At 39.6% G+C, this 144,179-nt stretch overlaps 4 protein-coding genes and 1 long non-coding RNA gene across 6 annotated transcripts in view; 3 read left to right on the top strand and 2 right to left on the bottom strand.

The window, feature by feature from the left end:
• The first annotated feature begins 40,330 nt into the window (after positions 1–40,330).
• PDE5A (phosphodiesterase 5A) lies at positions 40,331–90,733 on the top strand. Of its 2 annotated transcripts, none has more exons than XM_066549497.1 (21): positions 40,331–40,434; positions 52,816–53,398; positions 54,096–54,185; positions 60,436–60,507; positions 61,588–61,677; positions 62,868–63,005; positions 63,460–63,527; positions 65,625–65,733; positions 67,424–67,508; positions 70,293–70,468; positions 71,873–71,923; positions 75,069–75,215; positions 76,719–76,844; positions 78,026–78,120; positions 81,370–81,457; positions 82,562–82,662; positions 82,757–82,834; positions 83,195–83,258; positions 83,471–83,545; positions 84,023–84,106; positions 85,443–90,733. In XM_066549497.1, the coding sequence occupies exons 1-21, from the start codon at positions 40,331–40,333 to the stop codon at positions 85,575–85,577; spliced, it is 2,559 nt and encodes an 852-aa protein (XP_066405594.1). In that variant the 3' UTR covers positions 85,578–90,733. The 2 variants fall into 2 exon arrangements, with proteins under 2 accessions (XP_066405594.1, XP_066405593.1); XM_066549496.1 differs by having other exon boundaries at positions 71,873–71,932.
• Positions 90,734–95,478: 4,745 nt separating this feature from the next.
• Positions 95,479–97,372, top strand: FABP2 (fatty acid binding protein 2). The gene is made up of 4 exons (XM_066549042.1): positions 95,479–95,545; positions 96,218–96,390; positions 96,988–97,095; positions 97,322–97,372. The coding sequence occupies exons 1-4, from the start codon at positions 95,479–95,481 to the stop codon at positions 97,370–97,372; spliced, it is 399 nt and encodes a 132-aa protein (XP_066405139.1).
• Positions 97,373–99,175: 1,803 nt separating this feature from the next.
• On the top strand, positions 99,176–100,394 carry LOC136556342 (uncharacterized). The gene is made up of 2 exons (XR_010783654.1): positions 99,176–99,491; positions 99,817–100,394. It is a non-coding gene; the product is annotated as an uncharacterized lncRNA (long non-coding RNA).
• A 1,469-nt stretch (positions 100,395–101,863) lies between these two features.
• On the bottom strand, positions 101,864–123,393 carry USP53 (ubiquitin specific peptidase 53). The gene is made up of 15 exons (XM_066549495.1): positions 123,081–123,393; positions 121,233–121,325; positions 119,229–119,363; positions 118,061–118,174; positions 117,868–117,950; positions 117,457–117,562; positions 116,886–117,032; positions 116,204–116,353; positions 115,824–115,995; positions 115,054–115,203; positions 114,302–114,445; positions 113,100–113,826; positions 111,108–111,181; positions 106,219–106,330; positions 101,864–105,446 (listed from the first exon to the last, which is right to left on the bottom strand). Exons 1-15 carry the CDS (start codon positions 123,222–123,224, stop codon positions 104,444–104,446), a joined length of 3,354 nt encoding a protein of 1,117 aa, XP_066405592.1. The 5' UTR covers positions 123,225–123,393; the 3' UTR covers positions 101,864–104,443.
• Positions 123,394–143,323: 19,930 nt separating this feature from the next.
• Positions 143,324–144,179, bottom strand: part of MYOZ2 (myozenin 2) — a 15,195-nt gene continuing 14,339 nt past the window's right edge. Inside the window, exon 5 of the mRNA XM_066549064.1 lies at positions 143,324–143,555. Within this exon, the coding sequence (XP_066405161.1) occupies positions 143,324–143,555 (232 nt within the window). The remainder of the gene's footprint in view (positions 143,556–144,179) is intronic.

Raw genomic sequence — 144,179 nt, 5'->3', positions numbered from 1 at the left:
GCATTAGTGGCTGCAACACCACTGCCTCGTGTCTGTGGTGTTTGGCTTTGCTGCAGCAACTTCCTTCCCAGTATCATTTTTGTAGGAAGCATTTGCAGTACACACTACCAACCACTAGATTCCTGCAGAACATTTGTCAGTTCTGCTGGCTCAGACTGCCCTGCTAGGATCTCAAAGTGAAGAACATGACATGGGGCTCCTTCAGAAGCAGTTTCTTCTAAGATATTAAGGACATGCCTGTGAAACCCTGAGTGCTGTTGAAGAAATATTCCACTACTAATGAAAGCACTCAGTTGAAGTGTGACACCTACAGAGGAATGTCTTCCTGCAAATGGATAAAGGGTTGCCAGAGCATCCCATAAAAAGAGGAATTCCTAATGCTGACCTTACTGCAACTTGGGAGAAGGGCTGCTGAGCTCTGCTGGTGTTCTTGAATGTTATTTTCTTGCCTCAATAGAAAAAAAATAACTTTACCCCTTTTCTCTGAAAAACTTACAACCTCAGCATAGGCCAGAAGCAAACATGTCTCAGAACTCATTCTTAAATTATCAGCATCTCTCTTCTAGGTGAGCACAGTGCTCCACATGCTCTTACTTCTTATTGCTGGTAACAGATACACTGGCTCCAGGAGATTTCAAGCTCAGCATAACTGCACATGATAATTGCCATTTTCTTTAAAACATCCACCACCACTTCAGTAGATTATCAGGCTCACAGCTGAAATAACAGAATGCAGTTGCTTCCCAAAGGACATGGAGAGTGTTAAAACATGACATCGCTAAGTGGCAAATGACAAAAGACAACCAGGAGAATGGAAACTGATTCACACCACCGGAATGAAAAAACTGCAGTCACTGCCAGCGTGCTGAGATCCTTCAGAGGCCCTGAGACATGTGCTCCATAGGAATATGGCTTCTCCCATGCAATTCCCGGGAGCAGTGGATGGTCACAAAAGGAGCTGAAAAAGGTCTGAAAAGGTCTGAAAAGGTCCCCAGGCGCAGCGCCACGGCTCATTGCCACCTGGTGGCTGAGAATGTTTAATACAGCCCACCTCGACTCTTGGGCTTTGCATCGTTTCAGGAGGGTATTTCTAAGTTTACTCCCTCTTACAGATGATGGCCTTCCCGTGGTATTGCATGGGAATGCATTAAACACCCAGAGCAGCTGAATTTCTGTTTACTAGAAATGTCTAAGGTAGCATGCTGCTAAAGTGATTCCCTGCTTCCAAAGCAATGTGAAATCACAGCAGAAGTTTCCAGCTAAGGATGCCATGCAGCTAAGCACAACCACCTGAACTGGGACCTGCACCTCAGCAGTTGCCTGATGCTTGCATTTTATCACAATGAAAAATGTTATAGATTGTTCAAAATAAGGTCACAGGCATGTACTAAGAGACTTTCATCTCTGCTCTGCATATGGCTCACTAACTTTAAATTAAAGTGAAAGAATAAAATTGATGCAGGCAAAAAATGAGCTCCTTTTTTATCATAGCCCGAATCTTGACCCTTAGAATACAGTACAGTTTTTTTACAGCATCCTAAAAATTACTACATACCCTTTTGCATCTGTATTTCTCAAGCTGGCCTACCCCTAACCCACTCCATCCAAAACTGGGCAGCTGGATAGTTGTGGCCAGACAATTGCCAGTTCAGATGCCAAAAAAATGCCCTTCAAAAGACAAAGCCAGATGTGAATACCAAATTGTGCAAGTGCCCAAGTGAAAATAATAAAATCATAGGCTTGACCTTGCTCCACCCATTCATTTTGGGCAGAACTTGCCTAGAAAAGTTAATGGGTTTGACCTCAGTTTCAAGGAATGAAGCTAGATGATGTGGAGCAGAGCCTCTGATGTCAGTAAAGTTTTGCCTGATTTACCCCAGCCTAGCCAAAGTTAGAATCTAGCCTGGGGTAAAAACATCTTTTAAATTACCCAGGCTAGTCCTCCCTTGTGCAGGCTTGTAGCTGCACCACCACAGTGGCTGTTCTCCTTTTTCTGTGACTTGGAGTATTTCATTGTTTCCTTCTGATCACAGTGCAGGAGAGATGCTCAGGGTCACAGTTATCATGGGACAGTGAAGGGAGCTTTTCTTACAGATTTCTCATATGATCCCCTTTTCCTGCATTCTCTTCCAAATGTTTACGTCTTCAGCTGAGCAGAACCAGGGAAACCCACTGGGTGGGATAACCTACATTTTCTCCAAGTCTGGAAAGTCAGCAAGTAGTTCTGAAGTAAAAAAATATGAGAGATGAAGATACAGGTTGTATTTACTTTGGTGATCTAGAAAATCAGGATTCTCCTGCCAGCCAGAGGAATTAATGCAAGCCTAACTATTCAGGGAAGGAATATATTAGTGACAGAAGGGGTGATGAAGTAGGAGTAGAAAAACCCTCTAGATCAAGTGAATAGAAAGCAAGTTCATTATTGGTTTTGACTGCCAAAATATCTTCCTTTACCTGCCCCTGCTGCTAATTTAGTAAATTACATCCCACAGTGTTTTTTCTCCCAGTGGAACCACACAGAGCATTTACTTTCCTTTGCCTTGAAGCCCCAGCTCAGTGCAGGAAAGCTGAGTGTGCTGAAAAAGGCTTTCAGGCACACAGTGGCAGATGCACAATTGTTGGTCACAGCACCTGGGGCCCAGCTCTGGTCCCAAAGCCTTTTGAAGGCTGCCTGGGAGCTGAACTGAATGGCTGCACTGAGCACATTTCCCTGGGGCTCAACAGAGAGACACTGGACAGGCTGGGAAACCTTGAGTCAGACACCAAGAATATGCCTGCAAAAGGCCACGAGCATCCTGTTCTAATGTCGACATTAGCCCTGCCTGGAGAAGAGAAATGGGACTAAATCACTTCCTGAAATCCCTTCCAACATAAATATTCAGAGATATTACCAACATCTTAAAATTTCACATTTTTTTTAAACATTAGTTAAACACAAATAGCAGAACGGAACCTCTCCAGAAATAAGCTGTGCACTAATAATAAGCATACTGTAATAAAAACTTTAAGTGAGCCTTAAGTGACCATTAAACACATAATAATGCACTTTCCTACAGACAGCAATGAAATTGAGCACCAAACACTACAGGCAGAACAAAATCATTTAGCATAGATGCCTTGAAATTTCCTTATTAAAATAGAAACAAAGGACATTTGTTCTCTCTACATGGGGTGCCATATGAAGACCTCATTCCCACATTTCTGCTAGACACTGTTTAGCTGAAATTACCTGTGTTTAGGAGAGCAGAGTTACATATAAAGTTTCTCAGAAGTTGCAGGAGAGATCTTTGCCTAATAGAGAATATTGTAGTATGCTCACATGCTTTGTTTGCAGCTTTTCCAGTTAGCAACACCAAACACTGGCTAGACAATGAGGAAGTAATACTGTAAAGAATATTGTTTTCTGGCCAGGTAGACAAAGTTCCTTTTGTGATACCATAACCTTGATTTGTTTGCTTTATCACTGCTTGTGTGCTCTGCAGCTCTGTGTTATCAGACTTTTCCAATGACTGGTGTGACTTACAGCGTTCCTGCTGCAAGCACAGATTCGTGGATGAAGCCTGCTATAGGAAGTGGAAAAATCTATCATCAGTTTTCTCAATTAATGTTGCTTTGCTTCACACACAACACAAGCCAGTCAGTAAACAACTGCTCCCCAAGATGGGCGGATACCTGAGGGTGGGAATGGACTATACTATTTATCTTAATCAGACAAAACTCATCTGTCTCAGCCAGAAAGGGCAGTATTTCTGTGACAGAGGTTTCAGACATACACCCCACCCCAAACAACCAAAAGTTCCTGCTGACACTGAGCTACATAAAATCTAAGAACAAGTTCTCTCCATTTTCAATTTGATCAGCAGATGCATCAACCTTTTTTCCCCCATGTGGTGTCTACCCTATAGATGTACACCAAAAGTGAGGTGATGTACCTTGCACTTCCAGCCTCTTGGTGTTCTTTCTATAGTATAAGTCCAACTAGCCTTAAGCCAATAAATAAATATTTCCAGCCTTGCTGCCTTCTCTGTGTCCTGCCCAAGTGCAATGACATCACAGCGACAGCTCCCGGCACTCTGAGAGGATGGGAAAGTATAAACAGCGCTCCATCTGCAGTTCATTTGCTCTCCCTGTGAAAAAGGGACCAAAACAAGCTCTTGACTGATGGTTGGTTTCCACAGTTTGGTGGCAACAGCTCTGCAAATGAACTATTTCAGGCAGGAGCTGGTGGCAGTTATTTGATAAAACACAGCAGTGCTGATAATACATGAGGGGTTTTTTAATGTGGACTTTGTAAATGATAGGATTCAAGGACAAACTTGTCAGGTCAAATCTGCCCCAGGTGCTGAATGTGTAAAAGCTGAGAGGTAGAGATTACTGCAGGGAAGATTAATGGCACTATTAACATGACTCTGTGGAGCTACATAGCTGTGCTCAGAGGAAAAGTTTGGGTTGCAGGCATAGTAAATGAAGTCTGGGTATGCTCTAGGCATATTTTTGTTCCCTTCTGTGTACAGAGATGTTTTATTTCAGAGTTATTCAAATATACTCAAGCTGTGTATGTGAACTTTAAAAATTACCACATTTTAAAAATTCTTTTAGCTAATGAATCAGTGACAAGGTAAAATCAGCAGAGGTTTACATCAAAATATCTTCTATTTAACATTATCCAGCTAACCTGTACTGAAAGTGCAAAATACAGCAATATGCACAGCTCCTCCCTGCAACAGAACATGTCTTCCGTGCTGCTGCAATGCAATCAGTGTATGATATTTTCAATTATTATAATTTCATCTGTGTAAAAATGAGCTCTGATTCTCTTCAGGAAAACCATTCTGTAGCTCATCAGGTGTGAAGTACTCCTGTATAGAGAACACACTTTTTGTGTCAAACAATAAGAAGACTTGAAGCCATTGTGGACAATATTCTTTCTTTCTGAAATCAGCCAAGGCTCTTCTCATTTCATTACTTGCCTCATTTACATTGGCTGAAGGGATGGCACCCAGGGGAGGCAGGGCCACCCAGAGAGAAGGGCAAAAAATTTTTTGTTCCCCGACTTCAATTCATCCTTCATTTACAGCTGGCCCTGTTGCTGTCACTGTCAAGAAAAATTTTGAGATCTGCTAAGAGGTTTTAGCTCATCTTTCTGTCATTCAACAACTTCAGTTTCAGGGACAAGAAGCAGTTTTGGGGGAAAGGGGATTGTGAGAACACGACCCAAACGTTCCTGAGTTTAATGGAAAGTTCACCCAATGCAGTTCACTGAGCTATTTTTCAGTCATCCCTGAGTTTCCAGAGATGGATAAATGATTCAGTCAAACATAAACATAATAAATTTTGTAATCTGTTGAATAAAGGAGCCTTTTTTTTTTCCTGATCATGGCCTGAGGTTCGTTTGGGGTTAGTGGAAATGCACTGTGGTTAAAGCACTGCATATCACCAGAGCAACATCCTGTTCCCAGGTCAGCCCATGAGGATTGCTCCTTGCAATCGGTTTGCAAAGTTCCTGAATATTCATGAGCTTTATTCTCTTCAGATTAGGCTGAACTCTTGCACTAACTCTGGAGACCAGGTTGTGAATATGCAGTACTCAGATTTCCCATCTGCAAAATGGCTTTCTTTACATCACAGAGACATGAGAAGCATGAATTAAAACACTTCCCAGGTAGGGAGGGCTTTTGAAGAAAAGGAATATGTGAAGAAAGGGGCTGTGCAAATTCACCCAGTGTGTGCAGGGGTTCTTGTGCCTTTTGCCTCCACTAGAAGCTACTGGCATGTGATGTGTCCATAATTGCATGGCAGGACTTTAGTTTTGATTGAAGCTGCTTCTATTTTGGAATATTATAGGAAGGTGAAGAAAGAGCCTGTTGGTCATTAAAGTTCAGTTCTCCATTTATCTCTCAAGTACCTTGCAGAGCTCCTAATTGAAAGCATGAAGTTCTGTACTAATTCATTGAAATGTTTATTTTAGAGCCTTTTATTCATTCTTTTGCCAGTGAGCAATGGGAATTGCATCTTTTGTTTTTACTAAACATGTATTCATAATGGCAACTTGGATATAATCTCTCCTTTCCAGCTGGTAATTGCTTGTTGCAATCCCCTTGGACACACCAGAAATGCAGGATGAATGAAGGCAGTGACAATATTAAGCCCTGTGTCATGTTTTATCTGGGTATGAAATTTCAGGATATCTGCTAAACCCAAAATGGCTGAGTAACTCCATCCACCTCTCCTTTCCTCATAATTATTTACATGGAACCATCAGGAGACAGCATGTCATAATATCCATTCATTCTTGCAAACCCCAAACAAGGAGAGAGCTGAGCCAGGACTAAGTCAAACATACAGAGAAAGAGACAAGTACATCTGGCTGGGAATAAACAGCCAGCTTTTTGCTTCCTCTCCTGGAAACCTTCTTGACTTTTGTTCTATCTCAGTTTATCCTCTCAGAGATGGAATGGCCTGCTTTGGCATTTGTGTAGCAGCTCAAAGCATCCTCAGATTTGGGTGTCATTAAAAACTTAAATGTTCAAAAGCAAAAGCAGAACCAATTCTCAGAGCTGACAACCCATTGCTGTATAGATGAGCACAGGCCGAAGGAAAGAATCCTGATTGTATAATCAGTTCCCCATCTACAAAGCCAACACCCACAGGGGTGAGAATGGTGAGTATTCCTCACTGCTCTTCTCATGTTTGAAGCACCCTGCATTGTAATGAAAGAGAGCTTGGGGAAATATACACAACAAATTGAATCAAACTGGAAATGCTGTTTGCCTCCAGAACAGACTTGGGAAATTAATGTTAGAAACCTTAATTTATTTTATCTGTCTCCATGCCATGGTAACTTGCTGTGTATTTTTAAATACAATAAAAAAGTTCAGTTTATTCTCCTCTGAAGTTATTCTAATGGAGTCAGTCATCCTCTTTTAACAAAATTGCAACAGAACATCACAAAAACATTTACTGGGAAGGCTGAAGAATGGTAAACAGAGAGAGGCTTAGGATTTAATAGTAATATTTGTCATATTTGTCATAGATGAGTAGGTACATTCAGTTATTTCTACTGACTCTTCTAATCCTAAACTTATGTTACAGACAGAGTTCTCAAAGATATTTTTACCAAAAGGAATGAATTTTCTCAAAGTTCACTCAGTCACGTTTAAAAACTTCATATAGAAAAAACTGTTACAGAAAGGTAAAAAGAAAACCAAATTTTATCTAATGTTTTAAAGAAAAGGTTTCTCTGATTGTAATTGGCTATTTTACAATTAAATCATATACAGCAGAAACAGGAGGGGTATTTACAAAGTAAATGATACTAGAAAGATAAAATCTAAGTATCAGTGGTAGCTTTCAGTGTCGGTATATGGCCTTTATTTTGTTAATTACAGTCAGTCAATTAGCATTAACTCATAGAAATTAATTTTGTAATTTTGTAATTTTTTGTAATTTTATGTTTCATAGTTATAGCTCTCAGCTTTCTCCTGGCTGTGGGAACTGAGCCTTCTTACAGAAAGGATTTCCAAAGGTTTCCATAGTTCACAAATCCTGCAGCAGCAGCTCCATGTCTGCTCAATTACTCTACAGTTTAACTAAAGCAGCATTTCAAGAGAAGGTGAGAGTTTGCTTTTGCAGATTTCCTCTGCACATCTGCCCAGACTAAATCGAGAGTTCTTTTGCTTTTAGCACACAGGCTTGGAAATAAAAAGCTTGGTAGTCAAAAGGTCACAAATATGAGTTATTTTCTAGAACCAGACCTGTGTGGATAGGCATTCATACATACATAATTCTTCCAAATTTGAAAGAGCTCCCAAATGTGTAAAATTAGGAACCTTTTTTGTCTGGTGGCCTTGAATGAACTGGGCTTGCCCATAAACAGGGACCAAAGATAGAAGTTAACCATATTGGGAGGTTTTATATTTTTTGTGTAAGAAAACTTATCTTTCAGCTACATTTACCCACCTCAAACAATGAGATCACCACAAACGTATCTGCCTGCTTTGGGAGTAAATCAGACACTATTTATATCCAGAGCTTTGAATTTTTACAGCCTAGTAACACAGGACAAGACAAAGGAGATAAAAGAAGGAGAAAACAGTTCATAGCTTTCTGATAGTTGGTGCCTTTTCCCCATCCTGGAAAGTTTCACAAACAACTGCTGCTTTTTGCTTCATTGGTTTGAGATCTCATTCTGAAATCAGTGATTTGAAATTTGGCTTGAAGACACTTCCCAAATCCGGTACTTAAGCTTTAATGATGCAAGAGTAATGAAAGGGAAGGATATGCATAGATTATGGTAAATAAATAGTATGATGTGCCAGGAAAAATGTGGAAGAGCAGTAATGAAAGACAAGTGTTCTACCAGGATTTAGTGATTCCATCTCAGACTGGCACTAGCACAGTGAAGTTCTCCCATTACAAATTCGAGCAAAGCTGCAAGAAGCAAAGCTGTGAGCTTTTCTTTTGTACTGAAAAAGTTTTGAGAAGTTACTTTTCAGGAATTTATCATAATGAAGAAAAACTACATTTCCCTGCTTGCACTTTCTGATTGTGCTTTAATAAATTAAGGTAAATTATTCCAATTAGATATTTTTCTTAGGATTTTTTTTTCTATTTAGGGGGAAAGAGATGACTGTTCTGAGAAGGATTTAGTGCAGGCACTCAAGCTGTGCTGCTGGAAAGGGTTAGGAGCAAGTGAAACAGATCTCGAATGTCAACTCGTTCTCTTTATGTTTCATTGTAGTCAGGCTTGGGTAAACCTGAGCAAATTGAAGTGTGTGCATACACACATCCTTCTGCTTATGGAATGTAAAACTCCAGGAGAGCTGAAATATTGTGACAGAGAACAAATACAGAATTGTATAAACAGATTTCATTGCACTTGGTAGTCCTCAGCTAAAGCTTTCGTGTATCCACATAGTGCCAGCCCCAATAAAGACAGCATTTAACAAAACTGAATGCAAAGTCCAAACCTAGGATCCAGTTACATTTGAATGTATAAATAAACTCTGGATGCAAATATTTCATTGCTAATCTGGACACAAAACACTCAAGATCTGACCCTCTTGCTCAGTTTTCTGCAGATCAAAGTACGCCCTAAACTTTGTCATTATTATTTTAAAATTCTCTTAATTAAACTCAGAACAAGCTGTAGCTAAAAGGCCATAATTTAAGTGCTTTAGACCACGGAGATGCAGCTCTGAGGAAAAGTGTGTTTTTATGTTGCTAGGGGAACCCTTAATGTGCTATGGCACCAGGAACGTTTGGAAAAACAAGAAATGAAGCAGAAGTAAGTATTCGGTAATGAAAAACACAAGAAGATTAAATCAAGGTCTAGAACTCCAAAAGAGGGAGAGCCTCAGCATTTTAAAGACTCTTTTAGAAGAGTGGCATCATGTCTGTTTAAAATACTTATTTAGTAAAGTTATATTTAGTTATTTCAGGGGGAAAAGTTTAGACCTGAATTATTGCCAGAGATTGCTTAAATTAAAGGATTAATGGTGCTCTGAAGAGTCTCAGATGTCTGATGTCCAATCCATGGAAAGGTGTCGACTGGGATGTTCCAGAACATTTTCTCAGAAATCCAGGAATCCAGAAAAAGCTTTCTGAGAAAACATTTTTCTCAGAAATTCAGAAACCTGAAGTTTTTAAACTTCAGAATTTGTTATAAATCAGATCTCAAGAAATCTGTCCGTCTTATATGCATGGTTGTGCCGTTTTGTACAGTAATCTTCTCCCAGGGCAATACAAAAATCCTTTTCAACTTAAGCCTAAACAAAGACTTTCTCCATTTCTGATGGATTGAAACCACTGCCCTGGACCAGAACCAATAGTTATGGGGTCAGGGGCTCAGCTGAGCAATGCCCATTTATACCCACAGAGTAGATAATCCATAAAAGATGGAGAAATTAATGTCAAGGAAGCGAGTTTTTGTATAGCTTGAGTAGGACTGTGTGAATAATTAAATTTTTGGCCAACTGATCACACTGTGTCACTTAGTGTCACTGAAGTATTAAGTGAATATAGCTAAACCTAATCTCAAGCATAGTTTGGTATTCAAAATTACACTATCTAAATTTTGAAACAAAACATTTTGACCAGTCTCAGAGAAATCTACTTGCTTGGGTCAAAATTATTTGAATAAACAGCCTGAGGCTACCACATCTTTTCATTGCCCTGACATTATTTTGCTGCATATATTTGAAAATATTACCAAACGGATTGGCAGGAAAGCAATCCTGATTCAGAAGTATTTTATACCCAAATGATTGACATAATATATGTTTAATCATACAGGGACTGAGCACTGCTTGATAGAAATCTTCCTGTCTCTCACAGCATCCACAGAGCAATGCTAATTTACACCAGATGCACATCTGGCCTGGCCTGTGTAAAGAAGCTGTTGAGGTGGAAATTTAATATTTAAACTAGTACAAACCTACAGAGTTCTGCACTAAAATTAAATTTGGGTAAAGGATTAGTTACTCCTTTCATTATCTACTAACAGAGGCTTATTTTTACAGCAGACAGAAATTGCAAATAATTGGAATAGATATTTTTGCTGCTAATGCGGTGTCAATGTCATTACACCCTGCAAGAATTTAGCTCTGAAGTGGGTGAGTGACATGGCTAAACATGGTGACAGAATGACCCAGCACGCCAGGTTTCCTCCCTTCTTTTCTACAAAAGCTGCACACAGCCACATACATGAACTCTTTATAGAGAGATGAACTTCGATATAGCACAATGCCCTGAAGAAGTCATAAAGCCTGAAAATCAGGGAAGGTGAGAATAGAAATATTTACCACATCAGGCCTTTTATGAAACAAGGGTTGCTGAAGATACTTTTGGGATCAAGGCTTGAGCTCAGCAAGTTTTTAACGAAAAATAGCTTTTGCATCAGTCCCTTTTCCTCCCTAACTCCCCCAGTCCGGCTGATTTTTCTTCCTCCTTCTGCTTCCTTCCTTCTTTTTATCAGGATATAAGAGGGAAAGGATAAGACGGGACTCAAGTTTATGACTTTTCTTCTGTATTTGTTTCTGTTTTCAAAAAGTGGGACTAGTCCTGAGGGCAGGTGACTGGTGCCCCCTCAGTGACTAAAGAGGATGTAGAAGAGCAGCATGGTTGGCTCCCTATTGTCCTGCCTTTCCTAAGCAAATTTTATCCTCCCCACCCTTAATGGGGTTTGTCTGGCCTTGCTATTGATGGGGCTGAGTGATCAAAAGTTTTAACGTAAGACCTGAAAAAGATAAACAGAGTAATACAAATATTAAGCAGCCATGTGGTTTTCCTTAGCTTCCACCTGATATTCCAGAGATTTAATTAAATTTCTCCAGTTTTGGCCACTGCTGGGAAGCGTGATGGAACAGAGAGGGATCACTGGAGTTTGTGCAGTCCTTCCCTGACCTGAGGCAGAGCAGTGTGAGAATGTGCTGGAAAGTCCTGTAGAGAGCCAGAGGATCCAAAGAAGAGTCTAGTGCATCTTCACCCCCACAGCACTGAACACCTACAGTATTCTCCTCACATTATTTTCCTTGGATTAGTCTGACCTTTTTTCCAATGTGATGCCTGTTGGGTAATGGGGGCATTTAGATAACAGCTCTAATCAGCCTTACAGCTCCTACTTTTCTCTGTAATGGTCTCTGAATGGCACTGCTTCTACATCCACCTTCAGTGTACTCTGAAAAAAATACGTTGTGGACGGATGGTGGTGGGAGAAACAAAAGGCGTTCACCATCAGCAGGAAAGGAATAATTCTGTAGATATTTATTTGTTAATCTATCTCAGTCTCTATGTGCTGTGCCATTGCCTGCCCAATGAGTGAACCCATGCAGAATTAGCAACAGACTTCCCAAAGCTTAGGGATGAGGTAATGGTGCACTGGAAGTGTGACCAGCACGACCCTGAGTGCTGCAGGACACTGCACATGCTACACAACAAATTGTTTATGCACTTTCAGCAACAACAGCAGCTGGAATTTTTACAGGGATGGTGAAATGCTGGAATATGAGTGGTTTGATGTCCTTTCTTAAGAATGGATTTGAGTAAAAGACATCAAAGCACGGACAAGGACTTCATTCTGTATTAATACCCCTTTGTAACCAGGTTTGAAATATCAGCAGTTACTATTCTTTTTGGTTTAATAACTTTCCTTACATTGTAGGCCAGCAACTAACTAATTAGCCCTAGATTTGATAAGAGATCTTCTAGCACATATCCCTATCAGTTTGTCCCTCATGACCAACTATCAGGGAACATTCAGCAGAACCTGACTTGACAATTACAGAAACCTATTTGGGATATTAAAAAGCAGTCTATGCCCTTATTTCATTAAGATGTATTATTTTCATGGAGGTTTGAAAAAACCATTGAAATATTCATGGAAAAATGTCTTTCCTTTTGGATGTTTTGAGCAGTTATTATTCTGTTAGGAATATCTATTGAGCGTGATCAGCATTCAAAGTTCCTTTTTAAACAAATCCAAAATAGTTCACCATAATACTAAAAACTCTGTAACTCAAACCTGATAATCCTCTATCAAAAAATTATGGAATGATCCTGATCATGGAAGATTTCTGCCAAACAAATAGAATAGAATACAAAACATCTACCAAAATCATAAAGCAGAATTGACCTTGTGGACCATTTGGTTAATTTTTCATGCTATTTTCCCATGTTTTTATGCTTCATTAGTCCCCACGACTATGGCTTTAAATCTGTGCCCAAGGCCATAACAGTGAGTATGAAATAATGAATCTAGGTCATGTCAGTGGACAGGACCAGACAGGAAATCCATGTGAAATGCACCCAATTTAGTAGAGTTTTCAGCACCTTCTACTATTGAAAGCCATGAAAAAAGCACTAAGTTACAATTAAGTGACATTCTGGCAGATTAAATATGCAAACTGGATGCTCAGTACTCTCACTCTCAGCAGATGGCTAAAGCATTGCCAGACAAGCCATATAATATTCCTTTTTATTTGGTATTTCCAGATCCTCTGAAGGAGATGTCTTTGCTACTTAGTAGAAATATGCTCTGTGGAATATTTTCCCCTAAATGGTTAAGAAAGAGAACTGTCTCCTCTGAAAAAACAAGCATTTCCTAGAGGTACTGAGAAAATGGCCCTCTAGTTAACTGAACATAATTCCAAGAACCAGCACCAAAGTTTGGGTAGTGGACCTTGTGCACTACCTAACAGCTTGGTTCATTCATCTATTTCAAAGCATATATTCCTTAGAGAAGACAATATTTTGTCCTAGTTTATTATAATATTGCCTTAAATCACAAGAGATTACTTTAAAGAAAAAAGGCACAAACACAAACAAGGCATCAGGCCTAAGCAGTATTTTGCTCTGTATTCTATATTTACATGGCAGCTATACTATAAACACAAAGTATGCAATTCCACAATCCTCAAAAGAAAAGGCAAGTGATCTGGTTTTAATTTTAGGTTTTCTACATTTATATCTGGGAACTGTATACTTCCAGGAATTATGGGTTAAGTTGGAGGAGAAACAGGAGCAACTTGCTTTGCCAGTTAAAATAGAGTTCACTGATTTCAGGAATAGTTTCTTTTTCACATGCTGAGACTTCTCCTGAGGGAATAGCTCACTGATACCATAAGGACAATAGGAGCAAGATGTCTTCGTACAGTGTAAAGTCAGAACAGTAATGACTAGATATAAAAAATTGTAATTTAATGCTTTGAAAGGACAAACTTGTTGAAACCATGTTTCTAAAATACATCTGCAAAATAACTTGTCCTTTTCTTTTATTCACTGTTCCATGAGACTCATGACACTATGTTTTATGGTTGCTCAACTCCATGCACAAACATTTTCCTGCTGAAAAACTGGCAATTTTTTTTTGCAAAAAGCATAAGCCAAAGCCAGTGTGGAAAGGACCTCCAGCATGGATCCACTAAAACAGTGCACTGCATCTCTGCAAGTGACAGCAGCAGTGAAACCTTATAAACATCCTTCCTCCTGATCCAACGTTGCTCCAAATGAATTGAGATTGTACATGAAGGAACATGATATTCATGGTCAAAGATCGGAATCGTTATTGTATGTTTTTCAAAACCTATGAATAACTTATCAGCTGCTAAACTGATGGCTTCTGTGCCTAAATTACACTCTATACTTCTTTTGGTACAATTAATACCAGTGGTCATGGTAGTTCCAGAGGAATGGAAAAGCTGTGGAACAGCAGCTCTGGCAGAAACAGACACAGCAATAAGGTCACGATGTATGCAGGGAGTAGCCAGCACTGGGCTTGCTGCACAGTAAAAAGCAGAAAGAGTTTCCATAGGAAATGGAAAAACTCCCAAAGAAATATCTGTTAGGAGAGAGCAAAGAAGGTCAGCCAGGGCCTCTAAGATCCCTATTTATAAGAGCCTACCCCTGAGTTCTCGTTTGTGAAGGTGGCTGTTTTTAACAGGAATGACAGACAAAAGTCTAGTCATATCACACAAGGAGATTTGTGTACACAAAAGCATCTTCTGTGCTTCCTTTGCTTTTTCCCAGAAAGTTTGGAGTTTTGAGCTCTGCAAGATGGATGAATGAGGACGTGGTCTTGTCTTTGGAGTTTACACTGTTCAGATTAAACTGAGGATATTTTCCAAAAGCATGTGTTATGTATTTAAGAAGAGAAGTTCACTGTGGGGTGATAGAGATCAACATTTTTTTTTCCTGGAAGAAGCTTTGTTTAGTTTCCATTAAGTAATGAGCTGCTAAAGGATTTGCTGCTACAAGAATCTGAAAAAAAGACACCTTAAACACACTACAGCAAAGTATTGTCCTGTGGGACAATTCCACGGTACAAATTGGTGCCAGTAGGCATTCCATCACCGAAATATCAACTAGAAATAGCTAAACACTGAAAATTTGTTCCAGAAACATTCTTGAGAAAATTGTTTTCCTGAAATACATAATCATGCTTATTTTTTTACATTCCAGTGTTTTTACTGGTTTGGTAGTCTTGACAGAAGGCATGAATCACAAACTCACAAGCAGACAGTGTTTAGCATTCTTTTTTGTGGAAAATTTGGCCCTAATGGTTTTTGCAAGATAGACCAAGGGAAGATGCAACACGAAGATTATTTATTTGAGCTTCATTTACATAAAAATGAGAAAATTGGGTACTTCTGTTGTTAAAGTTGTAATGAAAGTTGTGTCAAAAATGTTCTTTATTCTTTACTTAGCAATGTAGTAATTTATTCTATAGAAACAATTATTTTGACTGGAATACTCTATGAAGTGTTCATGACTGAGAAGAGAGGGGCGGTGGAGTCAGCTGAATTTCATTCTGAGGAATTGTTGGTCAATATGACACCCAGCCTTTATATTACAGAATGTTTCTCTTTGTTGCAAAAAGATAACCACTGTCAGCCCATATGAAATTTTTCTGACTGCTCGATATTCACAATTCAGTATCTGAGTTGTTTGCTCAACTTAGTTCCTTGATATTGTTTCCTCTTCCTGACCGGATAGCCTTCCGGACTAAATTTATTTCAAATATACTCCATCTCATCATGAAACTAATCTCAATTTTAAGTCCTACAGTCACTTTCTGCAAACATATTGTCACAACAAGCAAATAAAAATGAGTGCAAGCATTTGCTGGGAAAAGGATGAATATTTTCCTGTAATGCTGTTGCATTGCTCCAATCATCCGGTCTCCCATAAAATATACCAGCAGTAAAAAAGTGATAAACAATTGGCCAACACTTATCCACTTATTTAGAAACAGTTTCTTGGTGAAGATTTGTGATTAAGACTGTGCATGTGTCCTCAGCTGTAAGGCAGGATATGTATTTTATCCAGCCACACAAGAAGGTCTCATCTTTAGTTCCTATTTGTGGAAGTAAATTGGGCATGATGCCAAGCCATAGCTCCTTGCACACACACTGCTCTCTGAAACCAGCTCCGTGAGGAGCTCACAGCACTGGGCTGGGGCTTACAGGCTCCTGTAGGGCCATAACAGCAAGCACAAGAACCAGTCCCAAACACCAAAACTCCACATGGGCTTACCTACAATTCTGTTTGCTCCAGCCTTGCTGAAATCCTCAGATTTCAGCTCAAACTGCAGTGAGCTGCAAGCTGACAAAATAAATCTGGCTGGCTTCAGGTTTGTGTTTCACTGGCATAGCTTGGCCCCCAAGAAACTCACAGGGAAGACATCAGGTTTCAGGGCTCCATGCTGACAGCCTAGCCTTCCACACTGGAACAGTTTTCAAGCAGTTTGAACAAATAACTTTGCAAAAAGAATCTAGATGAAAAGAGCTCTTCCTTGCCAGGGTGTCACAAGAAGTGTGGTAACAGACCCAGTTCACTTGTGCTGGAAGGGCAGAGCTCACCCGCTCAGCTTGTGACACCTGTGGAATGGGAACAGTGCTGCTAATTTACCCATTCGCACAAGGCTTTTCCTGGGTGAGCACCAATAGATCAAGTTCCACACAAATTTAGTTCAGGTCACTCAGTATCACTCCAAAATCTCTCTGCAGGACAGAAACACAAGTATTACTTGTAAAAGGGCCATGAGTATTTGTACAAAGTCTGGGACTCCTTCACCTCTTGGCTGTTCTAAGGGCATGCCAACTTGTAGGACTAAACCTGATATTCATATAGGAGACAACCTGGAGCTGAGATCTCGGTTTCTGCTTTGAACTGGGGTATACAATTCTGTCCTCCAGAGACAAAGTTTCAACATCTGTCAAAAAAGGTCTGAAAGTACTGTTTTTCCCTAAAGGGAGAATTACAAAGTGAATTAGTTAACACTTGGAAAGGGTTTAAGGTTTCAGGAAAATAAGTACCATGGAAATGCAGGGTGCTGTGATCCCTTTCTAATGGAATATTTTATCATCCAAAAGTGGCAATTTCCTTACAAGTCAAACTTTGTTCCAGTGTTATTCCACGATATCCTTAAAAACAGACACCATCAGTTTTTCCTTGCATTTTTTACTTCTGCCAGACAATCCTCCACTCCTTCTGCTTTGAAAAGAATTGAGTACAGCAATGGTTCTGCTTCCACCCTACAGAACACTTGGAGTTTTGCACTTCACACTTGGGCTCCTGCTGTATAGGAAGTGCTAATGGGGACAGCAAAGAAAGGAAACAGCCCTTCCGAGTTGTGAACTCCTAGGTGAGTTGCCTTTGTTTTCCAGAGTCAAAGCATGGTATAAATGTTCTAAATTAAGAATCAAAGCATTCCATATCTCTGAGTACATGAATAAATTAAAAGTAGGAGTTTATAAAATACTTCAAGACCTTAAACAACAGGCGGACACCACAGCCCATTCCACCGTTTTGGACTGGTCCATAACCATTTTATATACACTTGTAAATTTTCAAACTTTGAGATCTTAATTAAAAGAATTTGCATTCTGGATCCAAGCATTCTCATGCTGACCTTGAATTTACTGGATGGCTGGAGACTTCAGAGTGGATGAAATCCAGTCAGCAAATGTTCCAAGTTTCTAAAACTCAAATACTTACCTGAATTTGAAGTATGTAATGAACTTGTCTTCATACAGTAGAGACAATTTAAGTTGCATTTGGTACCCAACCATTAAATTATGCAGACTTTTAAAATGCACAAACTTATAATAAGTACCTCCAGAGCATTCAGAACAGAAGAACATTTCTTGGTATCTCAATTCTATATGTTTAAGAAGAAACTAACCAATATAAATTATATTATTTTAAATGTGTGCTTTCAAAGGTTCCCGTTTACTGCATATTAAGAAATTTTTTTTCAACATTGTATTATTGAGAAATAAAGCAGAAAGTAAAACTATGAATCTTAGATATTTAGCATTCATTAGTGTTATGTCTGTAATACTGTCTCATATCATAGCAAGTTAGGGATAAAGGATGTCCAGTGGGAGTGCAGAGCTGAACAGTTATGCTCCTTATCAAATGGGAGCATGTATCAAATGGATGTTCTACTGGGGTCTGTCCCAGTGCTGGTCAGTGCCTTCACTCCCTACCCAAAGGTCACATCACACAAAAGGCTTGTTTGACCTAGAGACAAATGAAGTCTGGTACATTGCCAGTACTTTGCAGGTCAAGAATAGGATTCCACGTAATTGTGACAAACTGGAGATACAAATGGAAAACTTTGTACCTTTTTTGACTTCTGCCAGTGTTATCACCACGCTCAGGAATAATAACCAGCACAGAGAGAAAATGTGGAATAGCTGAGGAGGGAGAAATTCGGATAGAAAAGAGCATAGAAATGACAGCTGAGCAGACAGGATGGGAGTTAACAGCGTCATGCTGCTGCCAACACAGAGTGTCACTCTGGAATGTGGATAGCAGACAAGTTTGCAGAGGAACCCTTTTGCTAGAGCAGCACTGATAAGGCTTTAGCTGGATTGCTGTGGTTATGTCAGGGACCACACTTCAGGGAGTCCATGGACTGGTCAGACGCAGTCCCAAACATAGCAATAAAAATGATGAAGTGATCTATAAATTATGAATTAGGGTAAAATATTGGGAAAGTGGGATATTTAGCCAAACAGACTGAGGAGAGCCTTGATAACAGTCTCTCAGATATATAGAAGGCTATTTTATGTGTCTGCAGAAGTAACATGACAAAATTCAAGAAACACTCAGGTCACATCATCAGAAACATTTTGTAACGAAAGGGCCATGAACAGCAGGAAAATTTGACTGAGGTTTTGTGCATCTCTACTGAAGACTTCAAGGCAGGCTGACAAATGTCTGCCAGGAAGCACCCAAAAGTTTCTGCTTTTGCCTTGTTTCAGGTGATTTCTTATTCTTTCCAGCCCTTCAACCCTGTGGTTCTGTTTGCTCCTTATCCTGTTTAATTCAAAGCACTAAAAGCTCTGACACACATCACACTGAGAAATACATTTGATTTCAATGAGCCCAGAATACGTTTCTGCTTATCCACCTTCTACTTTTACTTTCTGCTGAAGGCAAAAGACAAATTATTATTGTTCTCATTCACCCAATGGTTTTAGTGAAATGTCAGTTTCTCAGTGATGATCTAGAAACTGAAAGGCTCTAGCCTGTGGGATGTCCTGTGGGACTGTGGTCCTAACTCAGATAGAAAATGAAGGTTAAGAAGAAGCAAACACATACTTGCTGTTTCAGGAAATGTGTCAGTGTCTGGCAGCTTGCTCAGAAGGCTCATTATCTTGTATGGAGAGACTGAGCTGTACGTGTTTCATTCAGGCAGAAAGACAACAGAAAATTAAATCTTGAACACTGCCATAAATATCTCCAAAACATTGTTTGTTGTTTAATTTACAATTTCAGATGACTGGTACAGCTCAGACTGAAAGGACAGAAATGATGCAAATAACCACAAGAACTAAGAAATGCCAACAATGGAATTAATCTTTCTGTGGAGATTTTCTGAAAGCTTCGTAGAAAAGTTGGATTGTAGGGAAATGTGTACTTTTTTTTTTTAAACCAGGCTGAGTTTTATATCAAATGTTGATCCACAGCTCATTTGGAGCTATTATAGGGATTAGGTGAAAGGCATAAGCTGCAATTACAAGAAAAACCATGCCAAGCCAACATGGGCATTGTTCAGGAAGTCATGCCAAATGACATCCCAAGCACACAATGTGGAGAGAGGATTTGCCAACAATTTTAATTTGTGAGAAATTGTCTCAGTATTTTGTTTCACTTTGATAGTAACATGTTTTTTAAAAATGTCAGCCAGTTACACAGGGGCTGGCTGCAGTCCAGGGGTGCAACTGTGATGAAGAGGGCCATTAGTGAAAAATGCCAAGCTCTGACTTTCATGTCATTAATATTTATGACACAGTGTGAAGAATCTTATTTAAATGCCACTCTGTGTGTGGGTTGGGGTGAAGGAAAAGAGGGATGTTAGGGAAGGAGAGTTACAGTATTTATGCTAAAGTGTACAGGCATCTTGACAAGGAACAAAGCCCTTGACAGACACTGGGTAGCAATAATTAGTCTAATGTTTGGATAGTTACACTTTAACTGACCTCTGATTTTAATGGCATAAAATTCTAAAAATGACTGTTCTGTCAAGCTGCCAAGTAAAATGCATTTAGATGGGTATTTGGAAACCAAATATAATTTTTAACCATCACCTATTATTTTGGGCAAATCGCCTGAAGTGGACTGAACTTCAAATATTTATTTCATGCCAGCCTGCTCGTCCTGAAATTCTGTTGTGATTTCAGGCAGACAATATGTTTTGTTCAGTACAGCACTATAACTCCTGCCAGTGCCTGTTGAAGTCCTGGCTCCAAAGAAGACAAGTTCCAAAGTGACAAATTCCTCCCTTTGCAGAGAGTGGGATAGAAACTGTGCTGCCAGGGAGTGCTGCCCTAGACCCTTCCTGGGTCACAGGAGGTCATGAGGCACTTTCACACCCAGAACTTCCATAAGCAATGGGGTTTGTGCACTTACTAGATTCAGATTCAGAATTTGGGTTTCTCCACAGTGAAACTGTCCTGTTTGTGTGACTGTCCTGGGGTGGCAATGCTCTGTGCTTTGTCACATAGCTGCAGTGAGCCCCTCTCATGTTTTTATAAAGCTCACATAAGATTTGCATGAACTATGTAGCGAGTCCTTGTCTCCCCGTTTTTAAAGCAAATTGTCTCCTCCTCTTGACATAAATAGTCTGTTTTATATCCTAACTTAATTCCTACAAACTGCTGTGTTTTTTCAACTTATGTTGTTATGTCAAGAAATAAATGAAGTGCACTGTACACATCATATTTTTCACACAAGTGTCTGGCATGTGTATTGCTTACATAAAAATACAGCATGGTTTAAGAAAGAGAAAATTTAGAGGGAACTGGTATAAGAGATCCATTTTTTTAAAGCAGAAAATTCCTTGGTGATTAATTTTTTTTTCAAATTACAGTATTTCATAGACTAAAAAGAAAACCATCAAGTGAAATAAAAGTTACAATTTTATACAAAGGAACACTGCTATTTGTAGCACTAAAATATAAAATGAAATAGTATTCGAATTAACTGCTGAAAATTTATTTTAATATGTGCTAACAGAAACCTGGTTGTGCACTCTGTTACCCAGGAAATGTAGCAGCTTTGAAGTCACTATCTCCTGTTTCTATTCAGAGAAGGTCAAAGCCAAGGTTTAGCAGGAATCCAGGAACTTCTAAGGCAAGGATGAATTAACTCATGTGGCATGCTGTCCTAAATTACTGCTTTGTAACTATATCCATCTAGAGTATGCAGTAACATCCAGAAGTTACAGATAGGTGATTGTACTTTGTATCTACACAATCAGCCCTGAAATAAGAAAGAGCTTGGTTTCTCATTGACTTTTAACTGGTAAATAATGACTGTGGAGAAATTCCTCCTAATGAATTTCAATAGAATTCTTATTAGTGGGATATCCCCTTTTGCACTCCTCAGGCCGCTCTTTAATATATGAAAGTCAATATGACTGACTTTCATACATTTGCCAGCCTCATCTCAGGGTCCATTTTGATAAATATAAAAATGCTTCTGGTCATTCCAAAGAAACCTCAGTGGAAGGAGAAGGAGCCCTATTTGATAATCCTGGGAGGGCCATGTTCAAGGGGCAGTGAGGATCAGGGCTGACTGGAGGGCTCACCCGACGCTGCTACACTGCAGCAGTGTAAAGCTAAAGGGGAGGCTGCCCAGCATCTGGAACTGTTTAGCTTTCAGTGAGCATTTTCTACTGAGCACAGAGATTATCTTATCTCCTTTCTACCTCAGTGCAACATAGAGACGTGTGTTTCAACACGGTCATTGTCAGTGGCATTGCTACATTCACACAATTGCATCAACCGAGCTCCTTGGCAGTTGATCCATTTCCTGCAAAGAGGGAAGGTCTTTGACTTCAAGCCTAGCCAGGGTGACTACAAGCTGATCCCAAAGGTGCTGAACACTTATGATCAGGACATCGCCAAATCAAGAGCTGAGGTGAAGAGTTCAGCTAAGAAGGCCCCTGACTCCCAAGAGCTGTGCACCTCCTGGGAGGCACCGGGCCCCTCCAGCTGCCCCGGCCATTAAGGCGAGCTGAGGGTGCTCAGTATTTTGCATAACCCAGCTATAAATGCATTACACTTAACTGCATAATCTCAGGGATAAGGGAACATCTGTCATCCAATAGCAGCAAACACCATCTGCTTTTGTATCACCATATTCCTACTTACTTGAACAAATGGAGCTCAAGGCACACTGGGCACTGCTTAAGAAAAAGCAAAATGTATTTAGACTTGTTACTTTGCCCTTTTGCACATTTGGAATAGCTATAATAAAAGGCATTGCTCACAAAAGCTTTCATTAGAGTAATTTGCTCTTTGTGCTTTCTATGCTATAATTTCAGAATTATATCATTTTTCTCTAACGAGCTCATGGAAACTATCCAAAGTAGTTATGAAATAACTCACCTCCATTACTCCCAACCTTAGCCAGTAGCCTACATCCTTTTCCAAGATAATATCAGGAGTCTTTCTTGATCTCTTCATCTCCTGCCCAGAAGAATGGCTGGTCCAGCTTTCTGCTTCTCTTTGCTGGTACTAAAAGAAAAGAAATGCAAAGGCAGCAAAGTATCAGGAAAATAATCTTCCCCTGGAAGACCTCTGGAATTTTGCCAAAAGAAATTTACAACTGAGTCAGTTTGAACACTTTGTACTGTTCATAATTTATAGTGACTTCTTATTATTATTAATAATTTTAATGTCTGGAGGAAAATGAAATTATACTCTACTGCATTGTGGAGTCAAATTTTAAAGATGTTCAAATTATCTGACTAGATAATTGTTCCTCTTCTGGCTTTTGACTATGACTGTTCCTTCTGTTACTTGATTAAACAGATAGCAGAGCATGTGTCCTGGTCTGAAGTAGGAAATGGTTCTTTGGGAAGCTTTGGGAAATCTATCACTTCTCCCACTACTCCAATGTACTCTAAAGGCAGTTAATGATAACAATTGATGCTGTGCTTTCCAAATTTAGCCCTCAAGGGATTGATGTGCTGAGTGTCCCCAGAAGAGTACTTGACTGGAAAATCAAACTTAAGGACAGGCATAGAAAAGGATGCTTGAGTAGGCCAAATGAACCAAATATAAACACAGCTCCAAGAACTAAGAGGAAATTAGTGGAGAACTGGAACGGCTCATAAATCTAGAGAAACAAAAATACGTTTGTCTGGAATCTTGGAAATCAAATTCAATTTGTATCTAGTGCTTGGCTGAACTTTTCAGACAACATTTTACAATGTTTGTCATTTGCTATACAATTTGTACATTTTATTATAATTTATAGAAACAGTCTCTGTTTGCCTAAATGTGCACAGAGGCAAGGCCTGTAGACAGGTTTTGTACATATTTAACCAATTAAATCCATGCAAAAACCCCCTGAAAGAATAAAGAATTTTATTTGAAATGCCTTTAAGTTCACAGATGAAGCTTTAAATGAACAGCATTTCTAAAGCCCCAAAGTCTGCATCAGAGTTCCACATTCACATCTCTGTTCTCACCACAAAAATGAAAAGTGATGTCTCAAGGTAATGTTTAATATTATTTGTGTCTCACAACAGCACTTGAGAACCTGAATAACTGTTCCCGCTGTATTTAGGAGCTGTGCAATATCTGTAATATGAGGCTATCTTAGAGGTTTAGGTTATTAGCTCCTAACAGACTGGGGGTAGGAGGAGAAATAAGCTCTGAGAGATGAAATGTTTCAGCTCTATTGAATTCCAATCCAGCAAATGCACAACAGAACATGTTAACTCCTAAATGATCACGGAAACTGGAGCAGCCTCTGAAGTGAGACTCGTACTTGTGCGTCATTGTTTAAAACTATCTGCTAAGTCTGGAGACTGAAAGAAAGCTTTGCATCTCCTTGCAAGTTGAAAGAAAGTAAGAATTTGTTCAAATTCCCAATGAGCACATCTGGAATAGTCTCCAGTATTTTGCTGCCAAATTTCAGAGCCAGACACTGTGAGGTTTCTCTGGTTTTATCTGCACCACGAGCCGTGGTACAGCACGGCCATAATTGAGCTGTTCCTGACCACTCTGCCTCAGCTGCTGAAAACAGGATCCTTATTAGTGCTGACATTGGTGCAAGCTTATTTATCTCACTCTCCCTCCGCTGGATTACTACCATGCTTCTCAGAATGTCTTCTCAGCCTCAAATTAAATTGCAAATTATAATCTAAATTAAATTGCTCTTCTTTCCTGGCTATCTTTGGTTTCAAGAAGGCTGTACTTCCCAAACAAACAGTACCATACAGCCTTGAAAAAAAAGACACGGGGAGAAGCCACTGGTCTTCTTTTGGCTGAAAATCAACTGGATAAAAAGGTTTCTGCATGATCACATTTTTAGATTACCATCTTCTAATATTTTTTTAGATAAATCAAAGGTAGCTAAACCTTTAGAACCGGTACTTCAAAATAATCCAGGTTACTTTAAATATTACTGGAAGTATTTGTTAGTTTTGGGGGTTTTTTTCTCTAAATGAATGCTCTTTAGCACAAATTTCATTAATACCTTTGTCATCAAATTATAGGGATCAGTAACCTCTGCTGAAGAAAAGTCAAGTCCGGATGAGAAACTAATGAATCTGCACTGGGGGGCATTAACCTCATTGCTGTAGTTTGCTGGAGCCTGAGTAGGGCCCAGCTCAGCAGCCTCGCTAAGGATTGGCTGACTAAAACAAGCCCTGCAATATGGGATGTGAAACAAGTCAGGAAAACATCCTTTACAAGGCTGCATGGAATACAGGCTATTCCCCTGGATGATTTGCCATCATTAACCATTTCATTAGTATGGCACCCTGCAGGGCCTGTGAGTGCCCACGAGCCCTCTCCACTGCTGCACAGCCACCAGGGAATGTTCTACATGAAATGTGTGCTGAGGCTGTGCCATGTGCGGCTTTTCAGCGTTTTCTCCTCAATAGAACATTTTCTCTGAAAACCTTTTTTGCTTAAGTTCCTGGAAAGAATTAGAGGGTGTTTTGTTTTTTCCTTTTCATAGAAGACAAGTTCCAAAGTGACAATTTCATTCTTGCAGTGGGTAAAAGGAATTTGAACTTGCCCTCATAACTGAGTACTTTAGGGCAGTGTTCAAAAACTTTTGAGATAAAGATATAGATACAGATGATAGAGATAAGAGCTTTTCCAGACGTTTCAAAAGACTTAAGGAGGTTTTCAGAGATCACATGCAGTAGATATCTACTCACTGGCAATGAAATAACAGCCTCTCTTCTGCTGTTTGCAACTGATACAGACTAAACCCCTTTCCCTCTTTCTCTAATGTCCCTTATATTCTTTTATACCTATATTACAAAAGAAAGCAAAATTCTTTCCAGTACAAGCCATAGGTGGATGATACACTTTTAACTGTCCTTGCTGGGAATGTCAAAGCAGGCAGTGCAATCCTTCTTACTTGAGCAATAGGAATAAACCCTTGTTAGATAGTTTGCTGATTCCTAGATGATCTCCTAGAAAAGATAAATTGCCAACTTTCTCCACTTCCAGTCACTGACATATTTGCCTATGAGAATATGAGAATGAGAATGAGAATAAATGGAAAAATAATGATTCAAAATCAGACATCAGTGTTCTAGCATAGAAGGCAAGCAAAATATAACCTATGACAAAGTAGATCCCACATGTTTATAGTGCAACTTCTGGCCAAATTCCACTGGATGACACTGACAGCCTGGTGTTTCAAATCCATGTTCAGTACATGTGTGATTCATTTGTTTCATCTATATGGGGTTCTGAATTTTTATTATGAATTAACAACATATTTCCAGTAAGAAATAAATAACTAGCTATAACAAAAGTAATCCTAATTTGTGACAGGGTAGAAATGGAGGTGAGGAATTCTGACTCTTTGTCTATCAAGTCAGTAAAATTAGCCAATTAGACAAAAATGACAGGAAATCAGAAGGAACTAAATCCCTACTTGTGTCCAGGAAGGAATTGCACTGCTAGAAGCCCTGCTCATGTAACTGAGACCCTGAGCCACTAGAGAACTCAGCGTCTTTCTCTGGTTCACAGCTCCAGCTTTCCCCCCCTCTTTCCATGACTGTTTTATTTCTGGTCTGTGCACAGCAGCCGTGTTAACCAATTTGTAAGGTGGAAACTGCTCTTTTCCATGAAGAAGCCAATTCAAAGAGCAAAGAGCTGGGTAAGACTGGAGTTCTGGCCCACACTAAGCCACTCACCCTGCATTCCTCCTGCTGTCCTGGTGTTATGAATTCGAGAGTTATGGAGAATAAGGTTCTTGAAGCATCAGAACAAATATTCTCGATTCCAGAGGGTATCTATCTACTTCATTAGATCACATGGATAACACACATCTGTACTGAGCTCTCACTGACATCACTGTACTTCCTGTGTGGTAGCAAAGTTCTCAGGGCTGCTCTTGGGCTCATACACTGTATTAGTCGCTCAGAGGTATTCAGACTGATGGACACCTCTAAGTATTCCCAAGACAGCACTGGAGACAGAGACAAGACCATTTCTGTAAACCATTGTGGGACAGAAGCAGAAAATATGTTATTTTAGAAAAAGCTGAATCTGGTGGTTCAAGAAAAACAGTAACAGCTTTTAAAGCAAAATTGCCAAAGTGAAATAACACATTACCATCATTCAGATTTGGTGCTTCCTCACAATTTTGATGGAAATACCACTTCAGGTGCAAATCTCCCAATGAGGGCAAAACGTTATCATCAACAAGCTTCTCCTGTATAGTACATTTCCATAAATACAGATAAATCCTGGTGAAATTAGTCACTCTAAACATACAGTACAGGGTGAAGAGGAGAATTTGACCCACAAATCTGCTTCTCAGATTTAATTACTTTTGCAGTCATGAAGAGAATATGATGGTGAAAAGGACAGCAAAGAAGTATCCAGGTACCTCTGCAGCTATTTCTGCTCCCAAGCCTGTAATGTTTCTACTGCATTCTGCACTTCCTTAGGTCACTGAGAGGCACAAATCTGCACATCATATCCTGTCCTGATCTCAGAAAGATAAAATTAAGGGCCACTCCCTGCCATAAAATACCTGCCTTTCACAATTCCATCTCTTTTCCGTCACTATGATTAATTTATTTCAAGGCAGCAAATAAGTACAAAACATTTTGCTTCAAATCTACAAAAGATGTGGGATTTTCCTGAGGAAAACCAAGCCGTGCAGTGCCACCACTGTTGATTAAAAACACAACACCTACCATCCAATGCAGTTTATGACTTATCCCTTCTGTGGCAGGAGGGACATTATTTTGATAGTGGAGGTGATAAATTATGGAAAGAAATTTAAATCTTTCATCCAAACCTTTCAGATGTATCCTAAAAAACCCCCATCAGTTCTTCATTGATTTTCCTTTTTCTTTGGAGATTGCATTTGTGAGTTGCAGCTCATCCTTAACTAATAAAATTTTACTTAGACACAAGGTAATTGTAGCATGAAACATTTAAACTGATGAGATGAGAATAAAAAGTTAACAAAATTTAAATATTTTGGCTTCTCAAGACCAAATTATCTTTTCAATCACATTTAGAATCTGCTTTACAACCCCCAAAGTGAGAACTTCTGGCTCAATAGCCAAAAATACAGATTTATGGGAATGGAGCATAATTTCATGAATATTGTTGCTTATATGAAAAATCCTCCAGACTAGTAAGCAAAGTCACAGGTTTATCCATCAAATGAAAATCTATAACGTCTTGGCTAGCAGTAGCATTATGTAGCAGGCTGATATTATCTGAGATAGCTATCTGGTGGAAAGAAAGTGTCTTTCTACAGGAATATTCTTGGTGTTCACAAGACCTCTGTTTTACAAGCACATTCCCAAAGCACTAGAAAGTTAGGGCAAGAGACAGGTTTCCTCAGTGGGATTCCTGTCTCTGGGCACCAGTAGCTTTTTCTTCCAGACAGGATTACCCTGTGGGAGTTGCATGAACTTTCTTTGAAGGACACAATTTTGCTTCAGAATAGCTCAGACTGTTCTGAGCTGCAGGTATTTTGAAAATAAAACTAGGTTTCCATACAAGGTTAAAACTATTCCCTGAGCCCTCTCCCACATCAGATTGCAGGAGCTGGACACTACTGTGCTATCAATACAGTCAGTATATTTTTCAGGAGCAAAATACAAACATTGAGTTAGAACACTTAATATAAGTTTGCTAAGTACTTTTACTTCCTTTCTTGGTCATGGTTCTGAGAGTGTTTGTTTAAATGAGGAGGAAAATGAATAGATTCCCCAGACTTCCCTCCACTGCCAGCAAATACAGAGCTCACCGTCGTCCTTTGCATAACATGTGGTAAAAGGAGAAAAATTAGATTCCCCTGTTAAAATACTCGCTGTCTCTCACTACTTTGCTTTTTACTTTTCCTATAAATGGATACTTATGGCCACTTCAGTTTGTACTGACTTTTGTAGAGACTTTGAGAAACATCTTTGGTCTAAATTCTGTGCTCTCATGAGCTGGCATTAATCCTGAGCTTTCCTACCAGCCTGACAGCAATGCTGAGGAGGAGTGTGCTGTGGGACTGGCCTGAGGGTCACAGCTTTTACTGGGGAGGTTTAGTCAACCACAGCTAAAGTGTGGTGTTGAGAAGAGAAGGATGCCACTGCAGCCCCCCCTTTGTGCTGGGCTGTGCAGCTGCCTGCATTGGCACATTAAAGGCTCTTTGAAGAGCGAGCTGTGCACTGTGCTCTGTGGGTAACGATCTCGGCCCCAGCACTGACAGATCAATTCCTTTCAAAGCACATTAAAACTCTCACATGCAAATAAAAAAGCTTCTGTCTTTAACTTCTGGGATATATACCTTCCAAGAAGGAATTTTAATGCAACGTGCATGTATTATTTCCTACCAGGTTCATGGAGATACACTTTACAGAGATAAAGACAACAGTATTAACTATGCATTAACCTCATATCCCTTTTGTATGAATTTCTGTGTCATCCTGGTGTGTCAGACATCTGTGAACAACTCTGCCAAAGCTCTGGAAGCTGGCTAGAACTACCAGGCACCAGGGAAAGCATCTGTGCTCAGGACAGCAGGGTGAATGAATGGTGCTTCTCCTCTGCCTGTGGACCCCAGGCCATGCCAGCTGTTTGACAGGATGAATTGGAAGGCAGATCAATGAGACGCTCTGTGACAGAGGCCATGGCACACTCCCAAACCAGTTTTTCTCCTTTCACTCCCCTGCTTTTATGCACTGCTCATACTGCTTCAGTTCTTTAACTTCTTTAACCTGATAAACATTAATAAAGAAGAAGCAAGTTCTCCTTCCAGCACTGAATTTTTTAATCATTTCTTTAGGCAGTGAGCTTACAGTCTGTTCCTTTGCCAGGGTCAGACAGCTCAGATTACACAGCCACCTTCCTGCATTAGCACCCAAGGATTTATGGAGAAAGTTTCTATTCTGCTTTGTAGTCAGTGAAAATCAACAGGACTGGCAGCACAACCAGCTTTGTTGTAATGACCTGTTCTGAAGGGAACATTGTTGTTGATTACTCAAATGTTTTTACCTTTAATGGTTTTCTTTAAATTGCTTCATTTCATTGTGTTGCACTTAGCTCACTGGAGCTCACTAATCTGCTCCACTGAGGAAAAAAAGTATCAGTCGTATTTTTCTCATTTTTGAAATAAGAAAAGACAAGGTTGAATTCAAACTACCCATTTTGCCAACAAGGAAGAACATAAATATTAACAAAGCTTATCTCATCATTTTGAAGGCCTTTTCTTCTCTATTTACAGCTCCTTTTATTTGAGCTCCATGAACATTTGGGTGGGCAAAGCTGTGTTAGCAGGAACAATACACAGAGAATTTCAGGCCTGTAACAGAGAGTTGCTATCTCCGAATTAGATTCTTGATTATATAAACCACATTTTGACAGCCTTAGAGTTGCCTTTTAAAGGTCAAGACATTCAGCCAGGGAACAGAGACACCCTGTACAAAACACAAAGGCCTGCTCCGTGTCCCAAGGACCTTTTTAAGCAGCACAGGTCTGTGAGCAGAACACAGCGAGATCAAAAGGGGAGCAACAAACCAGAAGCAGCAGCATGGTCAGATAATGATGGCTGCTGCTATTGACTTGTGTCTGAATGCTGCCAAAGAAGAGTTTCCTGAGGGAGATGTGAACAGGAGAGGGTATTTTGCTCTTGCACTAGAGTGTAAGGTATTTGCAAGCACTGGTGATGATAAGAGCAAGAACAAAAGGGAATATGGTGAAATGTGGTGAGGACACCAGACACACCAGAAAAGAACTTGACTCTAGAGCTGGAAGCTGGAAGGTCGATGTGCAGAGGGACATTTCTCCAATTTCTTCCAAAAGAAACTAAAACTAAGAGGGCAAAATTAGGCAAGGTAACAAAGTTATGCGGTCTCCACACTCTTCTTGCAAGTAAGGTGTGTAAGCTCGATGTTAGCAGGGGAAAAGGAGCAAGAGAGCAGACAGAGTCCAGCCTGAAGCAAGAGAGCTGCTTGCTCTGGGAGCATCAAAATAAACCCAGCTGCATTTTTTTCTATTTGTATTTTGTGGCTGCCAGGTTTTTACTATCAATTATGTTAATATTAAACCTTCATATTAACACCTTCCTGGGACTGTGCAGAGCTCCAGTTGAAGCTCCAGCACCAGCAGGCTGCTGGTTCTCTGCTGCCTGGACGCTGTCCCCTCCTGAGATGGCCACTGACACCCTGACTCTTGATGAAGGCATGAAAACGGTGTCTCAACAGGACACCTATTTTTTTGGAGGTGCTCACAGTACTTTGCTATATTTATCTTTCCACTAGATGCGCTTGATGCTGGCTAGTGAATTTGGAGGGTCCTGGAGTTACAGGAACTGATAGATAGTCAAAGACACAGATAAACACACAAACTGAAAGATATTCCAGCTATTTCACCCCCATCTTTTTTTTAATTACGTTGTAGTAAGAGCTTCAGAAATTATTTTATTTTATATTACTATTCATGAGCACAACTCTTCTGAAACAGCAAGAATCCTGGGGGAATTATAAAAAAAAAAAAAAGAAGAAGAAGAAGAAAGAAGCTCTGTTTTTGAATGAGGGAGGCTGTTTCAACCCAAAGCTTTCCTACTGAGATGTGAAGGGACCAAACTGTCCTAGAGCTTTGAGCTACTTGGAATGAAAAGCAGCTGGAACATGCAGGGACCCCTGAAGCAAGTAAGGCCTGTTAGCAAATGGAAACAATAGCACTGTGCATGTTTCAGCTCCATGCTCAGCTGGGCTGGATCTGTGGTAAAATCTACTTTCTGCAAGCTTTTGTGGCTGGAAAGCACTTGGGAGAACTTGCAGCGTTCACTTTCAATTTTACCAGTTTGTTTAAGAACAACTTGTATTCATTTCCTTTCCTTATTAGTAACTATAAACATTATAGAAGTCCAGTTCCTGTTCCTTTTGTTTCTATAGATATATTTATATCCTTTTTTTGTTATACACTTTGCATTCTAAATAATTCAACCTTCAGCAAGCAATAGAATTACAAAATTACAGGAATGCTAAAATTTGTTTTCCCTTTTGCAATATTAAACTCCATGTATCAGTTAAAACGAATATTAGTTCATAGAAAATCAACATCTTTCAACCTCACAAAAAATTCAAAACCACCAAGAAGATTGATTTAGTTTTGTGTTGTTTTTTTCCTTTTGATGGTTTTCATTATGTACAGTTCTGTATTCCCTTACCTCCCCCAAGTACTTTTAAGTAGCAAAACAAGGTCAGACTTTTATTCACACACAGAGATCAAGAAATTAAGAGTCAGCCACTAAGTATTTAGAAGGAAGAGCTGTGATTTATCTCCTACAAACGAACAAAAATATTTTGCCTAAGACAGAAATGCTGGAAGGATAAATCAATCCACATCTGAAAGACAGAGAGCAGATTAAAAGAAGACATAAATGTATCAAAAGAGCTACTCTGGTCAATTGGCAATGACATGTTTGGTTTGCTTTACACTGAAAGAATCTGTGGTGGCAAATGCTTCCCGATTTACTCTGGGTTTTCAGGGCCTTAAAGTAAAAGTAGAGGAAAAGATGGGATTTAGGGGACTGAAGTAGCTGTTTTCCTGTTAATATAGAATGCAGTCCTGTCAATACAAGTTTAATCAGCTGCAAGGTTTTCCTCACAAAACCCATAATTCAGCTGTCACAGAAAAAATAGATGTTGGCAGCTCTAATCAAAAGGCACACACTGCAAATTCTGATAACACAGTATAAATGAATCTGAAGTCTGTATAAATGTACTCAAGTCCAGTACTGCAATACTTCTCTGCCCATGCTTTTACCTTGTAATGTCACTATACTGGAAGTGTGTAGGCAGCATAAAATTCTCATAAAAACCAGAAACTTTTCTACATCTACTAACAAAGGAAAGCAAAATGGCAGAGATACTATGTCCCCCACACACAAAATCCTGCTTTTCAGTCCATTTTGCACCTCTGTCACCCAGTCTCACATGGAAAGGAGGAAAACAGCAGGGAATATCTATGTGCTCAGTGCAGGATGAACTGAGGAGTCAGGCTGCAGCCCTCAAGCACTCAGCTGTCCTCACAGGCTGGCCCATGCTGTGTCACTTTTCATTTCCTCAGGGGTGCTCGTATTTCTATTTGAGCCATGAGAACACCACACAAATTTGTTTCCACATAAACATTTTGCTCTGGAAATAAATAAAATTAAAATAAATTCAATAAGCTCAAATAAAAACTGGGGTTTTTTCAAGGCTCTATAAAGAGACCAGGCTTAGAAGCCAGAAATCAGGAATGTCAGGCACAACTGGTAGCTCACAAGCAGCTGGAAGAAGTTTTAGGCTCATCAAGAGCCTCCTTAATATTGTTCCATATTGAAACACTTTAGCAAAATTATGTGCTTATTTCCATCCTGCTGCCCCCATATTCCTCACTCTTTCTGGCAGCTTTCTTCTCACACAGTTTGATTCTGCCCTGCTTTAAAATCTGCAGTGAATGCCTAAAAATGCATGCCACAGCAGTGCACAGGCAGGGCTGAACCAGCTGCTTGGTTTTGGGGCTGAATGGCTGAGGTTCTCCTTCACCATGAACCCAGGGCAGCAGATTAGGCAGCCACCAGTGAGGTACACGCTGTTTTCAGATGCTCACATCATCCATTTGGGAGCAGAGGTGCCAAAGCAAGTCTGCCACACTGTTGACACAACTCCTCCTGCCTCTCCTAGGACCTGGTGTAAGCTGCCAGAAGTGAGTGTGTAACCCTCATGGCTGTAGAAAAATAGAATAAAAATCAGCTCCCTGGTGATTCAGAAGACTAAATGTAATACTAAAACCGAGGCACTCATTTGATGTAATTTCAGCTGTGATAGAAACTTTTTCTATAACTGACGTGAAATCCCATAAACTTTCTATGTTGCTATAGCTACCTATAGTACAGTACCAGTGACAACTATCGCTGTCCTCACTGATCTAATGGAGGGACAAAAATTAATAAAAAAGCTCATGGATGATGCAAATGATATTTGGATTCCAACAAAAATGGATTTAATTCATCCCTTGCATTGGTTTTACAGCCTCACATGAAGTACCAACTATGCTAAAGGCTGCAGAAACACATGGCCATGGAAAGCCCCTGCCTCAGCAACCTGCCAGTGATGAAATGTAAGTAGCAATCTCAGAAATTGTGATAAGTACCACAATGATTGTGATAAGTACCACATTTGGCTCCAAATGTGAAACCAAAAAATTCTCATAAAATTCTCATAAAATTCTCATAAAACACAGAAACTCTTCTACAACATTAACAAAGGAAAGCAAAATCGCAGAGAGATATTATGTCCCCCACACACAAAATCCTGAATTTCAGTCTATTTTTCACCTTTGTCACCCAGTCTCACATGGAACCAAATGTGAAAAGCTAGGTACTTAGCACAATTTGGACCCTCCAGCTCTTGTAATACTCACTAATTTCCTCAGAAATACAGCTTCACTTCTCCAGGAAGGCAGGGTGATGCTGACCCCATGCTATTTGATGGGAGAATCTAAAAATCCATTTCATTGTTTTGCTCTAATAGTTTTCTTCTCTTATTTATCAGAGAGAAACTAGTTACCACATATTGAAGGGTTTTGAAAGCCCCAGGTGCTCACATCAGCCAAAGCTTTAAAAAAAAGAGATGAGAAGGAATGAACAGGCATTTCATTTCCCCACAATGAACTGTAGGGAAAAGCTCTCCATGAGCCTGCTGATGATTTGGGATCAGCAGTGGTACATTGTGAATACTCTCATTCAGATTCCCTTGGCCAAACAAACGTCAACACCACAGATGTCTCTAGGGATAGGTATGAAAAGTGAAGGAGAACATGGAAGGATCCTGACTATGCCATACCCCTCCAAAAAAGAAATCAAAGGGGATAGTCAGAAATGGACACACTCCTGTTTAACAACCTCTTTTCAGTCGGGCCGTTCTCATACATTTTCTTCTTGAGTATAATTAAAATTCTATACAAACCCTCCATATTCATTTAGCAGTGCTGCAGTGAGCCTTAGTTACAAACTAATCTTTTATACATTTTCCTTTCACATTGTTCAGAACAGTGAAAATTTAGTGGTTGTCCCTTTAGGTTATAATATCAATGTTATACATAAATAAACTCTATTCACTGTATTTACTGTTCCATTTTTTTGTTGCTATTCCACAATGAGAGATTAACATTTTCCTTCAATACCAGAATATGTCTGTGCATTCCTAAAATCTCCTAAAAACAACTTTTATGTCCACTGCATAATACTTTACCAGCTCTGTGCCCCTAAAATATTCCTCATGCCATCTATTAAAGAAGAAATTCGTATGTTCACTACTAAGATTCCAAAATATCAGAACTAAAATAATAGCAGTTTAACAGGTATGAACCCTAAACTTAAACACTAAAAGATAAAATTAAAAAGAACCAAACTAAGCAAAAGATGTCTTGAAATTCCACATAAGATCCCCAAGACAGAGGAGAAGCAAGCATTGTTCCATTATTTAATAAGGAAATTGCAGATCATTTTGCCTGACATCAACATCAGGGAAACTGATGGAGAGGCTGGTACAGGAAGAAATCAGTGTACAATGAAAGGATGATAGTACAATTAACGCCGGTCTACACAGAAAATTAGTTTTGTCAGGAATAAAAAAACCTGCCTATTTTCCTGTGAGACCATGAATTAGTTTGATAAAGTAAACTCCTGTAAGATTTCATTAGGGCTTTGGCTCACAAGTCTACAGGGCTTTTGATGAAAGCCCCAGCAATGTATACTATCAGTCTGGTCCACACTAAATGGACCCAAATCATACTGAATGATCTGAACAAAAAATACAAAATTATTGATGGAAAAAGCTGCGAATTACAAAAAGTTATAGAGATATAAATAACATGAAGGGCAGACCCTTAATATAGACCAATTAAGAATACTTAGTGCAGTCTGGGCTATATTTTAACATAGAGAAATCTACGTTGTTCATTAAAGGGACAAATAAAATCTCGTTTAAAAGATAGGAAATTATTTTTGAAAAGGAGTTACTGTGAAAGAAAGAAATAGTACTAATAGGCCCAAGCAGACACATTCCCAGGGCAAAGTATAGGCAAAATTATTCTTATTGCCCAAGGTGGAATAAACCATGACACATGAGCTGGTGCTACTACACCTCTCTGGTTTCAAAAGGATCATTACTGGAGAATGTCCTGAAGAAAGAGCTCCAGAAACCCGAGGGTTTTACTGAGAGAAATTATACTTATTTGTGATGATAGGGGGCCTTCAGAAACTCCAGTTGTTACATTAATGTGTGAGAAGTTCAACAGAGAATTGTGGTATATGAGTACAGAAACAGAAGAGTGAATGCCCAAATTGCAGTGGTATATACTTGAAAAAACCCTGACTAATTTTTCATTTATATCATTTGCCACTGAGTCTCCATCTCCAAACAACCACAACTAGAAAACAAGCCCCTTATAATTTGACTCCATATTATCTGTTAGACTAGGTATAAACCAAATACTTCAATTTGAAATCACAATTACTAGTAAAAGTACTAGTAAGAGCAACTGCTAATTGAAAATTACTAAGTAATAGCTAAGAAGCTCTTTAAAAATAAGCTAAGTACCATTGTAAATGAAGAAGGAGTTTGATATGCCACTGACAAGGGCCTGGAATGAATCTGCCCTACACATTTCCTACTTACCCTCCATCTCCCAAGCAAAATCCACCAAACCCTATGCATACATATTACACCTACATTTTCACCCACCTGCATCAAATCCAATTATTGCCCAGTGATCAAACCCTATCACAGACCAGTGTCCTTCAGCAACCCTGCACTCAGCTTGGCCAAGTACACATTGCATGACAGGCACAGAATTGAGCTTGATAAATTGGAGATGTATTGCAAGCACAGGATGAAATTAAAAATGTTCAAGAGCAAGAAAATGCAGTTAGGCAGAGGTAAACATACAGGCAGCACCTGAGTACATGGCAAGTGTATAAAAAAAGGGAACAGAGAGTACAGAAGTCAACAATATCAGGCTGTTGCCAAGAAGGCATGAGCAAGGGTGATGGTATTAGCAGGAACAGAGCTTGCAAGGAACCCAAAATATGCCTTCCACTTAATTGGGATTTGATCTGTGTTCAGATGGATTACTTATTGCTAGCTTGGTGAGATACTGCAGGAATGGGAGAGACGATCTAGGGAATGCCCAAAGAGAAAATGAATGATCAGAGGGCTGGAAAGCATGATGATCAAGGAAAAACTGAAAGATGTGACACTACTTAGGTTAAAGGAGAGAAGGCTGAAAAAAGGAGAGAGACTTGCTAACAGCTTTCCAACTTATCCTGAGATTTCCAATAGAAATCAGAAAAAGTTAAAATTTGAGCATATTGATAGATTTACATATCAAATGCTAATATGTCAAACTCAAATCCTAACTTACATTTTTCAGGAGATAAAGTCTGACAGTGTTTTCCAGACAAATATCTATGCATTACAAACAGCTTTGAGAAGCTGCTGCTTTCCTGATGTGAACAATAATTTTGCCTGGTACTTTGATAGACGCAAATGCTCTATCACATTTAAATCAAAATAGGAGGAAGCTACTGTTTTCCATGGCTTCCTGTAGGACATATGCACTGTTATCCCAGAGGAGAGGGCAGGTTATGCAATTGCTGAGCAGCTCTGGGGAAACATTTCCAGCAATTATTTGGAAAGGACTGAGAGAATAAATTTATAAGACTTCTCATCATTTAGTGTTTTCATCACTACATAACTATTAGATGTTAAATGAATTGAATTTTGGTTATTATTTCACTCTCCTTATGCAACAGAATGGAAGGAGAATGGAAACTTGCCTCACTAGTATTAGGATTCTTCCACTGCATGTGTGTGAAAGCGCTGGCTAATAAAGAAGTGGAATAGTTTCCTCTGCCTTATCATATTCTAGCCTTACTGGCCATATAGTACAGTCCTAAATTTGATTTAGGAGCCAAAATGGACCAACTGTTTTCCAGATTTAAGAGATGGTAGAAAGACAGCCAATTCCCACTTCATAGCAAATATAAATGCTGCTCCAATTCATCTAATGAATAAGTCAGGCAAGTTAACAATGTTGACATCTGAAACGTTATTTTTTTCTCTTTTAAAGGGAAATGAAATAGAATTATATTACTTTCAAATAGATTTAAATAAATATAGAGTTCTTTGAGCATAAATTATCACATAAATACGTTTCCTCTGGTTACATACTTCCTTATTTATTCTTACTAATTATCCTGAGTTCGCAGAATTTCTAATTTATGTGCCTTGAGCATACAGAAAACAACCCCACTTTTTTATCTCCTTACATGACAATATTTGCAAAACATCAGATTAAAGATTTCAGCCAAATCATTTTTCCATCCACTAGTCCCGCAATAGCATGGCCTACTGACGGAAAAGCTTCCTGGCTTCAACACTGAGGTGCTCTCAAGCAGCTTCTAAACTTGAACTGGACATTTTTATTTGTGTGACATTACTACAAGCCCTTCTCAGGTTTAGAGCTACTCCACATCAATTCTATCCTCTGAGCTCTGGAAACAAACTGGAAAGCTGGGCGAGAGCTAAGATACACGGAGCTTTTTCAGAGCACTTTGGAAGCCAAAATTATGGAAGACTTTTTCCACTTTGACCATTCATTCTTTGTTATGCTTGGCCTTCATCCCCTCCTGTCACCTTAAAAATGAAAACAACATGTTCATTATTATTCATGGAAATTCATCCGATACAAGGAAGGCATCCCTTCCCCCCCCCCCCCCCAGCTGTTCAGTTTTTATTTCTTTTGGGAAAGACTATGCTATTCTTTGCTTGGGTAGCAACCCTTTGAGCTGTTGCTTTGCCACTGAATTCACCAGGATCATCAGGAAGATGATCATTTGCATTGGCTTCACTGATTCTTATCTGCAGGCTGAATAGGGGCCCCAGCAGCTGCAGGTCCCAGTTCCTTGTGGCATCGAGTACAGGGATGCTGGGTGCACCTCAGCTGGCCTGGTATTTAATGTGACATGTTTACAGTGCTCCTTGGTGCTCCTCTGTTCCTGACTGGGGCCTACTGGATGTTACCACAGGATAAATGCTTATTTCTATTAGTGCTACTCCTAATTACATGAAATGAGATGCTATCTATTGCAGCTGACATAATTGCATTGACCATTACCTTGTTATTCTCCTACGAGACAGAGAGAAAATACTATCCTACTTTTTAAATACCAGTAATTAAATTATATATTTGTATTTCTCCTTTTGTAAACAAACTCTTTCTGCCTCTTTACAAAGAAGATATTTCCATGTGTTTGGTCCTTCTGCAACTGCTTTTTGAGACTGGATGAGCAGTACCATGATCAATATTCCATACGAGACCATTCAGGGAATGGCACTTCAGTTACTTATAAAATCTGCATTCTATAATTGCATGTTTTACATTGCTATTATACTTAAGCATTTTAACACAGTGTCATTTTCCAAAACTTCTGCCTAGCTTAGGAGCTTTAACTGCCATGTCTACTGTAACCTCAGAACTCTTTTTCTGAAATGGTTAATGCAGAAATCTATGATTTACACAACGGGTTTATTTTATTTTTTAACCTAACATACCACTCTTTCCAGGTTTTGGCACTAAACATCTGTTTCATGTTGTCTGTTTATGCAGTTTGCTTGGTAATTCTGCATTTCTCTGCTGAAGGCAAAGATTTGTCTTCGCCTTGAACAGCAGCTTGACTCGTGCTGCATGTAACTGGCTTATGCTTTATCTTCACATTTGCTCTCTGGTCACCATGCACAACATTTCCCCTGAGATCCCCTTTACAGCGGAGTAATGTTCACGTAAAACCTCCCTTTCTGTGTGCCTCATATTACACAGAAACTCTCACAGCCAAAAGATACATGTGTCCAAGTCAGTGCTACACACAGATGTGACACAAAGACACAGAAGATAAAACTTTTCCCTCGAGCTCATGGACAGGCTCTGAATCCCTTTGCTGTGAAGGTCCTGCTGCAGCCCCTTCTCAAGCTGCAGAACCCCACTTCTCTACATACAGGAGACAGATCTCCGTATCAGAAGTCTACATACACCTGAAAGGGGGTTAAGAGCAGCAGAAAATATTTCATACACTCGCTCTCAATTAACTACAGAGGAAAATAATTTGCAAGACTCTGTAGATTCCCCTCCCCTGAAACATTCTGCTATTTGTTATCTTACCTTCAAAGACACTGCACGTGTGGCAGCACAGGGAGCCCCAGATATGCATTAGCCTTTGTGAAAGGTGCATTGTGAATGCAGAGGATAATTTGTTATAAACGTGCACATGCGCATCATAGAATGGACCTACAATACATGAAAGTGGTGCTCAGTGTTAACCAAAATTGCAGTCCCAGCTGTCTAATTTTGAGAAAGTAGGAGCATCCTCAAAGCCAGGCTGTGCTTTTTCGGAGCCTAAAAGGGATCTAACAGCCGCACTGTAGGCATGAACGACTGCAAAACCAGGGGTTTAGTACTCGTATCCAGGCTGAGGTCTGTCAGAGATCACATATTGACACCCGACAGCGACAGCCTCTAAAGCGACACTCGATTTGTCAAAAAGACACTTTTTCGAAGCAGGCGGGGCCGCGGTGGAGGTGGAGCCGGCTCTGCCCGCTGCGGGACCGGCAGCCGGGCCGGAGATGCGCTGGGGTGCCGCGGGTCGGGCTTCCTGCTGCCCGCACACCTGGGAGCGGGGCGTGGGCGGGGGCCGGGAGCTCGGGGTACCGCAGCTGTAAAGCGGGCCGGGCCGGGCTGGGCCGGGCTAGGCCGGCAGCCGCGGCGGCGGGAGCATGGAGCGCTGCTCTCCCCCCGCGCCGGAGCAGGAAGCGGTGGAAGCGTGGCTGGACGATCACGGCGACTTCACCCGCTCTTACTTTGTTAGAAAAGCTACGAGGTAAGACCGGAGCGGCGGCGGATAGAGGTAGTTCCTTTTTTACAGGAAAACCTCGCTCTTTTCCATTTCACTTTGCTGCCTCCAAAGAAAATAAAAAGAAGCGACTCTTACCCCACCCCCGCCGTCCCCGCTCTCGAAAGAGCAAGAACTGAAACCACCACGCAGCAGCTCCGTCCGGCTGCCACCGAAGGGCACATGCGGCGCTTCCCTGCCGGCTCTCCCCTTCAGCCCCCGGTTCGCGGCCGCTCTGCGGCGGGGAGCGCCCGCCCGGCACCACGAGCTGCTCAGGAGAGCTGCCCCAGCCCCGGAGTTCCCCGTACTGGGCTTTTAGTTATTTATTTTGTGTTCTCCTCGGGTCAAAACAGACACGGTCAACTTCTCGTGAGTAGTGAGCAACTGTGCATTTCCCCGCCCTGCGAAGTAGGTAGAAGCCTCAAAGAGCATCTGATGTCTTTGGGGAAGGCGCGTTATGTCAGTGCTCAGTCATCTCAAAACAAAGGGCTGCTCTTCAAGGGCTCCGTCACCCTGTGAGTTCATCACCTTTTTTGACACAAGGGCGGCCCCCGGAACGAGGGCCACGGGTTAAGCGCTGGTGAGCCGAGCGCAGAGTATTGGAGACCGGAGCTCCGCCCGAGGAGGGGGCTCAGGAGCCCGTCCAGTGGGGAGAGCGCCTCTGGGACGCTGCGCCTTCCCCCGGGAGGGAGGCGGGGGTGCAGCCCGGGCAGGGAGGGGATCGCTGCCCGGATGAGCGGGGCGCAGCCCGGGCAGGCAGAGATCGCTGCCCGGGGAGCGGGCGCGCTGCCGGCAGGGGGCGGCGCGGGGCCGGCGGGCGCCGCCGCTGCTGCTCGGGGGCGGCCGCTCCGCGCTCGCCCCTTCTCGGTGCCGGTTCTTACGAAGAACCCAATATTGAGGACCTGAAGAGCTCGTCTGGGCATTTCCCCCCCTTGACTTGACATGCTGCCTTTTGGAGATAAGACGAGGTATTTGCTCACTGTTGTCACACACTTCAGGAGCGGGACTTCAAGTCGATTTGGAGTAAATTCGGCTATTTTTAGAAGTGGAGTCAGGTTTCCATTTTGAATATTTTCCGATAAACAAAGCCGTGGGGATGCAGAGCCCGGGCGATCTGCACTCCCACGGTATATCTTAGCAGGAGCTCGGGTTAGTAAGTCCTGCGGTTGGCTCCTCGGACACGGCGTCTCCGCGGGCTCGCTGCGCTCCCGCTCCCGAGCCGCTCGCACCATCTGCTCGCCGCTGCTGATTTGCTTCTTCCCCGAGTCACTTGGCGGGGATGGATGCATTTTGAATGAGGTTTTGCTGCTGCTGCTCCTCTCTGCATGGGATGGGGCGGTAAGAAGAGAAATCCCCATTAATAATTGACTCGCAGAGAGCTAGAAAGCTTCAGGGGTCACCTGCTTGCTTGTGACCATCTGTCAGGCAGTCCCCTTTCTTCTGCTGTTGCTTTCTTAGGTTCATTTATCAGGGGAAAAAAAAAAGCCTTTAAAATGTCTTTTAAATGTTGATTTTTTTTTAAGGCTGTACATTGGTGCAGGATGCATAGATGGAAGTCGTTAACCTTGGTGTTTGCTTTCCAGAACACCAGTGCATGGTGTGGCACTGAAGGGCAGCTTGTTTGCCCAGCAAATTGGGTGCTAGCAGCATCGAGAAGTAGCATTTTCCTAGTTCAGCCTATCACACTTCCTTTGGAAACTGGATGTAGTATTGAGCAAATAGGAATGCTAATTAATAGTAACCACTGTGTCAGATTTTTTTTCCCCATGGGCAGGACGGGTTAGGTTTTTTTTTTTTTCCACTCTGAGGCACAGTTTTGCATTTGTGCCGTTCTGAAAGAGGCAGTACTTCAGACAATACAATTCAGTGAGTCTCCGAGATGATAATGTCTCTGCAGTTAGAGAGGGGTTTGCAGAAACACTGTGGACTTTTGAGCCCTCGCTTGGCAACAATTCTGTGATGTTTCTGAAATGACGGAAACATTGCAATTGTCTCAAAACTCTCTTCTCTGCTGTCTTGCATGGAATGTTCTTTGTCCTTATTGTATAAATAGAAAACTACATATAATAAGGAATACCTCTGTTATATCTAAGTTTGTATTTAAAAAGACAAATGACTTCACTGTATGTTGATACAAAGATGGTAACACGTAGAGCTGAGTGGTTGGAAAGAACAGCTGTACTTTTTAAAGAGGTTTAGTGTTCCACTTGGTAGCATTATTTGGGGCTTAACAAAAGAAATTCCTAGCATTTAATGCTGTGCTTTGTTTTAGCTGAATCTTTGCAGTGCAGCAAACACCGAACAAAGACTATGCTGTTAATGTTCTGCTACTTAACATTATATTTGTTCTCTCAAGTAAAGCAGGGTTCCCAGAACTAGTTTCAACACTTTTCTAATCATAATTTACTGCTTCTCTTTTTTGTTTTGTTTTATAATATGTCAAACTTCTCACAGGTCCTGGAAGCAATAGACCAAGAAGTTAGTTAATCTGGTGTTTTGCAGAGCATGGAGGCATATTCAGCTGCATGTTGTGAGGCACAATTGCTAATGGATGAAGATAGTTTCTGTATTTGTTTCTCAAATATTTCTACATAGGAATAGGAAAAGATCACCTGCTCCATCACTTTTGACTGCGTAATACAAGCTGTTTTCACTCACATAAATGAGCTTTGAATTAGAACCTAATTTAGGAATTTTGTAATGAGTTTGAATAGTTAATATATTTTTTTCTGCAATTAATTAATTCCCACAGTGTTTTATATGGTAGTTCTGTTGGTAGTTTCCAGACATGAAGAAGTTTTAATTAAGTGTCTAAACAATACTTAGAAGTCGTATGCGTTGTGATTTTTTTTTTTTAAGTATGGGGTTAGGGTTATAATCTCAGATAATTGAGTAGTTGCCTCCTGATCCAGTTTGCATAGGGCAGTTTGATATTAGTATCCGTTGCTGTGGTTTGAATAAAAATTCTTTTCTGGCGAGGTGGCACTTTAAAAGATGTTTCTTTCTATTCACAATTTGTTCATGAAGTGACTGCTGTTGGAATCACTGTGCTCCCCAGCCCAAGTGCTGGCTTCTTGGAGAGAAGGGCTGCAGGTCGTCGGCTTAACAAGTGTGCACCTGTGTTCCTCTCTCCCCTCTGATGTGTTGCAGAAGATGAGCACGTTCCAAGGGCTCACACCTTGTATTTGGATCTGCAATGCCTCGAGGCTGGCAGTGGCTGCAGGAAGGCCGCATCCCAGCCTCCTTCCAGGCTGGGCTGCCGTTATGGATATTGTCCGATAAAACTGCGGTGATTGGCTTCCATGTGAGCAGTGCGAGGCTGCAGTCCTACAAGTGTGTAATCCAGGTGAATAGCTTGGAGTCCTCCCTCCTCTGAGGAGGTGAATGAACTGGGATCCCATGAGTAGGAAGGTATGGAATCAGATATTTATTACTTTATTTTGTACCAGGCAGGTGAGTGGCATGTGGAGGCAATAGAAATAGCTGTTATCTGTGAGGTGCTGTTCCAAGATGATCAAAGTGCAGCGCAACAAAGGGGGAACTGGCACACTTGGGGATGGGATGAATTTGGTTCAATCAGTGAGGCTGTGCTGGCTGACAAAACTTCTGGCTGGAGAGTTTGGTACTGCACACCTAAGGGCCAAGAGTTTCTAAATGCCTTGCTCCTATGAAGTTTAAGCTTTTTTTCTTTTTCCCCATGTCTTGTTATTTTTCCCTTCCCAAAGTTTTAGAATTGCTTATCATATTCTGGCTTCCCAGAAGCAGAAACATTTTCAAGTAATTGTGAATCTGCTTTGTTGCTGCAACTGTGGTTGTTCTAACTAGATGATATAAAGGCATCATCTCCTTGGTTTTAGGTCACATTTATGGCTAAATTCATCTGCCTTTTTGTCTTCTTGAAGTTTTGTCTTTTTACATTCCTTTAAAAAAACAACACATGCATTGCTGCGTTCTAACATCACACTTATTTCAACCCGCTATGGAATATTTTTGTACTTCTGACTTCCTGTTTGTCCCTGTTTTAAAAATATGGGAGTGATTCTTAGTGCTCTTTGCTCTCAGAAGCAGCAGACTGCCAAAACAGCCAAAGTAAATTTTCTCTTCGCAATTGGAGGTAACTGTATTCTTACAGGCAGAATGTCATCTGATTCCCTAAATGTCTGGTGTGCTGAAGACAAATTATTGACCCAAATCCTGTATGCCCTTCAGGAGAAATAAGATTATTTTGTTATAAATGCATCTTGGCTTATTAGCAGGTTTGAGAAATATTTACAAATTAATTAAGGTGGGGTTGTATTTGGAAAAATAAATGTTCTTAACAGTATGGTACTTCACAGTACTTCACTGAGGATTCCAGAACTGGTGTTTACTGGGAAACTGTGCTAAAATTCAGATATTGTGTTATTTGAATATATCAATTACCTTTATTACATGGAGAAAACTCAGGCAACTCAGGCACAGTTGCTTGGGGCTTTTTCTTTTTTTTTTTTTTCCTTCTTGATGGCTGGTGGACCATCCTTTTCTAATGTGCTGCCTGCTGTACTACATTAGTCAGGACATCTGCCTTCTAGTCTCTGTCTAGAGGGCTTTTAAAAATGTCTTTCTGTCTGAGCCAGCTATCTGAAGTTGAATCTCCTAAATATTATGTGTCATATGCATTTTGTGCATTGGTAATGCATGTGTGCTTATTTTCTCTAATTGAATGAAAATTCTGATTTTCAAAGATACAGCTATTAGATGTTTTCTGCACTGAAATGTGCTGTAGCTTGTGTTTTTTCTTTAAAAGGTGTTGCATACCAGAAAAAGTAATAATCCTAAAAATGCATAGGTATGAACCATATGTATTCCTAACATGAGCTTGGTGATTAGAGAGTGGGCTTTGAACTTCCATGATGGAAGGACCCCAGTAGCTTTCCAGTGGAGGCATGGAATCCTGTGCAGATAGTTGGGATATGCTGTAAGGGGACTGCCTTTTCTAAGTTACCCAGTGTAAAGCATTAATGGGAGGGCTGCAGACCCACTGATTCTTGGGACCACAGCTGGAAACCCACAGGAAGCAGTGGTGTTAATGCAGGGGGTCAGAATATTTTCTCCCATTTACTTGGTTTTATTGGATGTTTACCAGGTTTTTCTGAGAACTAAGTACAGGAAAAAAAATCAATTTCTGTGTGAGTCTTGCAAAGTTTCCTTGTTGGTATAATGATGTTCATAGTTATCCCACTTATAAATAATGTATCAATATCCTTCCTTATGCCTTTCATGATAACAGCAAAGCTTTAAGATGCTCCCAAAATATATTTAACTACTGATTCACAAAGCATTCAGGAAGCTGAGGAATGTTACCAGTATTCATCAAGTTGCAAATGTGATTGACTACTTCTGGCATTTGTTGTTGGAAATAAAGTGAGGTGAAAGCTGGAGTGTTTTGGAAACAATCTCTAGTAGCAATTTACATCTTAAATTCCCCCAAAGCTCTAAATTGAACTCCTACACAGAATCTTTGGTATGGTGATGAACTAGGCAGCAGAAACTGTGAGTGGCTACAAGGAGAATGTGCATTCACTTGGTTCCACTTGCCCTGTGCAATAAAGAAACAAATGGGTGTGCAGGATACATTAATTAAAATACACTGGTAAGCCTTAGAGTATGGGTAGAAAATAAGATGAGGCCGACCACTCTGACAGTTAACATCCCCTTTTTGAATCTTTCTGTTTCAGGCTAACTATTACCATATTACAGTACTTTCGATCTTTTGATATCCTCGGCAGGAGACTCAAGAATTTCGACAGCTTTATTTGATTTCTAAGTTATAGAGGATCACAGAGGTTCTGTATTGGCTATCTGCTGAGGAATCCTCATGTAAAGAGGATATAGGCAATACGTTCTTGACGTGAACTAATATGCTACCAACTTACTTTCATTTTCACCCTTAAATTGTTTTGGTGTTGTCATGGAAAAATGTAGTTAATAAAAGCACAGTGTAGAAGTATTTCTTTTCCTCACTGGAAAAGAAACATACATAAATTTATATAGAATGCTTTCTCATTTATATGATTGACTTGAGAAAACTATCTTTTAAAAAGGGCATTAAATACAGAAAGAGCTGTTTGTAAACTGCCAGAAAAGAAGCCCTACTCAGATAGCCCTCATGTGTAACACAATGAGTGTGATTTCTCATTGGGTTTGGCATTGAAAATATCGCCACAAAGTATATTTGCTTAGTAAAAGATATGTATTTTCCCACTTATTTGTGCATTATGTGCACTCACCCCAGCAGAGAGAGCCATCCCAGAGCCTCTGCACTTCAGTCATACTTAAACTCTGGTTTAGGAATTCAGGTGGAAATTAAGTAGTGCTGAAGATTTACGTGAGGTCTCCAAGCACATGTGAACTTGACTCTTAATCCATTTTTCACTGAAATTACTGGTGTTGTCCTGCTGCTTTCCCAACAAAACCATTCGATACCTAGTTGTTGTTATTTTTTTCTTTTTTTATGGGCTGGGAACAAGAAGCAAACATAGGGAGGAGAAATAAAGGTCACGTTTTAGAATTTTAACTTTAATCCCTGAGGATTTATTCTGTCTTTCTTTATAGTGCAAGTAGAAAGTCTCTTCTGTGGAAGAAAGCTTTCTTGTAATAAGTGAAGCTCGAAGTTAGGTTATTAAAGAAAATTTGAAAATAGCCAAGAATAGCCTGTCAGATTTACGTTTTCCAATTTGAATACTTTTGCTACAAGTAGTAAAGCAATCTCTGCCTTCTATTTTTTTTAGAATGAGCATTCAGACAAGATGAAAATTTCATCATTCTAAAAAGTTATTTTGGTCTCTCATGAGCATGGTTTGAATCAAGCATTAATGTTCTAAATTAAGAACTGTATTCAAACAGAAGTCATTTGTGCCAATTGAAGTGTTTAAAGCTAAACGTATGCTAATATATTTGACCGAGTTGTGCTAAAAAACTGGCGCTGTTGTATTTCATATTCCAGAACTGCTTGCCTACCACTGTGAGAAATGGCACCTCCACTAACTGTAATTGGGAAGGGTTTAAGGAAAAACATCTAGTGTTTTGTTAATCTACTGTTTTAGTCAGTTTGAAAACACTCCTTTTACAGTCAGTTTACAGTCTGTTTGCTGTTGTCATCTAATGAGGCCTTATAAAATTTCTTTAAGTCTTTCCATTGCTAGAAAAGAGACAAAGCCACTTAGAATGTGATAGTGAAATAGGAAATACTAGACAGAAAATTGGAAGGCAAGTATAATAAGCAAGTAGCTTTGTATTTCAAACTCCTTTGCAAAAACTGACTAGTTTTGGAGTTTTTGCTAATGCTTTAAATGATTTCTGTGTCGAAATTCTGTCAAGATGCTGGAGAGAAATTTGAAGACATCTAGTGGTTATTTTATGGAAGACAATTGATGATAGTTATGAAGTTTAGCTTGAAATATTATTGATTTCAGCATTGTCAGGATTAGGCTACAGGAATTGAAACACTTGAAAGCTGGCATTTTCTAGTAGGCAAGTTTGTAATCCCTCTCCTGAAGTGTTACCAATAACTGCTGCTTTGAATGAAACATTAGCAGAATAGCCCACACAACTGCTAAAACGTCATACACTGTATGTATGAGTGGCTTATGAGCAACAAGGAAAACAGGGAATTATTTGCTGTTTCACTGAAAACTACTCATCGCTGTGTTCTTTTATGGAACTGCAAGTGTTATGTGTTCTTTGTGCAAGGTAAGTAACATTCAGTTTTTACTGTTGTTGTTGCATCTCCGTGTTACCTTTGCATTCTGTTTTTTGCACATTTCCTCCAAAGGTGCCAAGCAGTTGTGCTGAATGGTCACATTGGTGTGTTCTTACATAGGCTAAGTGTAAGCAAGACAATTGCAACCTGGCTGTTAAACATCTTCACTGGGTTGGGTTGTTGTTTTTTTGGTTGTTTTTGAGAAGTCTGCTGTGTACTTTGAAGATGATCACAAAGAAGCAAAGATGGGTACAATAAATTATTTAATATTCCTGGTGTATGAGTAGCATAGTGATTAGTGTTGTGTCAGTATGGTTTGATGCATACGGCACAGGAAATACAGCCAAGTTCTCTTCAGGTCTACATGTGCCTTCCTGCATGACCTGGCTCAAGACATGTTGCTTCCTTGTGTCTGTGTTTTCTCAACCATTGATTTTTTTGGTTTTATTGCCTATTAATACTGAAAAATTCTTGCTCTAGGGACAGGTCTATCTGTGCAGCTTTTAACAAATTGGGGCCAAAGTCTTAATTCTTCTGAAGCTTGCAAGGTCTCATGTACTGCAGGTTACTTGTTCTTGTATATAAGCAGTGACAGAGAGGGGAGGATCACACCATCTTTTTTCTTTTTTTCTTCAATGTTTTGCCTGCCATTGCATTTTTATCCCCTTCTTAGCACTATCACTTCCAAATTCCTCTCCAGTTTTGTCATCTGCTGATGAAGTCACCAGCCAAATTCAGCAGTCACTACTGTCATGTTTTAGAGAGGGAAGATTGGATTTGGCTGATAGGAATGACTAAAAAATGCTATCCTCATATTCTACTATTCCTGTTCATGAGTTCTGGGATAAATTACGTCTTTCTTGAGTAAAGGTTCATATTAAAGGCTCATAGTGCAGTAAAGGATGCATCCCAGTCGTGAGGGATATGGATCCTATAGCTCTTCAACAATATGGATCCTTCAGCTCTTCAATGGTGGGATAGAGACGCTGCACTGAGTTTGTGTCTGCATGGATCACTGTGGATCAGTATCTGCTCCTGGAACCTCTAAACTACAGCCAGGGTCTTGTCCTTACAATCAGCTCTTGACAATGCCAGTGCTTACTGAAGACTGTTCCTATGAATAGGAAGTGTTGGTGTCTTCCTGCAGTCCTTTCAAATGACATCTTAATTGTACATGGCACTCGGTGCTAATTTCCAGGAGCCTCACTCGTGGCTCAGGACGTGTCTGGTGTCAGATAGCTGCTGAGCTAATTCTGTGCTCTGAGAGTCCTTGTGTTAGCCATAATACCCTTCTTGTCATGCATTGTTAAATAGGACTGAGTGTCAACAAGCGGACACATGTCAAGACACCGAGCGATTTTAAATAGAGTTAGAATACGTCAGCTCATGTGAAATGCTGGTTCTTCCACCCATGTGTGTAACTAGGTGAGTAAAAGGAGCTAAATAGTTTCCTTGTTAGAAGAGGCATTTGGTAAAGGTCACTGAACACTGTTCTTTTTCCAGTTGAATTTGAATGGCTTTCCTGTTGCCCAAAGTAAAATGCTTAAAAAGGCTTGAGGTTGAAAGCCAGGCTTTAACCACTTTAGTTAAGGATTTGTTGTTGGTGTTAAACCAAAGCGCTTTCAGAGAATCATGCACTTTGTTGGCAAGTTATTGAACCATCACCCAAGAGAAATCAAAGGACACGAATATGTTACTCATAATTATGCAGCTCCACATAGAGTTCTGTTCAATGTTTAAGTGCTTCATGAACAGTGCTGATACCCAACAAGTAGTTCAGTTCTTGTTAAACATAATTCCTTTCATGTGAAAGGTTCTACAGCTGTGTTCCACATCCCTGAATAACCTCCATCAGAAATGGAGGTTATTTTACACAGTAAGAAGGCAAGAGGGTAAAAAATTAATGATGTCACGGCCACAATTTGAGAACAGGTATTAGCATTCAGAGTACACTGTTCTTTCTGATTGCTATTGCTACACCATTAAGGCCTGGGGAAATCATAACACAACACTGCAGAATAAACAAAATGACAGGTTTCTACTGATAAATCCAATTTCTGCTGTAGTTTTTTCTTTATGCATGAAGGCTAACTGATTGTTTCTCTGCCTTGCATCTTGTATCAACACATCAGTGTATGTAAATTCAGTGTACATCGGGAGGAGGGAAAAGAATAGCTTTTTATATTCTCCTTTCCTCAGGAGTAAGTAGGCAGTGAATCAGATTGCTCTGCAAATTGCAGTTGCCCAACAACAGCACAGGTTCATTTACAAACATGCCTTCAAACATGTGCATTTTCAATTACACGGGTTCTGAGCCTCATCAGTCGTTGGAGAACCCCCTCCATCTGGTACTATGTCATTACTGCTACTTTTCAATCTTACCTTCCATTAATGCCAGTCCTCAGTGCTCAGAAAGGAAGTCAGCACACACGTGAATCTGGGTCAAGTCAGCAATCTTCTTTCAAACTGTCAATTTTTCTATACCTATCTTCTGTCTGAGGTTTAAATGCCTCCAGCTGGCATTTGCAAGTTCCTTTCTGCAGCATTAGTGCTGGATGATAGTTTTGTTTTGGAGAAGCTAAAATTTCCAGGTTATGTTTTATTTTGAGGTGATCAGAGTAAAACAAAAAGGGCCCACACGCATATAATGCACCTGTTAACAAGAGTTAGCAGCACTGATTTTAGAGGTTGTACTGTATTTACATACAGATTTTGGTATCTTTAGCTTTTTAATTTCCTTAAGGATATTTGTGGTCATTTTAATTGAAAATATTTATTCTTGCTCATTCAGTCTAATAAATGCAAATTCTAAGTGTAACCAAATGCAAGCTTCTTATTTTGACTCTCAGTGAAACAACTTTTGCACATGTGACACTGTCCCATGCAAATCATATTATGCATTGCAGTAATGAATGGTCACAGTTCCCACATTTAATGTTTATCCTGTTTAAGTAATGGAAAGTAATATTGTTGAAGTCAAATTTCTTATGATATATTAGTTGTTCTTTGCTTCACTGCAGGAAACACTTGCATGAGGTTACTGCACAAAAAATAGGTATCACTGCTTTCATAAAGGAGGATCATTGGTTTTTAATAATTCAATGTTTTTATAGCATTTTTTGGTTTTTTCAATTTTTTTTATACCATTTTGGTTTCCTCTAGTTGAGGTCTCCAAATGGTGATGGAAGCAACTCTTTCAAGCCTTCCTAACAGAAATCAAATGAGTTTCCTTTTGTGGATGGCTTGCTATTAAAAGTAATATTGTTGGAGTTTAGATTTTAATTGATCACTTTGCTGTTAAGGGCTAATTGTGCTTGCAGTATTGCATCTTACAGCAAAGACCAAGGTGTGCTCTAAGGAAAATAAGACTATTGTGCAGTGCTTTTCATATGTAATGTACACTGATGTGTGTAACTGATCAGCAGCTGACTAACCTGAATCACTTCCATGGCTTCATTCAGCTTCACTCTCCAAATTCCTGTGGTCTGCTGAGCAAATAAAAAATATCCCAAATTTAAAACATGACCACCATGAAAGGTTTCCAAAAGATCAGACTTGTTAATAGGGTTTTTGCTGTTCCTCGGCTCATATGTTATGTAATACAGCGAAAACCCGTTTCTTCTGAGAGTAGGGCATTTGCTGTGAGGAATCCTTGACACTGAGCAAATTAAACAGAAAGCCCTGTATTTAAAAAAACCCCAACCAAACAAAAGACAAAAAAAAGCCCAAAAGAAAAACCCCTCCGATTTTGGCTGAGAAAGTGATAGTGTGATAAAAAAAGTAGACTCATGTTATGATATGCTGTATTTAGTGAGGACGTTTTTAGGGTTGGCTTTCTGGTACTAAGTTAATTTGAGAAGCACAGTTAATTACTAGAAATGCATGGCATTTTTTGACTGGTGGTGAACACTTAAAAATACAGTTTTAGGGTTATGCAGTATTTGGGGTTGAATTAGACAATTAGTGTCATCTGCAAGGAAAGGCAGTAGGAGAGATGCATGAGAATAATCTGTTCTTATTTTGAAGGGGGTTGAATTGGTAATAATCATGTTTCCTTGATGCTTTTCAAGAAAAGCTTTCATGTTTTGAGTCCAACCAGTATTTTTTATTAACTTGGAGGGCAGGGAAGTTAACTTTAAAAACAGTATATTGCAACAGAAAAATAGGAAGGACTGCAGGTAATTGACTGAGAGAATTAAAGTTCGAAATTCTTGTTAGAGGTTAAAACCAGAAAGTTCTGTCTTCAAATGAATATATATACATATATATCTTATATATGAAATCCAAATCTTAGGAAGGGAAAAGACTGGAACATTTCAGTCACAAAATGATGTGCAAATTTCTGATCTGTGCTCTGAAAGCCACAGCATAAGTGGCCGTTCTCTGCCCTATTCTGGTATTTCCTCTAGGCAAAAATAGCTTCTTTTTTGCGGGGCAGAAAATGTTACTGCTTAATCTGGGCTAAGTGCTGCATAAAATTGGAGAATATTGATATAGAAGAGTCTAAAGGTGCATCAGTATCCTCTGTGTGAAAAGGTTTAGTTATCCTCTCACAGTGCTAGCTTTCAATATATGCTGGAGGATTTTCAATTCATCTAATTTGCTGTATTTTTGGTTTTGTTTGACAGAGAAATGGTTAATGCATGGTTTGCTGAGAGAGTTCACACCATTCCAGTCTGCAAGGAGGGAAGCAAGTCCCAGAGCGAAGCCTGTGCCTGTCACCAGCCTCCCTGTGCCGAGACCACCAACTCCGGGACACCAGCGAGGAAAATCTCGGCTTCTGAGTTTGACAGACCCTTAAGGCCTATTTTTGTCAAGGACTCAGTAGGAGCAGTGAGCTTCCTCTCTGGCTCCGACAAGAAGGAACAGATGCCTCTGCAATCTCCAAGGATTGAGACCAGTGCAGGGGATCAGTGCTCCAGACTATTAGAACTTGTGAAAGATATTTCTAGTCACTTAGATGTCACAGCTCTTTGCCATAAGATCTTCCTACACATCCACGAGCTGATCGCAGCCGATCGCTACTCCCTGTTCCTGGTGTGTGAGGACAGCTCCAACGAGAAGTTCCTCGTGAGCAGGCTCTTTGATGTGGCAGAAGGATCCACCCTGGAAGAAGCTTCCAACAACTGCATTCGCCTGGAGTGGAACAAGGGCATTGTGGGTCACGTGGCAGCCATAGGGCAGCCTCTCAACATCAAGAATGCCTATGAGGTAAGCCAAGGAAATTGGTCTTCAGCAACTCTTGAAAAAGTAGAAGCTGCCACATTATCGGCTGCTGGAATATTGCCATTTTAGTGCTTGTATTTGGTGCTGTATTGACTTAAAGTGGTCAAGATGCACACTTGACACTGGTTTTGGTTATAATGCATGTATTGTATGTGCACACAGAGACATGAAGCTAGGACTAAAGAAATCAGAGTTCTATTGAGGTGATTATTGAGAGTTCAATACTGAGGTGAATAAATGAAACAAGCAATCTCTGATGAAAGCAAAACTACAAACCAAGTTTATGAAACCGTGTTCCTCTGTGGGCACAGATCTTTTAGTTTATTTCTGTAATTTCTTCTTGATGATAGAAGGTAAACTAGGGATGGTCAATCCATGAGCATATTTATTATAATGATGGTCTATGCTCAAAAAGAAGGCTCCTCCTAGGACTTGGGTTTTTTGTTCTTTATAGCAGCAGTCGTAATCTAGTGGCCCTCATGTTCCACACAAACGCTTGTCTGTTGTTATCACACTGATAGGAACACCTTTATATAATTATTGGCTGGGAATGAAACCTTTGCTATCCTGGGTAACAGTCAAATAAAATATTTAACTTATCTTAATCTATAAACCAAGGAAGAAAAAGAACTGGTCTTTAAGCTAGTAATCTAAAAATTGCTTTTTTTTTTTCTTGTATCAGGATCCAAGATTCAATGCAGAAGTTGACCAGATCACAGGGTATAAGACTCAGAGCATTCTCTGTATGCCAATCAAGAATCACAGGGAAGAGGTAAGTTGCAATCTTGGGATCACTTCATGTAATACTGTTTCCAGTCATGCTGATGCTCTAAACTTTCATTAACTGGCAGTCATCATCTTCCAACCAGTGTGTTTTGGGTTTTTTTTAGCAAGACTGCTGATGTTTGTTTAGACTGTAATTTTATCTTATCTACTTGAGTAATGTAAGCCAAAGGCAACTGTCAGGAAGAGTTGAATCCCAAATACAGCAGTAGAATATATGTATTTAACTCCAGAAGTGCTGCTCCTGCTTCCTGTACTCAGTATCTGTCAGCATTAAAGTTCTCTGCACACTTACTGGTCTATCTCAAATTGTGATTAAGTTACTGTATTTCAGCTTAGCTGGTATCTATATTGCTTAATTCAGAGGGCACTAACTGGGTTTTTTATCATGTTCTAAAAACCTGATTATTTTTACACTCTCTTAACTCAACATGGTTCCTAATTTATTACTTATGAGCTAAGAGCCTGACATCAGGCATTGAAAAACACACAGTGTCAATGTGATTCAGGAAAGTCATCCTCAAGTCATGACTTAAATCACTCCTAATTTGAAACAATGTGAATCTGCTCACTGAACTCTTGCCCATGTTTCCTGTCCATGCTGCTTCTCATGGGAGCTCTCCCATCCTGTCTCATGCTATTGCAGTAGGGAGAACTCTTATTTTGGGCTAACAACACCACCTTGCCCTGAGTATTTGAAGAGTGAATTCAGTAAAATCCATGAAAGCCAATGAACGGGGAAAACAGGAGATGCCCTCTTTGAGAGGAAGTAAAGTCTGGCTGGATTTTCTTTGATCCTGACTGTAGTGGCCTTTAGCCACATCACCAGCTCTAGAATACTCATAAAATATAAGGCTCTCCACACAGTGTGTCAGAGCTTTGAAATGGAGATTTTTTTCTCCTGGAATTCATTTATTTTTCAGCATGTTCATAGTTTGCTTCCAGAAAGCTCAAGCTCCCAAAAAGAAATGTTGGCAAGATTGATTTGAAGACATCATACCTTTTTTCTGCTCTTCCATCTTTCACTCCTCTTTTAGAGTGTTACCTTGACTTCTACTGCGCTGAACCTTTTTTTTTTAATTAAATAAATTTATTAAACTCCTCCATTTACTTGTTTATTGGATCTTATTCTAGCCAACCCAGATGATCAGCCAGTATTTCCTTTCTTCATATTCTGCAAATTTCAGCTTAAATTATTTTGTTCCATTCTTCCAAGGACAGCACTTGATCCTTTCCTCCTCCCATTCCTGCTTACAAGTCTTCCCCTTTCCACCTGGCAGCAGTCACTGCTGGCCGTGGGCCAGGAGATGAAGAAAGCAGATGGCATGTGAAGAAATGTCAGGGATCAGTGGTCCATGTCAGGCTGATGCAAGGCTTCCAATTTCACCCGAGCCATGCCATTTTCTTTTTGTCAAATGGAAAAAGATGGCATGCCCCACAGAACTGGGTACAGAAGTAAGCTACAAAGCCCTGCTGCCTGGGGAGTGTGCAAGTGCTCAGTTCTCAGCAGGTGCTGGTGGTGGATGGGGAAGGAATGAGAGCTGCAGTCTGTTTGTCCAGTCCACCATGACTGAAGGGCTGAATAAACCTGCAATGGGCCGTGTCTTGGGCCAGCTTCCTCCTCCTGAGTGCATCAGCATGCGGAAATGAAGCGGGAATTTGTTTTTTTTGACAAGTTCAGCCAACCTGAAGTTTGGGGAGTCTTATACTCACAAGCAATAATTTGAAGGTGTTAAACTGTAAGGCTTCTCACAGGAAAGGATGGCAGTTAGTAATTTTTTTCAGAGTTCTACAGCCTCTACCAGAAGGTTTTTCTCATTCTCACTGTAACAAATGACTGACATGTTTTTGGAGAGACACTAGAGTCAGTGAATCAGTCCTTAATTTTCCATTTGCATCTTGCTGCGTTTTCTGTTTAAAAATCCCCCAAACAAGAAAACCAGAACATTGGTTCCTCCCTGTTAAAATAATAAATAGATAAAATTGAAAAATTCCCAAAGCCCCTCTAGAAATATTGAGGCTTGTGAATGCTGCCTTAGCCCAGGATGTCAGCAGTCACAGTTAAAAGATCATTCTGGAAGACATCCTAAAATAAATACTGAGAAAGAGGAGCAACTGGGGCTTTCTGTTTGTTTGTTTAGTATTAGTGCTATTTTTTTAAAACAAAAGAGTCAGTAATTGAGAGGAGGAAAATCTCATACTGATTACCAAATCCTCTGGGCCTGATGAAGTACGGAGATTTTTCCAGTAGATGTTTTTCACATTTGCCTATATTTCCACGAGGCATGTGAGAAACCAAAGTCTCATTTAAAAATAACAGCTAGTAAAAAATTCCATAAATGAAAACAATTTGGTTCACAGAAGAGCTCATGCAAAGGACCCAGGAATTAGTAACAATGAGACACATTGCAGTGCAGTAGAAGACTTTACCTTTGATACAGTTTTGTAGACACTTGTAAACAAACAGTCATTTTGACAAGATTGGATAGGGAATCTTACTCCATTCCTCAGCTTAAACCAACTTGTGGAGCTTTCCAGCAGGTTTGGGATACCTGGAGAATGGATGGCTTCTGAAGCACAGAGCCACCACAACTGCCACGCAACATCTCCAGGAGTGACGCAATTTTCTGTTATTGCTGCTTTTCTTTTTTTTTTTTTTTTCTTTTACCTGGGCGTAGTAATTTTCAGAAGAGGCAATCTCAGTTTATATTCCACTAAAATCTGTAGGATTTTCTCATATGGAGCTTTTAGCTGAATTAACTGAGACATCTCTCTCAGGTTGTGAGCATGTAAGACTGCATTTCCTAGTAATTGTCTAGAGAAATGTCGGGTTTTTTCTGGCAGTGTTTACTCAGTGGTTCAGTTTGTTGCTTACTGGTACCTACCTCCTGTAGGACCCCTGATTTTTTTGGGAAGCTTTTCCTGAAAAATCAGGGGTCCTACTACTTGCAACAGCCTTTGAAAATCCCCTGTTAATTTTTATGGTGTAAAATGGGACTGGGTATGTCACTTTTAGCCGCTAAGTTATTTTCTCCCTCAGAAAACCCTTCAGATAGCACATCCCAATCATTGCAGCATAGACAAAGCCTAGCCAAGCTGACTTGAAACAAACTCAGTTCCAGCAGCAGTGTTGCTGCAGGATTATGGAGATCAGTAATTTGCTTCTTGGATGGATTTTCAGCTTATGCTGAGACACACATTAGAGTAGCTGGACTGCTGCAAAGCGTGGGGGCTGCTGCTGGCATGAACGATAAAAAGGGATGTGAAATTTTTGTTGATAAAAAATGAATGTCTGTAAATACAGTTCTGTCACTGCAGGATAATTTTATAAGCTTGAATCCAACCTCTACAAAACCAGGAGAGCAAAGTAAAGTCAACACTACTTTGTCTTCTGTAGTGGGTATCTTCTCTTATCAAAAATGTCAGGTTTCCCATTTCTGTTACCATTCTTTGGCTTTAATGTGATTTTCCTTCACATGCCAGCCAAGTAAATAAAAAATATATCTCCTTAAGAAGCAATATTAATTACATCAGAAGTCATCTTAAGTAAGAGCCTACTGAAAAAGGTACCAGCTGCCTTTAGAGCTGGAACAGCTTTCACAGAGTTAGGCCTGTAATTTTAATGTGCAGAAAATTGCAGCATGAAACCATCCTTAGAAAATCCAGAGCACAGCCATCAGCATTAAAGCCATCAGTTGTCACCTACTGGGCACTCAAGGTAGCCTTCAACTTTTAAAGGCAGGACTCGGGTATTGCAAAAAACCAGTAGAAATGAAGTTCTGATAGTTAGAAGAAATCTCTCATTGTAATGTCGATCGGGATTTATTAAATTGGAAAAGTAGCACAGCTAGAAAAGAAAGGTTAGAGAACAAGTAGAGCACTGCAAGATCACCTGTGTTAACCAGCAAGAACAGAATCAGGAAAGCTGTGTTCAGATGGTAAAACACATGTGGGTATTGAATCAGCAATTGATGGGAGGTTTGTTCTTCTTTGGAACAGAAAGTAAGGGAACAATTCCATCATCAAAATTGCTTTTTGTCTTTGTGGTCTATGTCAGTGTTATGGGATGTGAATGGAAAAGAGCAAAATACTGGGTTTCTGATCCAAGGGGAATTTCCTTCTGCTCATCACTTATGCTCTTTCAATAAAGCCAACCTGGATAAAGGCTCTTGTTGCTAACACAGGACTCCTCTAGACAGACTGTGTTCTATAACCCCACCTGTCTAGTCCAAACTGGAGGGAAAGCTCAGGAAAAGGAGCTTGTAGCACTCCACAGTACACTGCTTACTTCAGTGATTAGGCCGTAAACTCACAGGTGCTAAAGCATAAGCAGATCCTAATGACTTCAGTCTTTCTCTTAGTCTTGGTTTCCTTCAGTCCAGAGTAATATCTTAAGATTTTTTTTAGTTCCCTGTCTAGCTGAGCCTAGAGCACTAGATCACCTTTGATGCAGTTTTTCTGCTGGTGCAATCATAACTCCCAGCTGGAGATCAGATTTGGCCTATTATTTGTGATTTGTTTAGAATGAGTTTTAAAAAGGAGGATTGGTTTCATACTGTGCTTAAGTTCTCTAAAATGCAGACATATGTTCTCCATGGCTGCAAATGCTACCACATGATTGACTTTTGTCCTAATTACATAATTACTTTAATAACAGGAGCAGATCCTCTCGAGTTTCCTACATCTTCTCCTAATTACCTGGTTGCAGGCAAGACTCCAATGGCTAAAAAATGCCCCACTGAAGTTTTTCTCATTACTGTCTCTGCACCATATTCTATGGAATTCTGAAAAGTGCACTGAAATTTTAACTGACATAAATGAAGCCAGAATTTGGGCCAGTATAAGTTGTTTTAATTGTTCATTTTGTATGAAAAAGAAATGGGCACAACACGGCTGTCTGGAAGCTTAGAATGCCATGAAACAGCAACTAAAAAGAGGAAGGTTTGCATATGCACAAAATTTTCATCCTAATCAAGTCAACATGAATTTTTAGCAGGTTTATTCTCCTCATTACATCCTTCCCCTTCAGTTAAAATTCCTTATTGAAAGACCTTATCAAAGATCTAAAACTGACCATTGCTCTTAGAACACCTGCCTTTGTTAATGTGTCTGAAACCTGGAATGCTGATGAAAGGAGCCTAAATAGTCTTTTTTTTTCTGTATTAATATGGTCCTTTTACTGTTTTCTTGTAGCTTTTTTTTTAAGCACTGCAGACTTTCCTTTCATGGAGGGGATGTATTTAAACGACCAACATGAAAGTACTCACCTTTTGGGTGAAAAGCCTTTGGCCTTGCTAAAGTTGTCTTAGCTCACGCTGGATCAAAACTGGAAAAAAAAAATTAAATCAGCACCCAGGAGAGACAGTTGCATAAGAAGAGGTCTAAGCATTAACCTCTGCTCATGTAGGTGAACATAAAAGCATAATAACTTTAATTCAAAGTCTGCCAGAGGAGCACACAGGCTGGTGGTACACTGTTATTACAGAAAGGAAGACCACTGGATAAGAAATATTCCTCACTGAAGTAAGAGATTGACTGTGGGAAAATTGGGGTTGTATGGAATGGAGCTGACAGCTGAACTTTATTTCAGACAGACATTTTTGAGCCCACAGTTGGCAGTGGTTCATGTTAAAGAACAATGGCCTTACTTACAGCATCAGAATTTTGGGAATGCTGGACTGAGAGATAGTAAATTGTCTTCTTTTCCATTACAAAAATAAAACCACATGTCTTCCATCAGTTTACCAGTTACAGCTTTACCATGAATGGTTAACTTCAACTTTTTAAGCATGCTCACCACACAGTTTTCCTTTGATAGTGTATATCCTAAAAAAGCAAGATTAAAAAAAAATCATTAGCGTTTTGCATTGGTTTTACACTAATTACACTTCAAACAAAAGCAGTTCTTTGCAGCTTTTTCTATCAGTTGTTGTAATCACGCTAAAAATCTGAAAATATCTAAAAGCTTTGCATTGTACTTTGTCAGATTAATAACACTTTGTCTCAAAAGGAATGAGAACTCAGAATTATATTACGGAAAGGCTAAGATCTTCAAATCCTGTAATCTAGGAAATGTTTCTGCATGAGAGAGAAACATTTACTATCTAACAATTTGATTCAATAGTCAACCAAGTGAATACCTGTAATCATCCTTTATTATCTTATACAATTATGCCTGGAAATGGAATTCAGTGACAGACCCCTAAAATTAGCTAATTTCTCCATTTTTAATACACTAGGTTGTTGGTGTGGCTCAAGCAATCAACAAGAAATCTGGAATTGGCGGCACTTTCACTGAACAGGATGAAAAGGTATAAAAGCTGCATGTTTGTCTCTTCTCTTTTCATAGGGGAAGGGGAAAGACATTTTTAATTTTCATGCTACTCAGAAATTTTTAATTATTTAAAATTAAACACCTGTGAGAACATGAACATTCCTGGAAATACTGAAGATATTTTTCTTTCTTTGAGGCCATGAGAAATGTGCCTGTGAAATAATTTAATTTCTGGATCACCATGTCATGTATTTGTGAAACACAGGCTTACTCTACTGAAATGCATTGTAAAACACTTTGATAGATTTCAATGGACATAATTTTTAATTACTTGGTTCTAACTCTCCTGGCAAGCCCAAGAAACACAATTTGAGCAATGACATTTGTGGAGCAATTCCCTTTTAAATACCATGTCACTTCTCAGTATAGCATTTGCAGGAGAAGGAAAAGCTTCAGATAAATTATGAATATATGAGAGAATCAGGAGAGCAGACAATGGAATGGATTCCTAGTTCTCCCAGTGTGTTGCTTTCCAAAAATTTCCAGACTTCATGTTCAGATTGGCAGGGCAAAGCCCAGGCTGTAGAAGTTGACTTAACAATCAGCAATAAAAGAATCAGAATTCATCCTTTCTCTTCGAAAACTTCCCCTTTAAAATAAAATGTACACTGAGTATTTTTAGGATATCAGAATTAATCCCATCCTGAATGAGGAAAAACCTGTGGGTTTGCTATTTTAGAAAATCTTTATTTTCACTTCACAAGAGACTGAACTCCCTCAGAGAGGCTGGTTGTCTGTGGTCAGTTTTTCTAGCAAAATATGCATCGCTGCACAATTATTTTTTCCTTGAAGCTGCTTTTCAGATGAACCCTACTTGTACCAAGATAATGATCTTCAGATTTTAGCTAAATAAAAGGAGAAGGGTTTCTTGAGGAAATAAGAAATTATGAGTAGCTGAAAAAAACCCAGATCCTGAACGTATGGTTGCCAAAACCAACAAAAATATCAATTAGTACTTCAGAGTGTAAACAAAACGTTGCAGTAGCTTATCTTTAAATAGAGTTCAAATGCTGTGGGACATTATCTCTGTGAGATGTGGATGTTCATTTGTCTCCAGGATTTTGCGGCGTATTTGGCATTTTGTGGGATTGTTCTTCACAACGCTCAGTTGTATGAGACGTCTCTGCTCGAGAACAGGCGCAATCAGGTACGGCCAACAGGTTTGTCCAGGGATACAGAAATCAGGAGGGTTTGCAAGTAATCAGCACCTCCTCTTCCTGTGTGTGATGTGGTAGCTATTCCTTGGCTGCTTTTAATCCCTGAATGACTGAATGCTGGGTGGCTCTGATAAAGCTCTCCTGGGCTGCACTGGGAACAGGCTGGGTGCATTCCAGCCTGGGCTGTGAGAAATGGCCTGCCTAGGGGAAGCAGGTAGAGCCAGATGTCAGAAAATTCATTCCATGTTAATATACTTGATATTGCCTGCAGTTATCCTGTGGTTCACCGTATGTATTAAACAACCAGAGGTGTCAGACTCCAGAAATTCCAGGCAGGAATATCCCTGTGGAATAGCAGAGGGCATACAGACTCTTCCTTTAGTGTAACAGTCACTAACTATTTTCAGTAATGATCAAATGGAAAACTGAATTTCCTTCTGATTGCTATAGCTTTACTTTGCTGCCAACTTGGTTTTGATGGGTTGTTAATGCCATGGCCTTTATGGGTGAATATGCTTTCCCTGTATCATGTGATAATGTTTCAGAGAAAAGACTAGACAGCAGTTCTTTTAAAACTTTCCTAGTAGGTCTGAGTTTCCAGCTATCAGTGTCTGTGAATTGGTACAAATTTGGACAGTTTCTTAAATGCTTTCATGTTTCTTGTGAGGAAAAAAAAATATGAGCATATATAAGCAGCTAAATCTTTCAACAGCAGCTTTGAAAAACAGCAGACTGTATCTAAATGATGTTTTCACCAAATAAGTTAATTAGGATCTGTTAGAATTACAGCCAAGAACAACTGCGTTCAGAAGTCTTAAAAAAATCAGTGGTTTCAAAATGCACACATAAGCCAGAGGAAAATAGGTTTCCTAAGAGCAAGTAACTCTGTCTGGATTTCACAGGTTTCATTTGACCTATTAGTGCCTAAATCTCTTCTGCTTCTCTGAATGAAAACATCAGACAGCTTATAGTGCTATTTAATTCTTCCATAAAAAATGTCAAACTGGCTAACAGCCACTGTTACCTTGAAATCTCTGAGAGCCAAAACTTACTTCTGGTCACAGACATAAACATTGGCTTCCCTGATTCAGGGGAGAGGAGAAGACTCAAAGACATCAGCAGCAATAATTATTGCATGAATCATAATTAGTCAAACCCTCACAAATGACCTCTTCTTCAGGTGCTTCTTGACCTTGCCAGCCTGATTTTTGAAGAGCAGCAGTCTTTGGAGGTGATCCTGAAGAAGATAGCAGCCACTATAATATCCTTCATGCAGGTGCAGAGGTGTACCATCTTCATAGTGGATGAAGATTGTCCAGTGAGTATGTTTATTCTGTCTGAAGGCAGAAGTGTTTATTCCCTGGGAGTGGGCTTGGCTTCCCTTCAGTCTCATATGTTCCCTTGCCATTTCCTTTTCTATCTTTTCTTTCATGGCATCTGCTCAGGTTGGGTGTTGATCTGAGAGGTTCTGGCCTTTGTGTAATTACAGAATTTCTGTTCTGCCATATCAATTTGGCACAGCTTGTAAATCTTCTCTGGGTCATGAGTAGACATTCAAGACACTTCAATGATACTTCAAGTTGTATTAAAAGATACTTTTATGGTAGGATCCAGTATGCTAGATGACAGATGTGGAATGAAGCTGAATTTTACATTTGTCTGTAGTACAGAATAGGCCTTGATAACTGCAAAAAGGTTTTAATGATTAATACTGTTCTAAATAATGACAACCTTATACACCTGTGTATTCAAGCATCCTCTTGATATTCCAGGATACGTTTTCTAGTGTCTTTCACATGGAATCTGAGGAATTAGAGGATTCAGCTGAAAATTTGAAGAGGTAAACCAATTAATTCTGACTTTTGTTCATCCTAGGAGAATTCTGAAGAAACTTATGCTTTTAGTATTCTTTTCATAATAACAGACTTATTTCTGCTGGATCCCATGTATTACTGCTATTTTTTTCGAGCAGCTTTTCCCCTGAAGTGGGCATAGACAAACTCTCTTGCTTAAAAAGGTCCCACTGAGCAGAGCAAGAGTAGGGCCTGATCAATTCACTTTGACAGTCTAAGAACATATTTGTATTTCAAGGCTGAGCTATGGAAATGCACAGAGGAGCTGCCCTAAAACTGATTCCAAAGAAATCTGTGTGGACAACTGTGTTGCAAAGGAGACATATGCAAATTAGTAGATAATAACCAAAATAATGCTTTTAATCAATTATTTTAATAGTTTTCCTCAACTCATAGATAAGGAAGATTGCTCAAAGAACATGTCTGACTAAATCAAGACTGGAGTCCTAAAGTTCTAACTCTTGCTCATCTTTGGGAAACCACTAAGGAGTTCAACTGGGATGAAAAAAAAGAGATAAAGAGCTGAATTAAAATACCCAGATAAAATCATTCCCAAAGTTAGCCTGAACCTCTCTATTGAAGTTGGAAAATTACTGTCTCTGTCATCAAAAACAGTTGTTTCAAATACTGTCAGAAAGAGAGACAGTTGTATATAAAATACTCTACTACAGCTATTTTGTGCAGGGAGGAAACAGATTAGAGCCCCTTTGATGTTGTTTTGCAGTAAATATTTATCACATTAAGTTTAATTCCCTATGTTAGAGAATGATGTCCAAAGTGTGTGACTTGAGCAACTAAAAGCTGTTGAGCTACTTTTAGCCGGTGTTCAACCAGAAAGTACAGTGGTACAACAGCCTGCTAAGATCATAGGTGAAAAAGAAAATTCCTCTTTAGTCCTCTTCTTGTTTATAAGAATGGAGCCTTCTTCCTCATTATCCCTTTTATGGTGACTTGTTAATGGACTTAAAAGGTTATTTATTGCTTGCATGGGCTGCCAGGAACTAATTTCTCATACCTGATAGGGAAGAGGAATCTTGGAGCCTTAGCTGCCTATCAGACTCCTGTTCATGAGACAGCACAATTAAATGCCTAGGTTTGCACTGTGAGTCAAGCACTGCAGTTACAACTTCTGCTATGCTTGAAGGGCACAATTTCAGGCAAGAGCAGAAATATAATGACATGGATTAGATGGGAAGTATTACTTTACATAATATAACATTTCAGGCTTGTTATGCAATCAAGGACACAGAATCAAGCCCCGAATCAGACTGTTTTTCAAAACTGTGGGGCATTACCTTGTATGTGTGAAATAACAAAAGAATAATTCCTCACCTCCAGCCCTAGAACATCCTTACACCAGGAGAATAATGAAAATCAAGCCAAGTGTTGGAGGGAAACTACAGGAGCTTGATGGGAATAGGTTTATAAATAAGGTATATGTCCTCCTCCAAGGCAGGCAAAGGGTAGAGGAGAATTAAAACACCTTAAATAAATCGCCGTTAAAAAAGAGGAGATGATTGATTCTGTAAAGATGCTTTATGTCCTGATTTGGAATAGACAGTTCTATTTCAGTAACAGAGCCTCCATGTGACTGTCTTTACTTTTAGAACAAATTTGAAATTAACTTAGCAGCAGAAAATTCACAAGTGACACCTGCTGCACTCTCTTGAACTAATATGTGAATTTCACCCAACATTGGTTTTTCAGGAGTACCAGATTTGTGAATGCAGTTTGTTTTCAAATTGTTCTGTTTATTTCCATATAAACACAGCTGTTCATTCTTTATCCTTCATCTGTGTAAACTGTAGGGAATTGTTTATTTCTTCAGTTTGATGTTCAGTGTTAATGTTGTTGAACATTAAAGAAATGGTGGAAAGCATGCACCAATCCATGCTGCAGTTTTGTGATGACAGCTGGATTAGGATACAGGATTTGAACTCAACTCCATTATATATCTATTGGTGGTATCTATATATCCTTCTCTCATATGGGAAAGATATTCCTATTACCAGCTTAACCTAATGAAATGACTCACTTGTATGCAGAGCACATAATAATAATAATAATAATGTTGTATCCTTCAGGGACTATGACACAAACAAAATCAATTACATGTATGCTCAGTATGTGAAGAATACGATGGAGCCACTCAACATCCCAGATGTCTGCAAAGACAGAAGATTTCCATGGACAGTAAGCAAAATAAGCTTAAGCTTGAAATTCAGCAATGGAAAATGTTTTTCTGTTTAACTTTTAAACCTTTTTTGCTTTCCTTTGTTTTCTGTTAAGGTGGCTCCAGTTAAAATGGTGTAAACACACAGTGAGTGTTGGGAGGCTCTCAGAAGTTCCTTCCTTTTTATCCTTTCCTTTCCCTTCTCGTTCTGGCAAAGATAAATGTTATAGATGCAAGTTCTTTGCTGCAGTTGAGGTGGATCAACTTCACTTTTCTCTGGGAGCTTTTGCCTAACACTTCCTCAAGTGTGAGCTGGTGATGCAGTGGATGACTGAGCGCAGGGATACTGGAGATTGAGGAGGAAAGGTCACTTGGCAAGGCTCAGATTCCAGTCAGGCTTCCTTCATGGTCATCATCAGCAAAAAGCAAATTTTTAATTATGTATCTTCCCATATTTTCAATGCACAAATTAGAAATCCGTCTGCTCTTACCATTTAAGCCTGTTGGCAAGAGGGGAGAGGAGCTACTGTGGTCCAGCAGATGGCTTTTTACCAAAATTTGTTCTGAGATACACAACAAAATGATCAGAAAAGACAGTGCTCAGTGTGATAGTTCCAGTAAGTGGAAAGAAGGGGCAGGCTCCTGGTGGGGAGCTGGGTTGTTTCCCTTTCTTTTCCTGCGCAAGGCTTCTTGGATGTTCTGGAGTGAGATTCTGTGACAAATTGAGCAACAAAGGAATTGAGTTCTCAGACTAACCCTGTCTTAACAGCAGGACTGGAAGTACAGACAGAATCCAATGGCTATACATTATAGATTAATAAGGAGGTGATGATTTTGACGACATTTAAAAATAATATCTTGAGAATCATCCAAACAACTGTTTGTTGGAAACAGGCTGTCCAGTAGGGTTAGAGTTATTTTGATTCTTTTCTTTTTCCTGGAATTCACCTTATGTATGTAAAAGAAACCCATAAAAAGAAAGCAACAGTGCTTTTAGAAGGAATCTGGAAATGTTTTTCAGCAACACAGAGACTGCACTTGCACTCCTGCAGGAGCAGGGCAGTAGGATAAATGTTTTGAAAGCTGATGCACCCTGACATGAGGGAAATCCCAGGTGTTGCCAGTGCCCTAGAAACCTTGCCTTGCCTCTTTCTTTGGAGGACATTGAACATTTCATGAGGCAGGCTTGCCTCATGAAAATCCTGCCAAGATACTCCCTGTAGTCCTTGCACAGCAGCAGAGCACAAACCAACAATATAAGAAAAGGATAACCTTTTGATCAGAAATATTAGCATGTGCCCATTTCTTTTGGTGCCACACACAATTGGAGGTCAGACCAAATCTATTTCTCAACAACCGCCACATGATTCCCAGGGCAGTCAGAGCAGGGCTGTGGCCTTTTCTCCCCAGGTGTTTGAAAAGGAGGCGTTATCTCTTTGTTCTATCCTTCCACTTCCCAAATAAGTTAATCTCCTTTTGTTGGAGTGTGGGACATGCTGCAAAGTCCTGGGAAGAGGGCAGAATGCTGACCCAGCTGTAGTAGTTTTTCTGCCTGCTGTTTGTGGGCAAACTCATTGATCACCTGGTTGCTTTTTGAAGGAAGATGTAAGCCAAGAGTAGTTGTAGAGCCCAGCTCTACAGCTTTTTCACTTCAGCCACCTGAAAAGCAGCTTTTAAAATTGTAACTGTATTTTTCTGTTTGTTTAACAGAATGACAGTGCAGAAAATCTAAGTCGGAGCATAAAGAGTTTGCTGTGTACACCAATAAAAAATGGGAAAAAGAATAAAGTGATAGGTAGGTATCTTAACAAAAATAATGCTGTACATTTCATAGATAAATTTATGTGCTCCGTGATAAAATCACAGCAACATGCAGTCTCAAGCCAGGAGAGAAGATCCTTAATTATCATGTTCTCAACTAATAAGTCTACTGCAACCTTGAATATAAATTGCTCACCTAACAAGCTGCTAAAGAGTAGAAAATGAGTGTCAGCCTTTGTTCCTGGCATCAGTAAGCCCCACAAACAAACAGAAAATAACATGTGCTGATTCTTAGATAGGAGAACGGATCCAATTTCATCAGCTTTAAAAAATTTGGCAAGTAAATATTAAGAGTTCTGAGAGTGACTTTTTAATGATCTTATAATAATTTTCTTTGAGAATGATGGCAAAACTGCATGGCCCAATTTATAGAATAAATATGATGTCCCTTTTTTGTGAAGACAGATTTAGTTTTTTAACATCTGAGGCAATACGAGAAACCTCATCTTTATCTAATGGAGTTCTCTGAAATCTCTTTTGAGTTCTCTGCAATTTCTTTTGCTATTAGCTTCTTTCATGAGTTCTTTTATTATTTTAAATATTCCAACAATCCCTAGAAGACCAAAATGAAGACTGAACTGTAGAGCTTTAATTAGGGATTTTTCACCATGCTGAGAGCTATTGATAAAACACTTGTATCTGCTTCTATTTTTCTGTTGAGATTTCCTATTGAAGTTCAAATTGAAAGTTTCAGTCAGGCCACCCATTTAGGTGGGCTTTTCAAATCTGAGTCATTCTCATTGGGAAATTTTCTTTCAAGTATTTTATAGTTTCACAGCTGCCTCATGTTCAATTATTTCATAGGGCAAGGTCAAGAAGTTTTCTTTGGGATAGTACCCAGAAGTTCCTTTACAATACTACATAGCATGTATGACTATTACTATAAGTCTGGTTTCTTTTTAAAATTATTTTTAAGATTAGGATGCCCCAAACCAGAATTTGGGAAGTGGGATGGGGGTAAGAAAAACTGTCCACATGAAACCCGAGCAAATCTTACTAGCAAGAAAGATGAAAAGAACTTTATTCTCCTGACCTGTACATTTCTCAGGTATGTGGTAAAAGCTTTACACAATCTTGCTGTGATTTTATAACTCTGTCCCAATGAAAGACTTTGGAGTTCCTTCATTTGTAATCAATGGACCTCTCAGTGCTTTGGGGAAGCTTTTGAAAGAGGTTCAAGAGTTTTAAGTAATACACAGTAAATTTACTGCAGTTCTCTATTTTTTAAAGAGACATTTATGTGCAAATACTGTGTCTTTGAAGAATTGATTTACTTTTGTGGCATATTCACTGTCTTCATCTTGTGTTCATTACATCACAGTTGCTATGGAAAAAATTATAATGTCATAAGATGTACTAAACAGAAATATGAAGGTCAGTTTCATGGGATTTTCCTGAAGAGTTTTGTAAATCAGCTTCTTTTTTCCCAGGGAAAGTTAATCTTGTTCCTTATTTGAATGAATTCTTTTCTAATGGGATTATGTGATTCAATGATCCATTCCTTTCCATCTCATTCCATAAAGGTTCAGAATTCTGTTTGCCATATTCAGATACCCCAATCCCTGCCATTACACTCAATGGTTACAGCTATAATGGTCTTGGTGTCTTTAGAGGAGACTCTGATACAAAGTTCCCCAAACAAAATGCAATTTGGAAACAGGACAATGTTGTATTGTCACCAGACATCAAAACTTGTGAGGCCAACATTCTTCTAAAACCACAGTTTGTGTGTGCTACATTTTTTTCCTTAGTTTTATTATCTGCTGTAATAGGGAAGATGCACACGTGGTAACTTTTTCAGAATTTTTCATTTGCAGCTGGGCTATCTTGGTACTTGGCCAGGAAAATGCAACTTTTTTGCTCAGGGCAGTGAGAAAACATTTGGACTCTGTTAAGACAGTACTCATTGCCAAAGAAAATATATTCCTGTAATTCAGCTGCTTTAATTAATATTCTGATTTTAGCAGGTAAAACTAAGGGCAGGTGTATTTCTGAATTTCCCCCTGCTCACCGTGGTGTCAGGGATTTAAACTGCAGCAAGGTGTGGTACAAGTTACCTGTCAGACTTCTTCAATGACATGTGTGCAGAAAGGCCCAGAAATTCCTAACACAAAATTAACAAATGTAAATATCAGCACATTTGAACCTAAGCTGAATTCAGTCAGATGTTTCTCAAGGAGTTCAGTAGTGTTTGCAAGAGGCTCTAATTCAACCACATCCTCAAAAAAAGGCCGAGTGTACTTCAGCTTTGAACCTCATATTGGGTATTCCCTGTTTAGCTCATTTACTTGAAAAAAAGCCTAGTATTGGCTCGAATGAGGAAGTGAAAACTCTGTCTACCACTGTTCTGACTTTGATAAATGTTCTTTTGGCATGGTTGCAAAAATTTAATTAGCCTCCAAAGGACAAATTGTCTTTAGGGATTATATCAATCTAGAATAGTATTAATAATAAAAGTTAGGATGAAAACAACCCTAGAATTTCACAGGGCAATCAAACCTCTAAAGCCCTACATTTTTGGTTCACAAATCCTAATAAGTACTTTTGAATTTATTATGTATATATAAAATTTTAACATTTATTTTATAATACATTGAAACTGCCCTTTGGGGGGGAAAAAAAGGGAAATCCTACAACATTCCTATGTGTCACTTATTTATGTTGGTGGTTATACTGTAGGCTTATCTTTCCTAAACTTAATTTTTGATGGTGATATGTTCTCTGTATCACTTCCTTTCGTTTCTGTGTCCTGACATAGGAGTCTGCCAGCTCGTGAATAAGATGGAAGAAAACTCAGGAAAAATCAAGGCTTTCAACAGAAATGATGAGGAGTTCCTGGAAGCATTTGTCATCTTTTGTGGCCTGGGGATCCAGAACACACAGATGTACGAGGCTGTAGAAAGAGCCATGGCCAAACAGATGGTGACACTAGAGGTGAGCCCAAATCTAGGTGGTTGTTAACTAGCCCCAAACAGATCCTAATGTTCCCCAGACCATCTCTGTTCTGCATGTAAGTGCAGCTACTCACAGGGACACTCAACAGAGGTTGTTATCCCTCAGGAGAGCAGCATTTGGACCGTTGAGTTGCTCAGGAATTTTCTGCTTGTTTCTGACTCTGCCAGCAGACCCTTGATTTGGTATTGTGTCCTAACTTTACTCCTGAGATTGAGTGGGGAGCTGGAGGCATCTCTTCCTCTCCACGAGGCTGCATGCTGGCAGCACAGTGGGTGCATTCTGCTGCGTAGGGAGGGAGAAATGCTTTGGCACAGAGGAAGGCGTTTCCTCTTCTTGTCTGAGCGTTTTGGTGATGATTTTGGCTCAGTCCTTCAGACAAACCAGTGTGAGGAGTTAACTGCAGCATTATTGTAGGTTCTCAGCAATTTCCTCAGACTCCATCAAACCATATCAAGATGAATATCATCTGGTCGCAGCCTTTAAATTGGTTCCTGTTAAGCTTCACAGCTGAAGAGGGCTTTAGTCTGAGAAACTGAATTACTCAAGTTATAGGGTGATAACTTGAAGCTGAAAGTGAAAAACGTGCAGACTTTGGATCTCCTAACATCCATTATGTAAACAGAGTGTTTTGCAGAGCTCCTAAAATGGGATTATGTGCCCTGTGGCCTCTAAAAGAAACATTACATTCTCAAATAAACCTGTATTAGGTCATGTTAAATAAAAAGCTGGTAAAACTATTGTCCAAATCATTTGCTTATAGGGCAAATTAGCAATTCTCTCTCCAACTATAGCACTTCATAGATGCTATAGGAAGTTCCAGCCAGATTATAGGTTAGTGTATTAAATGGGTTCTTTACAAAAAAATAAAACTCTGTAACATTTTCATGTCGTATGTTCTCAATAGTTAAAAATCTGAGCTTATTTTTTTAATTTAAAATGAATGTATTGTCTTTCAGACTTTTGTGCCAAATTTCAGTTAGTGTAAAACTTTCTTTCATGTCTGAATAAACTCTTAAAAGAATTACTATGGCTATAATGTCAGGCTCATAATAAGAGCTGGTTCATGCATTATTTGCCTTTGAAAGTGGGCCGTGAAAACTTTTCAAAGAGAAAATCAGAGTTCTTTGCTCTTTCATAAAAGCTATTTATGTTTTCTTGGCCTAATTATCTCAAGAAGATTCTGTGCTGTGGGAGATTTGTAAAAGATGCAGATATCTCCGCATATGCATTCAGAGAGCTCCCCTAAAACTTGCTCGGGCCCTGCATGGACAGAAAATTTCATCAGCAAATGCAGTGGAATGCTGGAAAGTCTGCTCTAGGAAAAGTACCTTGTTATCATATGGCTTTTTTCTTTGTACTAAGGACTGCTTTTTCTTCCTGTAGGTTCTCTCATACCATGCTTCTGCTGCTGAGGAGGAAACGAGGGAGCTGCAGGTAACAGTGGTAATTGCATTTTTTACTATTACTTTAGAAACATTGCTTTAGTAGAACAACCAAGAGAAGTCCTGTACACAGATGTCAACCCTAAAGGGGCAGAAGCATATGTGCCAGAAATAAAAACGACAGTGAAGCCCATACTGATGGGTTCCTGAGCTGAATCACATAAAAGGGAAATATTATAATGTCTACAGTGAGAGACAAAAGCTGGCCAGAGCACTGTGAGACCCAGACCTGTGCTAACTGATTTTCCTCAGGAGTTTGAGACAGTCACTGGTGCAGTGTCAGTATCAAACTCATCATGATGAAGTATTCCAGAAGCAAAATGTTGAGAACTCTTCCTTCTGCAGCTAAGTCTGAACGCTGTATATCTTACAGCTTTTGTCCCTTTCAAATATCCCAAGTATGGCTGCAGCTTTATGGCCTTACATATAAACTCTGTATTGAATTTTTAATGCAAGGATTTTAAATTTTTTTCTAGTTGCTTTTCTGTGCAGTGTCCTGTCTGCTCATGTTTAATTCTGTGTTTAGGAGCCACTGCCTAAGGAATAACTACAGCTAGGATTTCAAGTGCTTTTCAAAGCACAGCATGTGCTTAGGTTCTCCAAGCCTTCAGCAGCTATTCCAGGGAAATAAAATCACCCCTGCTGCACAAAAACAAACAGGAGGGATGGAGAGGAAGGCAGGCATAGGGGACCATGAGCTGGGTAGCATGGGATGGTCTGGCCAAGTGACACAACGAGGTGTGGGAATAAGGATATTTCTAGAATGGTGTCACATGGGTTTTTGAACCTCAGTCCTACCACACTGCTGCTCATCAATAAAGGGCCATGACAAGACCAGAGTGCAACTCCTCTCCTAAGGTTTCTCCTCAGGACTTGTGATGAAATCTTTGTGATTCCACTGTTACTGCTCAATGAAACAGAACCACAGCAAAGAACTGGGCCAGTGTCCACTGGCATGGCTGAATTGTCCACAGCTTCCAAGCACGGTCCTGGCCTGTGTCAGCCACTGCTTCTAAGGTGATTCCAGAGCGCAAGCACAGGCCTTTTATTTGCATTCATAAAATTTTTGGTTTAGTTTTTATTTTTTGCTCTCATATTGTCATATGAAGATGGCCAAAATAATGTGAATTTTTTTCTGAATATACCTTTTGCTTCTAAATAATCTGAAAATATATACTTATCAGGCAGTTGGACTAGAAGATGGTTGCAGGGCTCTTCCAACTGGCACTATTCTACTCTATTAATTATCTGCCTTATTGAGTAGGCTGCAGTCAATTTTTTTTACTTTAGTCATAATTTCCAAATACTGCTGAACTGTCCTATTGTATCAGTCACCTCCTTTGAGCCTGGGTACTGTATACAACCTGTGTTTTATCATCCAAAGCAGATGAAACAAAGCAAAACTCTTTGTAGTTGCCACACAGTGGTCCCACATTTTCCATAGGCTTCTTTTTGCTGCCAATGTATTTAGAGAAACCATTTCAATAAATTGAAATTAAAATAGCTGATGAACTTTCATACTGTAAAACAGGAGGCATAAGGCTCTAGTGGCTTCATTAAGTGAAAAAGGAAATAGGCTAATCTGGTTAAACAACACCATAAACTGTTATAGAGTGCAGGGTTTTTATATTTCAGCTGAAATGAAACTTAATGTTGTGGTTGTAAAAGGCAGGATATCAAGGAAGGGAAAGGTAAATTATGAATGAAGTGAGGTGTGAGGTGTTCTTTTGAGCTCCTTCTGTGTCCTTGCAGCCCCTTTCCTTGTGAAACCCCAGCTGCAGTTGCAGTTTGTCAAAATTATGTCAGTAGATTCGCTGAACAGTTGCATTATTTACCACTGAACATGCAGGCCTTTCATGTGCTCACAGCTGAAATCCCACATGAATCCAAACAGGGACATAAAATTAGTGGCAGAAGAAATGTGTAACAAGAGTGCATTTTTTCCCTGTGTCAATATTCTTTTTCATAATCTTCTGTGACTTCCTGATTCTGACACACAAGGGAGAGGACAGCAAACTGATATGGAACAGAAGCTGGCAGCCATAATTCCATCGATTTGCATGTTACATGTACTAATGTTGTAGATTATGACAAATGCTTCCTTTTCAGTTCCTCAGCCTTCTGGGACACAGCTGCCCACACTGGAGAAATGATTTCCCCCAGAATTACAAAGAGGAAGATAAACACAAAGGTTCATTTCCTTCACCATTTCAGATTTACCTGCTTTTCTTTGGACCACACTCATATTGAGGTGAAACAGCTCTAAAGCAGTAGCAGTGAGAACCCCACATTTTGTTCTACTGCAGTAAATGATACTACATTTTGTTCTATAGTATAAGATGTAGCATTTATTTTGGTAGTATGAGAGTTAATATAAGACTTAGCATAACCTCAACACTGGTATTTTGAGGGGCAACAGATATAAATACTCTGTATTTTATAACTAGAAGTGGGATGTAATACATGGAGATACTACTGACAATGAAAAACTCAGATTTAAAAATATGCAGGATAGTGGGTGTATTGTGTACCTTGTAGTTTCAAATTTCACATTGAAGATTTATGGTTGTATGCAAACTGCACCAAAACCACTGACCACGGGTTTTAAAGATTACTGATCACAAATGAACTCTAATTTTTCAGGTTTCTAGCCCTGAGAAAGCTCTGTCTGTGGACGTGTTCTGGCTCCCATCGTGCTGAATATGGATTCTGTTAGCAAATCTGTTTTACTGACATCTCTTTCCTCACCATTTTTAGAAAAATGCCAACAGTTACGAGTTACGGATTTTGCTCTCTGCATATCCATGAAAACAAACATGTAACTCCACTGCCTTATTTTCTCCTTCTCTCAATGTCATCCATATTATTGGTTACAATTTGCCTCTGGTGATGTAGATAACTAGACTGACCAGGTAATTCTACCCTTGTTCTCCTGATCTATTGCAAAGTGCTTGTTAAATCCAAGGTAATGTTAAACAAGAGAGGCGTGGGGAAGTAAATGAGAAGCAATCATCAGTTTTCAGTATCACATGAAGGTAAAATGGAGTGTCTCTTTTGAATTAGTCTGTTGAAAAAGCAGGTATTTGTTCTGCTCTCTCTGCCCTAGCGCTAAGCTGTGTTCTCTCATTCTTCTCCAGGCTGCTGTAGTGCCATCTGCACAAACTCTCAACCTGACTGACTTCTACTTCAGTGACTTTGAGCTGTCAGACTTTGAAACAACACTGTGCACAATTCGAATGTTCACAGACCTCAACCTGGTGCAAAATTTCCAAATGAAACACGAGGTATGGTTGCTGCCGAATACTGCCCCACAGAAAGAGACAGCTTAATTATAAGGAATTCAGAGTAGTGAGATGATCTCACTGTAAATAGAATTGGACACCTGTATTAAGGAGTAATTAGCAAACCAGGAAGACATATGAAGAATTGGGGTCTGTCCTGAGATTGGTTCTACTGAAGGATAAATCGTTTTACAGTCTATGATTAATGGACTGGGAAACAGAATTCTGAGGAGAGAGAGGATAGCAACTCCTCAGGAAATGAAAAACTCTTACAAAGAGGACAATAACATTGTTCACTATGTCCATATGAGGCAGTAATTGTCTTAGTCTTTCCCTACAAAATGATAGATTAGAGATTAGGAGGAACTTCATGGATATGGAGATAGTAAAGATTGAAGCAGATGATGACATAGATGGGCTGTGAGAATTTCACTGAAGGTTTTTACCAACACATCTCTCTAAGGTGATCAAGACAAGTAAAACAGAAAAATCTCTTCAGCCTCTTCCACTCCATGCACACAACATCTATTTGTAGAAACCTTCATTTCTAAATACCTTATTTTTGCTTTATAACATTTTCAACAAACCCATCAAAATTTATATCAAAATGCAAGATCAATTTGTAGGGCTTCATAGGCCCTACAGCATTTCTTTAACATTAGTTAAAGAAAGCATATATTTATTGTCTAGATCAGCAGTTTATAGACCAATTTAGATAAGTAGTGTCCAAGGGCCAAAAGTGCTGTATTATCTAATCTGATCCCTTGAACATCCTAGTACTTAGCTTCACCTCTGTACTAAGGTGAACAACCTTAAGGAATAGGTCCCAATATCAAAGTACTACCTGACCTTCATACTGTCACTTCCTGACAAAAAAACAGGTAGGAAGAAAGTGTGTGTATATGTGTGTGTGTGTGTGTATATATATATATATATATATATATATAAAATTATATAACCCACAATTTCTAATACTGTTGAGTAAAACATCCAGGACATGCTTTCCTCCTGCATAAAAAAGAAAATACCCTGCAATGTAGTAATGTTTCTATCATACTTATTTGCTTTCCAAAGCCCAATTCTGCTTGGGTTTTGGCAAGCTGATAGGAGGGAAAAGCTGTCTGTTTATTTTCAAAACAGGTCTTCAATAACTATATAAATTTTCTCTATCAAATATGTCATGACAACAAGGATTTTTTTCTTCCAGGTATCTCTACATATAGTTTCTGAATTAACAGCAGTGCTTCTGACATTAACATTTAACCCTTAGCAATAAAACTCCAAACCCACAAGTATGACACACTCAAATAGGAGCTGTACTAGTGGGTGTAAGCCTATACTTATCTATGTTCACAGTTACAAGCATGTAACAGTTGAACTTGAAATTGAGTTAAATGGATTTATTTTTTTTTTAGTAAGAGAGTTTTCAAGTGGGATTAAGCAAGTCTGAATGTATTAGAAATCTGTTCTTATGAAAATACATCCATGTGATGCTGTTTCTTAAAGGTTCTCTGCAGGTGGATTTTAAGTGTGAAGAAAAACTATCGGAAAAATGTTGCTTATCACAACTGGAGACATGCCTTCAACACAGCACAGTGCATGTTTGCTGCTCTGAAATCTGGGAAAATTCAGGTACATTTCCAGTTCCTCTATTAAGACAAATTCTCTAATGATGCACAGCTCTGACTGTCAGGTCAGTAAGATGTTCATTATTCCATGGTATTGCCAGTGGAATCTTCTGCTGAAGACTTCTGGCTCTGAGGGCTTGGTTTGTGAAACTGCTGCTGTGGTTTTTCGTTGCCTGTTTCAGTCAAATCCTCTGGAAGCGGTTATTGGGATGTTCCCAACGGGAATATCTCTAATAAGGCATGTATGTGGTTATGTCCTTTTTTAAAGTTAATGCTTATGCTACAAGCAAGTCAAAAAAGTAGAGAGAAAAAAAGGCTGACCCATTTTCAGGATGTTTCCTTAAAATTTTCAACAGGAATTTTTAAAGTTCAAATGCAAAGCTGAGTACAGCTTTAGATACAAAACAGCACATAAAAACATAGAAAGAAATATTTAAATGTTCCTTCCAAAGCTTTTGAACAAATTTTCAACCTTTCACTTAAGAAGACATCTAATAATTTAAAAAACAATGTAATCATTCTGATTAGGGCTAGATGATTCTCTAAAGAAATAAAACACTGATTCTAAATTCTTGCAAAACAGGTTATATGTTTTGGTTTTATGTTCTTTTAGGAAACAAAATGTTTCTGTTCATTCTGAATAAACATGTCTTTTAAACATTTGTATGTCAAAACCCAATACCAATGAGGAAGAGACACTTTTTTCCTCTACAAACTTTATCTCACTAATGAAAATGACAAAAGGTGCTGAAAAGAGGCCAAGGCAAGGACATCCATCTTCCCTCCCTGTTGGAATGGACGTGGTAGTTTAGCTCTGTGTGCGGTCGAGCCATCTCTGATGATCCTGATAGTTTGCCTGCTATTTTTGGAATCCTGACAGGCTCCACTGCAATTTCCATAAATTGTTTATTCTTAACTACACTGGATTCACTCCCTGCTGATTCTCATGTCCTAGATTCTGGAGTCTGAACAGCATTGAACATAATTCAATTTTTTTCTAGTTTGAGGGGAAAGGCAAACACTGGGAGATGTATCTTCCTAGCAGAAATATAAAATCAATCATTTCCAAACTGAGTTGTCTTTTGACTGTACTAAGAGCAGGTCCCATTATTCAGAAAGCAGATGTAAAACACGTTGTAGTAAATCAATCCACAACTCACTTCTGGCATTATTCTTTGCATACAGAGCAAATTGACTGACTTAGAAACGCTGGCTTTGCTGATAGCAACTCTGAGCCATGATCTGGATCACAGGGGAGTGAACAACTCTTACATACAAAGGTAAGTGGGTCTGAGAGAAGTTAAATAAAAACAAGTGAGTGAACAAACACGAGCACAGAGCTAAGTTAGATAAACCCTGACTGCTTTGATACTGTGGAGCTGTGCAAAGGAGCAGGTTTTCACAAAGCAGGAAGTGTAAGAACAGGCAGAACCATTCACAACTTCTTTGAAGTAGATGCACTGTCTCAGTTGCTGACTAACTATGATGGCAGATTAAGTGAACTCTTTGCTGTGCAGGGACAATGTTTTCCTGCTCCCAAAGTCCCCTCCCTGATTTCCCATCAAGTGACAGCAAAAGGCTGCAGCTTCCAAGTGACAGTGTGTAGGAAATATGCAGCTTTTCAGATCACTCCCTGCCCTACCCAGCTGCTCACTTCTTGTCCAGGCCAACACAGCACTGAGGTCTGCACCCCTCTGGTACAGAGGGGTCTCCCATTGTTTTGAACTCAGATTGTTTTACTCTTGGTTTAGCCACGTTTTTCCAGAATTCTAAGTTGTTTAGAATAAGTGACATAGTTAAAATCACATTAAAAATGTATGGTTGTTTTGCATTGATTGTGGTTTATCTGTACTCTTTAACTTTGATCCAATCTGGAATTACAGAAAGGCCTTTACAATACAAAAAGGCAAAATATATTTAAAACACTGAAAAAATATTCTTACTAAACAAAATAATTTGGCTTGAAATTATCAGAATGAAATATCAGAACAAGTCTAAAATTTTCCCCATATTTTCATTTTTAACTAAAGCTGCTTAGAATTTATTAGTAGTTTAAAATCTGCCCAATCAAGTGAATTTGGTATCACTTCAAATAACCAACATATGAGTCTTCAGTTGATTTCAAGTGTGGCTTAATGTGATTCCTGTGATATGGCAGTGTGTCCTGGGCAAGAGATGGGCAAAAGATACCCAGAAATGTGCATCTCCTTCTGGCAGAGCTGGAGAATGGTCTTGAAGTGACCTGTGAAGAAGTGGTCTGCTGCTCTCACTATGTGTAAAGTAAGATCATAGGGGAGGAAAAACTTGTTTAAGGTACAGAATACTGAAAGGCAGAAAAAAAGTAAGCTGAAGCAGAACTCTTGCATTTCAGATGTGTTTGGAGTAACACTGACTGATATGTAAAGGAAAAAAAAACAAACTCCACAACATTAGAATAGTGATCTTTTTCTAGCTTGGTAATAGAGGATTCCAGCAGTAACTGTAGCCTCACAGCAATTGGAACTAGTTAGCTATTTTTTGCTTTATTTATTTAAAAATAAATTTCCTGGAAGACATCTGGAGATGCGTCATCTCCTCTCAAAAATGTCCTGGGAAAGTGTCATAGACAGCAAAATCTAACATTTACACACGCTGTAAAGCTGAGATGGCTATAGCTTAATAATTCCTTTCTCAACAGAAAGTTCCATGAATTTTTTTTTTAAACCTAAATACAAAAGTTATTTCTAGGAACAGATCCCTTTTGTTTTTTCCTTTGAAACAGGGAGGGTGGATATTCAGTGTATGATTTTTTTCTTAAGCAGCAGGGTTTCAAAAATTGAAATGGTCCTGGCAGTACAAGTTACAGAAAGGAAACTGCTTGAAAGCCTTTTGGTTTAGTTATGCAGGGGGGGTTATTTTCTTTTTGCTCCAATCCCACATGCAAAGTAGGAAGCACAGAAAGCTGCGTAACCAAACCCCTGTGTTCAGAAAGCCACAGTGCCCTTTGGCCTGGAGTGGGGGTTTGACTGAAGTGCCACTACAAAAGTCAGACCTGAATTTATTTCCAGCCCCAGTTAGGGTCTGCGAGTACTAAGCAAGCTCTAGTTTGGAGCAATACTTGGGAAGATAACCTAAGAGATTTCTCACATATTTCTCTCTCCAGTCAGGATGAACTCTGGGACACACAATATGCATCCCACTTCATTCAGTGGGAATTTCACCCAGCATGTGTTGGCACCATCCTGTGGTTTGCTTCCTTAAAGAAACACAAGAGTACATTTGCTCTACGCCCCTTTTGTGGTGGTCTCAGAGGAGGTGCTGGGCAGCCAGCCCATATTCCTCAGGGGCTTGCATCCTTTCATCTTCCTTTCTGGGTTTTTGTTTGTCTTTCCATCTTTCTCTCCACATTTTTGTGCTTCTTAAATCCCCAGAGTCTCCTCTTATGACTTTTATTTGAGCCTCTGTGCGCTCACTCACACAGGGGCCCAATCCTGCAGCCATTAAGTCTTGTGAATGGTCTTTAACCATACAGACAATCTCATAGAATTATATGCTAAAAGAGCTACTGACTTGATTAAACATTTGTAAGTCAGATTATAATTAAAATAATAGATCCAGGATCATCACCAAATAGACTTCCAAAAACAATCCAGATTTAGTTGAAGAGACTACATGAGCAATGTGGGACCAGGGGTTGAAAATTAAGACAGAGCAGCAAAAACCAAGAACTGTATTATGCAACAAGGAACAGGGAGAAATTGGAAATTCTCAAGAGAGGAGTTTCCCTATTTTGACTAAAGCTACTCAAATTCTACTCAAATAGCAAATTCTATTTTCTAAACTAAGATGCTTTTAAGTTTTGCCCTAAGATATTTTTAGGTTCTGTACCTACACAATTTGGTTTCCTGCTTTTTTTTTTTCACTGCCTGTAGAACAGTCAACATCACTGTTGGCCTGTAAGCAGCTTCCCTTTTGGATTTTACCCTGGGCAAAGGGTAGGTAACGATGTTGCAGTAGTTTGGTCATGACAACAGTGGTGACGAAACACCAGTATAGTTACGAACACAAGGAAATTACTTGATCAACATTTTGGGCCCAGCACCACATTGCACTGAGGTCTGCAGGAATTTTTCCATTTGGTATCAGTGGGTTTCCTATTAGGTTTGCATTATTACTTACAAGGTCAGCAGCTGAGCTGACTAAATATGACAGGTGGGTTAAGAAGATTTGGTTTAAGAGTAATTAAGAATATGTTGCAGAAACCAAAACTGTCTCCTAAACTGTGCTTGTGAATGAACTCTTCCTGTTGCCTTTGCTTTCTACAGAGGAACTTTCACTCCTTATGTAACCTTTTATTACATTGTCACTCCTCGCATGCAGCTGGTCTCTACAGGTAGAGAAGGCAGAACACCAGAGCTGTAAGTGCTCTGACAAAGGAACAGCATTATCTTTTTATCCATATTCCTACAAAGAGGATGTTAAAAAGGAAGTTATATCTGGATCACTAATATGTTTGTCTAATTTGATTTCTCCATCTCTTTCCTCCTCAGAAGCGAACATCCACTGGCTCAGCTGTATTGCCACTCAATCATGGAGCATCATCATTTTGATCAATGCCTTATGATCCTGAACAGTCCAGTGAGTGCCACATTGCTCTGTATGCTGAAGGAAACTATTTTACTTTCTATTTTTAGCCTCTGGATAGAATCCCACCCTTACATGTTCTAAAGTGCTCTTTATTCCTTTTTGGGTAAAGAAAGCAAATGCAGCAACATGGAAATCACAGTTCTGTTGCTGAGTGCTACCAAAGCCTTCCAAGTGCTGCCTGATAAGGGAAGCCTTGCTAACATCCTTCTGAGTACCTGCTTCCTTGCACCAAAGGAAACAAAAGGCTTTGTGCCATTTTCAGGACCTCTTACAAACTACCAAACAAACCCCAGTCCTTCCTCTCATTTCAAAAACATTCCAGCCTACACATACACAAAGCAGCCCTGATGAGACCAAACCAAGCACTGCTTGTGTTGACATTCCAAAGTGAAGCCAAACCTAAGTTTAGTAAATATGCAAATAAAACTACATTCTTCTTGTTTGATGCTATTAACTAATTGTCAAGACCAGTTATTTAGCATTCACAATCCTTCCAAAGGACTGCTTCTTTTGTGCCACAGGTTGTGGTACTTCTGGCATCCTTTGTAGTATAGCAATCCTTTCCTATTCAGGTAGGCAAATATGGAAAAACAATTGAGTCAAGTTCCTGCTCTGTAGTGCTTTGGTTTAGTAGGGGGCTGCTGAGTTCATACTTTTACTAAATAACTTGTTATTTATGCTGCTCCATAAAAGGAAAATATTTTCGTTTACTAGAGGTGTATGGGCAGGTATGGGAATAATTCCTCTGCTTCAGGGCGGGGAAGGATGAGGAAAGAGAAGCTGTGATACAGCCAGTGACAAATTTAATTTTAATGAATAAAATGGACTTAAAGGCTTTGATGTTGCTCTGCTTGCTGTTTCATTTTGTAGTAGTCAGTGATGGTGTTGCTGCTGTGCAGCTTTCTGCCATTACTTGGGAAGACTGGAAGTTTTGTTTTTAAACTAGGCAATCTGCAAGAGGAAGGGAGGGTAAAAGAATGACCTCAGATATCAGCAAGCAACTCATAATGATTTGGTGACTTGGAGATACTTAAGCAAACTGGTGTGCTGTTGCCCTTTTTACTGATAGCACTGGTTTTGGCTTTTTTTGTAAAGGGAAATCAGATTCTCAGCAGCCTTTCCATTGAAGAATACAAGGCTACACTGAAAATGATAAAACAAGCCATTCTTGCCACAGACCTGGCACTCTACATCAAGTAAGTCAGAAGAAACTTTTGCTGAATAATCACTGCTGGATATTAGCATCATGTCAGTATCCTGCAAAATCTTTTGTTTTAATTTCTTTTTAAGGAGGAGAGGAGAATTTTTTGAACTTCTAAGGAAGAAGCAGTTTAATATGGAAGATCCCTCACAAAAGGAGCTATTTCTGTAAGTTAGAGCAGAATAATCACGAAATCAGTTAATATTACTGGGTAGCCGGTTTCCCATGCCATGTTGCTGTGAACTTCATTAAACCCAGCAGGTCTTTGTGCTCTGGGCCTGTACAACCTGGCATTGTCACACGGGTCACTGAACTCCCAGGGTCTGAACTACTAAGAGTGCAACCTGTATAAAAAACTTTGTTAAATAGTATGTCGAGTTAGATTTATAACTTTGCTCTAATTTCACTTGTTTTTCTGACTTGATGTTCCTTGAAATTCTATATTCTATTTTACCAGTCCCTTGACTTGGTGGCTACATACATGTCACGTAGAATAATTTAGCCCTTTCTTTCTGTTTGTTCTGCAGAGCAATGCTGATGACTGCTTGTGACTTATCAGCCATAACTAAACCATGGCCAGTTCAGCAACGGGTATGTGTTTAATTTTTAAGGTTTCCTAAATGCTTTAAAGTTTGTTTTGTCCACCCAGTCCTTACTGCAAAGGCAGTGGTAGAATGCTGAACTGGAGTCTCACAATGTGTGTGGGGGCTCATATGATATATCCTAAGGAGAGATAGGAGCCACTCTTGTTTGTAGGTAGCAAGCAAATTTTTAGAGCTCACAATGAGTGAAATCTCTTACAGATTGCTGAGCTTGTGGCTACTGAGTTCTTTGATCAAGGAGATAAAGAGCGGAAGGAACTCAACATAGAACCCACAGTAAGTGGCACCTCTTGCAAAATGTCTTTTGGAAACGGCACTTAAAATTTCTCCCACTGACCACACTGCAGGACTAGCTCCTTCCCTGGCTTCCTAGAAGCCAGTTTTGTTCTGTGGTTCCAAAACACCAATAGTGTGTCACTATTTCTGAACCAGAAGAACAGACAGGATTATTTCCTTTAAGTCAGTGTTACTAACTGGGCCAGGAAATAGATTGTCAAGTTGGTACCTTTATGTAACTATCCAAACCCAGTAAGTTTGCCTGGATATTTGGGCTCTGTCAACCCAAAGCCAGTCTTCCAGGGGAAGTCATGCAGTCCAATTCCCTTCCTTCTAACACCTGTAATGACACCCCACTGTGCTGAGCTTGCTGTGCTGTTTAAGGTGCTGCTTTTTAATTCCACACTCTCTTCGGTTTTGGTTGGGTTTTATATTGAATACATTTAAACACAGAACTTGTTCTCTCATTATCTGCAGGATCTAATGAACAGAGAGAAGAAAAACAAAATTCCCAGCATGCAGGTTGGATTCATAGATGCTGTTTGTTTGCAGCTGTATGAGGTATGGTGCCTAAGGAAGAACCGCAAATATCTGAAACCAGAGCTGCTTGCTGGTAGACACAGATTTACAATTAGGATAGAAATCAAATTAAAAACTAGCCCCTTAATTAGAATTTTTTTAATATTACATATGGTTCATTATTCTGTTGAAGAAATTATTATTTTAGTGTTTGTAATTAGTTGTATATTTGTCTGATTAACATGTTTTCTCACAATTTTTTTAAACCTAGTTAAAATGCTGTGCTCTCTGCAATTGGTGTTATGTCCTTGGGTTATATTCTGGATTATCAGGGAAAGTCACAAAACTAATGCTTTGACCTCTAAGGAAAGAATGGTATCCAGGTAGTGCATTGACAGAAAGTGTTTACAAGTTTATAAGAATTCAGAATTCGTTATACAAAAGGTGATATGCTATGTATAGGAAATTGACCCAATTTTAACACTTCCCATCCCATTCTTTTCCTTCTCTTTCATCACACACCAAAGCATTGCATGAGATAATTCACTGAAATGCTTTTTTGTCCTGGTCACAAACTGTACGAGAAGCTGCTTGGTCAAATACAGTGTGAAAAACAACATAATGATTTCTGGGGTTTTTTTAACCCAGTACAACATTGGAGCAAAGGTCTGTTTATTTGAACTGTACCGAGTATTTTAGAGAAACCAAGGTGAGAAAAAGAAAGGAGATGAACAGAAAACCGAATTCTTAAGAACCTTCCAGTGCAAGGAACAGGATGATTACTTGAATTTTTCCCTCTGACACAATTAGCTTTTCTGAAAAGAACACACATTCACCAGTTCAAAGCAAACAGGGATAGACAAAGGGAGCTACTAGCTGCTGTCCCTGAAAATCAAGTGCTTCTGTGCTGTAGAAACTGTCAGGAAAATAAGGCAGCCTTTGCTTTGAAGCCCCAGAAAACTGTCTCCAGCAGGAGGTAGGCCTGAAACAAGACTTGAGTGTCTCTGCAAAGATACAGATTGGACAAACAGAAAACTTTACCAGAAGGCCTGAGCAGACTTGAATGCCCACAGTTCTAGAGCCTGAACATCTGTATTTCTTCCTATTAGGGGAAGAAATACAGATGTTTCTATTTATGAAAAGATCAGAAAAACTGAAATCATTTACTCTAAAATATTCACTGCTGCTTATATCTACAGTTCCCAAGTGATCCTAGTCCAAATTGTACCCAGCTCTTGTGTTAACTAACCAGTGCATTTAATGATCCACAAGTCTTCCTCTAAGTTCAGAAATCTGAAAAAAAATATGAGATTTCATTCTCCATTTTTAAGTTAAAAATTGAATGCAATTTGTTTTCCATGTTTTCAATGTATTTCAGGCCCTAACGCACGTGTCAGAGGCCTGCTCCCCTTTGCTGGATGGCTGCAGAAAAAACAGGCAGAAATGGCAAGCCTTGGCTGAGCAGCAAGAGAACCTGATTAATGGAGAAAGCAACCAAGGCAAACGGAACTGATGTGCTGATTGCACCACCATAAGCCCAAGTTCACGTAGGAGACACAGTAATAAGGGAGTACTGCATTTTGCTAAACACTGTATGAATTTGGCTTGTGTTTTGCCACTGCTGTATTATTTTTTCCCCATTTCAAGATATAGCATGACTGCGTAGATGCCAAGATTATCTGAAGACAATATGTTTCTCTTATTACATCTGACTGAGATGGAAGAAGATCTGCAGGGGTGGTTTTTGCTACCCCAGCCCACAAGAAGGTACTGGTGCAGGCACTGACTGTGCCCAAGAGCCTGTTGCTTTACAGATGTACATAGTTGTTTGTGATCATGTTGTGGCCAGTATCTGAAAGACTACTGCATTTTGCACCTTTGCTCTCCCTCCTCCCATCTTGCTGTATTATGTTATAAAAATACTGAGCAGTCTTGCCTGTTCTGTTTCCAGAGGTTCAGAGCAAAGACTGGGACTCGCTCTGGGGAGCCTATTCAAAATAAACTATTGCTAACCTCTCTCAGACAGCAGAACTGGGCTCTGAGGTGAAAAACCCCCAAATCTGTGCACCCAGTAGAGTTTGGGTTTTTTCCATATTAGATGGATGTCTTAGCAAATGTGTTATTCCAGCTGAAGAAATGTCTAAGACCCCTGTGAATGACTAGGCAGCCAGAGTCTCAGAAGTTCTGTGCTAGAGGTGGCTGAGGTCTCCATGCCCAATGGAAACTGCTTGAAGACAGATGAAATATCCCAACATAACTGACAGGCTGCCATGGAAAGCTGCAAGAAGTACACAGAGAAATGGAAACAAAGCAGGATTGGTTTTGTACGCTGGTTTTAACTTCATTTGGAAGTTGATTTTAACATCATCTAACCAACAGACTGCATCACAGGCAGAAGAGAATGACTGCAAGAGGTGAAAAGCTGAATCAGAATGATGCAGGAAGGGCACACTCCTGGTGACCACCAATGACTGATTCTTCAGGCCAGTGTTACTATGAAATGGCTATGACCGCTTTGAAGAAAGTTTTATGTAAACATCTCTTAAAAATCATTTTAACATCAGTTTAACAGGATTAATCACAGTGTCTTGAAGAAATAGGAAAAAAAAATACCAAAAGCAAAAGTGGCCAAGAGTGCTACAGGGATTTGCCATTTGTGTGTGAGGCATTAATGTTCTGTAAAGTAAGAAATCAATTAACTTGCACTAGTAAAAAATAAAATTGGTGCATTATTTAAGTGAAGATAATTAATAAAAATGGTTTTGAATTGGAAACAATTAAAGAAAATATACACATTGGACAAATCCCAAAAGAGGAATACAAGGAGAGTACTATTCTTTAGGTGGACAGGATAAGGAGACACATGCCAGTAGTCTAAAATGCATTAGCAGCACAGGTAACTTTGGCTGCACAGAGACACACAAAATGTTCCAGTTTTTTAATCTGTAATCATTATTTTTTAGTTAAAATCATCATTTGGCAAAAGTAGCACATTTGGCACGGGACTTCTAAGTGTGGGAATGTAGTTCTATCACAATATTCCAGGAAATTCTAGTTAGAAACTGCAATAAATTTTTCTTCCGAGGAGATTGTCAACCCAAGTCGTAAGATCTGGTCAAAAAGGGAAAACTCCCCCTTTTTATCAATTTCTTCATTTAGACAAACGATGCCAGGAGCTAAGAAAAGATGAAGCAAATGTTTCAAAATGTTGGATGATACTGAGTTATAGAGTTGATATTTTTTTAATATAGAACAAGGTATTCTGACAGTCAGCAGTATTTCTGCCACACTAAATTGTTTGTCACTGATGAAGTCCTATCTCAGGCTTCTCTAGTGAGCACCAATAATAAATGATTGCAGCTGTGAAATTTGAAAACATTTTTCTACAGAAGTATTTCTCCTTATTCTGTCCCAACAAATTAAAAAAAAAAAAAAGGATGGATTGCAACACTCACTAAGAATTCCAGGACTGCTGTTTTGCAGTACTCTGTATATGTATTTCTGTGCATACACAGTATGCAGGTGACAGCAGCCTGACCCTGCCAACACACCACACCCCCCCAAAAAAAAAAGGTTTTAGGTACTTTTGGATCAATAGAAAACTTTGCTTCAGGATTTGCATAGCCCTTGTATAGTCTTTTTCTTGAGTGCTTGAGATACTGAAATATAATTATTATACTGATGAGATACATATTTAATATAAATAGGAATAAAATATATGTATATAAAGGTGTATCCTTGCTATTATGGTTGAGACTAGTAACTCATGGTGACAACACAGCAGATAACTATGATGATATCACAGTGTAGTGATGTAACTTTGACATTAGTATTCCAGTATTTCTTTGCTATATTGTGTGTTCAGCAAAGCTTTATTATAAGTAAATTTATAAATGCTATGAAGGAGTGCTGGATTCATACCTTTGACTTGAAAAGAAGGGCATGATGTTACATTTTTTTAAAGGTTCACTTAAAATGAACAGTTATACGGTATGTGCATATATTTAATTATATATCTGTACACATTTATCCCATAGAATCTTTTCCACCACAAATGTTGGAACCTACACATAAATACAGTTCCTAGTAAATAAACATTTAAATATCGTAACACACCTGTATCTGTATATATTTATATAAAACCAAAGCCTTTAAACTACTGGTTTAAGAACCTTAAAAGCGTAGAGTGCTGTATTTCATGAGATTCAAAGCCTTTACATAGTGTTTTTCTCTGCCTGAAGGCAAAATCAAAGTGTGTCATGGCTTTTTGTGACTCAATTGCAGAAACTGCTCCCTCCTTTCATAATGTAAATAGGGGACAATATGGGAAAAAAAATCCAAACCTAACCTGGCTACAGCAGGTTCCTGCTTCAAGTTCACTGTCTTCAGAATTGAACCTTGTGAAAGCCAGCTGGTGGATTACAGCTATGCAGCTGTCATTCATTTCATCATGAGCTGTGTATCTCCTTATTTCAGTCTGCTCTCAAAGACATGATATTGTCTAGCTGTAACAATCAGTGTGGCTTACACAAGAAACCAGCTGAAATGGAGTTTATCCCTTTGACAGTTCAGCCTTAAGTCCATTGAAAGCATTGTCGCATTTGAGATTTCAATTCCTGGGTACAAGAACTTGTCCCCCTAATTCTTAATGCTTCTCTTAATGAGGACAACTAAGTTAGTATCCTACTTGATCTCAGACACAAACGTGATTTCTTTCAAACTCACTCCACAGCACAGTTTAATTCTTGAAGTACACTTTTATTTCTGGATTTGTTCTGAAAAAAATTACTTGTGTTAACACACACAAAATTCCTGATTAACCCTACCTCTTCTAATTTCAAGTAACAGAGAGGCTCTTGAGCTGAATTTTCCAGGAAATTAGCCACACATGCAATATTAGCTGAAGGCCTAGGTTTTCTATTATATCATACAGTTAAAGCAAGTGTCTGACTTTGGAGATATTGTGAATTTTTAATTAAGAAGCAGTTTATAGTTAAGAGCAGATTACTCATATCTTCACTGTGCACATACACAAGTGAGCTACTGATAAAAGAAAACAATTAATTTCACTGATGATCAGCTGATTTCTCCTCAGAAGAGAGAACCAAAGCCTCTTTATACGCATCACCCTCTGACAATTGCATGCATCTTTTGAATTCCAACCCAGTACATTTTACCTGGTAGTGGTATGAACTGACAAATTCAGGGCACTTAACTAATTCATATATAAGGTTTGTCAAAATTAGCAGATAACTGATTTTCCAACTCATTATACAGAAAGATAATGAAGAATCAGGTCTAGGCCCTTAAAATTAGAGGAGTGATACAGCTGCTGTTGCTTCCAGTCATGCATAAGAACATGGCAAAGACTTTTTATGGAAAATAATTGCCTTGCTTATAATAAATTCACATGTTTTTAAAGGTTTTTACAAAGACCTCATTTTTCAAGCAAATTAATATAGTAGTATTCATTCAGAGTCTTATCTCTGTGATGCTGCAGGTTTTTTCTTCATGTTAAATTATATGCCGTTTACATTCCACAAGGTTTCAGCTATATTTCCCAGTTCCCTGCTGTACCTTTTCAGGGGCTTGCACTAATTTAAAATATAAGCTTGAACAGCAGAATGAGTATGGCCAGAGTATGGTAAATAATGAGGGCAGGGTTTTTTTGCTTTGGACTTTGACAAGAAGAAGAAACACCACAGATTCTGTGCTGGTAATTAGTGACACTTGCTAAATGCAGCAAATTGTGACAGCAGGATATTTCATCTTGGTCATTGTGAGGTGAATGCAAAGTCTCTTCTCCACATAAGGAAGGGTGTTTGCACACAGAAACTCCTATCTGAGTACCAGTGTTTGCAAATGTGTATTTATGTGACAATGCTCTGTAATTGCTGGTTCCCACTAACTCCCAGAGCATGAGCTTGGCATGCCATGGCCTCACGCATGCCCAGATGCCCACCTGAAGTCAGTATTGTGATTCCCATTTACCTCAGGGGAGCTGGGCTGTGCTGTATAGAAAGTGAAAGAATGGGTCAAATCCATCTTTTCTTACCTGTAAAGAGGGACCAAACCCTTATCCTTGGTGACAGCTGCCTCACCTGCTCTTTACTGGTTCAGCTATTGCCACCGATGCCCAAGGTACCTTACAGATGTAACTGAAGTTAGAATTTGAGTCCTCTTGGTGTTCACATGGCAGACACCTGCATGTGTCTCTTAAAGAATGTAGTTTGAAATGCACTGTAAATAGTTTTAACATACATTCCTATTATAGTTTAATAAAAACCTTAATCACAGTCACTAGTCACTGAGTTTGTCCATTTGTATTCTTCTATCTTTTAAAAATACCTGAACAAATATATAGTTTCTGGGCACAGTATTTTTGTACTAGATTAAGGGGTTTCTCTGTATATTATGTTTGCCTTTAAACACTATTAAAGTCTTCTGAATGTCATGTGTTCTCTCTTGCTTCTGTCCTATGACTTCTTAGACTAAAGCCAGTTACATTACTTAAGAGAATCATTAGCCCTACTTACCTTACAGCTGCTAGAGAACATAAGGGTCAGCTTATTTTCTGTGGTCAGACTGCTGCTTATAACTTATTTCTTCTTTCTTCTCTTTGTACTGTTTTCATGCTTTTTAAAATAAAAAGGATGATGTCAAATTTTACTGTTTGTTATATTATTGAGGTGTAATTTTAATGCCTGATTTAAATCATTGCTTCTGTAAATTTGTATTTCATAGCAGCTTTTCTCGGTCCTAGAAATCCTGAAGAGAAAAATATCCGTTAATATCAAGATACTTCTGAGTATTCCTGAGATCAGCCATCAGTAAATAGTTCTTGTTTCAAAACCACAAAAAAATAATTCAGCGCCATTGACCACTAGAGAGCACTGGAGCTGCACCTCCTGAGAGCTGTCAGAAACCAGTTCATTTCTGACAGAAAGCAGAATCAGCAAATACAAGAGTTACACAGAGGAATCCCTCATCCTCTGCCCCCACAGATCAGTTCCTGGGGGATATCAATTGCCAGAGAGATAGAAATAGTCAGTCCTGTGACTTCAACAAAACTGTGGAATTTTTCTTTTTTCTACAACCAAAGCCTCATCTTGCACAAACTGCTGATCCTAGAAGTAATTCTGGACCAGTGGGCTTCTTGGCATTTTCTCTTCTTTGCCTATTAGGTCCTTCACAGCAACACTTCTGGCTCGACTTTTTTTAGCTCTAGGCAAAACCAAGAAGTATGTACAGCCCTGACAGACAGCAGGCTCATTCAAGAAGTTATGAAGGGCCAGATTTAGCTCAGCACAAAACACAAGGACTGTTTGCTCGAACCAACTGCAGTTTACGAGTGCAACTGCACAAGTGCCCGTGCATATCTGCAAACATCAGGTCACTGTTTGCTGCTGGGACTACAACATTTCCACCCCCTCAACAGCCCAGGCTGGTGCTGCTCAGCCTTTCTGGCCTGCTGGAGGTTTGAATTCCCTGCTGAGAAGTGGCAATGTTTGCAGCAGGAGCGCTGGGATCCATTCCTTACCCAGCCCTGGAGCGAGGGCATTTTAATTGAAGAGGTGAACGAACATCACACAAAGTCTTTCTCTTCTTGTACAGATGCGATGCCTCATTAACAAATGGAAAAGACAAAGGCTCTTTCCTCCAGCCACATTTTCAGCAGCAGGTGGTGACAGCTATTGCATTCCACAGTCCCATGAAACCTCACCCTTTAATATTTTTAGGAAAAATCTCACATGACTGAGTTTGTTCCAATAGTAAGCTTTAGGGACAGACTTATGGAATCTAACAGTCACTGTGTTTTAGAACAGCACCATTTCTTAGCACACACAGAATTTAGAACCACTTCAGTTGAAAAATACCCCAGGCCACTGGCGTAATACCCCAGTTCATAATGGCTGAAAAATCCACAGTTTACACAGGTTTCTCTTGTTTACCACCATCAAATTCTGGGAGTAAAATCCATGGTTCAATCATACCAATAGTTTACATGTGATACATTTGCATATATAAGCATTCAGGATGCTTTTATTGTAGTAGTTAATGAAGTCACTGGCAATTTATTTTATGATATATAGAGCTCCTTAATGAAAGTTCATTTTACAGATAAGTAGAGGGGTTAATTTAGTCAAGGTCACATGGAAAGTCCATTTCTGAGCTGGAAAGAGCACCAGAATCTGGGTGTCCCTTCTGCTTTTACCTGAGACACATGATGCCCAAACTAAGAAAGGACTTTTAATCTGAAACCATATTTTCATTTTGCAAATACAAATATTTAAATATCTTAGCCATACAGGGTGCTCTCGTGCTAGAGAGCAAGATACATAATATTGCACTTCAGAAGAACTCTGAAGCTCACTATTTTACAGATTAAATTAGATTCAAGCCACTAATCCAGATAATCACAAAAAACTTGTGTGGGGTTGGGAGCTAGATAATAACTAAGAGGAAAAGTTCACAGCAAGTAAAAAAGTTATGTTGAAATAAGCTAAAAGTGCAGCTCAGATTTGGGAGAAACTGAAATGACTGATGCAGACTTTCAATACTGTACATTCTTAGCTCACTGGTCTATAACTTGACCCCACTCTATGATCACATTTCATATTCTAAAAAAAAGAAATTGGGGAATACAGGAATATTCAGATATAAATTTAAATACCTTTAGAAAAGCCAGACAAAAAGCCCCACAGGGCAACTGGCATATCAGTCTCTGAGTGGCAAGTGTCAAATGGCACCAATACTCAGAGATTCGTTTCACCTTTTCTGGAAAAGCACACTTACTTTTATTGGCAGGTGTTCACTGTCGCCCTTTTTCACTGAAACAAGGCCAGATTCCATGATTCTGTGTAATCCTAGGATTCATTTTAGCATACAGAAACTGACAAAGTAAATACCAGGGTTGTTGCTCTTTTAATCCTAAATTTTGCTTCTAGATTTTTTCAACCTGGATGTTATTAACTCCTGCACTTCAGTTCTCTCCAATAAAAAAACTCTCAAAAATGCAGCACTTTATGGATCAGAGCCACTACACAGGAATCAGAAAGCAGTGGATACAGACAGTTAAGAGCAAGCTTTAAAACCCACAGCCCACTACTAACTAATCACACAAATGGATCTATACTCACTGGAAATTTCTAAGCAATCCTCAAATGCTGAATTCTCTTGCTGAACAGATTTCACAGTAGCAGCATCCAGGAGATTCTCCTCAAACCAAAATAAAAGCAGAAATTCAGCAAACAGGCAGCTGGAGCAGGACAACATCTAGCTCAAGCAGGATCTAATCCTGCTGCAATGCAACACCCAACTGCAACATGTACTTTGAAATTATTTATCCAAGACATGGCATTAGTTAGGCTCCATCAAGCTCCTGGTTGCTAGGCCACCCACTGTTAGGCTTAAATTGGCTTTACTGGCATACAATTGTCTATTTACCACATTGATACAGAATTGAGTATTGTGGCTCAAATGCTTAGTGAAACTTGCCAGTAAGGGATCCATCTTTGCAAGACATCATGAAGAATCATTCAGTAGAAAACACTCATAAGTACTGCACAATCTGCATGGTTTTATCAGGGATTAGTCTCTTATTCTAGACATCAATATTTTCATGAGTACATCATGTTTATGCTGGCACCAAGCCTTAACCAACCCAACATTTCTACTGGTCTGGCTAATTTTAGTCAGAACAACTTGAATCCGAGCCACAAAACAATAAACAGGGGAGATGAATACAACCCACTGCAAAAGGCTTTTTATCACCCTGATCTTTGGAACTGCACTGCCATCACAATGCACCTTGCTACAATGATCACAGATTGGCAGCATGAGGTTGGCATAACCATATAAGTTAATAATTTCTTGCCATCCACCTCACCTAAAGATCAAACTTCAAAGTTAGTAAGTTTGTCCATTTGCAATGTTCTGCAGCTGGCACGTTGGAGAAAGCCACAAAGCCAAGAACACACCCTCAGCTTTCAAAACTGTCATGAGAACAGCAATACTGGAAAACAAGATTTCAATGCACCATCAAAGAAAATGCTGTAGTTCTGAAAACCACACAGGGTAGAGGGAGACAGAAAAAGGAAAAATGTTGTGGAATGTTCCAACTAAGAAAATCTACAAAACCAATTTTAATTGTGATTTTAGAAGGAAAACCAGCTACTATAGGAGGACAAAAGAACACTAAATGATGTGTAGATTGTATGATTCTAAAACCAAGGCCATATTTTGTCATATTGAGCAACTCACATTATTTTAGACCTGGATTTTGGACTAAATACAGCAGAAGCTGCACTACAACCACTGCCAGAAGGAACCTTTCTGCAAAGCCTGTAAAGAGAGTTGCCAGTTTTGTTATGTAACAGCTCGGATGAACGATAACTCAGCCCTGGGTGTTTATGTATAGACACTACACAGTCCAGGTAAGACTGCCAGTGATAACTACAAAGGTCAATATACACATCAGTGCAATAAAAACACATAATCTGATTCTCAGAATAGAGTCTGGCCATTTTCTGAGCTGGCAGATGGGCAAGCATTATTGGCACAGCACCGGGCATCAGCTAAAACATTTTTTGAGTTATTCAGGTGATCAAAAACTGCATGAAATTGTGGGAAAAAACCTCCATGGGAAAACTACACAAAGACCTAAATGATGTTGTGAAATGCACATTGTGAGGTAGTTCCCTCATCACCCTTAGGAGTACACAGCCTGAACACCTTCCATCTGGCTGGTTTCTTCACTGAATGTGTTATAATGAAGAAAATTTGCAGATGCTGCTAAGAATTTAAACAATATATATATAAAAGTGGTGACATGAATAGAGACTACCATCCCAATTTTCACAGCTCAGTGTTAGGACAGGCAGCAGGTTGTTTTCTGAAACAACCTGCAGACATTCAGTAAATCCTCTACCCCATGCTTGTTGTGCTGAGCAAAACAGGCCCCAAACAAATTATAATGGACAAAGTAGAGACTTGTGTTTGTTTTGTTGGGTAAATAATATCACCTCCAGTTGCCTGAAGACTCTCCCACAAGCTCACAGATGCAACCGACATAAAAAATGTCAAGCAATGCTGTTAGTTTAATTATTACTTCCACTAGACACCTGATTTTTATCCCACATTGTGGATAGAATGAATGGATTAGCAATTCTTAATTGAGATGAGCAATAAAGATTCTGTTATAATCTGGAGGCCATAAGAGATATTCAGCAAGCAGCGGGGTCAGGACTGGGAATGTGATTAAACACCAGGAAAGCTCTCCTTGGAGAGGTCAGTGTATCAGCTGAGCTTTACTCAGCCTCGTCATGGAGTCAATTGCCCCCAAGATAAGGCAGAGGATAAATTCCCTGCGCACAGCCTCGGGCGTGCAGAGCAGCCCTCCTGCAGGCACAGCCATGGCATTCGACGGCACTTGGAAAGTTGACAGAAATGAGAACTATGAGAAGTTCATGGAGGCCATGGGTAAGGCTCAGCTTTCCAATCCCTTCTGCAGGAAAAACATCACCCAGCTGAATACAAACCCAGACTGCCTGACAACTGCCTTCGGGCCATCCTGTCCTTTCCCTCGTGGCTGCTCCGCCCCTGCATTTATTTGCAAAATATCCTGAGCTGGGGGGGAAGATGCTGAGAAATGTTCTGGTTTTAATTACACTGCATTAATCTTGAGCAATTCCAAATTTATTTCAGCAGAAAAAAAAAAATCTCTAAGTCTAGATTTGAGGAAAAGGCTCAGACAACTTGAATGGATAAACTTTAAATCTAATTCTATAGCTGGACTATTATTTTGAAAACATCAAACCAATTTAAACATTCAACGGGGAGGAAATCATAATTCTTCAATTTCAGAGAAACACTTGATTCAAGTAATTCTAACATCCTAATATTTACTTGAAGTTTGTACAGAGTGTGCATTATATGGACATAAATCTAACTACTCCAGTTAAGACAGTGATTTTTTTGTATTATATGTGTGCTAGTGAACATGGCCTCGATGAAAACTGAAGGACAAATATTTGGGTCAGAACACTGCAATAAACTCACTTGGCCACATAAAATTGATTTTAAAAAAGACAAATATGACGCTCCAGAGGTTTGGGGGGTTTTTTTCTGATTTATGTTAACTGATTTTTTTAGGTATTGGCATGATGAAAAGAAAGCTGGGAGCCCACGACAATCTGAAGATCACCATCCAGCAAAATGGGGACAAATTTAATGTCAAAGAAGCCAGCAACTTCCGAACCATAGAGATTGAATTTACTCTGGGAGTCAGCTTTGAGTACAGCCTGGCTGATGGGACTGAACTTACTGTAAGAGTCTTCCTACATAGTTCAATGCTTACTGTGTGATAATGACTTTATAACGTGCAGTTTCAAAAGGAACCATTTGTCTTCCTAGTTTTTAATTTAAATTCTCCTTCTGAATTACATGAAATTTTCCTGAACCTGACTGTTCAGGAATGCTTGCAGCTTATACACCAAAGCATAAGGGAGTCTTAACTGTTAAAGGTTCAAGACTGCACCATGGATCTCAGGGTTCCAGAGAGCCCAAAAAAGCAGAGCAAGTAGCAATTTTTACAAGATGAAATCCAGGTGATTTGCCATTTTACTTCTTCTAATACTCAAGTTCACCTCATAGAGTGCAGAGTGAGTATTTGTAAGAAATTACAAATCTTGGTTGATATAATTATTTAAAATAAGGTGTATTGACCAGTAAAAAAAACACCTAGGTTGGCTATTATGCATTTAAATAAGCCAATTGTTTTATTAAAATTTCATTTTTGCAGCTTTTCTAGAAAGCATCATTACACTGTTTTAATCTTTTTTCGCTTTTAAGCATTCTTCACCCTTTAAACCAAATCAGTGTCATAACTGTTGCAAAACATTTGGGGTTTTTTCCCATCATAGGGTGCTTGGACCCTGGAAGGAAATAAACTTGTGGCCACATTTACCAGAAAAGACAATGGAAAAGTACTTAAAGCAACCAGAGAAATCGTGGGTGATGAACTCGTTCAGGTGAGTTAAGAAGTCATTCACACACAAGTTTGCAATAGAATCAGCAGAAAAAGTTTTTAAAGCTTTTCTAAACGTAGAAAATATTTTCTTCAAGCCAAATAACTTCATCTATCAATAGTTAAAATTCTCAGTTGTCTATAAAGAATTTAAAACTCTCTGAACCATATCTGGGAAATGAAACTTTTCAATTCCAGCTACTGATTTCTCCTTCCTGATTTTTTAACAGACCTACCTATACGAAGGAGTTGAGTCCAAGAGATTCTTCAAAAGGGGCTAAGCACTTCACACAGAACTGCACCACAATGAAGGAACAATAAAAGACCATTTTCTACACATCCTCTGCGTGGTTTCCTTTCCCATTCCATCCCCTCACAACACCTCCCTAGCAGCAGTTACCTGTGCTGAAAACATAGGCTAGTTCTTTATGCTCCTGTTTTGCCTCGAATGAACAAACTCCCAGTACCGAACGCTTTTTAAAATGTCTTTTGTACCAAGTCCTGCTGAAGCCTCACAAAGGCTGCAGAAACTGTTTTGCATAAGCAGAACTTCAGTATTTTTTGCACAAGCTCTCAAATGGAAACTTAGTTTCCTTGCAAAGGCATTTATACTGAGAAACAGTTTCTCTGTGTATTTAATATTGCACAAAATTATGGGAAAACCAAAAAAAAAAAAGAGATAGTAGAGATGGGGACGAGGCTTAAAAGGGAAGTACTGTCATTGTTTTGCCCCAAATCTCTAACATGCTTCATCTACTACACATGCTTAACCAATACTTCCTATATAAAGACAAATCCATCCTTATTTCTATTGACAGAACTTATAAAGGAAAACTGCTACCCTTAAGTGCTTGTTTAAGAAAAGTAAGCTCTGTTCAGAAGCACCTGCTTGCAATCTGCCTTATCTCTTAATATCTCCTAATATTGAGGCTAAAAGGGGGTAATAGCTACCAAGAGAAAGGTTTTGTTTCACACACTCCTGGGTTTCTGGTCATTCTTCTGGACACAAAAATGATAGCCCTGGTTTCAATACGGAGTGCACTGGAAGGGCTGAGGGTGGCACATCCCAGGTGTGAGTGTGGCATCAGGTTCTGCCACTTTGTTTATTTTTATTTACTCCTGCAGCTGGGTGTTGTGCACATAAAGCACAACAGAATACACTATCTACATGAACTTTTCCACGTTCGTTCCGTGCACAAGCTCCGACTAAGCTCAAGGAGAGGAGTGTTATCTTAAAACAATTTTAATTTTCCTAAACTTCTTCACAACGGGATTCCCAAAAGGTCTTCTTGTTTTTCTCAGAGCATCATCTGCCCTCCATGAAACCGCATCGGGACGAGTTGGTCAATTTTTATTTCCACACAAGCCCCGGCACAGGTGGCAGGACAGGACCAACTCGGTGTGACAGGACTGACCGCCTGCTCTTCCCCACTGTCCGCATCTCACCTGGCAGGGAGCGGCAGCCAGCAGCGCCCAGGAAGGAATGTCAGCCACCAGCACTGGGGAATCCACAACAAGCATCGCTAATCCCAAAAACAGAGGGACAAGCAGAAATACTCTCCGCGCCCAGCGTCTTTACCTCAAGAGCCCACCCTACAAGGCAGTGCCTGAGGCGGCAGGGGCGGGGCTCTGCCTGAGGCGGGGATTGCGGGGCTTTGACCGAGGCGGGAACGGGGAGGCGGTGCGTGAGGGGGGAATGGCGGAGCTTTCCTGAGGCGGGAATGGTGGGAGTTTTGGCTGGGAGGAGCGGGCCGGTACCTAAGGCGGGAATGGCGTAGTTGTGCCTGAAGCGGGGATTGCGGGGCTTTCCTGAGGCGGGAATGGCGGGGCGGTGCCTGAGGCGGGAGGGGCGGGGCTTTGCCTGAGGGGGGAGGGACGAGACGGTGCCTGAGGCGGGGATTGCGGGCTTTCCTGAGGCGGGAATGGCGTAGCTGTGCCTGAGGCGCGGATTGCGGGCTTTCCTGAGGCGGGAATGGTGGAACCTTGCCTGAGGCGGGAGGGCCGAGGCGGTGCCTGAAGCGGGAAAGGCGTAGCTCTGCCTGAGGCGGGAGGGGCGGGGCTTTGGCTGAGGCGGGAGGGGCGGGGCCGCCGCGCGTGACCCAGGGGGCGTGGCCGTTGTACGTGCGCTCCGTTCCCATTGGCGCCACACCCGGAAGAGCCGCTGGCGCCTGCGCGGTAGGGCCGCGGCCCGGCATCCCCCTTCAGCCGAGGAGATGGAGGCGGCGGCGCGGCGGCGGCCGCGGGAGCCGGAACGGCAGGAGCGGGAGCCCGGCGATGGTGGGCGGGTGATGTCACCGTCCCTATCGGGACAGTCCTACTGGCTGGACCTTTGGCTCTTCATCCTCTTCGACCTGGCGCTTTTCCTGCTCATCTACCTGCTGCCCTGAGGGCGCGGCCCAGGTGAGGAGCGGCGTTCGGGGGCGGTCGGTCGGTCGGTCTGTCGGTAAGCAACGACGGGCTGTGCCCCCTGGAGGAAAGGGTTCGCTTCAGGAGCGGACCCCTGGGAGCAGCCTCGGCATTCCCACAGCCCCGCCTCCGAAGGAGCACAAATGCGTCTCAGGAAGCTGGAAACTGATTCCAAACTACCCCCAGCTTTGTTTATTTGTTTGCGAGATTTATTATCCGCTCTTTGTTCAGGAGGTGTAATTGATGCTCCTGATGTCAGTGTGTTCTGAAAGGCTGTGTAGCGCTGCGAACATAACCAGACCTTTCCTGTTCCCTGTAGGGCCATTGCCACCGAAGGAATTCTCACCTATTTCGCACCTTATGAACACCGGCGGTGGAAGAGAACGACCATTTGTGCAGGATAAGCAACCGGGAACACGGCTCCACTTGAGTGTGGGTGGAGGAGGCACATTTCTGTACTGTACCGTGATGGATCTGGGTGTGTCACAAGTGTTACTGTTGGGTTTTGCTCGTGTGTCCTGAGCTGTGCCTTAGAGATCTCGTACGACAGACTGACTGTCCTTTGCGATTAGTGCCTAAAGGTTTGTTGGGCAGACATGGAAGCGTGGACTGTGTGAATAAAATCCACTGAAAGGACACCCTGCAGAGTGGCTGAGAATAAAACCCAGCTCTTCTGTACACTGAAGTTGTAGCTCAGACCTGTTCCCTCAACAGATGAAGCTTGGCCAGCTGTTCTGCTTCCAAAAAGTTAATCCTGATGGGTTGATGCTGGTTGGTTTTCTATAATACATCTCTCTGTTTTTTCTTTCTTTACTTTCAGCAGTTACTGAGCCGTCTCAGGCTCAGTGTTTATAGATATAAATATTTACATATATAAACATGTCAGTGTTTAACCCAGCAGCAGTGTTTTGTCCTCACTTTCTGATTAAGATAAATCAGGTTCTGCTTTCCTTCCTAGAAACTGGGAAGGAGGAGCTTACAAAAGCAGCCTTGAGTCACTGGCAGATGACACATAAAGATCCCTCCTCCTCCCTGCCCATGAATGGTAGAGGTAGACAGTAACAGGTAATTAAAAGGTTTCAACATCAATTTCCTCTGTCTCACTAGAGGGAGACTGTCAAACTTGTGTTAAAGGGAGGAGTCTTTTGCAGTCTTCGGAGAAAGAAACAGAAGCTGAGCACAGGGAGTGAACTTTTTGCCAGGGCACATTTGGGGGACGACAGTTTTCATGCAATGGATGAAGGGGATTTGGTTTTCTTTAGCATTTTTCCCTTGGGAATACTAATTTCCAATTCTGAGCAGTACAGTCCATGCTTGGTGGTTATTTTTTTCCAGGAGTACATAAAACAAAATAACTGGATTGCAGAGACTTGGAATGCTGAGTGGGTCAGTGTCTTCTCACACAATAAATGAAAATGGGCCAGAATGAGGTTAAATAGGTTTTGAGATGTAAAAATAGACAGATGCTCTTTCTTTTATTCAATTCTGAAGACAGTTTTGCTGCTGGCAGTGGTTTGTTCCATGTGTCAGCCCTGTGCTGTAAGAACAGGGATGCTGTGCCCTGCTGGCATTTCTCATCGTGGCTACTGGTACCTGGGAGATCAGGGTGGTTCCAGAGATCTTGACTCAGGGTGCACAGGAGCCCTGAACTGTGACTGCATTCTCACAAACACCAGGATGGGAGTTCCAGTTTTTCCCATCAGGCCAATAAAAAGACAAGCTCACTACATTCACTACCTTGTTTTACCCCCCTTCTGGCATGATATCATAAGTGAAATCTCCACGGATCAACCTACTGGGAAAAGACTGTAATGTTACTGCATTTCATTTTTGATAAGGGAGACAGGTGAGATTTAAAGGCATTAAAGCTTAAGAAGTTAAATTTCAAGCTATTTTCCACTAATTTAGTTTTCTCCTTCAGCCAGATCCGACATTAAAGGTTTTGCTTAATCTCAGAAAACCTAAGAGCTAACAAAGTGCAGGCTGGTGCTGCACTGGGCTCCATCTGTTCCATAGGCACATGGAGCTCCTAAGTACAGATCCAGGTAAGTTTTGCTTATCCCTAGTAAAGATAGTAAGATAGCCTGTGTATCTGCAAATCACTTGTCACCAAATCTGTGGGATTAAGGTATAAAAATGGCTTTATGCATTTCATAGCTGTTTAAAAAGTTTAATCTATTTAACACTTTATGTACAAATACTTCAGAAGATGAATTTTCCTGTTCAGAAAAGGTGACCAGACCACCATCTCCACAAAAACTTTCAACCATCAGTTAGCAGCATTATCTGTGAGGTTAAAAATCTAGTTCTGGAAAGCCAACTGTTTTTGTTTTTTTAAACAAGAAACACAAAAAGAACAGACAACAAAGATTTTAAATTTTTATCTTGATATTTTGAACAAGTAGAACTTTACAAGTAAATATTCCTAAAGACTGAAAAATATATTAATTACAAGACTCATTAATATCTTTACTGTTACAAAAATTGTCTAGGCTCTTATACAAATCTATAGCTGGGAGGGGACATTTATAAAAAAATAAATAGGCACCCTAGGTAAGTTAAAACGAGTTATCACATATTAGTTAGCAAATATTACATACATACATGGAGTGCAGAGGCAAATATAAAAATGAAGGTGCCTTGATTAGCTGTCTGTTTAATCATGAAATACCTGGTAAACATGGGTCACAGAGGAAGCTGTCTGGTAAGATTGCTCCAAGCTAAGCAAAGAAACTGAAGTACACCTAAGTTACTGCAGCTACTTTAGAGAGGAGTTTACCAGTTGTGCTTACTGGGAGCAGAGTTCATTGGTATCAGTAAGAGGCATTCATATTGCTCGTGGTACAGAAGTATCAACATTGCTATGCATGTTTAAAAATAAGTGTTCTAACATCATTCACAGTTGTTGCTGTGCTATCCGTACATAAAAATACTGTCATTTCAAATACAAGATTTTTTTTGTTTTTTGCAAAACATAATTTTACAAATTATACATTATTTACAAATTCCAATAATCTCGGTTTTTACACAGGTATTAGAGGACAGTTGTACTTAACTGGCTATGTATATTATGTAACATGGCTAGGTGAACTAGAAAAGTTTAATTTACAGGTTCTGAAATCTCCCTTAAAAATATTACAATAGGAATCACCCAAGTTCTTACATTTTTAGTCTTCTTCTGTATTCAATTTATTTTACTACAAAAGGATCATTGTTTAAGTTGCTGTTTACTAGCAGCCATACAGAAACATGCATAGTATTTTCACTATAAATTCTAGAATTCATTTTTTCCCCAAGTGCTACAACAAATTTTGATCAAGAAGGTAGAAAGGTTAATCTGAGATACCTGGTTTGTTGCATATATATAATGTTCCAGTTCTACTGTAAGGTACATGTTACTTAAAAGGAAAAAAAAAACTGACCTTGCCACAGAATAACCAAAACTACTGTTTAAATGTTTACCTTGGATAATTGTGCTAAACAATTGCCATGATTTGGTTGAAGCACTAAAAACACATGTACATAAGGTTATGAACATGACAAAAAGCTTTTCTGATTTCTTATTATTTTCATAATAAAAGGCATTGATGTTTAGGTGTAATCAGCAGCACCCCAAGTTAACACTCCAATGTGAATAATGGAAAAATTTTACCTTTTTAGGTTGTGCCAGGCTTTGCTATGCTGCCTCAACACTCAGTAGATGGTTCTGTGCACTGATTTAACTAACCAGATAAAAGCCAAATAAATCTTCTTCCTTGTTACTGAGATAAGTCAGGTTAACAAAAGACAAGGTAAATTCCAGAGCTGCCAAAACTGGAGAAGAGTGACAGAGCAGAGAAAGAGGAACCTCTTCTTTCTATGCCCCCTTAGCCACCAGTCTGGCTGCACATTCAGCCTGACCTGCTAATGTAGGACTGATCCAAATGGGAAAACATGTTAGTTAAAAAAAAAAAAATTGAAAAAAAAAAAAAAGAGTCAAATGTGTGATCCCCATGAACCTGGAAAGTAAAGGGGAGTTGAATAAATAGCAGCATTGACTTCGCATGCAATTGTAGAATAAGTCAGAACCGAACATAAGTAGGAATTACTTGTAAAATGTTACAAAATTCATCTTTCATAGTTGCATAACTCTGTATTTAAAATTAGCATCCTATTCTGTTATACTGGTTTGTAACTTAGGAAGTTAAATTTAATAAGTTAAAGGATACAGCTTAAAGGAAAAAATCTGATAAACATGTTTAAAAATGTACACTAACAGAGCAGAGGTATTAATAGGAAAGCATTACTGCAGTTTACTTCAATTCCCTTTGAAAGTCTAATTTAACACTTGCAAACCAAAATGGTTTTTAAAGAAGTATTATTATTAAGGCTTTTCAAATAAAAAATAAATCCTCTGGGTAAACTTGCATTAAAGACACTTGAAGGTTTGTGAAAGCACAGACTCCGAGAGACATCGCTTGAAAAAACCACGTCACCTCCTGCTACCTCTGAGGATAAATACTGCTCTGTTATGACTGCATGTACTGCATTACTTGTGGTAGCATGCTTCTCCCTTTTGTTAGCCTAAGAACAGTGACCACAGTCTGCAGGAACACTTCTTACGCTGCAGCTAACCACATCTTCTTACAGAATTAGTGATATCCAGCAGATCCTGCTGCTGCAAGGTGTGCACGCCCAAGGGACCACATGGATACAAACTGAAGAAGACAAGCTGAGTAACAGAGGTAAGCATTAAGGCAACTAGAGTAACAAATCCAAGAACCACAAGTTTAGCACCTCTTCTCTTCGCCTCTATTTGCATATTTGTTTGAACAGTCACAACTCCTAAGCAAGTACAGCCAGCTGGGTACCTGGTTATCACACACACACACAGATTTGAGGTTGTGCCCCTTTACAGACATCATGAAATGCTGAAGTCAGATCCACGTGTGGGCTTCTTGAAGAACCTATCGACTGCAGTGTATTCCTTCTGCATTTGCCTTGTACCTCTGTTCAGGGGTGGGATGCCTGGGCTCCAGAGTGGGGGGGTATGTGGCATTCAGATCCACTGCAGCTGCTGGAGAATGCTTCTCCTTGTGGAAGCTTCCACTCTCTGTGAAATAGAGCTTGGGTCTCTGGTGGTACTTGAGCCTGTAGGTGTCAGTCATGCAGCTGTCTACTGAGAAGTAAGTGGTTAGGGACACGTTGTCGTTCCCATCCGCATAGGCAGGGCTGGGTCCCGTGTGACGAGATCCTTTCTTCAGCATGTTCTCAGACACGGTCCAGAACTCATTAACTGATAAGCGAGGTGGAGAATCTGGTTTATGAACAAACACTTCATTCCCTGGAAAGGGCTCCTTAAGCCTTTGTTCAGCTGGGACTGCACTTGCTTCTGCTGCAGATTTTGAAGGTGCGCCTGTTTGCCTTAAGGGACTATTTCGCAACGTTTCCGTTGATTTTACATCTGCTACCGAGTTATTCTCTGATCCTGCCAAAGTGCTCAGAGCGTATTTCTTTGGGGGTAAGGGGGGAGGAACGTTCTGGTACACGGCTTCAGGCACCCAGAGGGGATCTGCTCTCCGGAGCAGGTGCCCCATGTGCTCACTGGGAGGGGCGGGCGGCACCGCCGGCCTTTCCTGCAAGCCCTGAGGCACACAGGGCACCAGCCCTGCCTTGGGACCCAGAGTGTGATGGGACAGACTTCTTGGGTGGTGGGACTGCGGCTGGGCAGGGGGGGGAAAGTCACTGTGGATGGGCTTCCTGCCGCAGGCATTGTCTGGGAAGGGGTGGGGCACGCTGTCTGCACAGAACACCGGCACGCTCAGCTTCTCAAACCTCTCTGCGTGAGGCCACTCGCAAGGGCTCGGCTCGTTTGCCTTGTTCCTGCTGTCTGACTTCACAATCTCTTTGACAGCTGGCTGCAGAGCTGATGATGGGAAAAATTTCCTGTTGGTCTCAGGCATTTCAGCTCTAAAATACAAAACCATGCAGGATGTGAGTATCCATAAAAACATACGAAAAGGCTCAGATAATGGAAATTTTCAAATACACCCTTGGTAAAACCGCTGAAATAGTCAAACTGACAAGAGAATTAGGATCTGTTCAATAGGATACAGCCCTTGGAGTTGTATTAAATTACTCCAGAGTTTCTTTCATTTGAAATGAAAATGTTCGCCAAGAAGGTAAGATAAATTCCTTCAACATTCAGGACTAAGTCAAATATGTCCTCTGCTCTCTTCTCAACATCCTTGTGACTCTGATACATCCATTTTTCAAATACTGGATGCTACCTTAAGTTGATACATTTGTATTTAAATTTTTGATTTTTAGGAGATACTGAGCACTTAGAGTTCATATAAGAACAACAAGATACAGCAGTAGCTTCTAAACACAAATAAACTCTTCTCCCTCTTCCAGACAAATCTTTCAAAGCTTTATGGGGTGACTGCACTAACCACAAATTGGTTAATCACTGCATGTTCCATAAAATTCCAAACAGGAAAATGTTAAATCCCTCTGCTTCTTCTAAGGTGGTTTCAAACCATCTAAGCCAATTGGTGACATTGTCAGCATCAAAATTAAAGACAGAGTTTAGACCCATCAATTATGCAAAATTCAAAAGGAATTGCCTGTCAAAAATATTGAGTGCTTTAACTTGGCAATGCTTAATATTGATCATTGTAACATAACAGAAATCAGTATTTCTTAAACTATTACAGAGGAATAGGCCAGCACTGGTTACCTCTTTACTGGAGGACTGGGCACCTGCAAGTGTAATTCTGTTGGGAAACCAACATGAGGATGAGGTCTGTAGTTAACTTCAGAATTGATCTGGTCTTTCCTCAAATCTGGGGCTAGAAAAGAAAATATTTCACAATTAACAGATGTAAAATCCAATTCCTTCTTTGTAATTCCTCAGAGATTACAGAAACAAGAGAAGAAAAGAAAATACAACAAGAGAAGAAAAGAAAATACAACAGGACAATCTCTTTCAAGATTTGAGATTAATCAAAATAACCATTCTGAAGATAATCTGCACAGAAGGTCAGATGTTAGAATCTGGAGGAAATTTTTTGCATTTTCTTGTTACCAGAAAATAGGTAATTATCACAATTTTGAAGTCCTGTAGACATATTTTCAAGATCACCTTAATATGTAATGTGGCTAAAGGCACATTTTCCAAGGAAGCTTTTCTTAAAAGGGTGTTTATTCAAACATCCAAAGTCATTTAAATGACAAAATGACAAAATAAGAACTAGGACTTCTAAAAAGTCATTATGTGTTACAATAATTAAACAGAATGAATACTGCAGAGATTGGGGGTGTTTGAGGTTGTTCTGTTGTTTGTGGGTTTTAACAGCTCAAACCCTAGAGCAGGCTGTAAGGCTCACAGAGACACTGGGCAGACAAGGAGCACTGTCACCCACGTGCCCCAAACACACAGCACTGAGTGCCTGGGCCAGCACTACTGCACTCCCACTCCTCAAGCTCCTTTTATTCCCAGGCAAAGAATCATTCCCTGAAAATACTCAAGTTCTGGACAAGGCAGCTCCTAGTGAGCAGGAAATAAAGGAAGCATTGAAGTATTCATGTCAACACCACACAGCATAACCCACTCACTTGGCAAGTGACAAGCAGCAGTCTATTTGTTTAGAGACAGACACTCCAAATCTTCCTATTGCCATGATTAGCCCATTCATATCAGTCACCTGCTCTGAAGTCACTTAAAGGAATGGCTTCTTATTTTTATCATTATTATCATTACTAATACAATGGCTTATTTTGGCTATGTACAGACTACACTCATAACTGCTACACCTATTTCACTTGTTATTTCCCTAAATTTACATATTTAAAGTCATGGAACTTTAGACTCATGAACACGTGAGCCAAAACCCCAACAACAGAGCAGAACTAAAGTGAAAACTTGGGTGTTGCTCTTTGTGATACTTGTTTGAGGGTCAGTATCTGCCCTATGTTTGGGTGACCTGAGACTAGAGACATGAAATCTTTGACCAAGAACACAGGTAGTAGAGGCTAAAGCAGCACACAGCTCAACAGACAAAGCCACCATATGGCTTTCCTCAAGTTTTGAGATGAAAAAATAAAAGTCACAATAAACAATACCACAGCCTTAGAAATAACATTTATGGGAAAATATTCTTAGTGAATGAGATCATGCAAGGCACAAGTAAGTAACCTGAGAGTTCAAAACAGCCTGTGTGCCACGGAGCTGCCTAGCAGTGAGATAACCAACACTGAGGTAGTATTTCGCACACAAACATTTCCTTCTGCTGCAGGCTGGGATGATTTTCCCTCCAAGCCCGACTCCCGCAGGAGCCGGGAGGTGGCAGCAGAGGCCAGCGAGCGGCTCCCTCGGGCACATCCAGCAGCGCCAGGTGCTCTGTGCCCGCGTCATTCCAGCCAACTTAAAAATAGATGTGTTATTTTCCCTTCTGCTGACAGGACAGCCATGCACGGTTAAAACCAGACGCCGGCTCGATGGGGAATTTTGGCTCTACGTTCTCTGCAAACCTAAATATGGGACACACAAGCCCTGCTCAGCTGGAGCCCAGCATCCTTATCAATGGGTCATTAAGAGCCGAGCAATAAACGAAAGGTAATTGTGTTCTGATATATAACCCAGTCTGCTTTTAAGATTTACAGACATCTATTTTCACAGCTGGGTAGTCAATCCAGATTTTCAAGAGATGAACATCCATTCTGCAGGTAGGACTAAGCCCACAGATAGCACCAGCAAGGTCTTGTCTAATATATCTCCATTTACACAGACAGAACATGTGCAAAAATCTACCAAGTCCAGCTTCTGTGGGGGGAAAAAATCCCAAATGAAAATAAACACAAAACCCCTATGGAAACCTCCAACAAAAACTCAACTCTACAGTAAATTCAGCTTCCTCTTTAGGGGTTTTAACTGCATGCTTCCTGGATTTTTTTTTAAGATTTCCTAAGTTGTCAATGAAAAACCCAGCAACAAAGCAGAATACTTATTGTAACAAATATTTGTGGGCAAATTGCTCTCTCTTAGCCCAGACATTTTCTGTATTCAGTTGAAATAACAGGCAAACGTATTGGAAGTTTTGGACATGTGGAATAACAGCCTCTCAGTCAAGGAAGTAAGTATAACTTGTCCAAAATGCAATATTATTTCTGAAATACAGTGAGCAATCTTTTAAAAAAAAAGTTTAAAAAAATCCTTTTATTCTAGAAACTTTACTTTTGGAGCAACATTCAGTCGCAAAACCTTTCATAGGTATCTTTATTTTATCATTTGAAGACACTCTAGTAAAACCTTTATTTGTTTCTCTTTCATGGTAAGTAAACTAGCCACCAAGCTTTAATTCTTTACTCATATCTTAAAACTTGACATTAATGTACATTGACTGCACCATAAGGGTAAAAACTGGATTTCCTTAAGAGCAGTTGCATGTTTTACATTATTACTATAAATGTTCAGTTTTCCTAAGCATATGAGCTGTCTTCTTGAGTTGTGGTTGGTTTGTGGGGTTTTCTGAAGTGACACATGAGCAAAGGCAATTTGGCTTCTTCTTACACACTAGCCAGATCTTCAGAATGATTCTAGATTTCAGTTTGAGTTGGCACATGCTATTGAACTGAACAATGGGAAAACCATGAAAAACAATGGGAAAACCATCAAAATTAGTAATCTTTCTTTAACTTGCAGAACATGAGGTTGAAAATTTTGCCGTCACACTGCTCATGTCTCAGGTTTTTCATACTCAAAAAAATTTTTCCTCCTCAGCTCACTGAGTTCAAACTTTATAAACACAAAGTGATTAATATAAATAATGGATACTACATCTGCTTACTCAATATTTACATTTTCCTGCCAAAATCTGACCACACAATTTAGGGATTGGCTTTGTGGGACCTTTGTTTCAGTACTACAGTTATCCACTGCTTACTGCCCCTGTAAGGAGCAGCCACTTGCTCTCCCAACCACCATGTGATCCAGTGTTTCCATCTTTATAATGTTCTGACAATAAGTTTATTTTGGTTAAGTCAGGGACAGAATTCCACAAGTGCTGAACAGTAACCTCATTGAGCTCCAGTAAAAAACAAGGAGCTGGTAAAGCACAGTTATACAAACCGTGGGCATAATTACAAGTCCAACATTATTTCCATAAGAAGTTTTCCACACAAGAAAACCACTCAGACATATTTTTTTTGGAGTTGCCATGAGAGCCTAACAAAGATTTCTTACATTCCACTCCTCTCTCAGAAAGGACTAAGCATTTGTTTTTTAAAGTCCTATTTTCTGGGAGTCTGTCTGGTATTTACCTACCAATCCATGTCTCATGATATTCAGAGGTGGAACACAAGGTAATATAACTGATATATTACACAAGGTAATATACTGATAGCTGTAAATGACTGCTGTTGTCCTTGCTAAAGGTGTCCTGACACGCTTTTTCACAACCCAAAAACTGAGTCCAAATGAATTCTTAACCTTACATAAATGTAAAATTATCAAATGCTTCAGATCTCTTTTTGGTCCATTGATCACTTGCATTAGAAGTATTATTTTCCAAAATGGAGCTCAACACATGCAAGTTTTAGAAGAAGCTATTTAACCATTATCTACTGAATTAGAATAATTGAATAGGTGGGATCCTATCATCAATTTCTTTATGGTATCTTGGAGGATCACATAGAATCACTATACTTTTTTAAAGAAAATGTAGGATGCATGTTGAAAGCTTTAAGTATTCTTAAGTACTCTCTCCAGAGAACAACTCATTGCTTTAACCCACTCATTTTTAATGCCTAAAGAGTATTTAAGTATTTTTCACTGGGTATTTTCCCTTTTTCCTATCCAACTGTGTTTGATGAAAATGGTACAGTACAGAACTAAAGCAGAATAAATCTCATGCAAATCAGATCTTTGCATTCCATGCTACTCATTTTTGGTTGGGTTGGTTGTTCGTTTGGTTTTTTTTTTTTTGTTTCTTTGTTTTGGGTTGTCAAAATAAGCAAATATGAAATGAGTTCTCTTTCTGCACTAAAAACGAAATTAGAATATGGACAGAGAAGGTAGAAGTGGCATGGCAATATCCCCACCCCCACTTTAAATCCTAGGAGAAACTATACTATACATTATTTGAAAAGAAGTATGATATCTATAAAAATCAAATGTTTCCTGAGGAAGTGGCCTAATATTTATTGCCCCTCTTTGTACAAGCACCCTCCCATTGTTTCAACAGCAGCAGATAATGATTTTGGCTGGCCTCAGGCTGACCTATAATATTTATATGCCAAAGCATTTATCAGCTTTATAAAACCCTAGCAGACATATTAGTATGTAAAAGGAAGTAGACTTCCTTATTACAAGTGTTTCTTCCTGATACTGCTTCATATCTAGGAGGAAAACAAATGGTGCCACAGTCCACCCAGACATTTTAAAAAAAAAGTCTTGCTCAGTATCCACCAAGAAATCTCCTGGAGAAGCTTCTGGGGAAACCACAGGGAGTGAACCCAATTACCATGTCATCTCTGTTAGGGATTTGTGGGGTTTGGGGCTGGGGGGAAGAGAAATTCTGGTGTAACTACAATAGTTCTTGAAAACTTAATTTTTATATGGGTTCTTACCATGGAAGCTTCTGTTCTGCTGGGGTACTGAATGTACCACACTGTCAGCTTTTTTGGTTGGCAAGTTCTGTTCACTGTAACAGAAGCATATATGTGATTACAGCACTGAAACTGTTAAACAGACACCACTGGTCATCTAATCCAATTTATTTGTAGGTATAAATACCTTAAGTGTAACCTGTTAACCAGCATTCCATCTTGTCCGTTTTCCTAATTTGATAATTGGCTATTCATTTATTCTTTGTTTTGGTAACAAATATTATTCTAAGTTTTGATTGCCACTTGGTATCTCGTTCATAGGGATTTTCATTTGATTTTTTTCCCCCTCAAACTGGAATAGAACTGGAAGATCACAGCTACAAACCCAAAAGGAGAGGGAAAAAAATTATCAGTGGATTTAGTAAATCTTGCTGGTTTAGATAAGCAGAAAACATGCATTACTAATCCAGATAAGAAGCTGACAAACACTCTGCCAATTTCTACCTTCTACAAGAGTAAGGCAGGGAAGAAGATACATGGGGGCAAAAGTTCAATTTAAAAAAAAAACCACTGTTATTGAAAGGACACAAAAACAAGAAAAATACTGAAAGAAATATGAAGAATTAAAAGCAGTAATATTTCCACTTTCTAAAAGGACTTTCAAGTAATTGATTTGTATTTTTGGGGGTTTATGAGACAGAGTCTGAGAGGTTAGCAGGGAACTGGTAGGTACTGCCAGCCAGTTGAAATTACCAGTCATATAAAGCATGTCTCCAAGTCCCAGGAAGTCAGTTATATTTTGATAAAGTATGATTCTTCTTTTCTGTGATGTTGTTGTTTAAACAACGATGTAAGCAGCTTCTTAATGAACTACACTGTTTGAAATTTATCATATTCTCTCTCACAAAATGATACATTTGGGTGCCCCATTGTCTCTTGGGCATGCTTAAAATGAGCTTAAACTGTGCAAAATCACTGTTTGAGGCAACCATCAAACACTGAAAATACAACCATGAGTTGGAGTAGCTTTATACATAATTACGTCATTAACTAATAAAAGCGCGTCAGGTTTTTGCATAATGGGATTTTGTACAATTTGGTGAGTGGGACAAAGGGGAGAATGGCAAAAATCAGGATATGAAAGGGCCTTGACCTTTCTCTTTTCCTGTGAAATAAGTTGCCATGAAAATATATATCTGAAAATTTGCTTGGATCTAGCAAATCAGATCTATCAAAGAGAGTTGGGCTTGGGCTCCCAACTGTGCTCTTCCATTTTATGGATGGAAATAAGATTTGAAAAAAGAACGGGTTATTAAAGTATCTGCATTCTACACACAGTTTGAGATACACAATACTAAAAACTGCATGTGGAAGGATTCCAGCTTTCTATTTCAAGCATCACATAAATTTAAGTTGGAATGGACCTCTTCAGCTCATCAAGTCCAACCAGTTTGAGTAACTTTACACTTTTCAGAAAAGATTGATTTCAGACAGGTCAATCAATTACCAAGCGTTCAATACATATCTGAGGTGATCTGGAAAACTGAATTTCTGCACTATGACTGGTAACAGCACCCAAAATTCACCTACTGCCACTCCCATCTCCTTTGTCAGGGCCTGAACCAGTGTTACAGGTGTGATTAAAATGGACACTGTATTATTCCACAGCAGACGGAAAGTTACACACAGTCTAAAAATCTTGTAAGTAAAGGAGTGTAGCAATTACTACAAATGAACACACCCTGCCCCTCAGCAGGGCTTAGCAGTTCTGGCTCAGAGCCTCAGTAACTAGCTCAGTGCCTCCCAAAGAGAACCAGAGTGAAGGTAAATTGAACATTTAACTGCCCACACCCTTATTTCTAGATACACTTTAGCTTTCCACATACCTGACTTCAAGCAAGTTTCAATGCATGTTCTCCTGGATGGTTTTGGTTTTGAAGAACACACAAACGTTAGAACAGGTTATTTTTCCATAAATACAACCTATGCAAGCTCTAAGAGAACTAGCATTACCTGCAGGAAGCACTTTCCTTCACATTCTTGGCATCTGCTGTATTGATTCCTTCAATAACAGGGGAGTCTGGATTTGCGGAGCCGTTGCTGATATGGTCACTGCTTTCATACCCAGATTCTGTCCTCTGAATTTGCCAGTTATCACCATGGATTTTTCTCTCTGCAAATCCCTTGCTTTTTTCAGCATTCCCTTTTCCCTCAGAATCCAGTGAACTTCGACTTCCTGTATCCTGTTTTGTCTCATCTTCATATATAGTCATTAAACCCTTCTGCATTTGGTTCTCCTTGGGCCAGTGGTTAAAGCCCCGCTCCTTTTCGTGCTTAGATTTACTGCTCAGGTTTGCTTTGTGCTTTGGGCTGTGCTGCTTCTTCTCAGTCTCACTGAAAATGCTGTCTACATTCAGTGTCTCTCTCATTGGTTTCCAACCTTTGCTCCTGCTCCTCATACTTCCTCTGTCCCTGGAGTCTTGGCTGGTGTCCGTGTCGTAACCAGTGACGCCATCGCTCCGAGTCCTTGTCACTGGTTTGTCCCCTGCAGGAGAAGGTTCTGCTTTGTTTGATCCAAGCACATGGGCAGAAAGCTTTGCCTGCTGAGGTGCTGGGCTCTCGTGCCTGTAAGGGCCCCTTCCCTGGCTGCCGTAGATCCGCTGATCCGCGCAGTGCCTCAGTCCATTTCCGACCGGAGGAGACCCTGACTTAGCACTGGAACGCTCTTCCCCAATCAAGTCTGACGAGAACAAAAGGAAAAAAACTTCCATTACAGTTCTCATTCATGTTTCATAGAAAGATTTGTGTTGGAATGGACTTCAGTGTTCATCAAAGTTCCAGCTGCCTTGCCACAGGCAGGGACACCTTCCACCAGACCAGGTTGCTCAGAGCCCCATCCAACCTGGCCTTGAACAATTCCAGGGTGCAAGCAGTCATTTAACTGGTATTTTTAATGCTTCCAGACCAGGTTGCTCAGAGCCTAATCCAACCTGGCCTTGAACAATTCCAGGGTGCAAGCACTCATTTAACTGATATTGTTTAATGTTTCTTACAGTATCTCTACAAATCCACTATGTATTTTAGCATACTGAAAACTGGGAAAGTGTGGTCTTACAGTATGGTCTCTTAAAAGGAGAAAAAAAGTCTGCACAAGCAGCATTGATGCTAAAAGTTATTTAATCCATTGGTTTTCTGGTTATATTTTTAAAATGTACCTCTTTGTCTCCCAGACTCTTTCCTTGGTCCTCTGTCTGCATCTTTCCGTAAAGATGTGAAGTTTTTCATGTCAGCAGCTTTCTGGGCACACTCTCTGGATAAATCCTTCAGCCTGTCCTTTTGCTCACTGTATCCCAACTTGGCTGCAAAAAATACTTCTTGTCAAACATCCTTGCTCAAAAGTCATTCATCACCAAAACACATAAACATATTTATGGACAGTAAGATCTAGGTTTTAGTGTTAGGACTACTTAAACTGACTAATGAATTGTTTGACACAGATTAAGAGTCTGAGATTTCTTTCCAACCATAAGATCAAGTCCATTTACATCCAGGACTATAAATCATGCTGATATCACAGTATCGCTGGGGAAAAGTGTACTCAAGTAGCCAGTGACCAACAGAGCCACACCTCAGCCTCAGGTCACTGATGTGCCTTTTAATCAGCAACATCACTGGAAAGCTTGATCGTGTTTGAGAAATGGAACAAGGCCTCAAGAGCATAACAAAGGTAAATATTCTGCATTTAGAGCTCTCTCTGGAAAAGTTAACATTCCATGGCAGATATTCAGATATTACTGAAACATTGAGAAAATCTCTGAATAACAACTGAGTCAATGATGGAATTTTTTCCCTTAGAAATAGTTCTAGTCCCGAGGTTAGAACCCCCCTGAAATGCTATCAACTGAAATGTTTCATAATAAAACAGATCTGGTTTGGCTTTTTGGGGGTGCTAGTAGGGAATACACACCTGGGCCTCTACCACCACTTGCTTGAATATGGCTTCTAGTGAATGCTGGATTATCTGGCTGAAGTTTTTTATTACTCCTTTGATTAGTGGAATCTCCAATTCCATTCTCTTTCACGTGGTCTGATTTAGCAGCAGAATGCTTTTCAAATCCTATCAAAAACATATTTATCTTTAGAAATAAAAAGCTTCCTAATTTAAATTTCTACTATATAAAATTATAAAAAGAGAGAAAGCTTTTTCATTCTGGATTAAAAAGCCAGAAGAGAAGCATCACCAAAAACCACACTACATTTCAATAGACTAGGCAATAAGGTTCTCTAATATTTTATATACTGCCATATTTATAGTGGTAGCCTGCAGTGAAACAGGGCCCTCAGTTCTTTGCTGTCTGAAGTAATCTATGTTCTATTGCTGCACATGTTGTGAAGAATAACATGTCAAATGCAATTTGCTTTTTATTTAAGTTCCTTGTAATTAAATGAAATTTTTTAAAATGAAATTAAAAAAGCCAACCTGAGACAGCAGTACAAATTACAGAACCAAAAGACTGGAGTCTTTTTCCCATTACCCATTAGTCTCAATTTGTATCCCCTTATTAACTGGTCTAATACTGAGTATACACACTAATCTCTTTTCTTTTGAGACTCTTTGGATAATTATTGATAAAAGTATTTCAGAACAAAGGAGCCAATCCATTTTTTCTCCTTTATAATGCCCATTTCAGAAATACAGCTGATACTGTTATAATAAAAACCCATATATCTAATTACCCAAGTCTTCCCCATTTCCTCCTGCTGCTTTGCATTGAGACCAGTGAATAATCTGCTTTGGTGCATCTTCTGGAGACACAGCTGTGCCATCTGGGTTAGCATAAAATAGCAGCAATGGTTGGAAGTGACACCGAATGCACCTGGACACCACATCTTTCCATTTGGTTCCAATCTAAGAAAAAAAACAGGAAAACAAAACCCCAAAATTTTATCAACAGTGCTGAACCCAAATATGGAAAGAGTAATTCCTTAAGCAAGAGACACCAACTGCCTAATTCCAAATGTACATGAAGATACAACATTTGAGCACAATGGGTTGCATAAATGGCAACAAAAAGATAGAACTAGTACTGTAAGGGCTAAAAAGCAGATCATCTTACCTCTTTTACATTAGCATCATCAAACAGCACCCATTTGCAGCTCTTGGTGTGAAAGGCAAAGGCACAGTAATGTCGGCTCGTGTAGCAAATCATTCCCACCAGGAAGAGCTCACTGTTTTTGGCATTTTCATCTGTAACCCTATAAAACAGCTGTAAAAATGATTACATATTTTAAAACAGGTGTAAAACACAGCCTCAATTTCCTGACCTACTGCTAGCATTTCACCAAGGCAACTGTTACTTAATGTCCTGTCGTATTATACAATTTTTCCTGAGCATGAATACTGATTTTTGCACTTACTATGTCTATTTTAACTTAATTGAGTTTTTTTGTGTTTGAAGGAGTAAAGTATACTCTGGAATAATTCCACAAATTTCAAACTGAAAATTATATTCCTAGATTTTCAACAAGGAAGTCTCCTAGATTAATCATTGCACTTAGGAACAAAACACTTCCAACGGGACCTTTTTCTTTCACAGAAACTACATCAAGCAGCACACTATAAAGAACTGTAAAAGTAGACATAAACTTCATATATTTATATAAACTTGATGTCAAGTTAAGTCGTGCCTATAAAAAATAAATATGAATACTTCTCTTTTTTATATATTCACATATACATAACATTAAAAGTAAAATTAAATTCTAGAAAAAGCAAAGAGTAAGTTTTAGGTCAGATACCCCTGGAAGATAAAGTTGTGTTGCCAGATTCCGCATAACCTCTTCTGTCAGGTCAGAGTGTTCTGAATCCCAGACTAAACCGATGGTGACAATCTCAGGACAATTCATAAGAACACGACGAATTTTTATTTTTTGACCACAATTACTCTAGAAAAAAGGAAACAAAAACCATGATGGAAAGGAAAACAAAAGTGTTGAAAAACTGGAAGTCCAAAGGTGAGTTACTGCACAAGAATTAGTTCAAAAAAACAACACTGCAATATCTTTAATACCAAAATTTAGTTATGGTGTTTGTTCCTAACAACTTAAGGATAACATTCTTCATCATAAAAACACTTGGATGAAGGAAGACTACAGCTTAACTTCCATATCCAATCACTACCTTAAAACAAATCTCTATAACTGGAACAATAAAACATAAGTGTTAAGACCTTTGTTTGCCCTAAGCTGACTGCTCTGAAGCAGCAACACAACACATAACCCTGCTTTTAGAGGAACACTTCTAGCCTGATTGAACATCCCAGAGTTCTCCCTTGTATCCCAAAGTCATGTAACCTTTTTGTTTACTTACAGGACACTTTCTGTAGTCATCAGCAGTATTTGCTGCCTGCAGCAATTCTGCAAACATTTCTGGCTTGAGACGTTCATGCCTCTCCATCATTTTTTCTACTTCATTACTGCAAAAAATAAATTACATACCTATGCATCTCCCTTCTGAAGAGTAACAGATTTTAATTACCTGTACTGTATAACTAAAAAGAAAACACACAGTAGTAAAACAGTAGCAATACAAATTTTTTTGTCAAGCCCTTTCTACATCTTGCTTTTGAAATCCAATTGCTATTTTTGAACAGTATCTCAAAAGCATGTTGCAACCAAAAAAATATATGTTAATTTTGAACAATTAAAAGCCTGGGATGCTTTTGCATATTATTACAAGGATGCATATAGAAAAATGAGTAACAAAAAAAAACGTTCTTACCACAGAGCTGTGGTGGAAATGTAACGCACAAATTCCGTAAAAGGCAATGGATCTGATGATGCTCCACAACTGCGACACACACACTACAAAACAAAAAAAAAAACCAAACAAAAAACAAAACCAACTTCTGCTTTTATTTACTAAGGAAAGAGAAAACAAGGTATTTGTTAAACCAAGCAAATGAAGGTCTGACCTGCTCATACAGGGTCATAGCAAACTTCTGGTGAGAAATACAGGATTTCGAAGTGCACATATCTGTTTCACTGTTTGGCACTAAGTGGAAATGAATCCTCTCAAGGATATTTTCCTAAAAAGAAAAAATAATATAAATGTAAGCTGAACTGATGAAGTCAGAACACACGATGAACATCACAATGTAGTACTCTAACTATGCCCCGTGGCTCCAAAATGCTGCGGCTGCAATGAGTGTGTCCCCTGAATTAGCAAGGCCGTTTTTTCCTTTTGTCAAAAATATCCAAGGGAATGGAAAGAAGTGAATCTATTCAGGTAGATCAGACAGATGATTAGTTCAGGAGTCCAAATGCATTTTGAGTAGATGGAACAGTAATAAGAGGCTCTCTTTCATGACTGCAATATCTCAAATAGCCTCTTTCAGAAGTTCTGCACTGAATTCTCCTACATATGTGAAGCAACATCTAGCAGGTAGGAATTAATTTGTGGTTACTCCCAAAGAATGTCCAAAGCTGAAAGTAACTGAAGCAGCAACCATATTTCCTGCCCCTCAAATCCATGTCCGAATGTTAATACTGCAGGTGTTTCATGGTGAACATTTTCACTAACACAATAGCTCTTAGGAAGCTTTCTTTACCAGAGTTCTGTGACATCTGGAGTCACCTTTAAAGGCCACAGCAGTGGCTTGTGTTGTTCCATAAGACACTTCACTGAAGAAGAAAGTAACTACAGCAAAATCTTCCAGTATTTGTTCACTCTTGAGTAAGACAATGGAAATCTCTTCTGCAGCAGATTTCAGCAATGAGCTGGCCAGTTCTAACACACTGTATTTCAATAGCTGGTGACCCAATACTTGAAGGAACAGACAACATATTCAAATCCATAGGTGCTTCTGAGAAGACAGCCTTTCTCTCCATCAAAATATTTTTAAGAGTCCATCATCAGCTACAAAGTTAAGGGAGAAAAGTATGGAACAAATGCAAGAGTACTCCATCGAGCACTCCATCCCCCTTACCTGACACTTCTACTCCATGTGTCTGTTGCCCTAAACAGGCATAAAGAAGCTCAGCAGGATTATGTTATTTAAATCCTAGCCATGAGCCCAGAGCTAACAAAACCCCCAAACTAATTCTACTAGAATTCTACTGAACTCTCATGAAGACGCTTACAAAGCATTCTGCTGCATCATCCATGAATCCCAGCTGGAAGCGCTGCTCATCCTTGAAGCTTTCGGCGAGGGCGTGTCTCATGTTATCTGACGGGAGGGCTTTCTCTCTGCTGTGCTGGAACTGGGAAAAGATGGCCTAGGAGGAAATGCAGGGATTATTTAGCTTCATTAACCACTTGGCTAGACACTGTGCTTCTACACAAATACATCACTTCTTGCATAAACATGCGAAATGTTTATATTTACAATGCTTATAAATTTCAAAATTACTGTTTTCTCTTCAAGTTACTACATTTGTATTCTGCTGATTCCTCTACAAGAAGTTATGGTACCAAACTAAACACTGAACCTGTAGAACAACAACATACAAATACAAAATTAAAAGTGATTGACTTGAGCTCCCAGAGGCATCACAAGCCCTGTTCTGTAATTATACCGCTTTTTAATTTGGCCCCTGGAAAAGCAGTTCATCCATATGTATCTCATGTCTACAGATGGTGTGTATTTCTTAGGGCATAATGTAATACCACTCGTGATTCACTAAATAATGTGATATTTACTGCTTAGGAGGGGAGTATATCTTTATTAAAATTATAAACCTCCCATAAATTAGATAGAATGCCAATAATCCTTGCTATGAAATTAGCTCAGTGCTGAACCAGTGCACACAATACAAGAGAAAAGGTCAATATCTGCAGTTCTGGGACATGATAATAAATTGCACTTGGTTTTTAATTCATTTCCCAGAAGAGAGAGTTGGCTGCTACTTTTCTTTTTGGCAGGGATATCCATCCAAGTGAGCTCATCATTTAGCAAGTAAAGGAGGTTGATTCTGAAAGAACTGAAAGTTAAAAGCTATTAAATGAATTACAGATTTGCAGATATTTAAAGGTGTCTTCCCCAGACAAGAATTCTAAGTCAAACTTTACAGAGAACCAAAGAGACTAAAGACAAAGCAAGTCAGGAGAAGCCATGTAAAACATAAATAAGGATGGGCATTCTTCACATAGGCTTCCTATGGTTAAAATCTGTTGGACAGAAGGCAAAGATAAAACAGAGAAGCAAAGTTTCACTGCTAACAAAAAGTATTGTTTTAACCATGATGCATTCCAGAGTGTCTCTCAAGTATTTCATCTTCCCTCTCAAAACAAAAAGCAGGGACTACTGACAAAAATTGCAGCCATTACTATCTCCATGCAAACATTCAAAATGAAGTTTTTAACAGATTGCTTTGAAAGCATTTATCACTCCTTATTTTGGCTGCTAGGACATTTTTTGTTATGCAACATAGCTTTTTATTTCCAGCTTAAAAAAAAAATTACAAGCAGTACAGATAAGGATGTGTGCAGACAGGTATGCTCAGTTTAGTGGCCTGCACAGTCCAAGTCCCAGGATTTACTGGCTATGCTTTTAGTTCATAGGAGAAGCTGAGAGAGATAAAGTATCCTTCATTGTTAAACAGGTAAGAAGGGTTACAATAGCCTAAGAGCATAAAAAGAACCCCAACCCAACCAAAAAATCCACTTAAGACACAAACAACTCACTGTTGATCCTCATCCAGTGTATGTATTGCATGGAAATTAACATGTCCAAGATTTTGAACACTGAACAAACAGAATTACTCAACCAGTGTCTTACAGAGCCAGGAAAGCAAAACCAGAAGTGCACAGAACAGCTGGGGACAGACCCTTCCAAGTGAATTAACTACTCTTTTTTTGAGGTGAGTACATAGGGCATAGAGTCAAATATCACAAATACATTGTTAAAAAAATAACTTACGCCACTCTAACCAACTCCAGAATCCTGCAAAATTTCTTCTTTAAATACAAGAAAATATTTCTCTAACAAACATTTGTTAAAAATGTCCTTAAAACTAAATTGCTTCTTTACAAAAAGAATGACTCGGTCACCCAGGGATAGGTATGATACAGACACATACTTCCAAAAAAGAAGTTAAATTGGTTTTTCCTCATTGTGAAATACGATTTTTCTAGAATTTATCTACCTTTAAAGCACAAAATATGCAGGCATCTCCTTGACACACGTGCCCAGTTAAACCTCTTAAACTTCGTCGAAATATGTCAAGTTGCCATAATACCTAGAAAAATAAAGAGAAAATCAGTAATCAGTTCTGAAGGTTCTTTGCTTACACAACATACAGTGGATTTTAATTGGTTTTTTATTTCACATAACATACAACTTAAGTATCAATATTGCTGCAGGAAATATGGGTTTTTTCCATTATTTGCTAACTTATGGAGGTGGAAATGAACGTTTTACGTTCAGCACTTGAAATTTAGATTTGTCTTTTAAACTTTTTAACACAATGTATTTTGGAGAAAGAGCTGAAGTACTCTCAAGGAAACAAGCAGCAATGTAAACCCTGTACAGGGACTGCAGCTGTTTTCTTAAAGCTCTACATAAGAGTTAAGTCCTATATGATATTCTTAAAGTCTCTTATCAAAATGATTGCTGAAATACATTTGTTTTTCCACAGATCAAAATAATCCTGGTGCTTACACAGGTATGTTTCTACTTCTTATTTGGGTAAATACCCCACAAAAATGTAATAACAGCTTGGCTACACCCACTGCTTTCAATATCTAATGTCTTGGGTACACACAAAGTAAAGCAGTTGAGAAAGTTGTCCATAAAGAAATAAAAATAAAACCCCTAAAAATGAGTTGTCAAGAGGCACAGTAAGACAACAGCTGCAAATTCAGTGGGGAAAAGATATCATACCTATAAATATAAAAGCTAAAATGAAATAGGATGTGTTGGAAACCCAAAGTCCAAAGCTCAGTTCTGAAAGGGGAGCAGAGATTAAAAGAAAAGAAAAGAAAGGAACATATTCTTCCTTGTAAAAGGTCAGTCACCAACCATCTGCCCCTGCTTGATAAACAGCACTGGGTTGTGAAGCTGTAGGATTGTCTGAAAGTAGAACTAAAAATTACTTAGGGCTTCATTTTAGGGCACCTAAGTGAAAATAGCAGAACTGCAGGAGAATACGGGTCATGCTGCTCCCATTGGATGCAAAACAGCAAACACTCTACTAAAATCACAGTACAATTCAATTTGAAATACATGCAGATACTATACACACCACATAGCTATACCTCTCAAATCTCCAAGTTTTAAATCCATGCCAATTTTAAGTCTTCCAATTTTTAGGAAGACTTTAGGAAGTCCATGTCTATTAAGTCCTCTGCCAGTTTGAGAAATCATTCTGTACAATTGAAAAACATTCAGATCCAAAATCTGAGCATTACAACAAGTAGCTTAGAAAGTAGAATTCTTATAAGAATTCGTCTTATAAGAAGAACTCCAAGTCATATTTCTTGGGTACCAAGTGTATCTCCTACTCTAATTCCACAAATCTTTCCTAAGATTAGAATCAAAGCCCTCATTATATACGCATATTCTGATATATCCCAGCATCACAGGGTTGCTCATGTGCTAATTCTGAGAAAATGAGATTTTAATAAAAATAGTGTCCTAGTCAATACAAGTAGTAATTGTTGCCCCACATAAAAAAGCGTCATATAAATTTTGGAAGTTATTTTGCTATGCTTGACAGAAACATTATTTTTAAAATCCAAGAAGAAAGTTTTAAAGTTGTAACTCCTACATTTTCAAATACAAAAGGAAAGTTTTTCAGATATTCTTGATGCATGCAAATAAAATTTTGTGCAAAATAAAATATTAAAACTCTCAACTCTTTACAGCTAAATGCTGAATAAAATCACCTTCATAACAGTGTCTTATTCCTACCAAAATATTGCCATTTTTATTTCCCACACACACTCAGGAAAGTCTACTCAAAACATGTTTAATAGATAAAGTTTTTTCTTACCTGAACAGCACTATTAAGAAAGCAGCTGTTTTGTCCAGGTTCATTTAATAAGCCTTTTGTAGGGGCCAGGGACAGGATACTTCCAGGCTGATAAACTTTTCCAAGGTTACCCCCAGGTTTTCTTAGGAATTTCACCCATGCCATTATTTTTTAGAGTTTATAATCACAACGTTCACACTAAAATATTTAAGGATATGATGGGTGCAAGGCAAAGAAGGTGGTTCTACAATAATTTTTCCAAAGTCATGGCATTCCATTCAACTCTGTGCAGTAGTAACCATTCATGGGCTTAAGTCCATTTCCCATGAGCAGCTGTGAGCCATCCCTCAGGAGCAGTCTCCCAGTAAAAATACAGCTGGACAATGTTTTTAGCCTTCAGTCTTAAAAAAATAAATAAATAAAGGTGTCCAGTTAAGGTTAAAACATGTTAAAAGTCGTTAGAATACAAGTTCTTATTACATAAGTTGCACAGTAACTGACTTCTTCCAGGGATATCAATAAAGTATTACTATAAATCATTAGCTGTATTATATTTAAAGTTTCTGTGTGTGTGTGTGTATATATATATATATATATATATCACAGGACTGGAAAGTTCTTGTCAGGTGTTATACTCCTGTTCTCTCATTTTGTTCCATCTTCTTTTTACTTCTAACTGTAACCCATGAAATATATTCCAGTTTAGAAGATGTCATGCTTATTGCATTCTCTTTCCAGTGAACCTGAAATAAGAAAAAAAAACAGAAATTATTGAAAAAAAGAAAAATCCAAAATGTTCAAGAGCTTCTAAATTTAAAAAAGATCACAGCTAAAACAACCTCTAAATCTAAAGGCAAGATGAAATAGCCAGGAAAGAGGAGAAGAAAACATCCTCACATAATAATTGTTTTTAAGGCATAAAAGTTATTTTATCTATCATAATCTATTATCTTCTAATTTCTTACACATCTCCAAAGATCAAAATAAAATTGCTGTAAAGATTCTCCTAATAACCAGCAACAGCTTATAAAAAGACCATATAATACATGAGTTATTCAATCTTTGAAACTCCAAGTCTAATAAAAATATTACCAAGAAGAAAGTCATTTTATTCAACACTCCAAAAGCTAAGCTGGTTTTTATTTCGATTTTATGGATGGATTGTCAGCTAGTACTCAGCTTTTAGAAGTTTCTTCTGCCTACTAAACACTACATCAATGTGTCATTAACCTGGCTGCATTCTCAAAGCAACCAGAAAAACAGTGCTAACAGTAAGGCAAGAACATTCTGGTCACTGCCCCAATTCCAAGATTTTCCAATTCCAACAATAAGGGTTGTTTCTCCAGCTCTTGAAGGAGCATGCTGAAGGTTAAATGAGTCCACTTCCAGAACATGCCCACAACCGCTTGTAAAGCCCAAGCCGTGATCCTCTCACAACAATGGATTATTCTGTCTGTTTGGCATTACTACACCACCCACACAAACATTTGGAGGAACAGAACAGAATAAATTTAAATAAACCAACACAACTGGGGTTGCATGCATGGAAAAGAAAGAAGGAAAAAAAAGGGTGAAATTTGGGCCTCACATTTCAACAGAGATATTCACCTTAGATTTCACAAGCATGTGAGATACTAAAGACGCATCAGTATGCTTCAAAACCTGCAGCTTCTCACTACAGTTTTTTCCACTGTGTAAGCTTAGCAAGATTAATGAGGAGTACTAAAAAACAAAAATTAATTGTGTAGTTGGAATACTGTATAACTGGAAGAGAACTTAGCTCAGCTCAGAACAAGCAACACCACATTGACAAAAAACCGCTCTACAGCTCTCTAATACTGTACAGCTGGGATATGTGGCTTTCAAAAATACCCACAGGAAGTCTTGCACCCCTAAAAGCATTCCCCTTTATTCAAGACAAACACTGGTACTTGCTTGTATTTTAAAATAAAATCAATAACTGGAACCTAACCAAAAGGCTCTTTTGCGCCATGAATAATCAGATGAGTTCTGTTTGTTTACTGATGTTACTGTATCTCACCCGTAAGTAATTTGATTTAATAATACTGGAGATAGGAAGTGTGATTTGTAGCAGCGCTGAGCAAGGAATCTGAAATGTAGCTGGAAACTGACCTTGACAGAACATCATGTAACAATTTTGTTTTCTTTATGTTCACTTCAGTTAACCCAGGAAGAGAATAGGAAAAGAAAATGTAGCTGGAAATGTCTACCAGCTTCAGATCTTATTAGAAATATAAAATCTGTTTTGGAAACGAGCTCATCCAGAGCAATTCAGGATAATGACAAGGAGCATTCATTTACTAAGAACTTACAGGAAGTAATTTTCTCTTGCATTTCAAGGATGCCCTACAACCAACACTCCATGCACCAAGCATTTAGCTGTTGAACTGGCTGTCAGGAAAAGCTTATATAAAGATTCAGTGCAAGAATTTAACAAAAAAGTGTTTCTGGATTAGCTCTGTGTTACTGTCCCATTGCATTAAAATGCTTCCTGCTGAATTTCATATCCACAAAGCTGTGAATACAAATAATTCCATCTATCACACAATCTTCATCTAATCAATTGCAGAACACATTAATTGCAGTTTTCGTATGTAGAAATTCCACTGCATCAAATACTAAGGTTCATGGCTTCTCATTCATTAGTAAGAGAGGCGCTGTAGATGAGCCTTCAAAGAGTGCCAGGAGCAATGGGATTAATTTGTCATCACTGCCTCTCCATAAGGTGAGAAAGCTATAGTAGCATCTTGGTTTGAAATTTATATTGGACAAATATCTCAGTTTTGATTTGGAAAAAAAAAACCCAAACAAAAAAAATAAAATAAAAACCCAAACAAACAAACAAAAAAAACCCAAACAAAAACCAAACAAAAACAACACCCCAACAAGAATATGATTGCTCTGCTGACAAGCCTGTCCCCATCACAGATGGCTCTGTAAACCAGAGAAGTGATGCTGCTGATCAGTTTTGGTTGCTTGACCTCCCATGTGTTTGGGTTAACTTCCAGGTGACTGGGACTTGGACCAGACTCCCATAACCTAAATTCAATAGTCAATAGCACTATAATTAGGACCTGAAGGCTTCTTCCTTGTCTGTGGTGAGCCAGTGCTGCTAAGGGCACTGTAGCACTCATTAACCACTGGGGTTTACCAGATCTTGTTAAGTTCTTGTCTTGCCAAAGGTGCGAGTGACAGAGTGACCATCAGTCAGCTGTGGCTGCCCCATCCCTGGCAGTGTTCAAGGGCAAGTTGGATGGTGCTCTAAACAACCTGGTCTAGGGCCAAGTGCCCCTGCCCATGGCAGAGGGTTTGGAACACAATGATCTTCAAGGTCCCTTCTAACTCACACATTCTGTGATTGAACCATACTGAGTCTACAGTAAGTGCAGTATTTCAGGAAAAGAGTTATTTCACACAGCGTCACTGACATGCTGCAGAATATTTTTTAAGAACTAAAGGAATACTTTTACCCTTCAGACTACAGGAACTGATTGTGGACAACTGTTCTCAACCAAAGATACTAAACAAGGGCTATAAGTTCTCAAACCAATGTCTATTTACCAGCCTAACTCCTTCTACCTTGCCCAATTTCAGTCACAGGTGATTTCATCAAGCACCTTGCTACCCTTAGCTGTGCAGCCTTACAGGACAAAACACATGCCTGTCAAAAATTTCTGGCACTTGCCTTTACAGCTTCCAGAACAACAAATCCACTTGTCAGCAGAACTGCACGTTATCACCTGCTTGGTTGGTACACCCCAGCACGTAGCTGTGCCTGGCACAGACTCTTTAGTTTAAGAAGCAGTGTGACTAAAGAAGCTTAGAAATCAGTGCAGCTGATATTTTGCCTAAACAATCACTTTCTACAAGCACATTTGGGTTTAAGCACCCCTGATATCCATCAAGATAAAACTGATGGGATAAACAGTTGGCTCTGTGAACACTGGAACTACCAATGCCTGGGCTCTTGAAAATTTTCTGCTTCATGGCTGAGTTCTTGCAGTTTTCTCCCTAGCTGGGGCATAAGCCAACTCTGCTGCTAACATCATCTTACAAGGTCTCTCTCTTCCAGCCAGCTGCCTCTTTTCATGCACTTTCTAAGTACATAATCATCTTTGAGGCTTCTATCCCTTCTGTCAAATTGAGTGGAAACCTGCCAACAAGTTCAAAAGTTGTCCTGAAATTTGGCTAAAGAATAGTTCTTTACATCTTCTCAGCTCCACTTTGGAACTATTCTCAGTGTGTTGCACAAATTACTAATGGCAAACCTTTCTCATGCCCAGTGCTGGGGTTGCTTTTAAGCCACACAGCATTTTGCTTCTGCTTGCAGTTCAGGCCTCCATGCTGAGCCTAGCAACCCCACCCAACACACTAACAACTCTGGGAAATCAATTCCTAAACTGATATAACTCAGGAATTTAGACACAAGACAGCAAAAATTGTGAAGGAAGAGTGATGAAACATATTATGAGGGAATAAAGCTATGATAGGAAACCACTAACATTCTCTGCAATGAGCCAATATTATTAGGACTGGGGTTACTGTCTCCTCCTTAACAGAATGAAATTCATCAAAATTTCAACCACTTGCCACTGAAAGAATTTGAGTGCTTTCCTCAGTTCAAAAGGTTGTCGTTTAAAATTGACAAATATTGCTAACTGAACAAAAATCTGATTTGTATTGTCACAGTGCTGAAGGTTGTAATGATTTTTCCCTATATTTGAAGAAAGAAACAAACAGTGAAGCAGCTTTAAAAATGCAGAAAAAGACCAAGAATTGAAAGAAAAAATCTCTTACACCCACCTCAATGAGGCTGAATCATAATTTTGTTATGATTCAGATCCTGTCCCCTTCTACCTTTAGTCCCCATGTTAAATGTATTTGCCAACAAATCTCATGCACCATAAAATACATGTAAACGTTTTTAGTAGCCACCAGTATTCCTCCTTGAAAGTTGTCACAGAAATACATTTATAGGAATGCAAATTCTCACTATTTTAAACATCAGAGAGGGAGAAAAACTTGATTAACAGCACGCACTTGCAACACACATGAGGAGAAAGAAGAGCAACACTACAAGAAAAGGTCAATACCAGTATTTTACCACTGGCTGGTATTGGTCTGACACATTCTTTCTCAACAAGTAAGACACATCCTGATTCAACAAGCCCCCAAGACACCAAAGGAGCATTTGATGGTATCTCCTCCAGAAATTCTTCCAAACAATCCCTGTAGGTTTCCAACGCAGACTTTTTCTTTTTTCAGAATCTCTATTGTCTCTTCTGGAGCCCTTGCCTATTTAGCTGTCCCTCCTGTGCCAAACCACTGCTCCTGCCTGTCACACCTCTCTGTTCCCTTCCAGGATGGAGAACCAGGAGTGTAGATGCTATCCCAGAAAGCTTTTGTACAAGTGCACAATTTTTGCTTTAAGCTGTTCCAATAAAAACTTTCCTGTTTGCATCAAAACCAAAACAACAGGTTCACAGCTCAGCCTCCCTCATCTGTCACAAGGGGAAACCGACTTTAGAAATAGCTGCAATGGGAACTCTGAGTAAAGATCTTGGAGAACACAAATTCCCAGCCCATGACATGGGCCAGCATTTACAGTGAATCATCACACAGACACCACGGAGAAGATTTTTGTTTCACTGCCTTCCTACGGCTTTACATGTGATTATTCAAAGGCTACAATGTACCCTTTCCTGAGCCTCAGAAAGATAGAATGTATCTCTACAGTGATACTCACACTTGCCTTTTTGACTCAGATTAAATGTTTGATCTGTGCGGATGTTTGATCATTAACAGAAGCGCAAAACACCAAGTTCTGCTCTGCCTCAAAAAAGCTTTCTGATTTCTTACATCACCAGGGAAAAAATGCAAAACTGAGTTACAAGGAATGGTAATGTCAGCATCATCTTTAAACCCACACATATTTTATAGGTTTGTCAAAAAAAGAGTTTGAATGTCTGAATCACTACACCTCATATATTTCTTCATTAACATATCCTGTACAAACCTTCCTACGAACACTTCACTCAGTCTGCACAGCTAAAATCCTGATGCAGCCTCAACCCAACATCCTTTAACCTGGCCCCAACAAACTCCTACTTGATTCTGCTCCAACCATGAAGCTTGTGAAGAACTCTGTTGAATGGGTTTTGCTCCCACCACTACATCCCTCAGTCACTAAACTGTTTTACTCTATCAAGAGGCAAGGAATAAGCAAGGACAGTGCCAATACCCTGACACCTTCTGGGTCATACATGCAAATAATTTTGTCAGTGGCACATCATGCATACTGTATGGCCAAAAAAGATTCTGCACCATCAAGGCTTGCTATGAAAGTCAAGTGCATATTTTTCCTGTTTTTAATGTCAACATCCCACTGGTCAAGAATAATAACTTTTTACACAAGTAATTTGATACTTCAAAAAAATAACCAGTAAGTACTTTTTACTTTGCAACAATTTGTTAGGGGAATAAAGGATTATTTACGCTTTGACAGGGCTAATTTACAGTCAGATTATAACATGAGGTCTCACTATTTTGACACCAAAAAACACCCTTTCATTCTATAAGAGCAGGTAACCATAAAATGAGTGAAGGGATTTTCCATTGCCTTGGGGTGGAAGGCCACATGAATCAGGCACAATGCTGTTTGCACGAATGAGTTCTTGTTCTTAAAATAATCCTAGTAGCTTCAAAGTTAAGAAAGCTTAAATGTTTCAGGTGTTGGGTGGTTTTGGTAGGGGGTTGCAAGATCAAAATAAAGCACTAAGTAGAGATATGTAAAACTCACACTTATTCTGGGAAGGGAAAAATGTAGGTTGAAAGAACAAGTCATGGTTCCTCCGAAAAGCTGATTTTAAAATATTTGCATTGAAAATCAAAGTAAGGGATATAGGTAAACTTAGACCCGATCCTAAGCGTGTGATTTGCATATATTCGCATACATCTACCCACATGCCTCCGAAACTCCATCTGTACGAGAACACACAGCGAGCAACTCTGCCACCAAAGCGCTGCAAACCGATTAAATTTCCAACAGCTCCAGCACTACCTGTACTGGCATTTCCTGTTCCAGGCAGACAGCCTCTGGAAGCACTCCTGGAGAGCTCGCTGCTGGGCTTGTGACGCCCGCGTTGAACATTAACCGCGCTCCGCGCCCGCACCGCCGCTCGGCTCGGGGGTCCCGCTCCAGCTCCGCGGCCCCGGCTCCGCTTACACAACGGCGGGGGCAGCGCCGGCCGCGGCCCCGGAGCTGCCGCTGACCCCCACCCACGCAGCCCCGGCAGGGATTTAACCCCAGCCGGGAGGAGGAGGCTGTCCCGTCCCCCGGCACTCCGCCGGGACCGCGGCCACAACCGTGCCCGCTCCCCGACCCAAGCCAACCCCTGCCCGCTGCAATTTACGCCCCGTCCCACGCCCGCCTCAGTCCCCGCGGACCCCCGGCTCACCGGCGGCTCCTCACGCAGCTCCTCTCCCGCCCCCTCCCGGCGGCGACTCCGGGCGCGGCCCCGCCCTCACGGCAACTTTTACTTCCCCCGCTTCCCGCTCCTCCTTCGCGCTCCCCTCCCCAGCCCGGCGCCGCCGCGCCTGCGCACTGTGGCGGCAGCCGGGACGCTCTCCCGGAGCGGTGTCCCGGATATTCCCGAGCCAGGGCAGGGAGGGAAGGAGCGGGGAGAGGCGATTGGAGGCCTTGGCCGCGCCTTCCGCCGGCGCGCGTGCGCGGTGCGCGCGCGGGAAGGTGCGCGGGGCCGGGGGGCGCCTGAGGGGCGGCGATGGCGCCTGAGGTGATGGGGCGGGAGCGGGGCTCGGGTCCGCGCGTCTCGCCGAAGGTGCGGGGGGGATACGCTGCCAGGTGACGGGCTGATCACAGCCCCGCTGCTCCCTCCCCGCCTGGTCTCGGTTCGAGGGCACAGGCGCCCTTGGTTGGCAGGGCGCAGCGGGTGCCCCTCAGGAGCCCCTCAGGTGCCCCTCAGGTGCTCGAGTTTGGAGTCAACAACCCGTTAAAATGAGCGCGGCGGCGCTTGTTTTTTCCAGCAATTGTTTTCCAGTTCTCATTCCAGGATATCTGGCCGTGCACGTTGGCTTTCCTTGAGATGCCCATGGAATAGCACTGGCATGGAGTGGCTTGTGAGCCAAAGCCCGCACAAGTGTACGTCCACCTCAGAGTTGCGTTTGGCTTCCATGCGGCCTACGAAGGTCCTATGTGATTATTAATTTATCTATCACCCGCCCCAGAGTCATGGCCCCAAAGTAGTGTTCCCTCTGATTTTTATCTAATCTATTATGTTAGCCAGGGAGTGGTGTTTCCTTTTGTTATTTGAGATAGGAATTCCGTATCCACAAATGCTCATATTTCTAGTTGCTCAAGTACCTTTTATATTCCACTATTATCATTTTTTTTTTCCTGGATAAACATGTAGATTTCACTAACACAGTTCATTTCTAGGTTAGCGCTGGTATTTTAGGTCCTACCACACCCAACATCAGTCTTTGGCACATGCTGATGGGTACAACTTGTATTTTGTGTCTTCCAATTGCCTTTCTGATAGTCTTCTAGGAATGGAAAAATGCTTCTGTGCCTAAGAGCATGTTCAGTTTTCCAACAGCATTTTCTGCAATAGTAAATAAAATAATTTCCCTGTAGAGTTTCCTTTCTGCATCTACTTCAGGTCATCCAGATTGCAAAAATGACTGCGTGGAATACAAGGCACTGCATCAAATTAGCTCACTGCCTTAAATACGACATTTTGTTGTTCTTGTATCCCTTTTTTTTTAATAGATAGATTTTCCTCAGATTACTTTTTGCTACTGTTTCTTCCATTATACTGCCAGTGTAAAAACCCCACTAGCAAAGCGATTTTAGCAGGTACACTCTCCAATGTTTTCCAACAGCTTTTTGATTTGGTGATTCTTTGGCAAGATTTTTATTATGTTTTCCAGACTTTTGTCTTTACATGTATATAGAGATAGATCAACAGATAGCCACATTTTTCAGTGATCTGTAGTATCATGTTCACAAACTGGAATTACTTACTGCAGGATTTGTATAAAATGTTTCTTCTTGAGGCATTAACATGTTTTCACTGGATTCCTTTTAGTTTTTGACAGATACTATATTTTTTTGTCTCTTGTTTTCTTAAAATTTCTTAGAATTTGTGATTTTTTTCAAGGGACTTGAATATCTGATCCATTGTTCTAAGATTTATACAGTATCCTGGCGCTACGTTTTTGCATAGCTCTTTCTTAACTGTTTGTTGAGAGATACTCACTGGAAATTTAAGGGTAAAAACCTGTTGAAAGTCAGTGTGTTAACATGGCAATTAAAAATCTAATTTTGTGTTTGTGCATCTTGTTATTATATATTTATAAAAAGCATTCTGCTTATTGTCTTGGGTGGTGTCAGTTCAGTCCTTGATCCCTGCATTGCTTCTTTGCAAAGGCATCTGTGTATCCCAAAGTGGGATTATGACCTCATTTTGATATTTTTGCTTTCCCTGAACTCTGCTTTTCATGTTTGCCTCTGCCCTTTCTTCAGCAGGGATTTGTTTTTCGCCACTAATCTTTAGAAGTCCCTTAGGATTTATGTTGGTTTCTTCTGTTCCTTTTTTTTTTCCTCTCAGAGTAAGTGTGGTCTGTGAGCTTTAATTATAATATATTTTAAGATTCTCTAGCACTGAATCTTAAGAGAGCAGTTCAGGCAGAGGGTGACACAGGTGCAGCACAGGAAGCCCTAAATGAGGTAGCAGAAGAATTTTAAAATTAGAATAAATGGTACAAAACAATGCTACCAGGGCAAATGATTTCCTGCTGCCTTTTGTGGCAGTGCAGGATATGTGCTGGGCATGATGCAGAAGAATGTTTCTGTGGGTTTATGAGTGTACTTTGGTATTATTAGTGAATAGATTGTTACACTGGGGAGTTGATGGAGAACTGGAGAGGTGCTAAATTTGCAGGAGAGGGGTTGAAGCAGGAGTGTTCAGGGTGTGGCACAAAAGACCAAGCTGGGAGGGCAAGGAGGTGAAACTTACCCAGATCCTTGAGCACATCCAGGGCACTGGGGGTTTGCACATGTCCATTCCAGGGTTAAACACATTTGTGGATAGCTACATGCCAAAAGAAAGGTCTTAACATAGTTAGGAGACATCCAAATGTTCAAAGGTAATTGCATTGAATATTTTTCCTCAATGGTGCAGGAGTCACACATCATTTCCATCACTGACTGAGCTACAGATCTGTGTTTTACAGATGCACACAAGGGTTTATTTTGGTGGTACCATTTTCCTGCCTAGGGTAATCTCTGATCTTGTTGCCAGTGGCTTTTCTGTAAATATATTCTGACTTCTTCCTCTGAAATAATTATATTTTGTCTTTTTTATGTGCATTTTTATGAACATTTTCATACCTGTAGCTGTACTGAAACACCTGTTCTCTAATTTCTTTCATATTTCTTATTAATGCTTGGAATATGTTTACAACAACCTTTTCAATCAACTGCTATCCCCTTCATGTTCAAATGTTTCATAAAAAATTATGCCTACTCTAATTCTTCTTGGAAGGGTAGAATACTAAGGTTTGTGGGGTTTTTGAAAAATGGTTAAGCAATGTTTTGAGTCATTGATTTTTTCATTGTTGCTCTTGTCTTCTGCATGGATCTTTCTCCTTCTTCATGAGCTGTTCATCATGTGAAATCAACTTTGTGTATTTAATAGGAACTGTGTCTTCACTTACTGGAGTATTTTGCAAAAAGTAAATTTTCAAATTATGTGTAAGGTCTGAGGAAGAAAATTCCAGTGCAGAATTTAAGGTGTGCTTTATCAGTTGCATCTTTCTCTGTAAGTGTTTTCACTGCAATTAATTCAGCACTACACTCTCCTGCCTGTTATGGTCCAGTGTGTTTTACTGGCCTATCATGAGCAGTTTTTATGTGATTAAGGACCATTTAGCACTGACTTTAAGACACTTATGATATAATGCCATTTTAATTGAAATCATGTTTAATTCCAGTGGATGGGAGCTGCTGTCGTGTTGTTGTGAAGTAATTACTGAGCTCTGAAGAGAGTGTTTGAGGCTGTGCAACCCTTCTCAGGAGAAAAAGGATAAAGAGAATCATTCTTCTAGAAGAAAATGTAGTTTGAAAGATACCAGGGGCACTGGGCCCTATTCTGCATAGGCTGGAGCAGGATAGAGTTTCATGAAGGAAGGTAAGGGTTACTTCAGAATATGTGCACATTCTCTAAGCCTTTGGGGTATTGTCAGATCCTATGTTTAAACAGTTCTGCCTGAAGAGGAGAAAAAAATCTTTCCAATTCCAAGATGTTCTTGCAGTTTCCTTGTCTTCAGGAGCAGTGCTTTTTCATTGAGTGATTGGCTCAGTGCTCTGCATAATTCTGCAGGAGTTAAGGAAAACACCCTGGTAGGATGGAGTGCCATAAAGGTGGAGAAGAACCAGAGAAAAGGTAAACAGGATTTTTATTATTTGTGACATCAAATAGCAATCATATGCATTTGCTATGGCTTCTGAAGGGAAGCCCTTTAGCCCAAGTTCTCTAGGCTGTATGCTCAGCTGTATTGCCACAAAATGATCCAAAGCAAGGGCAGAACAAATGAGAAATGTATCTTCAGCTTGCAGTAAGCTGCATGAGGGTGTGTTTTCTTGTGGGGAACTTTACCTAACTCCATTCCAGTGCTCAAATCTCCCCTGCCATGAGCACCTTATTCCCACAACCTTTCTTTTAAACACACTCCAGCAGTGTTTTCCTCATATAGTCTGTAGCAAGCAGTCACATGAAGCTTACTCATCCAATTGATCTCATTCCCACATCCTGCATAGAGCCTAAAATTTATACATGTAAATTGAGGACATTACAAGGCATGAATGAAAGGAGGAGAAAATGGATGCTGTCTGAAAAAAAAAAAAACCAAAACATATCACTGGCTTTTTTCATCTTAAAAGCTCCAAGTGAGGCTTCAGAAGCAATGAGAGTGTTAAGTGGTGGTTTATTTTAGCTAGGTTAAAAACACTGCATAGCATTTCTGGTCAAGTTTGATCTTTTTTCTCCTCCTTCTCTCACTTATCTGTGGATACTTTCATAGAGCACAGCCACCTTTTTTCACCTTTTTTTAAACTTATTTTCCTGTAGGTGCAGAAATAAACACAAGATATTTTCCTCTTATTCATTGTACACTAGCCTGACTATACAATTTTTCCTGGTAGCTTTTAAGGGCTACAGTGTTCAGTGGGGTGGCAAAAGCAATTTCATTGAAGTCATCTAGGATTTCACCCTTAGAAAAAGAAACATAGGTTTGCATTCTTCTCCAGACTTTTTGATGATAATGGGCTTGGAACAAGGTCTCTGTGTTCTTGATTTTTTTTCATTCTTTAGGAACAAGGAAAAGGGTGGGGGTTGCATAAGTCTTGCAACTGAATATTTTTCCTCTTGGATAATCCAGTTTCCAGTCCAATAATCTACTTCTGTGGAACAACAATGTAATAGAATAGTCTAAAATAGGAAAGGATTTCAGTTTTTAAAGTTAGTTGCTGAAACAGTTAAAGTGTAAGAAAATTCTGTGCATGCTGTACATATCTGACAACTGTTAAGAAATTGTGTCCTCATCTGGATGCTCCTGAAAAAATAAAGTTTTTATGATGATCTTTGTGTTACATCAGTCTTCAACAATCCTTGCAAGTTTCCAGGTCTCATTTATTGCTTCCTCCTAGCATGTAAACCAATAAGAATGGATGTCTGCGACAGCAAAAGAAAAGAAAGAGAGCTCTGATTTATACAGAAAACTCCTGTGGTTGAATTAAACTTTGAGGGTGAAATCCAACATGAAGTAAAAGGAAAACAAAAGAGAAGAATTTAGTGAGTATAAAATCAGAAGTAACATAGTGGCTGACATTGCATAATATATTTTCTGTCTCATTAAAAAAAAAATACATTGAATATTTCAGATAATAGAATGCAAAAAATATTTTGGATTTTGTCCTGGGTGAGAAACTGGGCATAATTTCATTTGAAATACATGAGTTGAGTCCCTTCCTCGTGCACCTCAGTCTATACCCAAGTAAAGATCTTCATCTTTGTATTTAAAGATGATGGTGACTTCTTAGAGAAAAAATGTGGAAGTAAATAGGATAAAACTTTTTTTTTTGCCATAGACAGACCATGCCAGACTTGCCTGCTTTCTTTCTGTGATACAGTAACTGCTTTTCTAGATAAACAAACTCATTACACTGAAGAAGAGGGGAATTCTTAAGGTAAGTGTCAGATGGGCAAAGAAATAGCCCAGAGGAAAAGGTGGCAATATGTTACACTTAATGACAGGGGAAGTTGTTGGAGCTCTGTCTGAAAATTGATATTGAAACTCATATTGTTGAATTTTTTCATTTGTGATCCTGACACAAAAAGTGGAACTTGCTGATGAGCTCTGTTGACATCCCAGAGTTGGCAAACAGTCCCTGTAGTGTGGTGTCAGACCGAACTGATTGGATGAGCTCGAGCAGTAGAGAAATAAAATGGGATACAATATAAAGTACAGGGTTGTGTGTTAGAGCCTAATGGGAAAGGCTCCCTGATAAAAGCTCAGAGTTTGTCGGATGGAAGATGAGAGGATTTTAAAGAAGTGGGTGTGCAAGCCAAAGACAGAGTGGCTGTGAGTCACTGATTGGATGCTACTGTGGAAAATGTGAACCCAGTCACAAATAATTTCATCCCTGTACTTCTTGTACAGATAAAACAGTATTAATGCTGTGGGTTGTACATGTGGTCGGTGAGACCTTGAAACAGAACAGATCTGGAAATCCACATGCAAAAAATTGAACTTAAAAGAGTTGTAAAAATATGTTTTAAATCCCTACTAAATGAGAAGAGTGAAAAAGAGACTAAAAGAACTTGAATTTTTTAGTCTGGACAGCTGAAACATAAAAGACCTTACAGTCTTTCAATGAACCAGTTGAAGAAAATGTGACAAGATAGGAAGCAAGTATTAATAAAAAAAAAAAAAGTTGTAATAAGAAATTAAGATGGATATGACCAAATTTAGATTGAAAATTAGAGGAAGACTTCAACTATCGAGGTGTCTGAACATTGCTAAAAGAACATGTCTTGTGCAAGGAACACATTCTAGAATAGCACTGTCTTCATCTCACAGAACTCTAGAGCTGCAGGTTGCTTTACTGCTTCCCACTGATGCTTTCCATTTCCACATTTTCCTTTTTTTCTGCCTATTTTATAAGCCACATCTGAGATAAAGTGACATCACTAAATATAAGGAGACATTTCATTTTGAGCTGTGTGTAGTATTGCTTCCTTTTCAGCATCAAGACATTAATGAAATGGATTTGCATCACTGCAAAACCCGGATAGGAAATAGACACTTCCATTTTAGTTCAGCTTGCTCTTTTCCTTCCTTTTTGTACAGCATGTTCCTGTTTTTACCTTTGCCAGCAAATAGTCAAAATGTTCTCATTAAGGACTTGAGGAATGACATAGTGCTGGAATTAAGCCTTACTTGGCTCCTTGACGTACAGTAGGCTAGTCTAGGAAGAGCCTGTCATGCCTCAAATGTTTGTTTATAATCATTTGTAGTTATCTTGCATAGTCATCTTTCAGTAATCTGGAGGGTAATGACCACAGTAAGTCCTGTTTCAAGTTACTATTGGCCTAGATTAACTTGGCTCTGCAGAGAATCTTCTCAAAGGAAAAGGAAGCGCAATGATACACTCTGGATTTCTGCATGGCTGCCAGCCTTCCCCCTGTGGGGACTGGGTATGGTCAGCCTCCTGGCACCCAGGATCTCCTTAAGATTTGAAATTTTTAGCTTTTTTTTTTTGGAAGATGACTGTCCATATGTCCTTCAGAACTCTAGAGAAATCCAGTTCTAAGTTATACCTTCCATGCAAAGCAGCCTGAGGGCTTTCCTGTGCTAATGAGTACAGCCAGCTCTGAACTGGCAGAGTTCAAGCTGTTCTTTGTACAAACACCATCGAATATTTTAATCTCCATTTGCTTTTGAAAGAATAGTTGGCTCAAAATACCAGGGCTTATTTTCACTCTTACAGTGATTTATAAATCCTCTGCCTTTTGCAAATGTTATTTAACTTTGTCTCACAGTGTCTTTGTGCAGTAGGGAAGTATTGCAAATTCTGGGCCAGGTATTTTAGATGAATAGTCTGTTCTCAGGAAATCCAATTTCCATCTGAAAACAAAAGGGTTGTGAATTCATCCTGAATTTAGTTTAAAGTTTTGTCCAAAAATAACAGTAAGAGAAGTTATTTGGACTTTTTAATAGCTAAACTTACATCTTTATTTTAAAAACATCAAATACTGATTTGTTGATACTTTTATTAGTTAGAGCCAGCCCATTGTAGAATGAAATCCAGTACTTCAAGCAAAATGAAGTAGAATGTTATTCTACTTGTAATGTTTCTTGCACTTATTTTACACCCTAGCCAGGAATATTATGTATGTACTCATGTAAGGCCATTTTTTACTTTCTTTATTTTTACCATGAAATTCATTCTTCAACATGAGAAAAAAACAAAATGCAGGAAAAAAAGGCAAAGCAAACCAAAACAAGCACAAAACAAAACAAACAAACATAAAACAAAACAGAAAAAAAAGCAAACAAAAAATCAAAACCCCAACCCCCAAACGTACAATAATAAAAAGAAAGGTTTACACAGCCTGCATTAGTATTTCTATTTTATTAAAGGGAAAACTGAGGAATAAGTTTTGTGTGTTGTGTCCTAACCTGAGCTCTCTGTATAGGATCAGGACTTTTGCCAAAGGTGTAGCTGAGGTCAGGCTTTTGTGTTCCCTGCAGTGCCCATATGCTGTGTGGAAGGTTTAAGTTAGGCCTGGCTCTCTCTAGTCCCAGCTTACATTTAAATGTCCCCATTTCCATGTGGGAATTGACTTTGCTTTCACTGCTCTCCTAGTGGATATTCTGATGTAAATTAATGAACATCAGTACTAACGGCACGTGCTAGAATTGACAGGGTATTTTAATACATGTTTTTGGGGAGATAGAAAGTATTTCATAGGACTGACAAATCCCTCTTTCCCAGATCTTTAACAGTGCCCAGTAGATGATATTTATAGAAAGAAAAGGGGTAAATATGGGGTGATCTTTGTAACACACTTCCTATGTTCCAGGTGCAGATCCCATAGTAACCATTATCTATAATAGGCATGGTTACCACTACAAAGTTGTTTATCCTATTTTGAAGTTATTAATAGTTTTTGACCCATAGAATCTTATAGCACCAGGTTCCACAACCAGGCATTTCTTGAAAAAATATTTATTCTGTTAATTTTCAAGCTGGTTCCTTACCATTTTATTAAGAGTCAGTTTGTTCCTGTGTTATTGTTCCCTCATCCCTCATCATCTTTTCCATGCCGTTTGTTTAGACCTCTGTCATAACTTCCTTTATTTGTGTTGAGATAGTTTAATTACTGTGTCCTTGCAGTAAAGTTTTATTTGTCTTTTTGTCTTCTGAGTCTCCTCTATTGTACTCTTAAACCATGATAAAGTTTTTTTTTTTTTGGGGAGAAGGGTTAGAGCTCTGAACACTTAGTCAGCAGGCTGTTTAAAATAATACATTATTTCCTTGAAAGGATTTCACCCTTTCGGTGCCTCCTTTATTTCCTTTTAGTAAGAGTAATTTATATGCAATTTTTTGTTTCTTAAACTGTATCAGTATTCTGACAGCATTTCGTAACTTTTTTATAATCTATATTCTAACACCCAGTTACATAACAGCTCTGTGGCAAACACACTATTTATAAATCATTTAGATCATTTTTTATTTGGTTTTGAACAGTGTGTAGCCTCTGGGAATAATGAAGGAGCCAGTGCTACGTGACTTGTCAGCCTTATAGGGATCTTCTGGTGTTTCTGTCTAGTCTGCCTATAATTTATGGGCCTCCCAATGAAAAATACAAATCTAACATATATGGGGGTTTATGCTTCACAGTCTTAATGTATTTCAGGAAGGCTGTTTTATCCTCTTGGTTTAGCTGCTGCCCAGAATATTTTGTGCTGGTTAGCAAGGCCATCTAAGAGCTGAGGTAGAGTGCAGATTATTCATGTCTGGTCTGAAAATAATTTTAAAGAGATCAAATTAGATAGGGGCTCATTTTCCCCTGCATTTCCAAGCCATTTCCCAGAGTATTTCTAAGGCATGATTGGGGTTGTTAGCACTTCACCATATGTAAAAATGGAAAACAAACTACCTACATAGTTAGGCCCAGCTCTGTGATCCAAAACATCCATTCTGATGCTGAACACATAGTATAAATTCTAATTGCAAGTACATGTTTGAGATGAAATAAATACCATGTAGAAGTTCTGTCTGCACAGAGGACAGTGCCAAGAGCTTTGTTTGATTTCATTGGAGTAGAATTCTGTCTCCAGTGTGTTTTTCCTGCTTCTGATTGAGACAATGTGGATTAAATTAATTTAAACATACTTTGAGACAATAGAATAATAATTTATTTCCACAATTGTCAGTTGTATGGATCATACAGGAGGGAAAGCAGCCAAGATGTGCTGATATATTTCTGACTTCTAAGAAGGGAGCATGCTGTTAATTTTTTTTCTTCAGAGCAGACAGTGCAGGCCATGGACTCTGTTTTTTCATGTCAAAAAAGGTTTAAGGTTCATATGTTTTAAAAATCCTTTATAGTCATGGAGCTATTTAGAAGTGTACACCTCTTATTTATTTTTTACATACTGTGATCATAGGGTATTTTGTATAGACTGGGAAATAGCAAACCTATTTTCTCAATTCAACACATTTTTTAGTGAAAACATTTAAATTAATTTTTGAATTCCCTTTATACTGCTGCAATGAGTACCTTATTTTAAATAAAAATGAGGCAAAAAAGCCTTTGGGAACTAAGACTTGTAGGCCTTTTTATTGTTTATTTGTTCTCACCATACTTCTGACTTCTCACCGTACCCTTGAGTGCCTTTCTCTTTTTGAAGCAAATACAAGTCTTGTGATAAAATGTACATGATGTTAAATGCAAATTTCCTGAAATATTTATAAACTTGTGCTTGCTTCTGTTTGTGTAAATCTATCACTTGTGTGTTTTCCCATTCAATCTGTCCTTGCAGCTGTATTTGTTACAGCTAAAAGAAGCCTTTAGGAGCCCCCCTGCAGCTTTCCTTTAGTTATAGGATATACCTCAAGTGCAATATAACAGTCGAAAAAAAAAATTCAGGTCCTAAAACCCAGTGAAGGTAACAGTGGACTTCTGAATTTGCAGTCTTAGCAAGAGATGTTCCTTTGTGGCAAACGAGTTGGATTTTGGCAGAGGGATTTGTTTATTGCAGTGGGACTTGCACAATGAGGCTCCATGCAGGCTGATGCAGCCAGGGAACATTCCTGGACACTGGCACTGGCTCCTGCGTGCTGTTGAATGCTTAGCACATTGCACAGTTAACACTCTCCCAAACCCTTCCCAGCACAGCTCAGCAGTTTGTTGGGGTCTCTTCCCAGCAGGCGCTTTGGCCAAGCCCCTCGGGACGGGAAGGTTGAACCGTGTGGCTGCGGACTCTTCCCAGCCAGCCGGGCTTCCACGGAGCCCATGGGCCCTGCGATGGGCTGCTGTGCTTGTGGCTCTCTGCTGGCAGAGCTGGGGACAGGAGGCACAGGGCTCCTACTCTGCAGCTACTGACTGAGCTGAGAGGCGCATCAGAGCTCCCAGGTTTGCCTGGACACGGCTCCTCTGAGAAGTGTCAGACAGAACATAAGGACTGCTGGTGCTTTCTGTTGTTCAGACCATCAGCTGAACGTGTCCATAGCAGGCTCAGCACCTCTCAGACATCTGAAGCCTCCTAAGCCCGTTCTGCTCCAGTGGATCCACGGATTGCCATTATGTGTGCTGTGTAAGAAGCAAGGTGGCACGCTCTGCATGTATAGGTTGTTTTTACAGAGAATACAGTAAAAATGATGTATCCCCTCTTCACAGTTCTCACTGTGTATGTGCTATGCACCAGTTTTCTCATATTTCTCTTCATTTTATGAATGGGCATAAAATGCTAATTCCTCCAGAACTTGTTTGCATTATACCTCACCATAGTTTTTTTTTTTTTTTATTTAGTCTTGCGTCTTTAACTTTGAAGAATTTGTATTTTTGTCATTGTCCATTTAATGGTTGTACAATGTGCACAGTTAAGATCCCCAGACTAATCCCTTGCTAGGTATTCTCAGTCAACGAGGTGGAATTTTTTAAAAATTTATTTCTTTATTTCCTAAATTTGTTCAACATCTGTACATTTATTTGTGAAAATTGAGTGACAGAGTTAATGAAAGGAAATGAATGGCAAAATTTCCTTTGCCAACTACCTTCTTTGAAATGACATTTGAAAAACACGTATACTGATATTTATAAAATATCAGAGCCTGTCAGTATATGAAGACAAAGGACTCTCTCATGCTTTTAAGTCCCAGTATAGATGTAGAGGGAAAGATCTATGAAATTTCCTTCTAGTAAGAAGAACATTTGTGGTAACAGAGCTTGGTGATACTATTTTTGTGTTTGACATAACCAGTCATTGCTGGGCTTTTTAGTTGTGAATAATACAAACATTCTAGACATCCAGGAAATACCTCTGTACTTTTTCATCCCAGTACGTAATCCTTGTCATTGCCAAATCTACTGAGTTTTCTGTAAGCAAATCCAGGTGACACAGGCACTGATGTACATCGTGACTGCTGAGGAAGAGTCAGAAAGGAGGAAAATGGTCTGAACCCGCTGTTACTGAAGTAATAGCACAATTCTTACCTTGGGCCCAAGGCAGGTTTTGGGAAGGTTGAATTGTTAGAGTTTATCTACAGCAAGCAGGACTTGGGGTGCATTGAGTGCAGAGTTTGCTTGGCTGTTTTCCCTAAATTACTGTACCTTTCAAGTCCCTTGAGAGTAGTGTCACTTCTTTTTTCATGGTACACCTGCTCTTAAATGACATGCATATGTTTCAGAAAGTAAAAGAAGAACATGTAAACACAAATAGAAAACATCACTGTCATATTTTCCAAGTTACTTTATTTAGCTCATGTTTACAGATGAAACCGGGTGCCAGAAAAGAGCCACTGCATCCCACATTATTAATTATACTCCGGCTTCCAAGGAAAAATTTTATCAGTAGACTTTAGTAATATTTGGACCAAAAATACATGGATGTGCAGCTTTGAGCATTTTGTACCATGTAGGATGCAGCCTCTCTCACAGGTCCTCTGTTTCTGGAACGGGGTTGGATTCCGCAGGCTGAATGAACACTACTGGGATATTCTCGGATGTCCATCCTTTGGGAGTCCTGTTGAAGGATCTTCTGGCAGCAAGAGGGTTTGCAAGGATCATGAATCTGGGATCGTTTAGCATCAGCATATTATAATCTGGTACCTTGAATTTAACCAGCTTTGATGCTCTCTCAAAACCACCAAAGGGAGTGGCAACTCTGTAGATATCAGAGAAATAAAAGTTAAATGTGATTTTAAAAATACTTGTTTTCTTTCCCTCCCAGAAACTGAAAAAAACCAGATTTTTGTTCCAGTTTCTTGTTTACATTTTCAAGCTCCAGAAAAAAACCATTATGTATGTTTTTCTGGGAAATGCTCTTTAAGATCTAATTAATTTCCCCTTAGATAGAGCTTGCAGCCTTTTCAAAAATTCAAATGGATTGAAAAGCCAAGAGAAAAAGACATTACAAGAAAACCGTGTAATTGGTGAGTCACAGTTACTAAACTTATTTTGTTGGTGATAAGTTGATAAGTCTGAAACGGTAGCTCAACACATTCTCTCTAGCAAGTAATTAGTTCAGAAACTTCTCACCCCATTTTCTCCTCTCCTCAGCTGCTTGTTCCTCCCACTACACTGTGTTTCAGCACCATATTGTTGTACCAGTTAGAATGTATGTGGGTTGTGCTGTAAACTTGGGTCACTTCTGTGATCAGGGTTAAAAAAAGACCCTTCAAAACAGAGGAGCACTTCAAAATCCAAATTATTTCAGCAATCTAGTTTATATCAGTATGCTCAAACGATTGTAGCAATACAAGTGAAGAGGAGTGGAGCTTAATGAGTG

This window comes from Molothrus aeneus, chromosome 4 (genome assembly GCF_037042795.1).
Source record: "Molothrus aeneus isolate 106 chromosome 4, BPBGC_Maene_1.0, whole genome shotgun sequence".
NCBI classification, from domain to species: domain Eukaryota; kingdom Metazoa; phylum Chordata; class Aves; order Passeriformes; family Icteridae; genus Molothrus; species Molothrus aeneus.
Note: the sequence above shows the minus strand (reverse complement) of the source record. Positions and strands in the feature narration are given on the sequence as shown.

Bases quoted from the DNA above. Each gene is read 5' to 3' on its own strand.
- FABP2 (XM_066549042.1), top strand. From the start codon at position 95,479: ATGGCATTCGACGGCACTTGGAAAGTTGACAGAAATGAGAACTATGAG. The intron at 96,391-96,987 runs GTAAGAGTCTTC...TTCCCATCATAG, and splicing joins CTGATGGGACTGAACTTACT to GGTGCTTGGACCCTGGAAGG. The intron at 97,096-97,321 runs GTGAGTTAAGAA...ATTTTTTAACAG, and splicing joins TGGGTGATGAACTCGTTCAG to ACCTACCTATACGAAGGAGT.
- USP53 (XM_066549495.1), bottom strand. From the start codon at position 123,224: ATGGCATGGGTGAAATTCCTAAGAAAACCTGGGGGTAACCTTGGAAAA. The intron at 116,354-116,885 runs GTATCTGACCTA...TCATTTTTACAG, and splicing joins CACAACTTTATCTTCCAGGG to CTGTTTTATAGGGTTACAGA. The intron at 114,446-115,053 runs GTGTGTATTCCC...TATTTTTTGCAG, and splicing joins AAGTGGTGGTAGAGGCCCAG to CCAAGTTGGGATACAGTGAG.
- PDE5A (XM_066549496.1), top strand. From the start codon at position 40,331: ATGGAGCGCTGCTCTCCCCCCGCGCCGGAGCAGGAAGCGGTGGAAGCG. The intron at 60,508-61,587 runs GTATAAAAGCTG...ATTTGTCTCCAG, and splicing joins TCACTGAACAGGATGAAAAG to GATTTTGCGGCGTATTTGGC. The intron at 61,678-62,867 runs GTACGGCCAACA...CCTCTTCTTCAG, and splicing joins TCGAGAACAGGCGCAATCAG to GTGCTTCTTGACCTTGCCAG.